The sequence below is a fragment of the Daucus carota genome, chromosome 3 (assembly GCF_001625215.2).
Source record: "Daucus carota subsp. sativus chromosome 3, DH1 v3.0, whole genome shotgun sequence".
NCBI lineage: Eukaryota > Viridiplantae > Streptophyta > Magnoliopsida > Apiales > Apiaceae > Daucus > Daucus carota.
In genome coordinates, this window is record NC_030383.2 from 42,413,473 (window position 1) to 42,557,651 (window position 144,179).

General features: G+C 35.3%; 8 protein-coding genes and 4 long non-coding RNA genes across 23 annotated transcripts; 11 read left to right on the forward strand and 1 right to left on the reverse strand.

The window, feature by feature from the left end:
• The first annotated feature begins 10,738 nt into the window (after positions 1-10,738).
• LOC108212497 (uncharacterized) lies at positions 10,739-11,146 on the forward strand. The gene has a single exon (XM_017384220.1). It carries the CDS (start codon positions 10,739-10,741, stop codon positions 11,144-11,146), a length of 408 nt encoding a protein of 135 aa, XP_017239709.1.
• A 5,206-nt stretch (positions 11,147-16,352) lies between these two features.
• Positions 16,353-16,754, forward strand: LOC108212498 (uncharacterized). The gene has a single exon (XM_017384221.1). The coding sequence runs from the start codon at positions 16,353-16,355 to the stop codon at positions 16,752-16,754; it is 402 nt and encodes a 133-aa protein (XP_017239710.1).
• Positions 16,755-20,940: 4,186 nt separating this feature from the next.
• Positions 20,941-23,128, forward strand: LOC108213520 (uncharacterized). 2 transcript variants are annotated; one of them, XR_001805297.2, is made up of 3 exons: positions 20,941-21,166; positions 22,025-22,287; positions 22,869-23,128. It is a non-coding gene; the product is annotated as an uncharacterized LOC108213520 (long non-coding RNA). The 2 variants fall into 2 exon arrangements; XR_010289752.1 differs by having other exon boundaries at positions 20,941-21,158.
• Positions 23,129-31,214: 8,086 nt separating this feature from the next.
• Positions 31,215-32,857, forward strand: LOC108213614 (zinc finger CCCH domain-containing protein 14). Its single transcript, XM_017385422.2, has 2 exons — positions 31,215-32,156; positions 32,343-32,857. The coding sequence occupies exons 1-2, from the start codon at positions 31,329-31,331 to the stop codon at positions 32,658-32,660; spliced, it is 1,146 nt and encodes a 381-aa protein (XP_017240911.1). The 5' UTR covers positions 31,215-31,328; the 3' UTR covers positions 32,661-32,857.
• Positions 32,858-60,834: 27,977 nt separating this feature from the next.
• On the forward strand, positions 60,835-64,169 carry LOC108210572 (protein DETOXIFICATION 14-like). 2 transcript variants are annotated; one of them, XM_017381915.2, is made up of 8 exons: positions 60,835-61,331; positions 61,730-62,274; positions 62,399-62,485; positions 62,572-62,628; positions 63,012-63,250; positions 63,351-63,556; positions 63,695-63,740; positions 63,828-64,169. In XM_017381915.2, exons 1-8 carry the CDS (start codon positions 61,089-61,091, stop codon positions 63,839-63,841), a joined length of 1,437 nt encoding a protein of 478 aa, XP_017237404.1. In that variant the 5' UTR covers positions 60,835-61,088; the 3' UTR covers positions 63,842-64,169. The 2 variants fall into 2 exon arrangements, with proteins under 2 accessions (XP_017237404.1, XP_017237403.1); XM_017381914.2 differs by having other exon boundaries at positions 60,836-61,331; positions 63,695-64,169.
• Positions 64,170-64,311: 142 nt separating this feature from the next.
• On the forward strand, positions 64,312-72,482 carry LOC108210573 (integrin-linked protein kinase 1-like). 2 transcript variants are annotated; one of them, XM_017381916.2, is made up of 12 exons: positions 64,312-64,513; positions 64,594-64,867; positions 65,267-65,359; positions 65,961-66,044; positions 67,471-67,562; positions 67,662-67,782; positions 68,095-68,174; positions 68,430-68,492; positions 69,335-69,426; positions 69,511-69,599; positions 70,416-70,522; positions 72,175-72,482. In XM_017381916.2, exons 2-12 carry the CDS (start codon positions 64,619-64,621, stop codon positions 72,293-72,295), a joined length of 1,191 nt encoding a protein of 396 aa, XP_017237405.1. In that variant the 5' UTR covers positions 64,312-64,513; positions 64,594-64,618; the 3' UTR covers positions 72,296-72,482. The 2 variants fall into 2 exon arrangements, with proteins under 2 accessions (XP_017237405.1, XP_063944958.1); XM_064088888.1 differs by having other exon boundaries at positions 70,416-70,508.
• A 3,703-nt stretch (positions 72,483-76,185) lies between these two features.
• On the forward strand, positions 76,186-77,903 carry LOC108213376 (uncharacterized). Its single transcript, XM_017385165.2, has 2 exons — positions 76,186-76,689; positions 77,727-77,903. Exons 1-2 carry the CDS (start codon positions 76,186-76,188, stop codon positions 77,901-77,903), a joined length of 681 nt encoding a protein of 226 aa, XP_017240654.2.
• Positions 77,904-84,133: 6,230 nt separating this feature from the next.
• Positions 84,134-90,177, forward strand: LOC108215234 (uncharacterized). Its single transcript, XM_017387638.2, has 7 exons — positions 84,134-84,463; positions 84,870-84,995; positions 85,131-85,331; positions 87,685-87,781; positions 89,172-89,275; positions 89,437-89,488; positions 89,622-90,177. Exons 1-7 carry the CDS (start codon positions 84,249-84,251, stop codon positions 89,847-89,849), a joined length of 1,023 nt encoding a protein of 340 aa, XP_017243127.1. The 5' UTR covers positions 84,134-84,248; the 3' UTR covers positions 89,850-90,177.
• Positions 90,178-90,942: 765 nt separating this feature from the next.
• LOC108213692 (uncharacterized) lies at positions 90,943-91,695 on the reverse strand. Its single transcript, XR_010289753.1, has 2 exons — positions 91,435-91,695; positions 90,943-91,305 (listed from the first exon to the last, which is right to left on the reverse strand). It is a non-coding gene; the product is annotated as an uncharacterized LOC108213692 (long non-coding RNA).
• Positions 91,696-94,450: 2,755 nt separating this feature from the next.
• Positions 94,451-96,466, forward strand: LOC135151186 (uncharacterized). The gene is made up of 3 exons (XR_010289754.1): positions 94,451-94,660; positions 94,767-94,849; positions 95,594-96,466. It is a non-coding gene; the product is annotated as an uncharacterized LOC135151186 (long non-coding RNA).
• An 18,060-nt stretch (positions 96,467-114,526) lies between these two features.
• LOC108211823 (uncharacterized) lies at positions 114,527-117,463 on the forward strand. Of its 6 annotated transcripts, none has more exons than XR_001805117.2 (7): positions 114,527-114,861; positions 115,100-115,233; positions 115,305-115,453; positions 115,555-115,601; positions 115,687-116,032; positions 116,431-116,548; positions 117,102-117,463. It is a non-coding gene; the product is annotated as an uncharacterized LOC108211823 (long non-coding RNA). The 6 variants fall into 6 exon arrangements; XR_010289758.1 differs by having other exon boundaries at positions 115,334-115,453; XR_010289755.1 differs by having other exon boundaries at positions 114,531-114,861; positions 115,324-115,453; positions 116,431-116,600.
• A 1,606-nt stretch (positions 117,464-119,069) lies between these two features.
• LOC108211506 (uncharacterized) lies at positions 119,070-126,195 on the forward strand. Of its 4 annotated transcripts, none has more exons than XM_017383118.2 (11): positions 119,070-119,378; positions 120,995-122,191; positions 122,621-122,728; positions 122,845-123,042; positions 123,206-123,287; positions 124,119-124,264; positions 124,511-124,630; positions 125,126-125,257; positions 125,407-125,520; positions 125,609-125,664; positions 125,836-126,195. In XM_017383118.2, the coding sequence occupies exons 2-11, from the start codon at positions 121,016-121,018 to the stop codon at positions 125,846-125,848; spliced, it is 2,145 nt and encodes a 714-aa protein (XP_017238607.1). In that variant the 5' UTR covers positions 119,070-119,378; positions 120,995-121,015; the 3' UTR covers positions 125,849-126,195. The 4 variants fall into 4 exon arrangements, with proteins under 4 accessions (XP_017238607.1, XP_017238606.1, XP_017238608.1 ...); XM_017383117.2 differs by having other exon boundaries at positions 119,070-119,260; XM_017383119.2 differs by lacking the exon at positions 119,070-119,378 and adding an exon at positions 119,407-119,591.
• The last annotated feature ends 17,984 nt before the right edge of the window (positions 126,196-144,179 follow it).

Sequence of the window (144,179 nt, forward strand, 5' to 3'; positions counted from 1 at the left end):
CGCTGTTGCAGTGCGTTTTCGAGTCAGGTTTTTGCTGACTGGTTTGAGTGTTGATTCTGAGTTTAGCTCTGTTCTGTTGGGTGTTGTTTAAACTGCATTTTTCTGGGTTCTTTCTTTTGTGTTTCCGAGTCTTGCAGCTGAGTTGGGTTTGTTTTAGTTATTTGCTTCGCCGAGTCACGCTGAGTCCGTGTATTCATTTAGATTGCTTTAGTTTTGTTAGTAATAGAATGGCTGTGATTCGTTTTTGATTTTGATGGGTCTTCATGAGTTTTCTTTGCTGCGTTTTTGTCATTGTTGCTTCGAGTTGCTGCTGTTTTCGTTCAGTTTATTGCTTGCGTTTTCTGAGTTCCGAGTTTCTTCACCGAGTCCTGCGCAAGTTTGAGTCATTTGTGTTACTGGGTTGGAATCGTATTACAGCCTCTGTTCTTTAGTTTACGTCTGGCATATTTTTGGTTTTGTTAACCTCTTGGTTGAGGTTTGGTTTTATTTGAATTAGTAAAATGAAGTCTGCAAGAATGGTTAAGTAGGTTACCTCCTTTTATTTTAATCGATTTTTGCTGGTTTATTTTAGTTTGTAGTGCTCCACCTTCTTTTATTCTGTTTAATCGAGTAGTTTGTTCCGTGTTTTCGTTTAGTTGAGTCATGTATTTGCTCTGTTTCTGTAATTCCGAGTAGTGGCTATTCTTTTGTTTTGGGATGACCAAGTTTAGTTGCAGGATGGATACATGTATTTGGTTAATTAACTTGTGTTAATTGAGTTGATTATTAATGTTGTTTAATTACGGTTAATTAAAGGGTTAATTATCAAATTGGGCACTCACTTCACACCAATATATCATCCGGGTCACTTCCAAATTTTCGGTCTCATTTGAAATACCGTTTTCAGAAATTGTATCAACCTTAAAACTAAAAAGTTAAATTCGAAAACAAATTGACAGTTTGAGAAGTGTTACTCATAGGGATCTAACACAGTAGGCTATAGAGATTATGTTGGGACGATTAATTGAATTTTCGCGTCCAAAAAGCGATTATATATGGATTATTAGGGTTCTTCATGACCCATCTTTTCCACCATCAATTTTACCCATTTTTTGGACGTGAAAATAATTTAACCTTTTATTTTTAAGACTGATATAATTTCTGAGACCGAAAATTTGAGAGTGACCCAAATGATATATTGATGTGAAGCGAGTGCCCAATTTGATAATTAACCCGTTAAGTAAATTGGATTTTTATTTAAAATTTTTATTAATTTAAATTAGTTTTTTTTAAATTCACCCATTTCAAATATATTGTTCTAATCCGCCTAGGTTAATAATAAAGATTTGCGAATAATAATTTTAAAGCAGTCAGGCCTTAGAAAAGTTCAAGGTTTTTGAAGTTCTGTCAGAATTTTTTACTACTATATTTTGTTTGTTAATTTATTAGCCACCCTCATCTAGTACCCCAGAAGCAAAGTCGCATGTCAACTAGGGAAGATTATACGAGAAGCAATTTGATGTTGCACCAATCGGACGAAGTTGAGTACATGGAAAATATTCGTTCCTCCTGTGATGTGTATGGTTATTTATTTTAATCAAGAACCCTGGTCTAAGTCTAACAGATGTTTCATACACATGATTGTTGGAACATGGAAGTGTGATAATCATATATGCTGCAGTAGGCATTACGGCTATATAGGTGTTGCGTTGAAGCCCAATTAAATACTGTGAAAATCAACCATCACTACATGAGAGACCAGTTCAGGAAGACTAAATCAAAACTGCTTCAATTCTTTTCACTGATGAGTACAGGTGTTAAGTACTGTATTAACTTTATTTTAATAATTGCGGACATCATCATACTAGCATACCTATCAGCTTTCATTCCAATCATGACTAGAAGACTGAAGAGGGCAACCATTTTATAAAATGGAAACAAGGCTTATAATAGCTATTCGCAGCATAGTCCGTGTTAAGAGCAAGGTCTACTTATCTTATTACCTATTAATAATATAAAATAATGAATAATAGTGAATCTTAGTGATTTAGGGTAATCTATTTTTAGTGTCAACATCAAGTATTGCAATCCTCTTTCTCTCCCCTGACCCATGCTCGATTATGGGAGCCAAACGGGTCTTGCAATGCTTTCAAATGTTGTCTGGGCTCAAAATTAATTTTGCCAAAAGCTGTTTGCATGGGTACAAGATTAGTGAGCAAAAATTATCTTCCTGGGCAGGCACCTTAGGCTGTGTAGTTGGCAGAGGTGCATTCAAGTATCTTGGGGCAACAATAGGTTCATCTCCACAACGTCTCAATTTCTGGGCTCCGTTACTGAAGAAAGTATCTAGCGCAGTTCAATCCTTGGAAGCGGATAAAGTTTCAATGGCAGGACGACTTGTCTTGCTTAAGGCAGTGATTGATAGTGTTCCCTCTTTCTGGTTCGGTCTCTTTAAAATGCCAGCTGGAATAGTGCAGAAGCTGGAACAGGTGAGGAGAAAATTTATATGGGGCTACTCTCATGAATCAAAAAGAAAACTTCACTTATTGGCTTGGAACAACCTGTGTAAACCTAAAAGATTGGGGGGTTTGGGTTTGGTTCCCCTTTCACAAAAAAATACAGTTCTTGTAGCAAAGTGGTGGTGGCGAGCTTATGCCGAAAGAAAGAGTCACTGGAACAATCTTCTTGTTCAACATTATGGAAAATGTTGGAACTATGATCTCTCTCTGCTCAGCCCAAAATCGTGCTCTCCAATAGTTAAGGGAATAGTCGGGTTGAAATCTGACAAGCTATTAGGTCCATTGTTATCCTCATCAAATTTTAGGTGGAATCTAGTGAATGGTGAAACTGTATTATTCTGGGAAGACTGGTGGTTTGGAAATGCGCCCTTACGCATCCATTTTTGCCAACTCTATAAAGTCTCTGGCTTGAAACATTCGACTGTCAAGCTTATTCTCTCGCTTTGGAGGTATGATCTCCAGAACAGTTCCATATGGATATCTCCTCTCCCTCCTGAACTTCTCGACCAGGTGGAGCATCTAAACTGCATTCTTGGCTTGATTTCTCTAAAAAATGGTCCTGATTCCATTGCATGGGCGCCAAGTAACTCATTATTTTCCACCAAAGCGTGTAACTTGCATCTTCTCAAGTCCTCTTCTTCTAGTCAGGCTCTTTCAGCGGGAAGGAAATCCATCTGGGAGCTCATATGGCGACTAAAAGTCCCTCCAAAGATTGTTCTGTTCTTGTGGAAAGTACAACATCGTATTCTTCCAACTAATTTGTTCTTGGCAAGACGAATCAGGGGGAGGTCGCAAATTTGCCCGTGGTGTGATGTCCAATCAGAATCTCTAGAACACTTATTGTGGGAATGCCAGATTGCTAGATGGGCATGGTCCTTTGTTGGACAATGGTGGAGCCTAAATGTTCTAAAACATAGGACAGGCCATTTTTCCCTTCCACGTCTACTGAGCTTGCTTAATCGTCCCTTGGTAAATTCTATTTGGCCTCTTGTAATAGCAGCGACTCTCTGGTCGATTTGGCTAGCCCGAAATGAGCTGATATTTAGTGGCACGAAGGTTAAAAAACAAGCTATTGAGAGTCTTATCTTTGCCAGGGTCAATAAGTGGGGTGAGGCAACACTTTTAATCCCCTTTGCAGGCACCCCTCTCTGGCGCATTAATCCCTGCGGGGCGATTGCGGTGCACCTACATCATATGAGCAATAAATTCTGGGAGTTTAAAGCTAAATCTTTTGAGTTAATCTGCGCTATTTCGGCAGTGCGGAGTTTATGCCCAGAAGGCTATCTCAGGGGAGGAATTGGTGGTACAGTCAAAGACAAAGGGGGAAAAGTGTGGTATACTTTCTCAGGGTCAATCCACTCTAGCACAGCTGATGAAGTGGCAGTTAAAGCTATTTGGTTCATCATTAAGTGGTTTGTTAGTAATCGCCTCCTACAGTACAGAATGGTAATTTGCTCGAACTCACTAGTAGCAGTTAATGCGGTAAATAAAGGGGATTACAGTCTGTTTCCAATTATTCCCCTGGAGGAAGAATGTTCTCGCCACATTAACAATTCTGTATTTATTCATTTCGTCCCCAAAGACTTAAATGAGGATGCAGTATCTCTGGCCCAGAAAGGAACTTGCAGGCCTTATATTTCTGAATTTTGGTCTATTTTGCAGACCTGCTAGCAAGGGCAAGCAAGTCAGTGATGCTCTCCATCATGCAGTGGCTGGTTCTCTGAAGGAAATGCTTCCATGGGTGTTTGAGTCGGAGGAAGAAGATCCGTTGGAGAATGAACTCATGTCAGTGGAAGGTGTCAACTTTTTAGGTTTTTATTCCTAGTCCAGCTAAGAATTGTATGTCCCAGGGTTTGTTGATCTCAGTTTTTGGTTTCTAGTGCTTTAATGCACCTGTTGTATCCTTCTGTGGTTTTAGTTTCCTGCTTCCAGTTCTAGGCTGTTAGGCTTTCCCTTTTGTTTCGAAGCAAGAAATACTGGGTCATTGTTTTCGCTTTTATTTTATTGAATTCGCTTCTGCGTCTGCTTATCAAAAAAAAAGTATTGCAATCCATATATTTGATTTCCAATTATTTAATAATAAATTTGAGAGAAAAAGGAAAAGAAGGGAAAAGATAAAAAAAAGGAGGGAGATGAATTTTTCATTCATAAATATTAAATAGGTAATGGCTAGTAGTTACTTAAAAACAAATAAGGGTTAGGATATTTGGGGATATGATTTAGGTAACCACTCCTAGTGTTGGAGTGAATTTTTTGACACAATGGGGCTGTTTGGCGGGGCTTAAAAGAAGTGACTTATTGCTTAAAATAAAGAAGTGTATTATAAATGAAAAGTTGGCTTGAACTTATAAGTTATTAAAAGTGTTTGGATACTCGTGGCTTATTTTGTTATGTTAAGCTTCAAACCCAAAAAAAGCTTGGCTTCCTAGCTTTTTTTTGGAGGCTTTTAAGCCTCATTTTAAGCACTTCTCTTAACTTGCCAAACGGTCCGGAAATAAGTGGAAGTTGGCTTTTACTACTTTTAAGCCCAGAAGTGGGTTACCCAAACACCCACATTATCTAAATGTGAGTTTAGTACATCATTTAGGTAATCTATTTGACTTACTCTAACTTGTAGTATATCTCTTATACGGTGGCCGTTCTTTAAAAAAGAAGAAAAAACTCTTATTTTTTTATAAAATATATTTTTATAATTTTTTTTTGAATATAAATGTTAAATATGTATTAAATATTTGTTATCTGATAAAAAAAATAAAGGCTTCTTTAGAAAAAAAGTAGAATTTTATATAATTTTCTCCAAAAATAAGTTTTTATTTTCCGAAAATAAAATTAGTCAATCAGTCTCACAGTCCGTTTAAACTTATTTGTGTTGTTTGATATTTTTGTAATTAAATTGATAAATTTGACCTAAGTTTATATATAAAATGATTATAAAATAATTGAAAATTTTATATTATTACAAACCACACCAATTCAACCTTAATATAAAAATAATTATTAATTATTAATCAAGGAAGGTTGGTTCAATTTGAATTTTAAAAGTCAAACCAAAATAAAGATAAATAAAATGAGATAAATAAAATGAGACGCAGGTATAAACAATTTAGAAATATAAAAGATTTTCTAACACATGTAATAGGCAGTATGTTCATTTTTTTTACATTATCCAGCGGTTGTAATAATAGGCTGGGGGTAAAAGGACTTGTAGCTCAATAATAGAGTTATCATTACTTAGTTTATTTACTCCTGCACCTTTCAGCCAGCTAGCTCATCGACCAGCAATAATTTAGTTATTCATAATTTTACCCCACACCTGTCGTACCACCTGCGGCGAAATCTATTTAAGAATGGGTCTTAACTCTTAAGCTAGCTAAAAGTTTTATACTTTTATTCAACGAAACTTTTAAGTAAGAGACACGACCGGTCAGACACGCTTTCCTGTTGAACGAGAATATACAGAGCAAGTCACGAACCCAACAAGCCCGGAACTTTCTACTATATATAGACCACCACTCTTACTACAAAACTCACTCACTCATCAATCTTTCTCGTCTGTCTTCCACATAAGAGCAGACAATTCATTCAGCCGAAATATTCAAATCAAAATCAATTCCAATAAGCACTGAAACTACATTAGTACTGTAATCTGCAATGGAAATATTTTCCTCAAGCCCGTTCAACCGAACCTCGAAAAGGTATAACCGCAAAAGACCAGTAGGATACAACGCAACATTCGACGGGCGACGTAAGAGCGTCAAGACAGTGACACTTGGAACTAGTCCGAAGAGGAGCTGGAGGATCAGAAGTGTAGCAAAATTGAAGTTCAAGTTAATCTTATCGTCGCCGATGAAGCTTTGGAGGAAACTAAAGAATGGAGACATGAATTTAAATAGTTCGAGTTCTGCTAGTGGTTTCGGAGAGAAGAGATTACCCGAGGCTCGTAAATCATCTAGGGTTAGTAGCACAAATACTGAGTTCGATAACAGACTCGTTTTCGAAATCTACAAGTCCTTGGCCACTTCTCATGAATTGGCCGCAAATTAGTTTGGTTGTGTATGGATAGCTTGTTCCTGTCAGTTACTGATCATGTGAATTATGAACCATTTTATCTTCTTATAGTATAAAATAAATAATACTGGATCATGTAAATCGTGAACCATTCTTTTTCTTCTATATATATGAATCATTCGGTCCTCGTTAATTTGGTACCGTAAGAGTTGAGATTCTATATTTTTTACAATGAATTAGTGAAATTTGAGCTACAAGGCCGAAAACCTGATATTTGCTCAGGGAAAACATTTGTTTCCTTTGACAGAGAGATGGATTTATTTGTTTATAATATACCTAAAAAACACAACTGAGACCCGTTATCTTTAAATCTTTGGTCAGCTTACTCTTCCACATTTGTGGAAATAGTACAAAATTTAATTAAAAAGTGTCAAAGAATATTAGGGAGGAGACCGAGCAGGGGGGATAGAATTAAAGGTGAACGGGTGCAAAGTTTGTTACTGGTGGATGGTTGACATTTGTAAGCATCGACTCAAAAGAACTAGTTACAGTTTTACTGTGTCCTTAAAAGTAAGAAAAAGTCTAGTTACATTTTTTTTTTCTATCATATATCCGATAATTCTCATTATGCATAAAATAATATTATCCTTTATGCGGTAATAAGAAGTGATGGAAATAAAATTATAGAACATGAGATAAATAAATTTATATCACTGAAAATAATATAAGGTATTCACACTGGTACGTTAATAAAAGACACATATCGATCAGAAAAACCTGAACTACAAATAAATATTGTAGTGAAGTAAATTTAGAGATCACAGTCAATTAAGATAAAGGGTACTTTAATAAAATATACATAGACAGTTAGTTAGACACTTATCAGAACAAGACCAATAATTTATCTGCAATAGAATCCTAAATAGACTTCTAACTCAAGAAATAAAAAAAATTAAAAAAATATTATGAAACTATAAGTCTTAACATACGTGTAAATAATGGATGTACAATGTGTTAGGGCGGAGTGATAATGAAAATGCAGAACTAATAATAGATCAGATTTTCTAGTGTGTGTTTATTGACACACTACAAACCACTTTTTAGCTAAATGGTGCATTTTTATGGCTCCAATCTCATTAATGATGATGGTCTCCCTGCCGGTAAAAAATCATTATTAATTAAAATCTCCAACTTAAATAAATAGTTCTCCCTCCGTCCTCCCATTTCTTATCAAATGGGTTGGGCACGGAGGTTAAGAAATATGTATAAAGTAGTGGAAAAGAGGAAGAAAAGTGGGTGAAGTGGTGGGACCCATTGATTTTTAATGTATAAAAAAAAAGATAGTGGAGTAAAAGTACTGTGAAAAGGAAAGAAAAATGGGGAAGTGGTGGGACCCATTAACTATTTTTGGTAAGTTTTGAAATGTAAAGAATTGGATGGGACACCCCAAAAAGGAAAGTGTAAAGAAATAGGAAGGATGGAGGGAATAGTTGTTAGTGTGTGCTCATGGACACACCAAAAAGACCTATAGATTGATGATATTTTCTATCTGCGCGTGGACATTTGCATGGCTCGAGAAATAGAATTTTATATTAAAATTCTTTTGATATAATTAACCATATTTATCCAAGGAATATGATAGAATGCTGTACCAAACAGCTCTGTTCTAAAAGTCGGTGATTAATCACGATTAGTCCTTGATTAATCTTTGTTCTGTAGCTCGCCGAACCGATTAAATCTCCGATTAATCACTGATTAATCCGATTAATTCCCGATCATTTTAATTAATCACCGATTAATCCTTGTTCCGTGACTTTATCGATTAAGTCCGATTCCCGCTTTTCGCAACACTGCCAAGCAGTGATTATACACTTCTAAAAAAATTAAAACAAATAACTTCCTTTGAAGCTCATTTTTCCGAAACCGTAATCCTAAAGCTGCACGTAAAAAATATGAGCCTCCACAGGTGCTCTTTGATTGAATTTCTAGAGGCCCAAGTGCAAAATATATGACATGTGCCAAAAGTAAAGTAAACGATCCTAATAGAAAAATAGTCAAACACTCTTTCTCGTGCGACCATGACTATACGAAACTGCCAAGCAAAAACCGAGCCAAGACTTGTATTATAAATACACACGATTTATTCTACAAAACTCACTCGCTCACTCAACAATCTCTTCATCTCTGCTGTGCACAAAACAAAACAAACAACTCTTCTGCGTCCAAAAAACTAATGGAAATATTTTCGTCAAGCTCGTTGAGTACTGGAAGCTCCAAAAGACATCACCGTAAGTCTAGCCCGACGGGATACAACGCAACATTCGAAGCACGTCGAAAGACCATGAAGACAGTAACACTAGGAGGAAGTCCCAAGCGAAGTTGGAGGATGAAAAGTGTGCCAAAATTCAAGTTCAAATTGATATTATCGTCGCCTATGAGGCTATGGAGGAAACTAAAGAACGGTTACATGAACTTGATGCTTAATATCGGAAGCTCAAGTTCTGCAAATGGTTTGGGAGAGAAAAGAGTACCCAAGGCTCGTAAATCATCTAGGGTTAGTAGCAGTAATACTGAGTTCGATAACAGACTCGTTTTCGAAATCTACAAGTCCTTGGTCACTTCTCATGAATTGGCCGCAAATTAGTTTGGTTGTGTATGAATAGCTTAATGTTTCAGCCAGTAATTACTGGATCATGTAATTATAAACCATTTTTTTAATATACATATATTTATCGGATCATTTATATTTAGACCCATTTATTTATTCTATAAAAATCATTCGGTACTGTAAGGGTTGAGCTCGCTCCCTCCTCCTCCTTCTTCTTCTTGTTTTTTTTTTCTTTACAATGAATCGGTGAATTTTTAACTATTCGATTAGCTAAAAAGCATGACTTAGACCCATTAGCTTCAAGTCTTTGTGGTCTGCTGACTCTTCCAATTGTGTGGACATATGAAACTTAATTAAAATTGTGAAAGAAAATTAGCGAGGAGACCAAGCAGAGGGAAGAGAAAGTAGAGAATATATATATTAAAAAATCGATGAAGAACCGCAAAGTTTGTGAATGCACTGAATGGACAATGATTGAAATTTGTTAGCATTGACCAATACCACAAAGGCTGGGTACTTCACTATACATCCGTGCGGTCAAAAGATAAGAACAAGTCCAGTACTCTCTTAATAGCTTTCATTAATCTAACAGTATCATACTTCAGTTATGTAGATTATATGTTTATACATATATTATCCATGTTTTTCTGTTTTAACAATGAAAATCCAAATGCATGCTTATACTCTTTCAGTACCTCAGAATTCTTCATTTGTTCTGTACCTTACTCTCATATATCAATTCTTTCCTTAAAAAAAAACTCATTTCTTTTCATATCTAATTAAACATCAGTTGATATTATTAATAAAACTCTTTTTTTTTTGTTATCCTCTTGTATAAATATTAAGATTTAGGCATAAGAATTATATATGTTTCTTAGTTTAAAACTGTAGACCTCAGTTTAGTGGCGAAAGTTTCAAATAATCCTGAGAACAAATGAGAAGGTGAAGGCAGCCATAGTAGTTTGACTTAATTTTAAAAAAAATATTTATAATTTTTTTTATTAAAATTCTTCATTTTCAATCAATGATCCGATTAATACTCCGTATGTCCTCTTCAATTGTATACATTAATTTTTGGCATGTTTTTTTAAGGTTCTTTAAGGGATGGTTTCATAATATTTTCAAAATTGTTTTTCCCTGAATAAAAATTTGATGTTTAAATTTTTTTAAAAAATAAAATTTAAAAAAATATACACAACTATATTTTATAGAAGTATCAAAATACATACCAAGAAGGAAGGTATACAACTGATAGAAAGTACTGATTTTACACTTTTAGCAAAACAAAGATAATTTGAAAATCAGTTTCCAGAAACTTGATCCTGAAAAGCTGCATGTAATAAATTCAGCCTCCACCGGTACCTTTAATTGAATTTCTAAGGCGCAAGTGCAAAATATATGACATGTGCGAAAGTAAATAATCCTAATAGTCATAGTCAAACACCCCTTCTGGTGCGACCATGACTATACGAAACTGCCAAGCAAACACCAAGCCAAGACCCGTATTATAAATACACATGATTCATTCTACAAAACTCACTCACTCACTCAACAATATCTCATCTCTGCAGCACAAAACAAAACAAACAGCTCTTCTTAAACGTCCCTAATCATCATAAAACTAATGGAAATATTTTCATCAAGCTCGTTGAGTGGAAGCTCCAAAAGATATCGCCGTAAGTCCAGCCCGACGGGATACAACGCAACATTCGAAGCACGTCGTAAGAGCATGAAGACAGTAACGCTAGGAGGTAGTCCCAAGCGGAGTTGGAGGATGAAAAGTGTGCCAAAATTGAAGTTTAAGTTAATATTATCGTCGCCTATGAGGCTATGGAGGAAACTAAAGAACCGGTACATGAACTTGATGCTTAATATCGGAAGCTCGAGTTCTGCAAATGGTTTCGGAGAGAAAAGAGTACCAAAGGCTCGTCAATCTTCTAGGGTTAGTAGCAGTAATACTGAGTTCGATAATAGGCTCGTTTTCGAAATTTACAAGTCCTTGGTCACTTCTCATGAACTGGCTACTAATTGAACTTATGTTTAGTACTCATTTTGCGGCTAGGAAATGGCAAAACGAGGTGGTTGTATATTCTATTTCCTACGATGAAATTTGAACAAATATTTTTTTCGATATTCGTTGTTGCTTGGTCTCTATATTGTGCATGTGAATATTTTTGTATGTATTTGATCTGGTGGAATAGGTCTTCAAGTCTGTGCAACAAGGCTGCATAAATCTTAGACTTAAAATATGCTGTAGGGCTTGCTTTTGTCGAAGTTTCGTATGGTTATTATCATGACTCGAATCATATGACATGTTTGATTTTTCTTCGTTCGATGGATTAAAGTACTATAATTTGACGTGATGTCAACAAAAAGGAAAGAATTGACGGGTTAGCAATGAATTAATAATATAACGAGGCGGCTTGCAATTAATATTACATCTGCTAGGAAAATAATTGTGGTGGATCCAAATTCAGGCTCTATGGAGTTAAAAATGGCTGCATCAATCACCACGAACACAGTCACCATTGTTGTTTTAGCCGAATAAAACCCATACGAAATTGAACAAATAAATTTCCGCTATTTCAAATTCATTTATTTATCCATACAAATCAAGACACTTGAATTATTAGATGGTAGGAAGTCCGACATCACGGTATATATATATTTATATATTTTTCTATATTGTGGATCAAGATACTGATATCTGACAGATAATATATACAAATCTCTGAAGTTTTTTTTTTTTTGAATAAACAAGTCTCTGAAGTTTTGAACTGTGGTTATGCGAATCAAACTTAAATTAATTGTTAATTTAATCCTTGTGTACCACACGGATATATTCTGCCAGCTAGCATAAGACAGATGATTAACAGCAATGGCTAATTGTACATATGCTTAAAAACACAGTTCCACGTACCTCAATGATAATATTAATATGCCCGAATCAAATATCTCCTACTATGTATTTATTAAAAATATATATACCGTCATATATTCTGATATATTAATTTTAAAACAAGCTAATATTGAATGTTATGTTAAGTTAAATGTAGCAGTTACCGCAACTCAAATTTTCCGAGAAGAACCCAGAGGGAGGCATATTGATCTTGATCTCATGCACTAGCATTCTAATTATATTCTTTAATTATATAAAATAAAATTTCATTCTTCTGGCATCATTTTTATTCTCATTAATCCCATTATCATTTACTCATTTCCATTTCTCGTACAGTATATGCATGCCTTTTAATTAGTCTGTGACTGATAATAAGAAGAATCAGAACATCTCCAACCCAAAAAGCCTTTAGCTATAATTTTTTATGTGACATCTAGGTGGCGTCTGGATGGTATTTATAGATATTAATTATCTAAAAATTATAGAACTCCATCCTTAGCAAGTGAGCCGTTATATATAATTTTACATAAACACAATTATATAATTCATTGGAGCACATACATGTATTTTTAGCAAAAAATTTATATAATTAGTTTAGCTAATCAATGTAACCAACCATTATACATATTTTTCTTGAGATGCTATTATTAAATACAACGTTATCATTTTATTTGTTATCAAACAAAATGCATCTTAAACAATATTCTGAGTTTAGCTAGCAGCCAATGAATAATCCCAAACCCCATCTCTTTCCGCTCCATTCCATACTCGACAGACTACATGCTACATAATGCATGCCAACAAATAATGAAAGCCACGAGCACTCAAGCGACTTGTCTTCAATAGAGGCGTCTTTATTGACCGCAGGTTTTATATGACGACTTACACATATTATATACTAATGGAATTAACACATGAACTTGCACGAAATATATTTAATACAATAAATTGTTCTACACTGCGCCTAGCCATCGAACCCTATAATTATATATAAAACCGAAGCTTATCATATTTTAACTCACTTATTAGTTATTTCTCTTCAACTTTCTCATCTTTCTCGCTCTTTCTGATACAAATAAAATGGAAATCTCATCGCGTTACATGAATGGCAGCCTGAAGTTCACCCCGAGAAGACTATTCCGATCGCGATACGTCCGGTTAAACGGGGGGCAGAGGAGAAAGATGAAGACGGCGAGGCTAGGAGGCGGGAGCCCCGTGCGTGCATGGAGGATCAGAGCTTCGGCTCGCAGAGTGAAGATTGTTTTATCATCACCGATGAAGCTGTTGAGGAAACTCAAGAATCTGTACTTGACCATGTTGCTTAAATTGGCAGGAGAGCATGGACAGAAGAGGATTACGAAGGCTCGTCACCTTCCGATTGCAAGATCCACGGCTGAGTTCAATAACAGGCTGCTTCTGGAAATCTACAAGTCCTTTGCGGTTTCTCGTGAAATGGCTACCAGTTAATTGATCACATAAGATTTTTATTTTGTGTTGAATTATTTGTCAAGTGTATATTTACTGGCTAGCTTGTTTAGTGACTTAGTGGTGAAATAATCATATTTCTTGGTGCTGTAAAGTTGTGCTAGATCTGCAAGAGAACCGTTTATGCTTTCTGATGTAAGTTGAGATATATGGAGTAGCTTTTTCTTGCCCGGATGTCTTTTAAGTTCTTTTAGTTTGATATGATACTGGTTAATCATATTGTTAAGACATCTTTTGGATTATGAAACACTTATGCAACGCCGTAACAATATGATTAGCAACTGATCTATTTTTTACGCAGAGAAATAAAAAGGCACTGCAGTACTAGTGTTTATAATTCGGTGATCATCAAAAAGTTGATGACATAGATGCGAATGCCTAATGGGCCGGATTTAGAAAGCACTCTTCAAGTAAATGAGCTAAATACTTGGTGTCGCTAGCCAGCTGAGCTCCTTGGTTCGTGGTGTGGTCACCGGAAGAAGGTATCTTGTACGTACACAATAATATTATGATAATTATTTTACATGGAATACAAAAAAAATATATATCTAGGTAATTAGAGCATATATGTTCGAGCCCAAGTCTTCTAACAAATATTTGTTTCTGCAATAAGACAAATGTACAAATATTATTAAGAGCTCTTTTGTTGACAGATCTTTAAAATAATAAAATCAAATGTCATTATTAAAATATCATACATAATTTTAGTCATAAATTGCAACTTGTGACTGAGAAATCTTGCAAAAATCATGACTAATTTAAAATCAAAAATCGAAGCACAAGATCACATTTATTAAAACCGAAAACAATTAATGATAAATATGTACAAGACTAGTCGAAACCGCAAGGAGAAAATGATATTGGAAGAATATGAAAAGGCAAAAATGGCTCATGCCCCAAAACTGTGAAAAAGATGATCTTTTGTTTAAATAACCCATTAAAATATCAAAATCAGGAATAGTATTAGAATTATGTTTTGATATTTAAATTTAAATTTATTTTAATAATTGATTAATATTGACCAATTTTTATAATTAAATTAGATTAGAATCAGATTTAGATAATAACAATTATTTAAGGAAGACAGGTTGTTTTAATTATATCCTTATTTATATAACGTCCACGACTTGTGAATAAGCTTTCCAAATAATTATAATAATATATATAATTAATTTCACAATATATTTCTCTTCTCTATTATATTTATACACACATAAAAATAAATCTAAAACGAGAATCCATGAGATCCGGATCGAAAGACTATTCAAAAATTACATTTAGAGACAATCGTAAATAAATAACTACAGAATTAACCCCTCTAATTAAACAGTTCTAATCAACCACATATTATCTCATTACTCCATACCTGTACCACGGCTACGAGATTTACAAGAATAGAAACATAATCATCAAAACAGTTCTAATCAACCACATAATCATCAAAAGTAGTGTATTTTGTGAATTTGTTAATGTTTGTCGCTCTGTTTCTTTTTACTTAATATTTTAGCTGTTCACAGTCCCACAAGAAGCATGTGCTTTTGTTTTATATGAAAATATTATCTCCTCCGTGATCTTTTCGAATAAATTTTATTATTAGTTTTATCATATAAAAGCTAAACTACAGACAATTTAATTATTGTATGAACATACAAAATGAAGGTTAGTATCAGTAATTAGCATTACATTATAATATCACGACAAAATACGATATGAATAAAATAAGACGTAAAAAATCATTCGAGATTGCTTTCAGATACCTAACCTTCTGTCTAAATATTTGGTTCAGCTAATTCGTTGTCCCATTTGATGATGCATGCATCAACACTATACTGGCACAGATACTAAGATTGATCTAGTGACACGGCGCTTCTCCGTAGAATAATTGTCATTTTTAACCCAAAGGAAACCGCCAAGCTTCTCCGTAGAATAATTGTCATTTTTAACTTGGAAACCGCTTTTCATATTAAGGGACATGCAATTTCAGGTAACGAGAGTCATGTTCGTATTAGCAACTGATCAATCTAAGTCAAACTAAAATTATTTAAAATTGAATAAAATTGAAAATTGAAATTTTGAAAAATGAAATTATAATTTCGGTTCATTTCGGGTTAATCTCTTAATTTTCGAGCCACTTTCAGATTTTGTCTCAATAAATCAGATTGCGGGTTGGGTCGGATTCGGATCGGGTTTCGAGTCGTGTCTGATATTAACCTTCGCATAGATATTTAACGATCAATTTTAGTCATAATTCGAGATTAGTCGAAATTAAAATATCTTCGTTAATTCTTAAAACAAGTTGGGACTGCAACATCAGATGATACACAAGATGCTAATTTTTTCCGTTTATCAGTAAAGTGTTTTTCACTACATGTTTTGGTTGGTTTTTAACTTATAAACATGGTGACTGCACCATAGTGGATTACTGGATTTACTTTTAAAGCATTCGGCAGATATGTTCAGAATGGCAGCAAGCACTCCTAAACGTGCAACCCTCAAACTCTGAAATTACCGAATGCAAAATCACACAAAAACACACATAAGTATAAAGTGGTGGAATCCAATATATTCCTTGCAAATCTTTTTCACACATAAAGCTATGCTGTTCGCCACATAGAGTTAGCGTTTGTTGACTAGCAGATACTCCCCAGATTATTAGATTATATTCCGTTAAGATATCTTACAACCAATTCTAGTCTCGATTTGTTGGAAGCCGAATTAAATATGTTACACGTTTTTTACTCCCGCTCTTCCTTTGCGAATTATGTTTTGCATCAAGTGCTATAAATAGTGCCTCTACCACAGTACTCATTCCGGTAGTCATCACTTCTTCTCTCGTATATTTTATTTTGTAACAATGGAATATCTTTTATCAAACCCTTTGAACGGAACTATGAAGAGGTTCCAGAGAACGAGAAAGGGCCACAAGAGAATCAATTGGTCGGGGCCAAACCGGAACAACATGGACACTGTCCGGTTAGGAGGCAGCCCTCGACGAGCTTGGAGGATCAGGGTTGTCCCGAAAATGAGGTTCAAGAGGGTGTTATCATCGCCTTCGAGACTATGGAAGAAGCTGAAGACAGGGTATGTGAATATGATGCTGAATTTGGCGAAAAACCAGAGTGCAAATGTATTCGGGGGTAAGAGGATTCCAATGGGTCGTCAATTTCCAACTGGTTCTTACACTTCTGCTGAGTTTGATAAAAGACTAGTTCTGGAGATTTACAAATCACTTGTGGCTTCTCGTGAATGCACTTAGTTATTGTGATTTTCATTTGTTTCATCTTTTTACCATTCATTTATTTTTTTTATTTCAGATTGTGAATTTCATTTTCTTATGACGGGGAACGTGTAAATTAAATGTGAAGCATTACTTAACACTTTTTCAATGGTTGTTTATTTTCTTTAACATTTTCAATGTAAATTGGTGGGAAGACGTTTAAATTTTGATTATATTTTGCCGATTCTGAAACCTTAGGGTAATTAACAATATATTCTGGCCTTAAGAATTCAGATATGTATTGTGACCGCAATTTGTGTGTTGACAATCAAGAAAAAAAGCTGCAAAACACAAACTATATAACAAATGGGCCTAGATATAATACCACAAAACTCATTCAATCCTTTGGGCTTGGTTAGCAAGGATGATCATGTTGTCATTTGTCTTGTATACTCAGTGGTGAAAAAGCGGAGAATCGAATTCAGTGTTAAAGTGATCATTTTTCTTAAAATCTCAAAATAGTAAAAAATTGAATTTAAAAATTAAGTGATTAATTCTTCCAAAATCTCATTGTGTTGGAAATAGGGCTTATCAAGATCATTATATCTAATATTCTCCTATTCAGGGATCTAACTTTACATTCATATCACTACACCAATTTTGGCCATTTACGACGGATTTTTTCCGCTTATTCCGTCGTAATTAGTGTCATTTATGACGGAAAGTTTCCGTCGCTTTTGCTGGCGTCTGAAGTTTTAAAAATGGTCGGTAATTCAAACTGCGTCGCAAGTTATCACTTCCGTCATAAGTTCAGCCATGTGGACCCTACTGCTCAATTTTATTAGATCACAATATATGACGGAACAAATCCGTCGTATTTACATCGTGGGCCCTACCTATTTATGACGGAAAAATCGTCGTAAATTCAGCCACGTGGACCCCACAACTCAATTCATCAACTACAGCATATGACGAAAAAACCGTCGTATTTTAAGTGTGGGCCCACTGCTTATCGACAATATATGACGAAATATTACGTCGTTAGTTCAGCCACAGGACTGTAATCTTCGACGAAAATATTCCGTCGTATGTTTATCATGTGGACCCCAATGCCCATATTATTAACCATAAAATGTGACAGATTTTTCTGTCGTAAATAACCGCAGTTTTAATATAAAATATTTTGTTTTTCCAGTTCCCGGCCATTATTCTGGCATACAAAATTATATACAAATAAACCTGTCAATATCATACAACCAAAACTCCATCCAAAATCAATTGCAGCAAAAAATATATATTAGATAAAATACTAAAGTTTTTATATCAAAAAGGTCAATCATTGGCGCCAAAAGTATCTTAAGGCCATCCATTGGTACCAATCATTCTGCCATAAACTTAGTACTACATAATTAAGCAAAAGTCTGCCATAAACTTAGTACTACATAGTTAAGCAAAAGTTTTGTTTGACTTTTTTCCAAGGTTCAACCAACTATATACTGGAAATTAACCCTTGATCACCGGGCCACCTTTAGACCTTACATTAGGTGGTGGCCGAGTTTCACCATCTTCAGATTCTGTGCTCCAATCCTCGTCAAAGTCCCCGTCTTTGTCATTGTTGCCATCATCTTCAGCGGGGGCCTTTCCCTGTACATTGAAGAAAAGACAATCATAAATCATAAGCGGCATATTTTTAAAGTTGTAATGTTAATTATTATTGTTGCTTCTAAAGGATCATATATAGTAATTATGAAATCAAATTTTAAATGGTGGCATAAATAAAATTACGGATGTGAGCATTATGAATCCGGTAAAAAGGTTTCAATCACTTATAGCTAAACTACACATCACACTGATGTGTGTTTATTGATTTTTAAAGAACCTCAGAATTATACCCAAAGAGCCTAATAGCCTATATTAATAACATTGACAGAGAGAATATTAGTTAATTGAGTTGACCATAAATGGATGATCCAGAGTTGCATATTTAAAAATTAAGCATTGCAATAAGTAGCTTTCAAGCATTAGTCATGACTCGGTACAGGAAAAGACTAAAAAAATTCCCAACTGCCCACACAAATTTACAACAGGGTTACAACCTGCAAGGGGAATATGCACTACCTCGTAAAACATTATATCTCGGAGATCACATTTAGGTACAGTATATGTAAATTATTCATATGTATTTAACGTATCTTTTTTCCAATCAAGTATTATGACGGCAAGTCTGGTCCCTCCAGCATAGCTCGGAGATCACACTTAAATCTATTAAATTTGAACAATTCATAAAGGCTCCTTGCCATCTAATAGGGACTGTTTTCACTAACAGTTTCATCGTTTTGAAGATTAAGCAATACTCTGTAAAAAAGACCAACTCTCAAGCCTGAGTATGCATGTGTACATACTCGGGATTAGATTTGGTTCCCAGCAATTGATTCATTAGGAACAAGAGTTAATCAAATCAGGACATTCCTCTCCATCTAATAGGTGTGTTCGTTTTATTTTATATTATATTATTTTATTTTATACACTACGCCATAAGTGCTCATATGCAACGCGTATTCCTAGTGTTGCATGGAAAGTATTGCAATAGACCCTTGGTTTTCTATCTTCTGCAACAGAACTCAAACAGCGTTGCATTATAGGAGTTTGTAGTGTTGCATTATAGCAGTAGACATTGCTGGACCCATTTTGCTGACGTGGCAGTGGGTCCCACGTGCTAGTGTGGCAGTGGGTCCCACTGCTGGACTCATTTTTGCTGACGTGGCAGTGGGTCCCACGTGTTGACGTGGCAGTGGTCCCCACTGCTGGACCCATTTTGGTGACGTGGCAGTGGGTCCCACGTGCTGACGTGGCAGTGGTCCCCACTGCTGGACCCATTTTGGTGACGTGGCAGTGGGCCCCACCTCTGGACCCATTCAGGTGACGTGGCGGTGGACCCCACGTCTGGACCCATTCAGGTGACGTGGCAATGGGCCCTAGAGGCTGACGTGGCAGTGGGGCCCACCTCTGGACCCATTTTTGTGACGTGGCAGTGGGTCCTACTGACCCATTTTGATATAAAAATCTTTGAAAATTTTTTAAGGCCAAGGGAATTGAACCCCTGACCTCTCATGTATCAAAACATGTTACACACCACTCCACCAACCTTTCATTTATGTTGTGTGTTGCATAACTAAACTATAATAGTCATTTGTGGTCAAAGTGGATAGTCCAATTAACTCACGTTGTCCCGAACACGAATTCTATTTTTTTAAAATTTGTTTTCGACGATCCAACCGTACGGATGTTAATATCTATCAAATTTAGTAATATGAAATTTTTTTCAAAACTTTTCATATTTAGAAGGTGTGAGTTTATAATAGTCAAAGCAGTCCAAGAAGGTAGTCAATTAAGCAGTGTTGTCCCGAATACAAATTCTATTTTTTTAAAATTCATTCTAGACGATCCAACCGTACGGATGTTAATATCTATCAAATTTAGTAATAAGAATTTTTTTTCAAAAATTTCCATATTTAGAAGGTGTGAGTTTATAATAGTCAAAGCGGTCCAAGAATGTAGTCTAATTAAGCAGTGTTGTCCTGAATACGAATTCTATTTTTTTTAAATTCATTTTCGACGATCCAACCGTACGGATGTTAATATCTATCAAATTTAGCAATAAGAAATTTTTTTCAAAAATTTTCATATTTAAAAAATGTGAGTTTATAATAGTCAAAGCGGTCCTAGAAGGTAGTCAATTAAGCAGTGTTGTCCCGAATACAAATTCTATTTTTTTAAAATTCATTCTTGACGATCCAACCGTACGGATGTTAATATCTACCAAATTTAGTAATAAGAATTTTTTTTCAAAAATTTCCATATTTAGAAGCTGTGAGTTTATAATAGTCAAAGCGGTCCAAGAAGGTAGTCTAATTATAAAAATTAAATATATCATTAAGTAATGTATATTGATATCTTTGTTCTAATACTTTTTTCCCTTAAAAATTTAATATTAATTATACTATAATATTTAAGTTATTATTATAATATATATAAGTAAATATTTCACATATATATTATTTAAAATTTTAGTTTTAACAAATTATAATTTAATTAAGTAATTCAAAAATTTTGAAAACCAGTTCTTTAGAGTGGAATCGTCGAGGCGGTAAAACTCCCTCCAAGCGAAAAGTTGTCCAGTGAAATGGTGGGCGGCATTATTTCCCCCTCAAATGAAAACACATTATTTGAAGGACTCAGCTCTCTGCCTCTCTCTCTCTACTCTCAACTCTTTCTCGATTTACTCTCTCGAGAACAAACCTGAAGGACGAAGTGAAGGATAAATTTAAGATTTGGTATTTGAATACACATGTCTTTGGCTCCAATTAGTAGGCTTTTACCGATTTTGTTTTAATTTTGCAGGTGATTAGGGCTTCAGATCGGGGCTTTTACTCTTTCACTCAGGTTAATTGGTAAATATATAGGAGTGCATATTTGTTATTGTTACAATTGATTGGGGTTTTGTTTTGATATACGCATTTGCTCTGTTAATTAAGCTTTTGTTCTTACACACGTTTAGGGCTTTGAAATTGGGGGTTCATGAAATACATAAAGGCGACCTGGGGGCTGGGTGCATAAAATTGAGTTGTACTGGCACTCTTATACATATGGGTGCATGACTGTTCTATTTGCTTCCTTTTCTATATTTTGATGTCTCCCCTGCTATATACCTTCTCCTGTTTCTATCCGTATATGCATAGAAAAATAGGCCTTGTTTAGTAACTTATATATCATATTTGGACCAATGATCACCTTCTTAAATTATAATACTGTAGTTTAATTTTTTAGTGGTGACTGAATATTGGCTTGTGTTAAGAAAATAAAAATAATTAAACATTGACAGAAAATTAAAATAATTCCAGACCTTGAAATTGAGCATTGTTGGTGAAGGTTTTATGCATTTCTGCATCTCCCTTTAAGTTGACTCTAGTATGTAGTAAGTACATCTTGTTTAGTCTAATACTTTTACTTAACTACTTGTTATAAGTTAGTATTATCCTGCTGGTTGATCATGTAGGGTTCTAGTGATCTGAAATGTTATGACTTATGAGCACTGCTGGGATCATGTAACGCATTATACGTGTTGCCTTCTTAGTTGTAAAGAACTAGTCCAAACCTGATTAAGAAATGTACTTTGTAGCCAGAAGTTAGAAGAGTATTTTGAGTTGTAGACTTTTATGATTTTGAATTAATACCATGGTGGCAATCTGTTGGCTGTTTAATAGCTTCACTGCTGTGTTGGACTTACTCCACTCTGCTGTTTCTATCAGGCACAGGTCTGTTTTGTTTTGTTGGAAACCTGCAAGTAATACATTTTGAGAATTATGGGAAGCTATTTGAGAAGGATTTGGATGTTTCAGTATATATTGAGGAGCACATGCGTTTAACCTACTATTTATCCAAAATAAGCCACAGGTTCAGGATAATAATTCTTCTTGAGTTTTTAGTTGTGACAGCTAGCCAATTTATGGCTCTTTTGCACACGACAGGAGATAACGGAGTCCTCAACTTCATTAACGCTGGTGACTTTGTTGTAAGTGCCTACTTACACAGTTAAATATATTGTATAGTTGGCAGTTTTTAATAACATTAATAGCTTGATAGGCCTAAGACTGCTTTAGTAGATCATATCTATTGGATTTAGGTAATAACTTTATTGTGCATTTTAACTCTTTTTTATTTTCTGTATCCTGGCAAAACTTTGCAAGGCAGAAAGCAAGTTTGGTTTTTACTTTGAATCATTATTGATTATTGGAATGTGTAATCGGACTCGTACATTTTATCTTCTATGTGTAAATGTGACAAGTTGACTGAGATATCGAGCAGTATGAAGTACTAGGGCAGATTGGCAAAGGAGCTTTTAGCTCTATACATTGTATGTAGAGATCTATACATTTTATATATAGATCTATGTGTTTCATCCTGTGTGTATCAATTTCTTTAGTTACAATTTCCTGTTTTTCATCAACACTTTCTTTTTATATGAAGTATTGGTTGTTGCATATATGATTTATTTGATTTGAGGTGGTCCATTGTATATCAGCCTTTCTCTTATAGGAAGAATATTGTTCATTTCTTTATATCATTTTTTTTCTTTCAACTTCTGTGCTGCAGATAACAACATTTGGTTGCTCTTTGGCCAAACATCGCAAATGGTGTTATTCAGATAAAAGGCTGAGAGAACCTATTCCTCGCAATGGCAGAAAAGAGCCGATCAGCCTAGCACAGAAGACAGAAGACAATGTATGGTCCGAATGATGAAGTAGCAATGAATGACTTAGCACCCAACACTGACATGTATACTTTACAATTGATTTTTGATGTTCCGGTTTAAAATTATGATAGAGTTGCTTTGTAGTTTGATGGCTTGTTTAGGAAGGTATTTAAGAATGTACAAGACTGATATTGCAAAATTTTTATAAAAATTGTTGCATTTTACTTTTTCCAGTGTTGCAATTTATATTTATTTAGTGTTTCATATTTAATTTATCAGTGTTACAAATATAAACAACATAGTGTTGCATATTAAAATATATGATGTTGCAAAAGATATGTGGGACCCACTAAATATTTGGACCATGTGGGACCCACCCATGACGTGGAAAGAGACACTCATCAATGACATGGCAAGTGACTCATCAATGACGTGTCAGGATGGACCCAGCTGACGTGGCAGATGACGTGGTACCTATCTCTGTTGTGTCCATCTTTAGGGGCAACACCAATAAATGTTGCCTTTATGAAACTGTGGTGTTGCATTATAGGTATAATGCAATACATATTCGGTGTTGCATTATATAGCCATAAGCGTTGCCTTATAGGTCAAAGGCAAGGCTCGCATATGCAACGCTCAGGAAGTGTTGCATATCTCGATTTCGTGCCTAAGGCAACACCATTTGGGGTATAAGGCAACACTATTGAGCGTTGCATATGAGCACTTATGGCGTAGTGATATAGAGCCCTGTTAGTGAAACATGGATCTCTGTCATTGGTTTTTCCGATAGGGGATATTAATGAATAAAAATTGAAGTACTAGTTCATTATTACATGTTATTATCTAGATTTGAGAATTAATTGTATTCATTCTTAGGTAAATGCCACTATCTCGTGGAACATTCTAAAGTTGGTTATTAACATTATCAATTATCTTTCACTTAAAGTGTGCAGTAATTATTAGAGCTCTATATGTTCTCTATTTGTCATCAGTTGATTATAAGCAGTACTAACATCAGAATTTTTGTAACGTATCAACTTATGAGTAATAATTAATTATTTACCTTTGCTTTTCCTGGTCCGTGTGTCTTGTATAGATTGTTCAGTACCTCTATTTCCACCCGAATAAGAGAATTTCTTATCTCTCTCATCGTGGGATGGTCTTGAGGCAGATCAGAATATTCTCCAATAACATTCCTTGCTAAAATCTGGACTTCCTCGGGTGTGAGTGTGTATTCCTCCGGATATGCTCGGGCCTGGTTAAGGGTCTCATCCACAACTCGCAAAAACATATCATCTTGTATGCTAGCCATGGAAGATCTACCAGAGCCCTCACCTTTTCGAGGCCGCGATGAATCCAATTCTAGACCTATATGTATACCAGTATGTTTCATTAATTAGAAACATCTGTACCAAACAATTCGATTTTATATGCGAAACAATTCAACTATATAACAAAACTGTACGTCTGTACCTGGAACATCAGCAGGCCGAATACGCGGATGTCCAAGAATTGTGTTCTTGCGAGCACCACCTGCCGCCTCTAGCCAAGTCTGGATGTTAGTTTCCTTAGGATCTATCCCTTTCTCTGAACATATAGCAACATACCGCTCCTAAAAAATAGATTTTTCTACATACAAATGGGAGTATTATGTAGAAGAAAAGGTTACCAAAATCTGATTAAAATCATATACTTACAATGATTTTTTGGCTATAACAATTTCACATAGTTATTAAACAAAACGAGTATAAAAAACTCATCCAGTTTTAAGAAATACTAGATATGAACTAAAACAACTCATCCAGTTTTATGTACATATGATACCATGCATTGTGACGGATCAGTTAGTCTAAGACCTGTAGCAATTATATAAGTTTCAATCTATGTTAGCCATTTACCAGTATGCCAGGCAAAGTAAATTATATAGTTTATACCTAATAGAGTTAACATGAGATTTTAATGTGAGTGCTGGAGGCATGTCACTCTGTCCGTGCTTGAAACTTTTAAGGACTTTTCTAAACCATTACAAGTTTTCTAATATCAAGCAAATTTACCAGATTTCATATCAAACTAAGAAATGAAAATGAACTGATGAGGTGTATCACCGCAACCTACCAAATAAATCGAGGTTGGTAGACCTCAACGTGAAAGTAACTGATAATCTATATAGCAAGGCAGATTAGTTATAATCTAACCTCTGACCAACTTGGATATATCAATCATTAAACAATCAGGATACATTACATTCCAATCTAAACACTAACATGCCACATGCATCCATAGTATTACTTATCAATAAACACATCTTATGTGGGATAGGCTAATAAATCCTGAAGTAGACATTCATATTTTATATATGCAGAAAGAGAGGACATATAGTAATTAGTAATGTACATATACTAATATAAGCTCTTGCAGTAAAATTATGATTCACTCCATCATTAGTTACATAAAAACAATCAAATGGGAGAAAATAAGGGTGACTGAATACCCAATATCCAGATAAAAAATTGACGGGCTAGAAGTGGCAGACAGTTCTGGACATTGTCTAATGTGGTGGGGAGTCTTGTGTTGTAAATCAAAATGAGTAATCTCAATTAACTAAATACATACATAAATACACACACAAATAGTGCCATATAAAATCAGCTAACTAAAAGTATGCTTCTGAAAACATCATACTGAAACTAGCAGTGCTACAATGAAGAATAAAATCAGATACTTACAATGATTTTTTTTGGCTTCCTCGGTAATCCAGTTGCCCTTCTTCTCGTAGTCTTTCAAGGTATGGCAGTCCTTATAGACAATAATCCAGCTTGCCACCATGTTTGTCCATATAATCATGTTTGTCAAACAAGGAAGTTTAACGAATCATGTCCTGTAACTACACGGAACGAAATTAATGACACTAATTCTATATATTAACTAATTCTATATATTTAATTAATTCTATACATTACTTAGCATACCCGACGACGACGATCAAATGAACGCGCGCCAGAAGTGTGAGGCATTTTGACTGTAGCCCGGGCAGCCTTGCTAGCTTCAGATTTCTTTTTAAATCCTGCGGATACCCTGTACTCACATAGCCTGGACCACACACCAGGTTTCACGTACTTGGACTTGTTGTCCTTGTAAGTCCCACCATTTTCCTTTATTGGTTTATCAGCCCTCCTTTTATCATCAGCCAGGGTACGACGCATGTTGTCGCGCATGTGGTTACGTATGGAATCTCTTTCCTCCTCCTTATTGGCAAATCTCGGATCCCATGTATTGTAGCGCTACAATAATAAAGTTAAATATGTCACTCGAGAATAACATGAAAATATAAAGAATTAAGTTAATATACTTACTAAAAAATTAAGATATACACTGACTCCAAAAATTTGGATTTTTTCTATCAATGTCTTTTACACCTACACAACCATCTGGTCAGTACACACGCATAATTGCCAGTAAATTCCGCAACGCCTTTGAATAGTCAATCCTGAAATATTGTCAAACATTATAGGTGATACTAGACAGATATATACTACTAATTAATGTATAGATGAATATATACTAAGGTTGTATATGCTTCAGTTGGGTGTACATTATGTTTGGTTATCATTATTGAGAGGCCTATGCAAACTATTGACAATAAATCATACTTTCTACTTTAGGTATTCTGATCAGATTCACTATCCTGCCAAGTTGAGAGAGAGGAGGATAGCTGATAGCCTGATCGCTAGCTAGTAGACAAAACTAACTTATACATAAATAAGTCAAGATACAAAGACCATGAATTTAGTTCTTAACTTGCAACTAATCAGCACTAACTAATTAGAACGTTGTTTGCATAGGCTGTAGAGCCAGACTTAACTTCATTTTCTATTTTAAACCAAGAAATGTTTGTTTATGTACACATAAACATATGATACAGAAAACTCTATATACAGGGGAACATTTAGAAGAAAACCAAAGGACCAACACTTATAAAAAGTTTTATTTCCCAGTGGTCTATAAATATATATATATATATATCTGTGTGTGTGTGTGCGCGCCATATGGGCATAGTGTATGCCTAAGTAGTCATTTGTATCTATCTGCAGGATAGTAGTTTCTTAAAACAAACTCAACATCTTTATACCAGTATTAAAGCAACACAAAAGCATGTAATTCATTATACCATCACATAAATAGATTTAAACAGATTTAAGCAATAAAGGAATACTTACAAGTTACTAGCAATACGAACCACATTTGGGGTCACGGGGTATGTACCAAATCCCCCCGGAGTGACTTCGAGGATCAGCCTCCACCTTGATTGGCGTAGTTTGTCTCCCTTCATCATCCCATTCAGCACATGCAGAATTCTCCTCATCTACAACTGCGCGCTTACGACGTTTCCTAGTGGTTGTGCTAGCACCCTACCTAACACCACCCCTAGTGCCTGTAGCATTACCCTCACTAGCAGTACTACACTCCCCTCCACCGGTTTGACTGCCCTTCCCCCCCAAGAGTGCCACCATTACCATCAGTGGCGCCAGTAGTACACTCCCTTCCACCGTCTTGACTACCCTGCGAATATCACAACCTTTCATCCGATTTTATCTAAAAAAACCCTTATGCAACCCATAAAAACTTGACTTCCTACTGTGTGGCAGTTTTTTAGCTTTAACTCCACCCATACACACATGACAAGCCATTTTCCCGTGAGTTGACCATCCACTAACCATTCCCAACCCAGGAAAGTCACTTATAGTCCATAATAGCGCTGCTCGCATCATAAAATTAGTCTTCGCAGAAGCATCAAATGTCTCCACACCAACATTCCATAAAGTGATCAACTCATCAATTAGAGGCCTGAGATAAACATTCAAATTCTTTCCTGGATCATTCGGCCCGGGTACCAGCAGTGACATGAACATATATGGATCCTTTGTGACCATAGTGTGTGGAAGGTTGGACACAAGTATCACAACAGGCCATACTGAGTAAACAGTAGAGGTAGCATTGATGTATGGGGGAAATCCATCGGTTGCAAGGCCAAGTCTGACATTACGAATCTCCGCTGAAAAATCAGGATAATTCTTATCGAACTCTTTCCATTCTTCTCCATCTGCAGGATGAGTGAGAACCCCTTCAGTCACAATTCCGTTCTTGTGATACTTCATATGTGCAGCCGTGCGGGTAGACATGTACAAACGCTGCAAACGGTCAGTGATTTTGAAATGTCTCAAAATCTTTCTTGGAACAGTATTATTCCCAGCATTTGTTGTAGCTTTATATCGACTCAATTTACAATACTTGCAATTTCTTAGATCTTTATTACCGCCATAGAACAACATACAATCATTCTTGCATGCATGTATTTTTTCATATCCCAAACTCAACCGTTTAACCATCTTCTTAACAGCATAATAGTTGAGAGGAAGCTTATGTTTTTCCGGGAACACCTCCAAGCAAAAGGAGCAACTCATCAAAAGCTTTATCACTACATTTGTTGCGATTCTTCCAATATAGTAATTTCGTAACAAACTTCAATTGCGAATATTTGAGATTGCCCGGGTATATTGGCTCACCAACTTTATTCACGTTATCTAAAAAGGTTGATGCTTGCTCATTCGGGTCCTCGTGGCTACTATTTTCCGCTCCAAATGCCCCCCCCACCAACAGCATCCATAAACATTTCATACTCATTAAACACATCTTTGCGATCATCCATTTGTTCATTTCTTAACGCACTAGCTTCTCCATGAAAGCACCATATAGTATAACTCTCAAGAAAACCGGTAGCAAATAAGTGGAACTCGACATCGGGAATGAGTTGGTATAATGCATTCGGACATGTATTGCAAGGACAATTAATCAAAAGATTCGGATCATTCGGCTTACTAGAATTGCTTCACGCAAATGCCAAAAAATATTTAACCCCATCATTATATTCATCCGTAAAACCATATCCACCGGGTTTTATTCGCTTAGTGATCCAACTACGATCCGGAGACATCTATAAATAATAGATAACAAAATTTCAATTTTAAATATGCACAGAAGCCCACATACAAATATTGAAAAATTATATTAATCTAAATAAAATATTGAAGATCAAAATTTCTACAATTTAAATGGAAAGATAGAAAATAAATACTTACAAGAACGATTGATGCAAGTGTTGAGTGTAATTTGTTATATCTTATTCGATCAGGAGCATATTTTTTGGTTTTGGTTAGGAGCATATAGAAATGATGTTGGGGAGAAAGAGGCAGCAGCTGCTAAGGGATATATGGTAAGTTACGACGGAAAAAATTCATTTTATTTTTTGTCTTTAATTAGGTAGATATGTTAACTTCATTTATTTTTTTTCTTTAATTAGGTAGATATATTAACTTACGACGGTTAAATTACGACGAAAAATTAAACTTATGATTCTTATTTATTTTTCTTTTTTAAAACAGATATAATTATGTAATTATATGAACTTACGACGGCTTATTTACGACGGAAAAGAAAAATCACTTTATTTTAATTTATTTTATTTCTTTAATTAGGTAGATATGTTAACTTACGACGGTTAAATTACGACAAAAAATTAAAACTTATAATTCTTATTTATTTTCCTTTTTTAAAACAGATATAATTATATAATTATATGAACTTACGACGGCTTATTTACGACGGAAAAAAATCATTTTATTTTCATTTTTTCATTTAATTGGGTGGATATGTTAACTTACGACGGTTAAATTACGACGAACAATTAAAACTTATAATTTTCATTTATTTTCCTTTTTTAAAACAGATATAATTATATAATTATATGAACTTATGACGGCGTATTTACGACGGAAAAAATTCACTTTATTTTCATTTATTTTTTTATTTAATTGGGTGGATATGTTAACTTACAACGGTTAAATTACGACGAACAATTAAAACTTATAATTTTCATTTATTTTCCTTTTTTAAAACATATATAATTATATAATTATATGAACTTACGAGGGCGTATTTACGACGGAAAAAAATCACTTTATTTTCATTTTTTAATTTAATTGGGTGGATATGTTAACTTACGACGGTTAAATTACGACGAACAATTAAAACTTATAATTTTCATTTATTTTCCTTTTTTAAAACAAATATAATTATATAATTATATGAACTTACGACGGCGTATTTACGACGGAAAAGAAAATACTTTATTTTCATTTATTTTTTGGCTTTATTTAGGTAGATATGTTAATTTACGACGGTTAAATTACGACGGTTTTTTTTCGCGGGAAGAGATTTATTATTCTTTATTAGGGCGCGCCTGAATTCTAGCGAAACGTACGACAGAAGGTTGGTACGTCGTAAGTATTGACGAGAAAAATACGACGAATGTTTGTGTTCAGTCGTAAATTTTGCGCTCCACCTTTTCCGTCGTAAGATATCCGTCGTAATTGGTCAGAATTGGTGTAGTGTATCCATAATCATATATGAGAATAGTGGGATGAAATCGAACTCGAGTTTCGAGAGCTTCTGAATTCTAATACCAATTCTCCCAGACTAAGAGGATTTAGCATGATCATATATTATCTAACACTCACGACCTATTCATCCATCCGTTATATTAATAAATATAACTTATGGTCGATGATTCTCAAATATCTCTAACCAACTTATATGTCTAAAATTCGATGTTCTGATGCCGGTGCAGACATGTACATCTCTGTCACCAGGCCAAAAAGAGGAAATAATAGTTTGAAAACTAAGTATCATCTTTTTTAGGTCTTTTTTGTCCATATATACCACAAATTTATAATTGCAAAGCTGGAAAAAACTTATGCCAACACCAACCTGAGCAAGCAAGACCAAAACGTTAAAAAGAAGAAAACGCAAGCTAGTATATGGTTGAGAAAAGTGGTGGTTGAAAAAGAAGAAGAAGAGTTGGTTAAAGTAGTAAAATGCAAGCAACTATTTCCCTATTATTTTGATTATTTGATGCTGGTGTGTCCGGGACTAACAAAATTAAAATTAACGGCAGCAAGTCCCTTTACTTAATCCAACAACCATGAAACTAAACTCATCATCATTACAACCTTAGAATTAACCCAATCTAGCTTCAATTAAACACCACTAACTAACACTACCAGCCATTCCTCCTACTTTCGAAAGCTCAGTCCCATGCATGCACGAGCCGATTGACATCTCCACATGATTAACTGTAAGAAAAGGGATGCATGTCAGCTTATGTGTTTTGTACATTTTTATGGATGCTGACATGTGGGACTTGCCATTCTGTTACAGATCTATCTGCATGGCTATATAACTTTCGCATTCCCTGTAACGGTTTCTTATATCTCAGCTCTCGTACAGAGTCTTGCAGATTGAAAATGTCGAACGAGAACAACAACAGCAGCAGCAACAACAGCAACAGTGGCACGACAGCGGCCAACATTGTTTCCTCCTCGAGTAGTAACTCATCGCCGCGTCGACTTCACAGCATTAACATTATTAATGATGTTACTAATAGTATTGATCCGTTTTATAATTCTCCTACTACCTGTTCCTCCTACAACCAGTTTCTCCCTTCTGACGACGAGTACTTCTCCACGTTCAATCCGTGCATCAATGATTTCCTCCTATCCACGAACACCAATTCTCTCTCGAACTCTCCTTCCTCTGACGACTTGTCCTTTGATCATTTCTCCAACGCCATTGCGGCTCAAAACCGCCTCAACCAGGCCAATTTTATCCTCGAAAACAACCATCTCCATGACTACTCCTACACAACGTACCTCTCTACTCTTTACAAATCAATCAAACAACTCAACGCTCTTCGCCAAGAAAATGAAAACCTCCGTCTAGCGAATGCAGATTTGGTTAGCCGCATAAATCTCCTCTCCCAAGCCCATGGCCGTGTCTCTTCATCCAGGCCCTTCCTCAACAACAACTACAATAGCCATAATTCCGTTGGTGATACTCGAGCAATTACTAAATCCAGCGTCAGTCCGACAAGTGTAATTCAACAGAACAATCTCGATAAACGAAACCACCGCAGATCTGCAGCAGTACATCCCAAGAACATATCAGTTCGATCAGCCAATCATCTCAAGACGAATGATCAACGTGGCGATATAACAGGAAACATGAGTAGAGCAAATCCGAATAGCAACACGTATCAACAAGGAATCACAACTGCTCCATCTCTAAACCAACAGGTGAGTCCAAATTAGTGATCCACGCATTACAAATAAAATTCATTCATTATTATTACATACAATCGATACATCACACTAATTAATTACATCTTCTCGTAACGCCTTAAAATTTTAGATATACCGGTTATTTATCATAGCACGTCTATTTATGTAATCACGACATTGATCATTTTTAACAAATTTCAGAGACGGGCGTATTTGAACGGTGTAAAGCGAGAACTAGAAGGATTCGAAATGGACATTGAGGTGTACAACCAGGGAATGCAAAAGACTGAGCTGTGTAACAAATGGGAAGAGAGTGGTGAATGCCCGTACGGTAACAATTGCCGATTTGCGCACGGAATAGCTGAGCTCCGTCCCGTTATTAGGCATCCCCGTTACAAAACAGAGATATGCCGCATGTTCATCGCTGGAAACAAGTGCCCTTATGGACATCGCTGCCACTTCCGTCACCCATCTACTGCTCACCAGGACATACTTCAAGCCCACGCTTCATTCAATTAATATATATATTTCTTGTGAATAAAATTTCATTTCATATACTTATTTTTTTAATTTGCATAGAGGGTAAAATAATTATAAAATAGAATAAGCACAAGGTGACTAAAATATTATTGGCTTGAGATTTTTATATTATGTTTTGTATTTTGTGCATGACCTGTAAATTGATCATCATTTAATGAGATTTTATTTGTGAGTGATCAGGAGTTATATATAACGGTTAATATGTTTGCTTTTGCTATGATTTAGTTTTTTAAAGGTGGTGATGTTTAAAATTAATTATAACATGTGGTTATGTGTAGTACTAATTTTTTTTAGTAGACTACATAATTTATCATTGGATCATAACACTCGTTGAGGGGCTGAGATTTAAATGAATAAACTAATTACTTTATATTAATTAGAAGAATCATATACGGATTTGCAGGGCCGTATATCTTGTAACCGTTAACCCGTATACATTACTATCCCATACATCTCTTCTCAAAATCTTCGGTTACCAAAACATCTCTCTCCAAGATCACTAAACCTGTGGCGCTCACCCTCGCGATTTTCATTGGGGGTGTTCATCAAACCGCTCGCTCCGCACCACACCGCAAAATGCCGTTTTTTCGTTTCGTGGTCCGGTTGCGGGTTGAAAATATATCAAATACATTTACAAATATATATAATTATATAAAAATATATCAAATATAATTACAAATATTTATATTATATAGATAGATTATTTATTATGATGTTATCTCCTATGTGTGTGCATATATATGTTCAAGTTACTTAACTTAATTTTAATAATTTTATAAAATAAAATAAGTTTTGTTCTAAGACGACAAATTAAATATTATTATCATATATGTTTTCTATAATATAATTTGTTAGTGTTGAAACCTTTTCATCTTCACCATTATCATACTTATATTTTAGTGTTGATCCGTGATTCTAGTGAATTTGGATATGGATTAGCTTATAAAACCGATCTAAATCCGAATTTGGTAAAATAAACTGGATTTAGATTGATCCCATCGGAACGTGATCCATTGACAGGCCTAACGTGAGAATTGCTCTTATGATTCAATTTTTCATAATCTAGAATCATAGTATAGGTTAAATATATATATATATAATATTTAAGCTTGTTAAAATAATATTTTATAAAACTTAATATTAAATGTATATATATGTGTGTGTGTGTGTGTGTGGTTACACCCTATGGGGAACCACCTTATATAGAGTTGTATAGAGAAGACCTTTCTATACACATAAAATACATGTATTAATCATATTATTCATAAAAATTTAATTAGTATATCAAAAAATAAAGTTTCATCATCTTACTCCAATAAAATCATCGAAAATTAATCATAATATTTGAACTGGTTCTATTGGGGAACCATATTTGTCCAGAGTGGTTCCGTAGCAGAACCAGATTCAAAAATCTAAAAAAGATAATGTGTTTTTATTATAAAGGTAATTATAATGTTGATTGAAGTTATTTTAGAAGATTGAGTTTTTTTAGTTAGAAAATATTAAAAAAATAATTATTATTAGTTAAAAAGAATAATTGATTACAATGATAGGCTTGTAGGTTGGCCCAAGTATCGACCGACCGAGTCAACTTTCAATATTTCGGTTTTAATAATATAATATAGATATATGGTGTTATTAATTAAAAAGAATAAAAGATAGTGCATAAAATCCACAATTAAATGTAACTATGATCAATCTATCTATCTATCTTGCGCGAGAAGATAAGCATGTACGAAGAAATAGACCCATCAGTACATCTAAACCATTATCCAACGTCTATGACCGCACATGGGGAAGCGTAATTTGCGCTAGCGAGCAGCGGATAACAACCTCCGTGAACAGGAAACTTAAAATTACCACTCCTGCCAGAATCATCTCCTTCCATTTCATGTAATAAAATCCTATTCGCTTCTTAAATACTCCCGCACTGTCTTCATTCACAAGAGCCCTAACAAAAAAGAAAAAGTCGGGAATATCATTTCTCTACATCTTAATTTCTATTTAATGATTTGCGCACATTTATATTTATGCACGAATCTATATCTAACTGGTGTTTAATTTATCGAGGTTAACAATATGTTCAATGTGTACTTTTAAGCACGAAATGTGTTAATTTGTGTGTGAAATGATGTGTATTTGTTTCAATTTTCATTACTGATTTGTGATCGTTTAATGTGATGTAATATACAAGCCCCAACATATATATATCTGTGATTACGAGGGTTGTAAGTTGTATGTGTAAAATGGGATTAAGGCTTGTATGTGTGAAATGAGATTATTGTTAAAATTTGTTTGTATTAACTCCTTATTTTGGTAATACTCTTGTGTTTTAAATTTATTAAAGGGAAAGAGGGGGGAAACTATATGTATGAATTAAATTTTGAATATAAGATATTGGAGTACATAATAAAAAATATTTTAAGCAAGAATTAGAGAATGTAAAAAATATGAGATAATATGAAAGGGCGTGGATAGTGTGCAATGACTCAGGTAAATAAGTTTTAAGAATCGGAGTATAGGAAGGCTATAAGTGGGAAATGTGTGTTTCATTTAGACATTTAGTTTTTTCTTTTTACTTTTAAAAAAAGTGGTTCACTTCAGTCCAAATATGGCCTTGTTTAAGTTGTTGATGGATTTTGTATTGCAACCAGATATTGTGGACTATCTGACCTAAAGCACAATGGTTCTAAGTAATATGTTTTGACATGGACTAATAGGGAATGATGGAACAACAACAGCAACAACAGCAGCACCACCACCACCACCACCACCAACAACAACAACAAACCCCCACCATCTTTGATGATCACATATTTAATTCGAGGGTTTGAGCAAGAATATATATAGGAAAGCAGTAACAAAGATTTTTAGTGTTGTTGTTACAGTTACCTATAAAGTTAGGTCGTTTCCTATGCATGAAGTTTTTTCTGAAGATCTATTTTACCTGAAGTTTTATGAAGACCTCGTCCAATAAAAAGCAAGGGCACTCAAATGGAGTTTCGAATCAGGTTTGCTTATATTGCACAGTTAGCTCCGCCCACTATAGCAACCTTTTTCAAATTTGCAGACCACAACTCTTCACTATTGAGTTCAACAAGTGTGTTGTGCATTTCACATCCAGCTCAATGGGATTGGATAATTTTACGTGAAATAGTTTGGCGTGTACCTTTTTTAATGGGAGAAAATGAAAACTACGATCAGAATATGCAATTGTTTGATCATGATGCTTAATGATTTCCTGGATCATCTGGAGCTTCTATCACAAAATTAAAAGGTCGAGTCATAAGCATGAATTTTTCATAGTATTCTGTTAAAGAACATTATTTTTGTGTTTCTGATGCTGCCAAGAAAACAAACCTTAGTAAACACCAAGATGGCAGAGTCGTGCCTCAGCAAATCAACGAATTGATATTTTTACCATGCAATGTGAAGTAAGGGATCACTATGCAATATATAGCCCACACTATATATTAGAAGTGTCTTTCGAGATGGAGGATTTAATGTTAGGTCCGGAAGCGATTGTAGAAGGGGGGGTTGAATACAATCGCCACAAAATAATCGCGGAATAAATCTGATTGGAATATAATTTTTTAATCAGATTTTAATTAATTAATATAACAATGTTTGAAGTCGTTATATAATTAAATTGGTTCAGTTTTAATGTCCACTAATGTTCGTAGAATAAATTCGACATGGTATATTCTAGATTAGTGATTAAAACAACCGGTAACAAAGCACAGTAAAACTGTGGATGTAACAATAGCAAGTTTTAGCAAAACTTGAAAGCTTTTACAAGTGCTTGTGTTTGTCAAAGTGAATGAACACTTTCAAATGAAGAATGGTGGCCATATTTATAGGCAAAACCATTTGAACTAACAAGACAACCTAAAGGTTTGACAACTAAAGCAAGACATGACAAAGCTAAGCAAGGTATGACAATATACTAGCTTTGCCATGACAAAACAAGACAAGGTAAGACATAATAAAGCAAAGTATGACTACTTTAAGCTAGTCATGACAAAGTAAAGAAAGGAAAGACAAAGCAAACTAACACATGTCAACTTGTCACCTTCCAAGAAAGCATGCCATCGATTATAATGACAAGGAAGATTGCTTTTGATGTCATCAAAAGCAAGAAAGACATTCCATGTCTTTGTACTAATGATTAAAGCATGGAAGCATGTGGAAAGACATGCCAAGTCTTTGTAGCACTCGATTAAAGCATGGAAAAGGCATAGTTGACATGGCTTTAAGTGTGCTAGCTTGTCTTTTACAAAGAAAGGAGTTGTCTTGACCATGTGCTTTATGAACAAGGTAGGACAAAGCTTTTCAATGTCTTGGAGTGTCTTTAAAGGAGCTAGACAAAGCATTTCTTTGCCTAACTAATGTTGAAGTGCTTTAAAGTGATTTCTTTACTAAATAATAAATAGAATATAATCCACTTAATTAAACTAGTTGAATATATTCATTTAATAAATTAATTCAAGAGTGAATCAATTTACTAAATAAAATATACAACTAATATAATTATATTAGAAGTGAATATATATAATCTATTTAATATTTAATCACTTTCTTTCTTTAACAGAGCTTCTGTCTTCTTTGAAACTTTAATATCTTCGTCTTGAATTGTCAATAGATTGAACGACCATCTTTGCTTGACGTTGAATATTTAATCCGAGTAGCTGACACACAAATGTACTGTCTGGTTCATCTGTATCTAGCTGAATAAAATATTCTTCGTCATTAAAACAATTAGGCTGTGGCTTGTTCGTCGAGTCTTCGTCTTGTAAGTTCATCTTCATAAATTGGAATCATCTGAATAAATAAAGTATAGAAACTTTATACCTTCTGAATTCCTGGACGTGCCACAAAAGATTATTTGTGCACTGAGGCTTGAACATATTAATGAACTTCTTTCAGTGGTGTGCAGCAGCATCCTGGAATTCTTCTGACATAAAATTCCGATAAATCATTTGACGTTCTTCGTACGGATTCCGGTGACTTGCTATTTACTGAGCTTTCTTATCTGAATTGAGTTGTACCTATTTAAATACAAATAGGCTAAGCATATGCCTTTCAATCTCCCCCTATTTGTTTGTTAACATAACATGCAAATTTCCTAGAGGATAACTCAACTAACAGATAAGACAAAGGATTAAACATACAAATGTAAAGAGTTAATGACACCTTGTAACCCCTAACTTTGGCCCAAAAACAGTTTAGCACCAAGACTTTGAACTTTGACAGGTTGCAATCCATAGTTTACAATCTCCTGCAGTGTGTAACCTCTGCTCACTTTTCCGTTAAAAACCACTGTTAACGTTAAGTGGCAGAGGGTAGCCTGGTAATTACATGCATGCATGGCAGAGTTTGCAGCTGATGCAAACTTTCCAACTTGAGCAAAAATCACACACAAATACAGAAGTAATGCAAATTGAACACATAACACAGAGCCATTAATTTGAATACATTAGCCAATACAATACCAACATTTCAAGAAATCCCACATTCCAGACTACAAAACAAACTTCCAGGCAATATAAAAGTCAATGCAGAAATAAAGTTGCAGCCAATACAAAAATTCCAATGTTTTGGATGCTAAAATTGACTATATCATATGTCAACAGTCGACAAAATGATATCTCTCAATTTCTGTTCCATTAGTACCTAAACATGGTACAATGTTACCAAAAATAGCTGACTTCAAAAAGATATTAACTAAAAGTGGCATTTATCCATGTGCTCCCTCAAAGTGCTGTAGTTTCAGTGGAGATATGTGAAGTGGCTGGTTTTGATGAGCTACCATGTTCAACCTCCCCATGATCCAATAAGTTTTCATATTGGAACGCCTCATCAGATTTCTATAAATACAAAGACTAGAATCACCCTCCAATACAACAAGAAAAAAGAACCAACTGCAGAAAATGAAATAGGCTTTCTTACCTTGGCCAAGCATGTTCTTATTGAGTGTCCCAGATTTTTGCAATAGGAGCACTTAGTTTTCTTTGCTGCCTCCTTGTCAACTGCTGCTTTCTTCAATTTACTTGAACTTGCCCCTTCTGTGACACCTTCCTCTGCAGCCTTTTTTGCCTCATCAATTTTCTGCAATGATCACAAACAAAATTTATACGAGTACTGAAATAGAGGGAGTGTCTATATATGATTACCTTGGTCTTGCAGCTCCTGCTATTATGACCTTGCTCTTTGCAGTAAGTACATGACAATGTAGTTCCCACTCTCCTCATCGTTGTAGGATCGTCATGTCTAGTTTCAACAACATCATGTTTTTTGTCCCTTTTTTTTTTAGGCCTTCCAGGGGCAACCCTAACAAGTGGTGGTAGTATCTCTTGCTGATTTGTAGCTTCCCAAAACTCCTCACCATTAACAGGTTCAAGCAGATTGCTATATAAATCAATGAACCTCTGCCTTTCATAATAGGGATGAATGTAATCTTGTGGATTTTGTTTCTGAAAGAATATGCAAGCGCAAGCATGGTGGCATGGGATTCCAGTGAGCTGCCATCTTTTGCAAGCACATGTTCTATTCTTTAGATCCACAACAATCTCATACCCCCCCGCAGACATGGTCACATGATATTTGTCACCCCCATTCCAAATGGGATTAGCTTTTGAGGCTAATTTAATTGAGCTACACAAACAAATTAATTGAAATTTAAGTGCAACTAATGTAGCATAAATGGTAGCTAATTTAAATTGCATAAATGAGTGAAAATAAGTGTACCTATTTAGCATTTTCAGTGGATTGGGACAGAATTTTCCAGTCCTTTTTTCCATCTTTGTTTTCCTTTTCTGTATCCTTTGCATGCAGCTAACATGAAGTCCTTTAAACATGCTAATAATTCCCATTTCTCTATATTTTAATATTGCCTTATTAAACACCTCACATATGTTGTTGACAAACATGTCAGACTTACATATGTCTCTAAAACCACACCTACTCCACTGACTCTTTGGTTTGGCACTCAACCAATCATATGCCCTAGGAGAAATCTATTCAAGCATAAAAAAGCACATTTTTTCAATAAATACATGAGTTGCTGAATTACATAAATGAACACTAGTTAATAAATTGTACCTTTTTCAGTGCTTCCATATGTTTGTTGAAATAGTAATCACTTGTTGATCTTGCAGCATAAAACATCAATTTCCTTACTCCTGATCCTCTGTACTCTTTACTCATGTTTGCATACAAATGCATCACGCAAAATCGAAGTTCTGCATTTGGAACATGAGTTTCTAGAGCATTTACCAGGCCCTGTAAAACAAAACAAAAGTCAGAAACCATCATATATTAAGCATAATTCAGAAAATTAACAAGATGAGAAATCTACCTTTTGCCGGTCAGAAATAAAAGTGTATCCACCAGTATTTTGAATCTTCAGATCATCTTTCAGCAATGATATAAACCATTCCCAAGAGTTGTTGTTTTCAGCCTCTACCCAAGCCCAAGCTAGAGGGTAGATACCGTCATCTGGATCAGTGGCCACAGCGGTGAGAAGTATCCCCCCAAACGGTCCTTTTAGGTGACAACCGTCTATACCAATGAGGGGTCTACAACTATGAATAAAACCATCTTTCAAGGGGCCTAGACAGACATAAAACCTCTTGAATCTAACAGAATCTGTCATCCCCACTGCACTTTCAGTCATTACTTTAACTGTCGAGGTTGGCATAGCTTTCAATATTTCATTACCATAATCATAGAGTTTCTTAAACTCATCCTGATGCTTACCTTGTATCGCCATTTTTGCCTTCCTCAAAGCTCTATAAATCATACAGTCATTAATGTTGCACCTCAAGTCATTTACAACTCTAGCACGAAAGGCGGCAGCTGGCCATGTAGGATTCATTCGAATTTCGTCTTCATAATGTCTTGCTATCCATGTAGAATTGACTTGTTTCTGATCCCAAGTAGGGTTACAAGTATGCAGATCACATACAGCCCTGATTTGGAATGTTTTTGAGTTTTTGATTTGTGTTGCATAGACTTTCCAATCACAACCATCAGCACAGACCCATTTTATTCTGTCTGTGTGATTCTTCTTTAGCCTGACAGCCCTCTGATGTACTATGGCATGCTTGCGTACTGCATCCCTAAAGACCTGGCCAGTTGTAAACAACATCCCCATTTCGAATTTGGGATCATCCATCTCTGTGAGCTCATTGAACTCAGGGTATTCATCTTCATCTTCATCACAAGTGCTTAGTGCCATCCTATCCTCATTGCTGTTATAAGCACTTTCCTCTTCACTGTCTAACTCATCAAGAGGAATTTCAGCATTGTTGTATTCTTTTTCAGGCATCTCCTCATCATTTTTAGCCTCCATCCATGCTTCCTCTTGATTCACATCTTCATCCAAATCCTCTTCATTTACATCTGAGGCAACCTCCTTCTCTGCTTCAGTTTCAGTGATCTGGTTCTTCTTCTCTGCTGCAATTTCACTGATCTGCACCCTCTCTGCTGTGGTTTCATTGATCTGCACCCCTTTCTGTTTTAATTCAGGCCCTTCTTGCCCTTCATCTTCTATTACTACTGGTGTTTCTGAAGTGTTCTTAAATAAGCCCTGCAATGAGAATATCAATGCATTTGTCATATGCAATTCATAGTAATTGAACAAGAACAAAACTAGAATGCAAAAGAAAAAAAACACTTACTCTTAGCATAGAATATCTGCCTTTTTTCCTTGTTCTGAATGGAGGGTTGGGGGGAGGAATCCTTCTCTTCTTTTTAGCTGGTTTCTTAACTACATCATCTGCCATTGGAGCTTTCTCTGCCTCAACCTCCACTCTCATATTCTCTATCCTTTCTATCCTTTCATCTTCAAATAATTGAGTGAATGAAAAATCCATAAGCTCATTCGAAAGAGTAATCTTCTTAGTAGTGGCATAGAGCACCTGATGATGACTATAAGGTACCATATTCACAAAATCATCCAAATCAGTCTGAGTTTCTACCGGCAATATACCATGTGGCAATCCAGTTCCGGGGATAAGATAGAACAGCTCTATCTCTTCGATTTTCAGTCCCAACTCACCCAACATTGCACCTAATTCTTCCAATGTCATGTCAACTACACAACACATGTCAAAATAGTCTATATTTCCACCAACATACTCCGTACTGGTCTCGTTCAACTCTCCACCGTGATATAGTTTTATCGAAAAATACAAGGAATCATCTACATATAAAAATATAATATTTTAATCAGTATTGAATTACAATTTGCTACAGCAACAAAGAATGATCATTAAACAACCCTTTTTTGGCCAAAAATTCAATATTCACCAAGCAACTTCAGTACAACGAAAAAGGGGCAACAGTCTTAAATACACTTCATCTACCCTATTTCATAATCAATACATAACCAAAAAGGGACAACAAAGGGACCACACTCATAACCCTAACAAATATCACATGCATGCAAATATTCATCAAATTGACTGTAACAACTACTAAAACGCAAAGAGTAAAAGAAAGAAGAAGAAGATTGCCTGCATAATCCGGATGTTCTGAACCCTCAACTGCGCTCCGATCAGTCGAATCATCATCCGGATGTTTAGCTCGAAGTCGCCCTCTCATTTTCTTTTGCTTTTTCGAACTGATTACTTCTGATTAGGGTTTATCGCAAAATGGGGATTGAGATTGCTTCTGATTAGGGTTTATCGCAAATGGGGGGAAAATGAAACGAGGATGGGAGGGAAGAAGTGCGAGAGTAGCCAGTAAGGGTATACAGACGAGAAGGGGTTTTCTTTTCCAACGTTAAAATGTAACGTTAACTCTTTGTTTTTAACGGAAAATATTAGCAGGGGTTACACATTGCAACGGATTGTAAACTATCAATTACAACCTGTCAAAGTTCAAAGTCTTGGTGCTAAACTGTTTTTGGGCCAAAGTTAGGGGTTACAATGTGTCATTAACTCAAATGTAAATAGCAAAAGTTTCTGGTATTAAATTAAACATGAACCAGAATAATAATAGATTACAAAAGGATGTTCTATGAACATATCTTACAAATATCCTAGTCAATCTATTTCACTCAGAGCGAGTGACTTCTCCTTCTTCAATATCTGACACATGAATAATAGGAGTAGACGGCTCATCCTGAGTAGGCTATTCAGATATGGTGGATTCACCACGCTTCTTTCGTTCTCGAGCCAAGGACAGCTGGAACTGAACTTCTGTATCCACAGGGTCTTCTATAAAGTCTGAGGGCTGAGTTGGGTTGATATACTTCATCTTTCTGAAGTAGTGATGTACCTTTCTCTTTGTGCAGTAAGCCACAATCTCAGCATCAGCATCAGCTTTGGCTTTCGAAGCGAAGCCCTTGGTACGCAGAAAAGTAGATACAAGAACCATCTGATTAACACCATATTTCTGAAGATGTTGATGGTCCAAGTAGAAGGTTCCAAACTTGCTCTCGTGAATGAACTTTACACAGTATGGGTTTCTGACGACTTGTGGACTATTATGAACAGCATATTCCATAAGTCGGTCACGAAGGAGTTCATTCAGATTCGAACTGCGTCGGATCTTGTTACGAGCCACCCAGATTTCAGTAAGAGATAACAACTTGAACGAATCAACTGAAACTCTGAATGTTCCGTTTCTATGAGTAGAAATGATAATCTCCCATTGATCGAGGAGATTCCTGACGCCAACAGTTATATAATCTAATTCAAAAGCAAAGGCACGCATAAACATATCCTCGTTAGGGTTTACCTCTCTTAAATCATATATGAATGATTTGAACTTTCTATCTTGAAAAGGTTCCCTTTGAGGTCCAGAGAAGATCCTCCTTGCGATGTCCCAGCTTTCTCCAACTTTCCGAGCAATATCTTCTTTCTTCTGCTTACAGGCAGCATCCCAAAGTTTCTGTTTCTCCAACTTGATATGCTCATCAGTAATTTTCTTTTCATCCACCAGCCTTTGTAGTTCACGAAGCTTTGCCTTGCTAGCTTCATGTTCAGCTTTAAACTTTTGAACCCTTTCCAAGTGCTCAGGGTCAATAGGCTCTTGCTCGGTGAATAAAAATCTTTCCTCAAAATGACCTTCTTCTTCAGCTTGGAAGTAGGCAGCATCAAATGCATCATCATCAGCAACATCATCAGGAATGTTATCATAATCTTGATTAGAGAAGATGTCATCAGATGCAGGCATTTTGCCTTTAGACTTGTCATGTTTAGCTGCTTCAGAAGAGTACTTTGAACTTTCTTTCCCTTTGCTTGCTCCACCCTTATCCTCCGGATCTTTGTCCTTATCCTTCTCCCCCTTAGTTGAGGGATCCTCTGGAGTTGACTGAGCTGTAGACTTAGGAATCTTCAAAAAATCAACAACCTGGGCCAATGTTTGCTCCACGCTATGAAGTTTTGACATACAGAGCTCATGATTCTTGTCAATCCGAGAGTAAATACCCTTGACATGTTCGTCCATTTTCCTTTGCAGAGAAGTGTAGGAAGTATCAGCAACTTGTTTCTTTAGAGTGACTAGCTCTCCACTCTTCAACTTAGCATTTTCAGCAAGAAGTCTTTCACATTCAGCTCTCAGGGCAGCCATTTGTTCCTGTAACAGATCCGTGTTGGTGTGTGCACTCACCTCACGAACACTCGAAGAATGATCTCTATTCTCACGTGCATGTGTTTCGCTCGGTGTTTGCCTTTCTTCACTCGTGTTTATCACACCGTCACCAGTACCTGTATAAACTACCAAAGTTCCCTGAGATGGAACCATAGGTAGTGAAGGAACAAATTGTCCTTCAGATGCCTGTGAAGGCAGATGTACTTGCAAGCTGCCAAGTAGTCCCTGATCAATAAAGAAAGAGTGATCAGAAAAGTTTTCATTAAACATGTTTTGAAAATCTGTGCACTCATTAAGTGTAGTAACAAAAGGATCAGGTTGAGTGTTTACTAGCGTGAGTTCTAGTGATGTGCTTGACTCTTTACAGGGTACCGCGGTAGGACGGCAAATTTCAATAAACGCATCCTGTTGAGAGAATGAATCTAGAGACTGTATATTTACCATTTCAGTATCCAAATCCTTTTGGGAGGAAATGGATGCGGCTGCAGTTGTCTCAGGTTCATCCACCCTTAGCTTCTTATGAGACAGAGCTGCGGGTTCACGAATCATAGCACTCCCACTCCGTTTCCGGGCTACCTTCTTAACAACAGGTGTAGTAGTGTTGGTGGAAGTGTTTGACGAAGAACCAGAGGTTGAAATGAATTCATCAGCTTGGTTATGAACCTGGGTGTTTTCAGGTTCAATGCTGGCAGTCTGACACACAAAACCAATTTCACAATCATAATCTGATACATCAACAGTAAAATTAGATGAGAAGTTAGAAAGTACCTCAGCTACCTGTAAGTCGTCATGAAACTCATGTAGCTCAATGTCGATGTCAGAATCAGTTGGTAGTGGCTGAGAGGTTGATTGTGTTTGGACATTTGAGGGTGTAGGTTCAGATTGTGATGGAAGGATAGATGATTGTTGTACAGGGAAGAAGTTGTGTTGAAGTTGTTCTGTTTGAGGTGGTGGTGAAGGTGATTGGTATGGAGAGTAGTGTGAGGATTGACTAGAGGATTGGTAGTCTTGGATGAGTAGAAGTGGTGAGTACTGATTAAGACAAACGTATGATTTGTCTTGCGGCAGTAGGTCAGACACGCGCGAGACAAAGTTCCACAATGCCGAGTTAGTACAGCCAGAGTATCGAAGATAATGAAAAAAAATTTGTAAAAAAAAGATAAAACGTTTAATAAATAAAACTAATAATAAAAACAATATTTATATATTACACAAATATTTTGTAAATTCCAACTTTAATTAAATATAAATATTTATGAACTTAACTTTAATTCAATAAAATGAATTAACTTAAATTCTGATATTTATACTTAATTAATTTTGAAAAATACAAAATAATTACAAATAATTATCTAGATGCTTAGAAACTAATACAGGGGAGTACGCAAGCATTTAGAAAATTAAAGACTAATATACGAACATGCATAATTACACAAAATATTATCAGATAATTTACAGGATATCATATAAAATCTAATAACACAAATATAATTACACAGATAATTCACAACAAATATATAAAAACATATAAAGCATATGAAAAATATATACAGTGAGAACTATGTCATATTTAACATCCCTAGCTCACAAACCAACTTAGAGAAAGTGGATTCATCAAGTGGTTTAGTGAAGATGTCAGCGATTTGCTCAGTCGTGGGTACAAAATGTAACACCACTGTACCATTCATGACATGTTCTCGAATAAAATGATACCTGATATCAATGTGCTTGGTTCTTGAATGTTGAACCGGATTGTTGGAAATGGCTATGGCACTTGTATTATCACAAAATATAGGAATTTTGTTTACTACAACACCATAATCATTTAATTGATTCCTGATCCAGAGTATCTGAGCACAGCAGCTACCAGCAGCTATATACTCAGCTTCAGCAGTAGAAGTAGACACGGAGTGCTGCTTCTTGCTGTACCAGGAAACCAACCGTCGTCCTAGAAATTGACAGCTTCCAGACGTACTCTTCCTATCAATCCTGCATCCTGCATAATCAGAATCTGTATAGCCAGTTAAGTCAAAACCAGTATTCTTAGGGTACCAAATACCTAAGCCAGGTGTACCCTTAAGATATCTAAAGATCCTTTTGACAGCTATAAGATGTGATTCCTTAGGATCAGCTTGGAACCTAGCACACAAACATGTTGCAAACATAATATCTGGCCTACTAGCAGTGAGATAGAGTAATGAGCCAATCATACCTCGATAGCTTGAGATATCAACTTTCTTACCAGATTTATCCTGGTCAAGCTTTGTGGCAGTGGCCATGGGTGTCTTTGCCGGTGAAGAGTCTTCTAGATTGTACTTTCGCAGAAGATCTCTAACATACTTAGATTGGCAAATAAAAATACCATCTTCCTTTTGGCTTACTTGAAGACCAAGGAAGTAGGACAGCTCACCCATCATACTCATCTCATAATTACTCTGCATTAACTTAGCAAATCTCTTGCACAAGTCATCGTTAGTAGAACCAAATATAATATCATCAACATATATTTGAACAAATATCATATTATTATCATGCAATTTGTAAAAGAGAGTTTTGTCTATGACACCTCTAGTGAAATTATTTTCAATTAAAAACTCAGAGAGTGTGTCATACCAGGTTCTTGGTGACTGCTTGAGGCCATAGACAGCTTTGAATAAGAAGTAGACAAAGTCAGCAAATTCTGGATTTTCAAAGCCAGGAGGCTGTTCAAGATATACTTCTTCTTCAAGCTTTCCATTCAGAAATGCACTTTTCACATCCATTTGATAAACCTTGAAGTTGGAGTGTGCAGCAAATGCAAGAAATATTCTGATGGCTTCAAGGCGAGCAACTGGAGCATAGGTTTCATCATAGTCAATTCCTTCCTCTTGAGAATAACCTTTTGCAACCAGTCTGGCTTTGTTTCTCACAACAATGCCATCACCATCTAACTTGTTCCGGTAGACCCATCTAGCTCCAATTATAGATTTACCCTTAGGCCTTGGAACCAGGGCCCAGACTTCTTGTCTCTCAAATTGATTGAGCTCTTCTTGCATGGCAAGAACCCAATCAGGATCAGCAAGTGCTTCATCTATTTTCTTTGGTTCTAATTGAGATAGAAAACCAGAAAATAAACATTCATTAGACGTAGCACTTCTAGTCTTTACACCAACATCAGGATCACCAATAATTAAATTAAAGGGATGATCTCTGCTCCAGATCCTTTCCCTTGGAAGATGTGATCTTGATGATTCAGCAATATTGTCATTATGCTGAAATGTGTGACTAGTTGATCCATCAGCTCCCCCTGAGTTGCTGCCAGGATGACTTGATGATCCACCACTAGCATTAGTGGAATCTCCAGTGTTTCCACCATTTCCTCCACCATTGCCTGGATCATCACCATCATTGTTGTCATCTCCTGTTGCAACCTCAGGTGGCAAATCATCATCTGAATCTGAATCTGGATAGTTGTCAAATTTCAGAGACTCAGATGAATCAGCAGATTGTAGACTTGGTAGTTTAGTGTCATCAAATGTTACATTGACACTAACTTTCACTGACAGAGTGTCAATCACAAAAACTTTATAAGCTGTATTGGTGTAACCAACAAAGATGGCTTCATATGCCTTTGGTTCAAACTTGTTCAAATGCTCTTCTCCATCCTTGAGAACATAGCATTTAGCTCCAAAGACATGAAGATGTTTGACATGTGGTTTCTTGTTGTTAAACAGCTGAAATGGAGTTTTCATGTGATCCTTATTGATCAAAGTTCGATTTTGGGTGTAACAGGCAGTGCTCACAGCTTCAGCCCAAAAGTACAGAGGAAGCTTTGCTTCAGCAATCATTGTCCTTGCAGCTTCAATCAATGTACGATTCTTTCTTTCGACGACTCCATTCTGTTGAGGAGTCCTTGGTGCTGAGTACTGTCTGTTAATTCCTTTCTCAGAGTAATAGTTGACTAAAGTTTGATTCTTGAACTCCGTACCATTATCTGACCTTATAGCTTTTACAGGAACACCCTTTTCTAATTCAACTTTCTTGATATGATCAATTACTGTCAGGGGAGTTTCATCCTTGGAAGATAGGAAGTAAACCCAAGTAAATTTAGAGAAGTCATCCACAATAACCAAAGCATATCTTCCTCCATCAATTGACATGACATTCACTGGGCCAAACAAATCCATATGCAATAGCTGCAATGGATCAGTGATGCTATTGATGGTCTTGCTTTTGTGAGATGCTCTCTTTGCTTTTCCTTTCTGACAAGCTTCACAGAGATCATCAGTTGTAAATTCTAGGGAAGGTAAGCCTCTCACTAGATCTCTCTTGACCAGAGAGTTCATAGTTTTAAAGTTGAGATGTGAGAGCTTCTTATGCCATAACCAACTTTCTTCAGTAGATGCCTTTGCATAAAAACATTGTATTGCATTTCCTGGTCCAGAAGATAAGTCAGCTACATAGATATCACCTTTCCTTATGCCAAATAGTGAAGGACGTTCATTCTTGATATGTCTGATTGTACATGTCTCCTTTTCAAAATGAACAGAGTATCCCTTGTCACAAAACTGACTGATACTGAGGAGATTATGTTCAAGTCCTTCAACTATAGCAATCTCTTCTATGATGATCTTTCCAACTTTGTACTTGCCATATCCTACAGTTCGACCTTTGCTATTGTCAGCAAAAGTAACTGAAGGGCCAGTTGCCTCTCTTACTTCTGTCAGCAGGGAATTCATGCCAGTCATGTGCCTTGACGCTCCACTGTCAAGCACCCAAACAACTCGTACAATTCCTCTGGCACCCTGCACAAGACAACTGATTAAACAATCTTTGGGACCCACACTTGATTGGGTCCAGCATACTTAAAGAATTGATTTGTATCTGGTAAGACAACAGAGCCTTTTGGACTGACATTCGATTCTGACTTGACTGAACTTACTTCCTTAACAACAGCCTTGTAAACTTTCGTTTTAGGCTTTGGAACATAAGTCTCCTTCCTAACACGAGGAGGACTAGCAGTCTTTGCCCTAGCATGCTTGCAGTTTGTGTGTTGTCTTGGGGATGTGTTTTCATTTTTAGCATGCAAATTTCTAAAATAAGCAGACATAGTATTGAAAGCACAAAGCATACAGTTATCAACACCACAATATTTATGACATGCATCAAAAACATGGGCAACAGGAATATCATTCACAACAGTAGGAACATCAATAGATTCTACTCTAACTTTGTTGACAGATCTGAAGTTCTCAGTAGAATGGCATCTATTGTTTATGTTCTTACTATTCACAAAATTATTAGGCTTGTTGAATTTTGTTCTTTCTGAGTTGACACCTAAACCAGCATTAGGCAACCTAACATTGCCTTTCACTTTTATTGGTTTCAGTGATGTCAGGATCTCATCTCTCTTCTCATTACTCTCTTTCAGTTTAAGGTCTTCCTGTTTGAGTTCATAGTTAATGACAATAGGTGTCTCTAACAGGGGTTCAGCTTCTGAGGATTTAAACAGAGGTTTAAGGGAATCTTTCAAAACAAAAGGAATCCCTCTTTCCTCAGCACTCTTCTTAAAAGGAGTAATGTTACTAGCCTTACCTACGGATTTGTTATAGTCAAAACCTATTCCAACAGTTCTCTTGATCTCTTGTTTATCATTAAGTTCTTTGACTATAGTGGAGGCATCCTTAAAGGCTTTACACTTAACTTTCTCTTCGTCTAGCTGAAGTCTTAAAGCAATCTCACCTTTCTCTAGAACTTTGACTTTAGCACATTGTAATCCTAAATCCATAGTCAATTGTTCTATTTTAGGTTTTAATACTTTCATCTCATTCATCTTATAAGCATGAATTTCTAAGACTAAAGTATCAATTTTAAGATTGGCAGCTTTCATCTTTTTAATAGCATCATCTCTTTCAAGTCCTAATTGCATAAACAGTTTAGGGCATGTAGGATCTACCTGAAAGATTCCAGCAGGAGGAGGTGAAGATGATCCAGCATTAGCCATGAGAGCAACATTCCCAATCTGCTCTTCTTCATCACTATCTGTATCATCCCAGCTTTTCCCTTCTGCTAGATATGATTTGCTCTTGAAGCTTTGACCTCCAGAAGTACCATGATGCTTTCTAACCAATGCATCATACTTCTGCTTCAGCTCATCGTACGAATCTTTTCTTTTTCCTTGAACCTTGGGCTGCTTGCACTCAGTTGCAAAGTGTCCAGGTTCACCACAGTTGAAGCATTTAAACTTGCTTCGATCAACCATTCCAGTCTTGTATCCTCCTTTGCTGGTGGAAGATGAGTAACCTCCTTTTTGAAACTTGTTTACAGAAGGTTTGTACTTGTAGGAGGGATTCTTCCTGAATCTCATGTTTCCAAACTTCTTGGCAAACAGAGATAGAGATTGATCTTCTAACTGTTCAAGCTCTTCCATTGTATAGAACTCTTCGTCACCACTGGAAGAAGCAGTCTGACCCATCTCAGGTACAACAAATTCCTGAGTGGTTTTAGAAGGAACAACAACATCCTTCTTCTCTTCCGGTACAGGTGACTCAACAACTAGAGCTCTCGAATGGTTCTGTGTTTTACCCCAGCCATATCTCTGCTTGCTTTGAACTTGCTCGAGTTCATAAGTTTTCAAAACTCCGTAGAGTCTCTCCAGAGATATCTCATTCAGATCTCTGCTTTCCCTGATGGCAGTGATTCTGTGTTCCAGATGTTCAGGAAGTGTTAAGAGAAACTTCATGTTGACCTCTTTCTTGTCATAGAATTTCCCATTCAGATTTAAATTATTTATCAAATTATTAAGTCTGATAAACACTTCTGAAATCCCTTCTCCGGGATTGGAACCAAACTGTTCATACTGAGCCATCAGTATTTCTTTCTTGTTTTCCCTAACTTCTTCTGAGCCTTCGTTTATGATCTCTAGTGTATCCCAGATTTGTTTTGCATTTGTACAGTTCACAACAGCATTGTACATGACAGGATTTAGAGATTCAACCAAAATTAGTTGAAGAGCGTCATCTAAGTTCATCTGTTCACTCTCTTCATCTGTGTACTCAGAAAGTTCTTTCGGAATGACCTGATGAGGTATTAACACACCATCCTCTTCGTGTGCTAATATGACATTCATCGGAGTAGTAACACCTTTGTCCAAAATCCCGATGTATTTTCTGTTTGCTGTTCGGAGGAATAGGAACATGTGCCTTTTCCATAGGCCAAAGTGTTCCTGGCTGAACGGTGGGATTTTAATGCTACTGATCTTTTGTGTACTCATTTTGAAGATTTGAAAGTGTATAGTGTTTGGATGAGATATAGAAATTGAAAGAAAAATAATATAATATTAAAATTAATTTTTGGAATAAAATTAATTCGAATAAAATATTATTTGGACGTTTCAGAGTGTGTATAGGATCTAACACGATATATTCGTATTAACCGCTCTTGATGCCAATTGTTAGGTCCGGAAGCGATTGTAGAAGGGGGGGTTGAATACAATCGCCACAAAATAATCGCGGAATAAATCTGATTGGAATATAATTTTTTAATCAGATTTTAATTAATTAATATAACAATGTTTGAAGTCGTTATATAATTAAATTGGTTCAGTTTTAATGTCCACTAATGTTCGTAGAATAAATTCGACATGGTATATTCTAGATTAGTGATTAAAACAACCGGTAACAAAGCACAGTAAAACTGTGGATGTAACAATAGCAAGTTTTAGCAAAACTTGAAAGCTTTTACAAGTGCTTGTGTTTGTCAAAGTGAATGAACACTTTCAAATGAAGAATGGTGGCCATATTTATAGGCAAAACCATTTGAACTAACAAGACAACCTAAAGGTTTGACAACTAAAGCAAGACATGACAAAGCTAAGCAAGGTATGACAATATACTAGCTTTGCCATGACAAAACAAGACAAGGTAAGACATAATAAAGCAAAGTATGACTACTTTAAGCTAGTCATGACAAAGTAAAGAAAGGAAAGACAAAGCAAACTAACACATGTCAACTTGTCACCTTCCAAGAAAGCATGCCATCGATTATAATGACAAGGAAGATTGCTTTTGATGTCATCAAAAGCAAGAAAGACATTCCATGTCTTTGTACTAATGATTAAAGCATGGAAGCATGTGGAAAGACATGCCAAGTCTTTGTAGCACTCGATTAAAGCATGGAAAAGGCATAGTTGACATGGCTTTAAGTGTGCTAGCTTGTCTTTTACAAAGAAAGGAGTTGTCTTGACCATGTGCTTTATGAACAAGGTAGGACAAAGCTTTTCAATGTCTTGGAGTGTCTTTAAAGGAGCTAGACAAAGCATTTCTTTGCCTAACTAATGTTGAAGTGCTTTAAAGTGATTTCTTTACTAAATAATAAATAGAATATAATCCACTTAATTAAACTAGTTGAATATATTCATTTAATAAATTAATTCAAGAGTGAATCAATTTACTAAATAAAATATACAACTAATATAATTATATTAGAAGTGAATATATATAATCTATTTAATATTTAATCACTTTCTTTCTTTAACAGAGCTTCTGTCTTCTTTGAAACTTTAATATCTTCGTCTTGAATTGTCAATAGATTGAACGACCATCTTTGCTTGACGTTGAATATTTAATCCGAGTAGCTGACACACAAATGTACTGTCTGGTTCATCTGTATCTAGCTGAATAAAATATTCTTCGTCATTAAAACAATTAGGCTGTGGCTTGTTCGTCGAGTCTTCGTCTTGTAAGTTCATCTTCATAAATTGGAATCATCTGAATAAATAAAGTATAGAAACTTTATACCTTCTGAATTCCTGGACGTGCCACAAAAGATTATTTGTGCACTGAGGCTTGAACATATTAATGAACTTCTTTCAGTGGTGTGCAGCAGCATCCTGGAATTCTTCTGACATAAAATTCCGATAAATCATTTGACGTTCTTCGTACGGATTCCGGTGACTTGCTATTTACTGAGCTTTCTTATCTGAATTGAGTTGTACCTATTTAAATACAAATAGGCTAAGCATATGCCTTTCATTTAACGATGTTGATATGAATCTTAACAATTATGTCAGGTGGTCAGCTATGACATATATTATGAAAGAAGCGAAACAAAAAGGCCAAAGAAAGCACACATCACAGACACCTCAAAATCCACCTCAGGGAAAATGACCAAGAGAACAAAGACTTGTTGAAGTAAGTCTTCTTAACTTTTCTTTTAATGATATCTGCTTTCTAGAGAGAGAAATCTTACAGAACAATGTTTCCAGAAGAGTTAGCATTTAATTTTCAAGTATTATGGTAAATTTTGTGGCTGGTGTGTTTCAATGACATTAACTTTTTTCTTGTAATTGTGATTTATATTGACATGCGCTTGTTATATCTTCAACTTGCATGCCAAAATTTTCTTAAAACCCATGTGAAGTGGAAACAAATACTAATACACACATACACGCACAAACATTAATTTACATACATGTGGTATTGGAATGTTTGCAAAAATTATGACCGACAAATTGCGAGCAGAACTTCCTTAATGTAATATATCTCATTGTCTCATGTGAAGATCTTACATTAGACTTTGAAGTTCAGTCATTACATCTACATATATATGATTTCCTTTTTTTTGTTTCATGAAAGTTCAGTTATAGGTTAATTTATAAAGTTGGAAGTGTTAGTAAATCACACATGCACACACATATAATACTACAACAATTAAGATTTAGAAATTTAAAAGTGCCTTATAAGCAAGTTGTATATATGATGTCCTTGACATTAATTTTTAAGTATCACGGTTAACATTATGAATTCATGACTGGTACACACATATATTACTACAATTTTAAGATTTGGAATTTCAAAAAGTGTTGTGTCCAAGAAATTTATACTTGTAACATCCTTAACGTAAATTTTTAAGTATCAAGGTGAACATTATTGATGGTGGAGTCTGACTGGCATTATTTGTTTATGGTAATTGTAATTTTTGGTATTTGTGTAAGTTTTCGGTCAACAAATTGGCTATCTTTGTCGGTGAGCAACCACTAGCCTTTGGGGAACTACATGTTAAATGGGGGCACATGAAAGAATCAAAATATACACCAATTGTTTGATGGTTTACCTTTTTGTGAAGATAACTATGCTTTACATGAAAATACATGTGATTGTCTTGCTTGCAGTAAGTTCAAATATTAATTTATTGCATTAATCTAAATTGCTTGCACTGTTGGTGAGCAAGTAGGAAACATTCTTAAATCTCAGGAAACTACTAAAGAAAGTAATGTGTTCAATCCTGGTTTATCAATTTCGGAAGGACTTGAGGAAACATGTTTAGGGACATCAAAAAGTATTGTAAAAGTGAGCAAATAGAGACATGTCTGGATGTTGAAGTACGTTATGAACACTTTTTAACCATATCTTCTTTCTAGTTTGATCTTATAGAACAAGATCTCTACAAGCAATCTGTTGAGTTATCATTTACTTTCCAATATATTGTAGTGAATGTTTGGGCTGCTGTTTTTGAGTTGCAAAAATTCTTTTTCGAGAACCAGTGATGCTAAAAAAACAAGTGTTCAACGCTAATTGTATTGTAAGATAAGATAATATCAGCATAATCCTATTATGAACTATGTGGTATTTCAATTTTATGAACTGTGTTGTATTATCTAGGATTAAACTAATATATTAGTTGATTGGTATCTTTTGTTTTTGCATTGCCTATTTGGAAGCTAGCATGATTGGTTACATTTGTTTTTTCTCATTTACGTGTTTGAATAATAATTTCAATATATGTTGCAGGTTGTTACCTTCAATCTTGACATGTCTATAGCAAGGTCGGTTAATATCATTGAATCTTCTTTTTAAAGATCATCACCGTATATGTTTTTGTATTTTGCTTGCCTAAAATGATTGTCTCACGTTTGCAGCTAAAACCCGAAGGTGGAAACAACAAGGGTTGGCCATGAATTTGATAAAAAAAAAAAAATCCGCTCTAATGGAGCTAGCTCTAGAAATTCAAGCAAAATTTTAACCCAAGTTTCCCAGTTTTATGAAAAATATGTTTCCATCACATGTTATTGGTGGATTTCGGCTGGTAAAGTATTGGTTAATTAAGTAGTATTTCTAAAGAATAGCTAGACCGATGTGTTTCAATTAAATTCGGTTGTGATTTGTGAATACTTCCTTCAATGACAGGGTCTTTCAAATAACTTTAGTGACATGCATTTACCAAAGCATGATGAAACTGTTGTTTCGGTCGAGGAAACTGAGCTTGAGCATGAGACCAAGTATCTCTTCGAAAAGAATGGATTGGGTATTGGATTGAGAGGGTTCCCCGCTGCTCATAATTTGCACAAACAATTTGACACTTAATTACAACTTAAATTAAAATTTTGATTTTGAATTTCATTCTATTGCATAACTTTGAACAAATATGATTCTACAGTAGTTGAAAATCTTGAGATATTATGATCCATCTTTAATGATTTTTTGGAAAAAAGTGATTTACATGTGTGTGGCTTCTGGTAACCTAGAATTAATATAACGGGCGTGTATATAGTTCTTCATTTATTTTTTTATAATTTAAATTTTAACATCATTTTATTAGTATTTTAGTATTAATAAATTGAATTTTAATTAAATTATATTAACCCAACTGATTATATTTTCTCACGAAAATTTAGCTTTTATAATTTATTCTCTATTAATAAATATTTTTTTTGTTATTAATATGTGATAATTTATTATTCAATTAATTTTAAATCACATCTTTCATATTTCGCACATCTTAACAGGTTAGAGTTAGAAATTGTTATGTAACGGTTCGTGTTTATATATTTACTATTTATATTTTAAATTTTAACATCATTTTGTTAGTATTTTAGTATTAATGAATTGAATTTTAATTAAATTATATTAACCCAACTGATTATATTTTCTCACAAAAATTTAGCTTTTACAATTTATTCTCTATTAATTTTTTTTCGTTATTAATATGTGATAATTTATTATTCAATTAATTTTAAATCACATTTTTCATATATCGCACATCTTAAGAGATTAGAGTTAGAAAGTGTTATGTAATGGTTCGTGTTTATATTGAGATAGAACACGTTAGAATTAAAAAGAGATATATGAAGGTTCTTGTTAGAAAAAGATATTCAAAATTGTGTATTTATAACTTTATTTTTAACATCATTATAATTTCTTTATGAAATAATATATAATAATGTATTGTCATTAGTGTTATAGTATTTGAAACAATGTGAGACTAATAGACTCCATATGTTGTAGACTTGTAATTCCAAGAGGAGAGTACCAAACCAAAAAATATAATTAAAAGTTTGGAATACAAATTATACCCATGTTGGCTTATTATAGTATAGTATAGTATAAATAGGGTGCTACTCCACTACAAACCTCTTTTAGAATAAAAACTAAAAATAAAAATAAAAAAACTTATAAATCACATCGAAATATATCAAATATGGTATGAAAATTGATTGCTGGGAGATGAAGAAAAATACAGTGAAAAGTGAAGTCGGATATCAAAAAAAGTGAACCGATTGATGAGAAAAATCAAATTAAAAATGAAGGAATTCTATGGAATCATGTGTGAGAGAGTGCAGGTTTATTGTGTGTGGTGGACTATATGGGGCCATTAGATTAGATTGATCTAATAGAATATATTTATAGGGTCAGGTTCCACATAGAACCCCTTAAACTTAGAACCTTAGAACCACATTAATAGTCATTAAATGAAAATAACTCAAATGTGTTTTAAATTAATACATATTTAAATATACATGTCTTCAATAATTGCACATTCTTATTTTGATAAAAATAACCATATTTGTTCATTCTAACAAGAAAAATACATTTGATCCTTAATTTATATATCTCAATAGTGTGATAAACTGATATATACACAAATTAATTTATATACTGCTGCAGAATCGTGATAAATGAATAAATCGAATGTATCTATTATATTTTTATAACACCATTATCTACATATACCGCAACAGAACTCTAACTTACGAAGAGAGCTGGAGCGTATATATGTCTTGATTTTATTTATTATTAGTTATATGTACTGCAGCGGAATCTCATGTTTTGTAATATTATATGAGTTAGATATGTACTGCAGCAGAATATCGTGTTTTGTAATATTTTATGAGTTAGATATGTACTGCAGCAGAAATCTCGTGTTTTATAATATTACATGAGCAACAAATGTACTGTAGCAGAATCTCATGTTTGTAATATTATATGAGCTAGATATGTACTGGAGCAGAATCTCGTGTTTTGTAATATTATATGTATTGCAACAAAAAATTTTGTTTTGTAATATTATATTATTAAAATTGGTTGAGAATTACATGTTGTTGTATGTTTGATTTGCATGCATAGATATTAATTAATTATTATTGTAAGTAGGGAGTAGTTAATGATTATTATGATTTGTAATAATGATCTATATATAAGGTAAGTATCTTAAAGATCATGTAGTTTTAATTTATACTTATATAGCTAGGTAGATCATAACCATTAAATTCATATTCATCTAATGGATGTGTGTGGTCCTAAGTTCTAATTATAATATTGTTTCTAATTTGAACCCCACCCTATATTTATATATGTATTATATAATTGTTCATACATAAGTCACTATGATAAAATTAAAATATAAATCAAGGAATAAGTAAGATTTATCCACCCCTATGATATATGATATCAACCACCCCTGTTTTTCATGATGTTGATTCAATGATAAAAGTTTTTATGATGATTCATTTATGGTTGATTGTTAAAAACAATAATGAGAAGTTTATATCATGTACATTTTTTTAAAAAAAATAATCGTTTGGTTCCCTATCTTACGAAGGTTCAACATTGATATGGTTACGTGTTTGTCTAAATTTGATTATATGTGTAGATGTCGTATGACTTATAAATTTTAAATTTTTATTTATTTATTTTTTAAAAAGGAAATTTTTAATAATATAAATAGATAAGTAAATAAATTAAAGATGCTCACAAATATGAGGGACCAAACTGAGTAATCTGAAAGTACAACTCTATTTGGCAGAATATCTGAATAGTTCGAGATCAAACTCACTCAGTCGCTGTCGAACCAAATTCTGGTATTTCACTAAACCCAAGTCGGCACCAAATTGATTCGTTCAGCGTAGTTGCAGGTTTCTTCTTGTTATAAACCTGCACTGTTTTATCTCATGGAGGTCGCCACAGGCGCACACTTTTGCTTTTGAATTTTTTGCATGAACTCGGTGGGATGACAAAGCAAAATAATTTGAAAATGGCAATTTAAACTTTAAAGTCTACATATTAGGTGGATAATTGGGGATTACATTATTCAAACTGCCCCCTACCTCTGACTTTACTTATAATTATACAATGTGCCTATTTGGCACGCAGTACTTGTGGCTTCTTCCCATTAAAAGCTGATTTACCGATTTATGTAAAAAGTCAGAAGCATTTTATAATAAAAAGCTGAGAATGCTAATTTTCTCGTTTAGTCACTTATAAGTCTTAATATACTTTTTACTTCTAGTCAACTTCTTAACTTTAAGCGAAAAAAGCACTTTTTTTAAATGTACTCAAACAACCCCAATATCCTGGTGTACCCACTCATAAACAGTTTTTGATTCTAAGATTGTGTTCATTTGGACAATACGAAATGAAAAGAGAGTGGAATGAAAAAATATAAATGAGTTTGATGAAGAAAGAAGAGGGCATGAAAAAACAGTGACTAAATATTTGTGAGTCTAAATTAAATGAAGAAAGTTTTAAGGATATATGATGTTGAAGTTGAATAAGCATTCTTTTCAAAACACGGATTTCTTTTTTTTTTGTCATAAGACTTTCACGTCAGTAAATTGTACCGAAATACAATATCGAAAAGAATCGAAGAGCTTCTTTCATACATGAAAACTTTCATCTAACCAAAGGACATGATAAAACCCCACAAAAATTAGATAAAAATTTTGATGTTTGAAAAAAAACACTCGAAAGAAATATAAATTCCACGGAACTAGGAAGAAAGGAAAACCTTCATTCAAAAAAATCTACCGACTTAGCAAAGGTCATGCAGAGATAGCCCCGAAAATTTAGCCAATAAAACTTTAATGACCGAAACGTAAACCCAAATGAAAGGCAAAAAGCCGCGGAAAGGAAGAAAGCAAAGAGGGAGAGAAAAAAAAAAGAAAGAAGAAAATAATCAAGCACGAAAGATCATGCAAGGCATCGAAACAAAGTTATCTAAAATGACACAACCATTAATAAACGACAAACATAATCGCAGTACACAATCAAAAAGCCATCAACTATGGCACTCTCTTAAAAGGGGCACAATAATTCAAATCAAAGAAACAACAAGTCTTATAAACCTAGTTATAAAACGAACCATAAAATTCAATAACTAAATATATAACCAATTACAAAGGACATATAACACAAATTCATTTAAAAGCACTAAAACAAAAGATTTTGAACTCATACCATGGTCGTGGGGTCAATTCACACGATCCTTACCTTGTCGAATATAAATATATGTAATCACGACTATGGCTAAAATTGAATCACAGTCGCTTAACTCATTATTGACTCGTCTCACTTGATTTATCACCAAATCGAAATCTAGAAAATCGAGTAGATCTAAAATCTTGGAACGGATTTGGTAGAGATTATTATTAATAAAACGAGAACAAATCAAGAAAAAATAAACTGACTCGGAGCTTTTCATCAATGAAAATCGATGAAATCTCCGACGGCCGCTCAAAAAAGAAGAAAGAGAGGAGGCTAGAGTTTTGGTTTTTAGGGTCTCGTTAATATTGATTGAGTTACAAAACGAGTTTTCTACCACTTTGATTGATGACGAAACAAACAAGACTAACACCTCAAAACACGGATTTCTAGTTCAAATAGTTTATAATAAAATGAATGAAAGAATGAAAATTGAAAACATTTTCTCTAATAACCCTCAATTTAGAATATAAGTTTTATTATACTATCCCCGTTCCATTTCATCGTGAGGACAGCCTTGAACTTGTAGCCACGTACTCAAAAAATTAGAAAGTTATGGAGTGTATACGATTGAGATTTTAATTGATTGTATTTGATTTTGATTTTGCTTGTATTTTGATAAAATATAACAGAGTTAATATAGATTTTTTAGAATTTAAGCATAATGTTTCAAAATCCCAAAAAATCCATCATTTTATGAAATCCAAAAAAATCCATCAGCATTTGAATACCATCAGATTTAACGGATTCTAAACATTCTCAACTGAATACTATCATATTTTTAAGCAAAATTTAAAATCCTGATTGAATACCTCAGATTTGTAACTTAATTTAAAATCTCAATCGGATATCCCAAGAATTAATAAATTTTAAACAATTCCAATGAAATACGCTCAAATTTCATAAATGAAAAAAAAAAAAAAAATCGTTCAAATTCCTAATCGAATAGACCCTTAGAATGAATGAGCCAACCGAAAACTTAACATAAAACAAATGTATTTATTTCTGGCTAGTAGCCCTCCTTTAAAAGCAAGCATGAATCATGAAACCGGAAAAACCAAGAAGAAAAGGATAAGAAAAAAGGTGTAAGAACTATGAAGACAATTACACTTTGTTGTGTCATACCATGTGCTGCTTAATCATTCCATTCGAACAATAGTATGAGAGAAACACTAACTGCTGTCTTCCTTAATTTCAACTCAACTTGTTATAATATTAGTTACTTGTACTTGTTATAATTATAGTTACTAAGTAAGTAGTTAGTGCTAGTGTTTTATAGAAGATAAAGTTGATGAATATGGATCAAGTGCTGCTGGTAAGTGTGAACAAGGAAAGTAAGATTTGTAAATGGGATGGATTTATGGAAGAGATGAAGAAGATGAGCTGCATAGCCATGCCCATGGTGCTTGTAACTGTTTCGCAGAACCTCTTACGTGTCATTTCCATGATGATGGTGGGCCATCTCGGTGAACTCTCACTCTCCGGCGCTGCTGTGGCCACTTCTCTCACTAATGTCACCGGCTTTAGCCTTATGGTACTCTACTTTTCTGTAGCTTATAGTCTTACTGCACAAGATTTACTAAACTACTTTTTTTGGGCAAAGAATTATCAATTATGTACTTTGAATTGTATAGAAATATAATACGAGAAAAGGAGTTCTTTTATTCAAGAAAGTTTATCATCCGAGCGGAAATATATTTTCTTTATCTGTAGAATTGATTATTAACGAATTAGATTTAGTATTTATGTGCATACAAATCAAAAATGACTAAAATCCGGAGTTTCTGTTTGTAAAGTTTGTAGGCTAATATATTTTGGACTGTGGGGTTACTGAATGTTGTTGAGTATTGAGTGTATTGTTGAATTGGGTGTACCAATTCCTGGTAAATTTGATTCGTGGTCTGAGAATTGAATGTTGAATTTGGCGTTTAGTTTGGACTGGCTAGCGCGCTGGAGACGTTGTGTGGACAAGCTTATGGTGCAGAGCAATACAAAAGGCTTGGAATTTATACTTATGGTGCTATTATCTCTCTCCTTGTACTTTGTATACCAGTATCTTTTTTATGGCTCTACATGGATGAATTCCTTGTATTGATTGGCCAAGACCCTTTAATCTCACATGAAGCTAGCATATACGCAATGTGGCTGATTCCTACGCTGTTCCCCTATGCTATACTTCAACTACTTGTTCGCTACTTGCAATCGCAGAGTTTGATCCTTCCGATGGTCTTAAGCTCAATTGCGGCTCTTATATTACACATACCTCTTTGTTGGGCATTAGTGTTTAAGTTTAATTTGGGAAGCAGTGGGGCAGCTTTATCCCTTGGTTTTTCATATTGGTTGAATGTAATTTTGCTTGGAATTTATGTGAAATACTCGTCGTCCTGTGAAAAGACTCGTGTCTCCTTCTCAAGTGATGTTTTTTTGAATATCAGGGAGTTTTTTCGCTTTGCTATCCCTTCTGCTGTCATGGTCTGGTAATAATCTCAATTTATCTCCCTGGGATCTTTGATTATTTGGGCACTTCTTGTTATTTTATCTTATTTAAACATGTATGATCTGCTTGGTTGCTTTACATTGTTTTGGGTGCTTTGATAACAGTCTAGAGTGGTGGTCGTTCGAGCTAATAATACTGCTTGCTGGAAAATTGGCAAATCCCCAACTTGAGACTTCAGTTCTTTCAATATGGTAGGCTTATATATCTTAATTTGCAACTATATGATTATTTCTTTGTTACTTAACAGATTTACAATTTCATAGTCTTACTGTAACAGCTTTACGGTGACTGCACTGCACTATTATATACCATATTCTTTCGGGGCTGCTGCCAGGTTGGTCTAGAAAATCTTTTGCAAGTTTTGTGTATGATTCACTAGTATAAAACTGAAGTTTTGCAAGTTGTGCAATATTGCTTACAATGTAATTCAAATGGCTTACTTCAATCTCATATAGTATTAATGTATACGCATTATAATTATTATTATGAATAGATGTTGATATATTATATATTTTATGATGAAATGTTACTGTTATTTGTGTTATAGATGATAGGAAACTGCCTTTAGGATGACTGACGTTATTTAGTATGTCCTGGTTAGTGGTTCCAAATCAATATTTTTGTATTTACGTATTGATGCGGTGAATGAATAAAATATAACTTACTTATTTAGTTTCTGAATTCTGCACTTAAAGAATACCTGTTGCTCTTATGCAGTACTCGAGTATCTAATGCACTAGGCGCTGGTAATCCAAATGCAGCTCAACTAGCTACGATGACAGTAATGGTTCTTGGAGCAGCAGAAGTTATTATTGCGGTTTCATTTCTTTACTGCTGCCGAGATGTTCTTGGATATGCATTTGGCTATGAAAAGGAAGTCATAGACTATGTCAAAGATATGACCCCAATTATTTGTCTTTCCATGATAATGGACAGCTTACAAGCTGTAGTTTCAGGTAATATGTTCACTCAGACACTGTAAAGTTACAATTTTCCTTCATAGTACAAAATTTGAGCCGTAAAGGTACTTGGACAAAATAATTTTCCATTTGGTAGGGATTGCTAGAGGAACAGGATGGCAACATATCGGGGCCTATGTAAATCTCGGAGCATATTATCTGGTTGGGATTCCAGTAGCCCTGATATCTGGTTTTGTTCTGCATTTGGGAGGAAAGGGCCTTTGGTCAGGTTTTCTTGGAGGAGCCCTGGTGCAATGTGTTATGCTTTCTGTCATAACAAGCTGCACAGATTGGCAAAAACAGGTTTTTGTTAGTTTACTGGCATATACGTGATTCTGTTCGCTGTATAAAAGATATTTCAAAATTTTCATTTCTTTGGATCTTTTACGGAAATGAGTAATCCTCTGATGACTTGTTCTGTTGTTGTTAATGGTATTACAGGCAAGAAAGGCGAGGGAAAGGATATTTGAGGATGAATTCAAATACGGTCAACTTTCCACTAGCTTACCTTTGTAACTACTATTTACACGATACATTAGCCTCGTCTCACCAAGATTCCCCTCTGTGAATGCAGTACTTGTTCAATAACTGCTTTTAAACGGAACATTGCAAAACAGAGATTTTTGAAACAAAATCGTGATAACTGAGAAGACTTGTAACAATTGCATATGGAATACAAGAATTTCTCCGGCAGCACGGGCCAAGAGTCTTTGCTTACTGAACATGAAAGCTCTGATTCTGAAAGCTGGTTCGAATTTTAGTTATTTTTAACCTTTTAAGATACTACCATCAAATTGCCGAAACGTTGTAAATGTTAAAGCCTTCTTGATGACAATGATGATCACATAGAGAAAGAATTAGCTAAAGAGAGGATAACTTGTATTGAAAAAATAATAGAAGCAACTCGTTTTCTACTTTCCCTTTTGTCTTGTCTCGCTTATTTTTTACCTTTTGCACGAGAAAACATCTAAAGAAACGTATAACTATTAGGTCTCAAAATTCTTTTAAAATCAAACACACGACCCGAGAATGATAAAATGTACGCAAATCTTGCCCGCACCGAACAAAATGTTAAACAGACTTTGAGAAATAAATAAATCCCGAGAGGCGTGAGATTTAACCACACGTTAAATCCAAAACCTCATTGACATCCCCGCCATTTCTTGTCCGAAACTGACATTGCCCATATATATTACACAACCATGTCTCTTTCTGTCTCCCCCTTTGCTCTCTCTCAGAGCATCAACATTTTGCATTCAGGTAAACAATCATAACTTCTTATACAATCCCGGCTTATCAAATGACTGTTCTGAATTTATTCAAGCGGTTTTCTATTATAGGAATCATAGTTCTTACAATATCGGTATGTCGAGTTGTGGCGATTTCTCCAACGATTTTGACATGCAACTGATCGGGAACTTTCTGAGTTTTGCATCGAGGGGAGATAGAGTTGGACTTAACATGATGTTGAGGGAAGGCATTTCTCCTAATGTGCAGGATTATGATAAGAGAACTGCTCTGCATCTTGCAGCTAGTGAAGGACATTCCTCGATTGTCGAGCTTCTTGTGCAATACAAAGCTGATGTTAACCTTCAAGATCGGTGGCAACGAACTGTAAGCGTTTTACTAGTGCAAAGTGCATGTGAGATTAATTTAGTTTGATTACGTTTCGTGTTTACTGTTTTGTTTAGCGAAATTAGCAAAGTCTAGTTACTAAAATTGTTAAAGTTTGGGGTTTTCTCAACTACTTTTAAGAATTTCTTTATTGTTAAATTATGCTAGTATTTACTGTTTATTGGGCCGTGCAGCCGTGTGAAATGGTGTTTAAATCTGTTTAATGTTAGTTTGATGGTTTTTGAAATTGGATCATTATTGGATTACATAATTAGGTTTGTTAAACCCCTAATTTTTTGTTTCAGGCAGTTTTTTGGGTATCCCTATATAGTTTTACTCCTTGAATAGCTAAAGAATAGCGAAAACTAATTGCTGTAGCTCTTTTTTGTTAACATCAAGCCGTTGACAGATGCAAGGCTATATGGACATCGTGACATATGCAGAATTCTTGAAGTGAATGGTGGCAGAGATACTATCAATCACCATTCAATGGTACACGATTTTTAGTACCACTACTTTTACAATTTTATATAACAATTAAAGCTTTGAGATTTAGTAAGTTTTTATCCTCCTAAACATGTACAACTAATCTGAAGGGCTGTAGACCTGTAATTAAATATGTAAGTCTTCAATTTTCGCAAATATGATATATACTCTTACGCATGCATAAACACACAAGATTTGTTGGCTCTCGAAAAAGCTACATGTCTGTTATCATACAGACTGCCTTCAATAAGATTAAAGTTTGTCTCGAGTCAAATGAGAGAGTGGCAGATCATTAGATTGAAGGATAATTTGGAGGTTGGGAAAAATTATTATATTTTCCAGCCTGCTGAATTTCAACTAGATGCACCTCAAATTCATTCATCTCATCATATTTATGCAACTGAAATTAGGTTGGAAATGTTCACCTATCAATCTATATATGTATATATGAGCGCGTTGAGCAGTTAATTGAATACTGAAGAGGAATCTCATGTTTCACTTTTGTTTTCTTAAATAGGCAGCTATTTTGGGGTTTTGTCCCTGAAGATTGCACTGGGATGAAAATTGTAGCTTATTCCCACTCTTTGTATGTCAATTTGTTTTGCAGACAGTTCGTCCTGAAGAAGAGTCGAATGAAGTGGACATCGACATGTCAGAACTTAACATGCAATACTCCACGTCAATTAAGCAGGTACAGTATAATTACATTATACCTTCTGGTTAAAGCGTAGTTGGATTATTAAGCCTGTCTTTGAGATGGTCACTCTATATTCTTTGAGTCAGTCTATTAGCTGTACTGCTGTAGTGCTCCTAGATTTACTTTTCTGTTTTTTTGTCAACCTTGATAATTAAGTAGAAGATCTTTTTATTATCATTTATAGAATCAATGTGATGGATGCAGGTTTCAAAGAAAAAATGAATGCTAAATGTTTAAGAGAATAAAATCAGATTGTGAATTTTTGGAAAAGGAGTGAAATTATAATTGTAGTTTAACTGAGTATTGTTGCCCAATAAATTTAAAATTTGACATAAAAGATTATTCAAGTGCAATGTGATTTAGTTTTCTGACTTGTTTATTTAGATATAAAAATCTTGTATGTTTCCCATAAACAAACACTAATATAAAGCAGAAAGACAGAAAAAGTGGACAGAGATAAATCAAGATGCTTAGAAAACACCATAAAACAGCATATGTCAAGGTGCTAAGTAAGTTCCTTTTCCTCCCTTTACATTGCTAATTATACCTTTCTTATCCGTACAACCTTTATGTTGTGTTTGGTTGGGGAGAATGGAATGGAATGAGTAAAATTACTTGAAACTAGTAGAGATAGAAGGGAAGTTTTGAAATAAAAATTAAGTGAGTGCAAAATTGTTATAACGAGATTTGTGAAGAAACCGGGGGTAGGAGAGAATGGAGCATTCCATCTCAAATTAAAGGAGTGATCTCTAGCACATTTGGTACGGAATGGAATGGAGAAAGGAATGAAATTTCTTAACAATTGCCCATAACATAGTTCATTTTTTAATCCATTCTTTCCGGAATCATTCACCCCAACCAAACACAACATTAGATACCTGAGCAATATCTAAGGTAGTCATATTTAATGCATTAGTGCTCAAACAGGCAAACTAATGAGTCATTGTTCAGTGCATTTAAGCAAGCTGAATGTATGACAATATTGATATACAATTGTTCCTTTTGAAATTCTTCAAACTCAATTTTTTTATCTTTATTTAGTCACATTTTAGGCAAACATTTTTTTACCTTGGCTTAGGCAGTCTAATCAAACTCCATTTAGTCTTTAGTCTAATAAGTTCCAAACAAATAATCTACGTGGCTGCGTCATTCATCTAACTCAAGTCAACCCCATGAAACTTCTGTCAAGCACCGTTTGAATGTAATCTTGAATCATTTGTGACTGTCATCCTACAGAACATTTTCAATACCATTATTTGAGAGCTAGCTTGGTATTGTGTTTATAAAAAAACTTTTTGCAGTATCCTCTGTACTTTTTTAACCAGTTTGTAACAATGTTAGCTTTTTACTGATTCAAAATGCATGGTTAGTTATATAATCAGACAACAGATCCTAAACTTTCTTTTGTGGTTCGTGTCAGGGTGTGTATGGAGATTCCGAAAAGGTGAAGTGGCGTGGAACATGGGTTGTAAAAACAATATTTAAAAGAGAGATATCTCACCCTGTTAACATGTTTGTTCTTTATCGCTGTAAATTCATTTGTCTTTTCCTAGCTTACTGGCTATCTTTGAATAGTTAATTTACTGATAGTGTGCTTGAAACTTAATTTAGGGTGTTGACTGCAACGGATAACACTAATTTGAGGGAACTTCGGCATCCTAATATACTGCAGTTTCTTGGATCTATTTTGCATGGTGAGGAGATGATCCTTATCACAGAGCATCTATCTGAAGTAAGAAATCCCGATTTTTTGGCCGTGTTAGTTTTTTTATAAATTTACTGAGAAATGTTATGATAAATTAAAAAATATATAAATCAGTGCATGATGTTATCTTGACTGGCAACTAGTTACCTATTATAAATTGTAGGTAGTTAATATTATGTACATGCAGGGTAGCCCTTTCGTATCACAATATTTTTTCATATATGTGATATCATGTCAGGATTTCTATGCATTTGAGACCATAAGTTGTTTTATTATATAATGATCCAGCAATGCAGTATGACTATAAATGAAATCATCTCTGTCTATTGATTCTGCTAGGGAAATTTGGAAAACATTTTAACGAAGAAAACTCGGCTTGACTTGGCTACAGCTATGCGTTATGCACTTGACATTGCTCGGTAATGTGTTCCTGTCCTTTGCATTTGTATATATTAATGGGATGCCACTTCTTTGAGATAACTAGTAACTCTCAGCAACATATTATTTATATTGGGAAATTTAAGACACACGTACACGCCAACATATATACATGTGTGATGTGTGTGACAACTTTCAGTATAATTTTCTCAGTTCTGCATTGTAATATGTTTTACATAAAGTTTCTGTGATATTTTAAAAAGATGAGCTGATGCTAATTTGGTGAATATTGGCAGGGGAATGAATTATCTTCATGGGCACAAGCCCTTTCCTATAGTGCACAATCATTTGGATCCAAGGTAAGGCTTGTTAAACTAGATTCTGTTCTGGCTTTGCCTAATAAAAACTAGTTTTTTAAATAATTTCAAGCCCACGAGCTCTCTTGCTTTAACATTCTTGTAGAAATTATTGATGATTTTGATACTTGGTTTTAATGATTTTTAGTGGAATGATAATTACTTTTTCTTACTAAAGAAAAGATTCTGAACTCTGATTTCTTAATATATATTTAATAAGCCTGAAGGAGTCTACACAGAATATATGTCTTACTTTAGCATGTTCAGTTTGTTGCCTATAGTTTCAATATGAATTCATTATATGTCAGCAAAATGTGATTGTAAAAGGTATTTAATAGCTCTTGCAATTGCGCATCACTTTCTTTACTGTTGACCAACTAGTGACAGTGTGACACGATCATGCTTATCATCTGACATACGAATGTCATCCATCAGTTTTTCATTCTTCGAAGACTTTCTAAATGTACACGTCACTGGAGCTCCAGATTTGATAATCTTCTACTGCTATTTTGGTGTAGACTTGTTTAGGATATGAACCGATCGAAAATAATTTTTGCAGCAAAGTATTGAAATGTTCCTTTCTAAGTACATATGTTTTTACAGCTGCAATCCAATATCGAGAAACTTGTAAGTACATATGCTAGTTTATCCTTCCCGGATGCTATTTTTTTCTGTTAAAACAAATAATTTTAGCAAATAGACGTAGCAGAAGCAAAGCCACAGTATATTCAGCAAACAGCCGTAACATAAGCCCTTTTAAAAAGTTTATATATGTTTATGTTGAGCTACTACATAAGATTTGTGTAGTTTAAGGTTTGATTAATCATTTTGTTAATTTGGTACAGAAATTTATTGCAAGATGAAGGTGGCCATTTAAAAATTGGTGAATATTGGGTCCAGATGGTATATAAACGGATACCACCTAATCAGGATAGCTGTATGCTAGCATTGTTATATTCATTTTGAATTTCCATTCGAACTATAACCTTACACAGTCCAATAAAATTATTTTGTATTACAGCCCAGAGGACCAATATTTCCGGCATCATAAACAATTCATCTAATAATACAGAGAGGGATGTTCAATCTTTTGGATTTATATTTTATGAGGTAATGCTATTATTTGCATCACAGCTTTTGCATACCCTTTTTTATTTATTCAGTTACACAGATTAACCCATTGACACTGCATACTAGTTCTGTGGGATTTTCACTCATTCTCAGTTCACAAATACAGTGGAAAGAGGAGAAATAGATAAATAAAACCGTGAAATATTTGCAGCCTTCCAGAAACTTCCTTACTTACAAATTAAAGCATCAAAACTAAACAGTGAAATTATTCTAGCTTGGCAGGATTCAGAATATTATTCTGGAAACTGAGACAATAATTTTAGCAATTCTATCTTACAATATTTTTTTGAAATAGTTTAAATGCTTATTTTCATCTAAAAGAGTAAAGACTAGTAGTTTAGTGATACTTCACATTGACTTGCTCATAACCCTGTAATTACATCTCAAGGAGCTCTCAACCTTTAATTCTATATATGCTTAGAATATGAGCACTCGTAGTTGCTCCAAATATTGACAAGAGGTTGATGTGTAGTTGAATGTCTAGCTTGTAAATAGCTAGTTCAAAAGATATTAAAGTTACGGTATAGAAAGACAAATAAAGCAACTGTATATTCATGTGCTGTTGCATATTTGCATCTGCATTAAAACCAAGTGAGAAGTCACATTACATATTGATGTTCCGGATGAGAAGTGGCATTATATTCTGAATATGGAATCATTCAGTAATCTACATTGAAAAAAGAATTGTATACAGTTCCTACTAACTTGATATACATTTGTTGCTATCTCTCTATAAATAATTAAATTGTTCATAAGTAATATCTCACTGCAAGTGCATTGAGAAATGTGTTTCAGATGCTTGAGGGAAGACAACTCAAAAGATCAAATTCAGGCCTGATTAATCTCACGTCTGTTGATGAATTGAAGTTCCCTTTAAGTCGCTGTCCTGTAAGAATCCAACAGTAAGTAATTATATAGTTTTCTGCTCCATCATGACCTTTATATGATGCTTAATAATAGACATCTTTGGGATTTTGCTAAACACATGCCAACTATATATGCACTATCTTATATAACATCTCAACTACATATTATATCTTATTTAAAGTCTATTTGATCTGAGATACCAATTCAGATGTCAATTGCTTTGCTGAATGTACAGATCTACAGTAGCTGAGAATAGTATGTCATGTTCCATTGTAATATAGAAATACCATACATAGTATATTATTTACCCCCGCACCATAATTGTCATGGCTATTGCTAAAGCTGAAGAACATACACAAGAATATAGGAACTATGAAACTGATTCCTGTTATATCCAATAAATATGTTTGTATTCGAAAATATGATTCATCCATTCAAATCCACAAACTAGTATAGATAATAAATTTCTGGTATATTACAAAGGGTGGTAAGGTTGTCTCTGTGACTCTGGTTGTTAAAAGAAAGAATATGATTTTGAAAATGTACAGAATATGTTCTAATTTTCCCTATATATTTCAAATATTTGACGTAGAAAGTAATGTGAATATTACAATTATCAAATACTAGCATCAAACATGGTTGATCCTATAAAGTACACAGTGATGAACTTTTCGGTTGGTCTTATCTCATAAATAAGTTGACAGCCACAGTACTGGTAATAGCAGGTTCTCCGATACATTATTTTTTGTATGATGGGTGTTAATCCAGAGTCCATATGGTTCTAAATTACATGCTCACATGGTGAAAATGTCAATGAGTGCATGACATAAGTAAATAAATAATAATAATGATGATGTATAAATATGTTGCTAGAGAACCACGTATTCTTCTTTCAGAATGTAGCTATAATGTAATCCCATACTATGCTTGTTAACCTTTAGCAGCTCAACATTATATAAGATTGTATTTTGTGTGAAACTTACTATTTAAAGTGTAATCAATCTTACATGTGGACCATTAGAAAGCACAGGCAAATGATAGTACTATTTAAATTAGAATTACACCAAATGCTCGGCCTATTAGCCTTGGGTTACGAAAGCTTGATAATTTCATGCTGTTTGTTTTAACATTTTGTCAACCTTTCTGTATAAATCTGCTAACTGCAGTTATATTTTTCTTTAGATTTTGGTAATCGAATTTAAACTTGAATTCGGTATTCTCCAGTAAGTAGCTAATGTAAAATAGGATAGAGTATAAATTGAGTGCACTAGAACAGATGAGGATGATAGGTAAAGATGAGTTCCAGTCTTGGCCAAAAAAAAGAGAGGAGGAAGACATGAATCATAATCTAAGTGGTTGTGTCATTCAGCTGGTTGATCATGGTTAGCTGTATAATATACATCTAAAGGTGATAAATTGTTTTCTAAGTATTGAGTGTGTGCTCGGGCATGTGCATAGATGATATCTTTGTACTTCCTTTCTTCTTTTGCAATTACATGGGCAGTATTGTCAAAAAGACAATCAAAATTCTTCCTGTAAAATCTCTAACATTATTAATTTGTATCTACATTCTACAAGTATGATGCAATAGAAACTTAATCATCTGCACTAGATGAGTGACTGCTTGTTCTACACATATATGTGCAGCATATTTTGAGATGATGATTCAACGATGTTCTATTTGCAGGATGATTCAGCATTGTATTACAAAAGATCCTTCCATAAAGAGGCCTACATTTGACGGAATCATAGATACACTAGAAGAAGTTTCACAGCGTCTGGGAAAAGCTGCTTGTCCAGTCTGCTGAGCATATTAACTGCGTGGAGCACTGTAATGAAAGCTTTTTATAAAATTTCCGGTCAAGGTATTCACCAGCAAACTTTCATGACATAATGGATATTGCTTTATTTACCAGTCCATATATTTGTATATTAATTAATGTACAATGTATGACATACATTTACCTTTTTTAAAGAGTTTACAATAATATTACATATAGTCATGTTTTAAATGTTTGTGATCTAGTTAAGGCCTCATCCTAACACTTAGCTTTTTAGGAGAGCTGGTTGCTTGACAAGAAATATATGCAGAAGCAATGACTTTGTAGCTCAGTAGTCTTAGATTTAGGAATATTTATCGATTAGATATGAAGCATAAACTTTCTCATAAATTAAGCTTTTCGGCTGCTATTGCTAGATATATCCCTTTTGCCGTTCTGGTGTGGGCGACTCTTTGTTGTGGTGGAAAAGCAGTGTGTGCTTTTGTTTGGTTAAAAGAATTTGTAGGCATAGTCCACAGTTTAGAGCTAGTCATACATGTCGGGGCGTTCATTGCAAAGTTTCAACCGCTTTATAAATTATAATATCAAATATCAACATATATGTACCCAGATAGCACTCTGGTGTCATATTATGTAGAGTAATGATACTAAGAACATGAACATAGATCCTGGATATATCAAAGATGAACACGGGATCAGATCCTTTTCTCTTTTGTTAATCACATTTATTATCAGTATATAACTGTCCTGTAACCTTGTCATCCAACGGGGTCAGAGGAAAGTCGTTTCATCAGGCTATCCCCTTTGATCCTTGAGATCCATTGTGATGTTAAGAGCTGGTAGTTTGAATCTTTATAATGCTGCAACCATAAATGTGCAGCGAGTTGCTTAGTCCGAAGGCAATTGGTCAGTATCTAGCAAACATATTCCATATTTTGTATTTATATGAGACTTTTTCTTTTCAAATCAGAACTAACCTTGACTGTAATGAAATATCATTATAATGCAGGAGTGCTTTAGTTGCATCTAAAATCTGAATCTAAAGATCGTTGAAAACCTTAAAGCTGAACCCAATTCGACATGCTGAGGTTTCTAAACTTTCTTATGTTAATGATCCATTTTCCTATTAAATGGCATGCCTATATTTGTAGGCTGCTGAAGTTATTTTATCAGTCTCTTAGAATGGCATTTGTTTGGTTGTAAATGAACTTTTCTGCCAGATTGTTGTTATTCTTGGGAAATGTCTGATGTGAGATCAGATTCTGATATTGTGTTTGGCTGGGATGAAAGAAAACGGAGGAAATGGAATGAAATATGAATTACGATATAATTAGATGTCTAAAATTTCATTCCTATAATCCTTGACAAGAGTTTAAACTCCCCCCTTTGTGAGGGAGTACTCCATTCCATATCATCTTCTTTGCAACCCAAATCTTATATAGAAACTTCTTTTTTTCATGTCTTCCTTCCGCCTCTTATTATTTCCTTTGATTTTCAGTCATTCCATTGCAATATTGCATCCATTCACATTCACCCCAGCTTATAACGAAACATGAGAAAACTAAACTTGATACTTCTATTTTTTGCCATGGTGTGATTATATGCCGTTGTAATGCATATTGTAATCACTTGAAGTCCTACCACAGCAGTAGGCATGTTATTTAAGAAATCTGCACCAGCATGGAATGCTGCATATAACAAATAAATGTATGATGATCATAATGCCAATTGCCAAAGCGGGTTTCTTCAGTGCGGTATCGCCAAACTGCCGATATATGTACTGTGTACATGTACTAATTGACAGAGCTCTGATTCCACTCGATGCAAACTCGTTGTAAAATGACACCAAGATGCAGGGTGTTTGGCCCACAGAAAAAACAAAGACCTCCCGAATTTATTCTCAAAAGAATTTCAAATACCACGTCACTTGATATATATAATTATATGGGGAGAATTAAAATAAATTATGTAAAATATTTTAATTCAGAATATATATATATTTGCTCTGACAGTCTCTGCATATCATATCATAATAGGGCAATTAATATAGCACTTAAATAAGGTTGGTATGTACTTTGGAGCTGCGAAATGCATATTCATGTGTCATTTTGAATTCTTTTCCGGAATTATTACATCTGACCATCATTAGTTTTTTATAATTAAGGATATACTAATAATTTAATCGAATTGTTGGTCAATACTCGATTGTTTTGCTTGTATCGTGGCTGCTCGTGTCCGCAAGCAACCCTCATCCATGGAATGGAGCTATTTACACTGCCCCTTAATCTTATAATAATCGTAGTATTAAATTATATTAAGAGATCATAATATATAGTGATGAGAGAGATTCACAAGTTCAGACTTGATACAATAATGGTAGCTACCACAAGATGCGAGAATTCGGGTGATGAATGATTGATGTAGATAGTACTCTATACAAAGGACTATCATCTTATTAGATTGTGTTCACTCGGAGTGAATGGAATGAATTTTATACTCAAAAATAGTGTTGATCAAATAAAATGTATACAATTTTCATTCCTTCAATCATTCCATTCATATTATTTTAACTACAATTTTATCCCACATGTTTTGGAAGGAATGTTCATTCCATCTCTACATCATATTTCTTTATAATCTTAATCACACAAAAATTTAACTCATTCAAATTTAGTCATTATTAGCTCATATTTTTTTCTTTCTTCATAAAATTTCTATATAATTTTTCATTCCATTCTCCCCTCATTTCATTCCATCCAAGTGAACACAGCCTAGTGTATAATTTAATTTAAGGCAAGTTCATAAAATAATGGTGACAGAATGAGTTGAAATGATCTTTGGACGCGGCTATGCATGATTGATGCGCCGCTCGTTCCCATCAACTCATCATCGTAAATTCGTAATGCCAACAAATTCACCATACTCACCGCCAACTCACACTTACCAAACTCATTTCACACTTAATCTTACTTAAGAGATTATTATCATTTTTTTTATCGCTTAAGCTACAAACCTGCACTGATCTTTACTCAATTAAGACATCCCAACACCAGCTGTTTATATTTTCACTTCACAATATTAGTTACGTTACATCTTGTTCGACAAATAGTCGCACATTGATGAAATGAATATGTTAAGAAAAATGTGAGAAAGAGTGTCCAAAAGTTAGAGTCGAATATTTAATATCACAGACCAATCATCAAATTTTGTACATTTTTCGAACATTGAACTTAATTAGTTTTTTTTTTTGAGAAATTTGAACTTAATTAGTTGTTCTAATAATTCAGAATTTATCAAAATTTTATTGAAATATTTTTTGATAAATCAAATTCTTTTTTAATTAAATTGGTAGTGTAACACTTTTTAATAATTTAATTCAAATTTAATCAGAAATTAAGAAAACTGTGTGATTGACGCAATAAAAGATAAAGAATCATCTCAACAGCTTCTTGATCAAATCAAACCGTTGTGTTCAGCTTTCCCAAAAGATAAAGATAGATGTGATATGTTGATTATGAAAAACATGTAAACACTCAAATAAATCCGGATAAAATTGAGGTCTGAAAATCGAAAGGATGAAGATTTACAGCAGTGATGGGCTCCACGCGCTAATACAGACTGCCATCGTAATGAAAAGAATCACAATCAAATAATAAATTAATTAGTTCGTTACAAAAGTGTCAAATGCAAGGGAATTTCTTGGTAGAATACCATGCTCCTCGCTTGATCAGACGTGGACTTTATCAAAAATAGGCATTCCACTAATAAAATACAACTGTCAATAACAATTTCCTTAACAAACGACTTTTTCATATCCCCTTCATCTTATTTATACTCCAAGTCTAAAACATAATTCATAGACTAATCTACTATCTCATTTCAAACTCCTAAATATTCTGTGTGTTCTAGTTGATCAAATGGGTAACTACGTTTCATGCACATTGTCTAGCCCCTTAAGAGGCAAGAAGCAATCAAGAGCCACAAAGGTCTTATTCCCAAGCGGCGAAATTCGCCAATTTTACGATCCCATCAAGGCCGCGGAGCTCATGTTGGAGTCTCCGAGTTCTTTTCTCGTGAACTCGAAGACTCTTAAAATAGGGCGGAGATTCTCCGCCCTGAATGCGGATGAAGACCTCGAGATGGCAACAGTGTATGTTCTGTTTCCAATGAAGAGAGTGAATTCTGTTGTGACATCAGCTGATATGGCTACATTGTTTTTAACTGCGAAGCGTGCATCGATTGGGAATGCGAGGATATTGCCAGAGGCTCAAATGGCAGCAGTTGAACATAGCAGTGAAGAAGCTGCGCCGAAGCTGAATTTGGATGATGTGGACGACTTTTCGGCAGCAGAGTATAGCCAGAGATTGTCTTGGTGCAGGTCTAAGAAGCCTGTTTTGGAAACAATAGCAGAAGAAGAACCGGTTGGTTTGAGATGATATCGAACCAAACTAAACATACCCCGTAAACCTTATTCGGAAGCTGGTTCAAGATCGACTTTTGGTAATGTATTATTGATTCTTTTTATTTCTCTTCTTAATTTGTGAAAGAGAAATTATAAAATGTAAATGCTTTTTTTTCCTCTGACGAGGAGTACTATTAAAAGTAGAATGTTTGACGTATTTGTGCATTCATCGGAGTGAGTTGAATCATGAAAAATTATTAACAAAAAAATGAGATTGACGTATAAAAATAGAAATATAAATAATTTATCAAGAATATCATATTTGTAACATACTCTTCCTTTATCTAGCCTATGATTATAAGCCAAGTTTTTATAGATGCTTATATTTGTCGAGTATAGATTTATAGCAAATGTCACGCCATTAATTATCACATTAAAATATTACATTCTATTTATAACAATTTACTATAATAAAAATATATTATTTTTAAATATAATCAATCAATATAATCAATATCATCGAAACAAACTATTTTACAAGTTCAACAGATTATTGATCCAATTTAATCATTATTGTAGCCAACCATGTTGGAGGGTCTTAAGCGACAAATTGGATGGGTGCGAGTATTTTTCTTTATGGAACATAAATACTTATATATGTTAAAAAAAATTAATGTTGAATATTTTTAAATATCTAATTTTGAATATTTTAATATTAAATCTAAATTATTTTTTTAGAATAAATAGTTATCCTTTTAAAATAAATGGAAGAAAACACTGTCTTTCTTAATTCTGCATATGATATTGTACTTTTACAAGCGCATATATATATACACACACACACACACAAAAGAGCAGGTGTAAAAATATTCAAGAGACAACGGTTTAGAATCATAAAACTACTAAGGTTTTGCTGCAGAGCCCTATATTTTATATAAATTTTCAGAATCCAAATCTAAATACATGTTTTTTTTCATCGTTGTGTATGTGTTCAAAAATAATTTCAGAATATAATACATAAATAAAACTTTTTTTTCATGTGAAATTTTGCTGCAGACCAAACAAGTGGCAAACAATTGTACTCAAATCATTCCAGTCGGCCTCACTGGGAATACAGTGTTGGAAGCTCTAGAAATCATAAAAAGTGCAGAGTGCATGGGCCTTGAAATAAGAGGTGATCGGGACAATGCCTTACAGGAAATTGGTCAGAACTTGGACACAGGCGAGATCTAGACTCTCTTGATATTTTGTAGTTTTAATAGAAATCAATGTACTCATGAATAGCGTTAAAATACTTTCATGGAATAGTAGGGGTATTAACAACAATGTAGCAAAGAGGAATCTTAGGAATCTAGTCAACATCAATAAAGCTGACATCATTTGCCTTCAAGAAACTAAACGTGAAGTTTGGACAAACAAGCCAAGTGATCAAGTCTTAAACCCCGAGGTTTATGGAGTTATCTTTCAACCCTCAGTTGGTCTCTCCGGAGGTTTGGCTATTTTGTGGTGCCTAAATAAACTCAAGTGTATAGCGTTAGCACAGAGCAGGCATTGGATTTGGGTTACATTTCTTCTCCTGCAGGATGGGGTAAGGTTCCATGTTGTAAACGTATATAGCCCACTATCCCTGGACTTGAAAAGGAATCTCTGGCAAGAATTAAAAATAATTCTTAATTGCATAGGTTCTGAAAAGGTTTGTTTCGCTGGAGATTTTAATTGCATCAGGAATGCAGAGGATAGACGGAATTGTAACTATGGAAAGAAAGAAGCAGAAGAATTTAACTCCTTCTTAATAGATTGCAATCTACTTGAAATCTTTCCCAAGAATTCGAGCTATACCTGGTTTGGTCCAGACGGAAAAAAAAGCAGGCTAGACAGAATTTTTCTCAGTGCCAGTTGGTTCCAGATTTGTCAATGGTGGGTCAAAGCTCTGAGTAGAAAGCAATCAGACCATAAGCCTCTTCTATTGTATGGTGAATGTGCTTGTTGGGGGCCTCAACCTTTCAGAATTTTCAATTGTCACTTAAATGCTAGCCTCCTGGACAAAATTCAAATCATAGTAAGAGATTGTCCGAACTGGAAGCTCATCAATGTTCAACAAGCAATTAGAAAAATCAAAACAATCATCAAGGCAGGGACTAGAGATGCAAAATCGATTCTGGATTTAGAGATCCGCAGTTTAGAGGACAAGTTAAGTCTACTGGAAGCGCATGAGTCAAAAGAAGAAGAACACCAAACAGTAAATTTTAACTTGAAAGAATTGTACAGTAAGAGGGAATCTATGCTACGGCAAAAAGCGAGAATTTCTTGGTTAAGGCTCGGGGATGGGAATTCACGTTTCTTCCATCAAGCCATTCAAAAAAGAAGAAGCAAAAATAACATATTCAAACTGTTCTGGAATCAAAAATGGTTGTCAGACCCATCTCACATTAGTCAAGCTTTTCTCAACCACTACTCAGATTTTTTTAAGAAGAGGCCAGATTCGATTTTTAACATTGGTTCCCTTCCAATTCCCCGGCTCTCTGAAAAAGCAAAGTTAAGTATGGTCAGGGATTTCTCCAGGCAAGAGATCGAGGCGATCTTAGCTTCAATGGCAGATGACAAAGCACCCGGTCCGGACGGCTTAAATATAAAAAGTATCAAATTCTTATGGCCGTTCTTGGGACATAAAGTCATGGACTTTATAAATACTTTTCACAGATCAGGTTCACTCCCTCGTGGTATAAACTCTTATTTTATGACTCTTATTCCAAAGGTGACGAATCCGAAGCTAGTTAAAGACTACAGGCCAATTAGCCTCATCAATTCCTCTATCAAAATTTTGTTGAAAGCTATGGCCACAAGACTATCAAGTCATTTGGATTCCATAGTTGGAGATAGGCAGACGGGTTTTATGAGAGGCAGACAAGCGTCCGAGAGCATTTTGATAGCTAAGGAAGCGGTCCACTTTCTTCAGAAAAACAAGTGTAAAGGGTTAGTCCTCAAGCTTGATTTCGAAAAGGCGTTCGATTCAGTTAGTTGGGACTTCCTGATACAAGTGCTGGAAAAGATGAATTTTGATTATACATGGATTAAGTGGATAAAGGTATTATTAAATACATCGAGAATTTCTCTTCTTATAAATGGCACTCCCACGAAGGAGTTTTCTCCGGGTAGAGGGCTCAGGCAGGGGGATCCCCTCTCCCCTCTCTTATATAACCTGGTCGGTGAAGCACTGAACACAATGTTTGTCGAGGCTAGTAAGCAAGGTCTCATCAAGGGCATCTGTATCAACAAATCCTCCCAACCCTTAACTCACCTTCAATACGCAGATGACACGGTGCTTTTCCTTGATAATTCTTTGGAAACAATTAAGAGTGCTAAAGTCATTCTGCAATGCTTCCAATTGATCTTCGGGCTCAAGATCAATTTTGATAAAAGTGAAATTTTCTCCTCAAGTAGTGCAAGTTCAGTTCTGGTGGACGCTGCAAGGATCTTCAAATGCAAAATTGGCTCCTGGCCGATGACATACTTAGGCATGCCAATTGGTTACTCATCTAAAAAGAAGGTTTTCTGGCAACCTCTTATCAAAAAATTCAAGAACAAGCTTGCTAGCTGGAAAACAGATTATCTCAATCTTGCAGGCAGACTAACACTGGTAAAATCCGTTCTTGATAGCCTGCCAATCTACTGGCTCAATATTCATATGTTACCATCTGCAGTGAGCGACCAAATTGAAAAAATCAGAAGGGATTTTCTGTGGGGCCATACTCCTCTAAGCCTTAACAACAACAGAAAACTCCACTTGACAGCTTGGAATAACATCTGCAAACCTAAAGTTCAGGGTGGGCTTGGTCTCATCCCCATCAAGACAAGAAACTTGGCACTATTAGGAAAATGGACCTTCAGATGGGACAATGAAAGAGGAAGGTTCTGGAATGTGTGGCTTCGAGGGAAATATAACTGTAATGGTTTCGAAAGTCTTTCAGATGGCCTGAGACAAAAAAATCTTTCAGGGATCATGAAGGACATTTTAGCTGCGAATTCACATCCATTATTTGAAAGAGCCTTGGACAATCATAACTTCAAGTGGAAAGTGAAAAATGGTGTAGACGTGTTCTTTTGGGAGGATTGGTGGTTTGGAAGTGAACCACTGAAAGTCACGTTTAAGAAGCTCTACATGTTATCCACTCTGAAACAGGTCTCTATCAGCTATTTTCTTCAATTATGGAGCGAGCTTTCATCTCCAGATTTAAGTAAGACACGATGGACTCGATCACTCAGGTCTTAGGAATCAGAAGAGCTGGTCAGGCTACAGTCTATAATTGACAATGTCAAATTACAAAATGGCAAGGATTCACTGATTTGGATCCCATCAAAGTCTCAGTACACTGTCAAATCTGCTGTGGAAAAGATCATGGGTAATCAAGAAAGGGTGCCTTGGTTTTTCATCTGGAATTTGAAAATCCCACAGAAGATCAAAATATTTCTATGGAAGATTCAAATGAAAATTCTACCTACTAAGGATTTTCTAGATCATCGCGGCATCAACATAGCAGTCGATCTCTCTTGCCCGTTTTGTAACTTCAACACAGAATCAGCAGATCATATATTTTTAGATTGTGAGTTTTCGAATTTTGTATGGTCTGAAATCTTTCAATGGTGGCACCTTCATCCTAGGAATTATCAAGTACGCTCCCTCATGGATTTTTGGATGATGGACAAATTATTTCCGCCAAAGAAATCAAAGTATGTTTGGAGGGTGGTAGTAAGTGCAGTTTGTTGGTCAATCTGGTTGGCAAGAAACCAGAAAATCTTTCATAGCAAACCACCTAAGAAGGAGAACATTTTAGCTGCTGCAAAAAATCAGTCAAAAGAATGGTGCATAGCTTTTAACTTGATTACTGAAGAGGCTGGAATTTGGTGGACCAGTAATCCAATGGGATCGATTACGTACTCAGAGACTTCTCAACGTAATGCATTGATGAACGTTAATTTTAAGTTCATAAGTTTTATAGATGGATCCTGGAAGGCTTCTCGTAATCACGTCCATGCAGGTATAGGGGGGTTGTTATTTAACCATAGTGGAGAAGCCATTTTTTCATTTTCAGGCCCTATCCTCGCAGGCGGAAACGGAATGGGGAGCATTGAAATTTCTCTTGGAGGCGATAAAGAATAAAAGCTGGAAAGCATTTTCAATTTTAATATACACAGACTGCAAATATTTATTAAGTAAGTTGGCAGAAATTTTGGTGGATTCTAATGAAGAAAGCGACATGTGGAGATCGATCATTCGCTCGTATGGAATTCAAATAAAACTTATTCCTTCAGATTTAAATATGCACGCAGATCATCTGGCCAAGAGAGGAGCCCATTATGCTCAAATGGATCTATTTTGGGCCAAGTAACGGTAGAGTTCATTTTAATCTAGATCAGGCTACTGCTGCTCAGGAAAATAAAATACACTGCAGTTTCAGAGAATGAAGAAGGTGAATTTGTCGAAGCCATTGTGATCCTAGACTAATCCCGTACATGCATGTTGAGGCCTCTGCTACTCCTATCTCTGCTATATTTTCAGCCGCTATTTGTCTTCTTAAGAAGTTAAGATGCTCTTTCAGTTTATCTAAGTATTTTGTCAGGTGTTGTCTTTTGGGTGGGTTAGTGGTGGAAGCTATGTCAAGATTAGTTTTTGGGTTGGTAGTTGAAACATTTCTTTTGTTTTGGCCTGCTGTTTCGGCCTTGTGCTGTCTGGTTGCTGATGATATGTAATCGTTTTTTGCAATGAAATCTTTAGCTTTTCAAAAAAAAAAAATACTAGAAATAAGGTAAGGGTTCTAAGAGTTTTATGCGTAATTGTTCTATGTGGAACATGACACTATCAAAATAATGTATTAGTGATTAAGAATAATATTTTGATATATGAATTTCAACAACTTATCCTGCAATTATGTTTTATTAAAATAATAGTAAATTTGAATTAATATTAGATGGAATGAAAAAGATGAGAGGAGGGAGATATATTGAAATAGAAGGAAAATAAAATTTTTATTGATGAAGATAGTTTAAGACATGCATAGTTGTTTTTTTTTTTTTAAATAAGGCACATATTAGATTTACTACTGATTTAAGACACCATTGCGACATTTTTGCAGGAGTGCTTATTTTTTGACACATTTTGTGTGTTACTTATTTCAATCGTTTAGTTAAAGAAAATCACTAAATAAAAATATAATTATTTTACTCGTTCAACCAGCGATATTGTCAATGTGATAAAAATTTGTTATAAGTGTGGTCATTGGGTATATTATATAGCAAAAATAAACGAGTATGTTGGATAAGCGCTGAAAAAGTCCACAATATAAAATATTCTAAATATCACAATATAAAAAAAGGACCATGAATACACTAACAAGACGTAAGATAGTTTAATTTCAACACGGAACTATCAACGCAACTTCATGCTGCGCTTTACCTTTTTGTTTAAATTTTTTTAAATAATCCAGCATATTGTTGTGTTATACACCTAACACACAATTAAAAATAACTTTTTAAACTCAAATCATCACTTTAAATAGTGATTTGAACTTTAAAAAAATGAAAATTAGACACCGGGATAAAATATCATTTTACACTTAAAACATAACTTAAAGTTGTGTTCTAACCCAAAATATCATTATTGTTTTTGAACTTTAAAAAAATAAAATATAAATGTATGTTCAAAACGAAACATGATGTGGTGTTTATATAAACACAATTTAAAAATACGTTTTGAAGTGATACTATTTGTTAAAATTGTGATGAAAAGGACCAATACTCAGATGAGCACTACCCACGTACACAAGAGTCATTTTAATAAATAAGGTCTATATTTTTTTCGTATTATTAGTTTTCTAAAAAATTCCTAATTTATTTAACTAATATTTCCATTTTATTTAACTAATATATCGAATGTATTTGAAAAAAATAAATTGAAGGGCCTGTTTTTCTCACCTAATGTTTTTGAAAACAAATACATTTTTTATGATAAAAGTATATAAATTTTTTATATTTTAAAATAATAATATTACACAACATATGTACATATATGTGAGTAGTTTTGTAGAAAATAAATATTTTATTTGTCAATAAAGTAAACAACACCTCCAAATTACTTTTCTCTAAAAATATATAAAATATATTTTAGAAAATACTAATTTTTGTCAAGAAAATGGGTACCAAACACTTCAAAAATACATTCAACCAAATAGACCTATCAATATCCCGGGACCGGGTTCGACTCTGACTTATTTCGAAAATTATTAGAATAGATATTAATTTAATTTATAAATCATATAAGCCCTCATTATTAAAAAATGACAGACATGTTAAATTGTTAATGTTCATAGAAATCAAATCAAATAAATCCTGTAAAAAAAATAATCAAATCAAATAAATGAATAAAACAAGATGTGGTATCCATATGTTCCCAAATCTTCAAATTTTATCCTGTGTTGAAGAGCGTATAATTACCACAGTAAACACCATTTCTCACTCCCCCAGATAATTCTTCTTCTTAAACTTCCCCCAAATCTAGTTAATCTAGGGTTTCTCCATCTCCCCATGGCCGGAATTAGACTCCCTCCGGAAGATTCCGACGTCTCCACGGCGCGCCCGCCGACCAACACTGATCTCATCTCCGACGACGACCGCTCTGTAGCCGCCGATTCATGGTCTATTAAGAGCGATTACGGTAGTACACTCGATGATGATCAGCGTCACGCTGATGCTTCGGAAGTTCTCTCCGCTGTTCCTTACCGTTCTGCCTCCGATTACAGGTTGTGTCTGTGTGTTTAAGAAAAGAGATAGAGTTGCTAATAGTGTGATTAGTTTGATTTTATGAACTATTGCGTGTGAAAATAGGCTGAATTGTTTTGTTAATTTCTGACTAATTAAATGCTGATTAACGGGTTTACTAATGTGTTTATATAAATAGATGATTGTGATTGGTAGCAGTTAGATCAGTTATCAGAGTGTATATAAGGGTTTAATTATGTTAGTAGTAGAAGAGAGAGAGACTGGTTGATCTTTCTTATTGTTAGAAATGATTATTATGCCATTGTGTTATGATATATATTGATGGTCATGTGTACTGATTGGATCAGTTACTCAAATTAATGCTTAGTTATTGGAGGAGCAGTGGAAAGACTCGTGCTTTACTAACTTTAGATGTTGTATGTACAGTTCTGACAAGGAGGAGCCTGATGCTGAACCAGTTTCATCAATGTTAGGCTTTCAAAGTTACTGGGATGCTGCTTATGCAGATGAGTTGGCAAATTTTCGTGAGCATGGCCACACTGGTGAAGTTTGGTACTTGTTCATACCTTTTTCTACTCATTTTTGGTTGAAATTAAGTACATCATGCTGCAAGCAACAAGCCTGGTAGAGGGAAAAACTTCTTATTCCCGGTCATTTTCTTAAATTTAAATCTATTTTATGTGATAGGTTTGGGGCTGATGTTATGGAAATGGTCGCATCATGGACCAAAGGCTTGTGCAATGACATAGCTCAAGGTCAAATGCTTAATCATGTGGCTGATGATACTTCAGTAACTCCCGAACAGGGTGAAAAGGATCTAACCGACTGGAGTGTGCTTGATGTTGGGACTGGGAACGGTCTGCTGCTTCAAGAATTTGCTAAGCAGGGGTACACTATAAAGCTTTCTACTATTTGTGTAGTATTTGCATGTTTAACAGTTCGGTGTCCGGATGAATAACATCCCCCACTTTGACGCTGACTTAATCAAATACTTGCAACTTTTAAAATGTCTTCGCAAGTCACTTCTTTACAAAAGAAGTAAAAATATATATATATATATATATATAAGGCGCCATTATGGGTTAGTGTTTAATACTTAATACTATGTTTGATCTGTTTATTTCTGTTCAGATTGACTGTGTTCAGACTTCAGACTGACTTTCATGTATTACTTCAATTTTCAATACCATTTGGAAGCATGTAAAGATAGTATACATCAACTTGATAATGTTAAAGAGCCTTTTGTGTAGTTTGGACTCACTTACTTAATTGGCTTTACTATTGGGGAACTACTTGCGCCAGAAATATAAAAAGAAATGTCATGTACGAACTTGCCTCTGTGTTGTTTAGGCCTCAACTACTCACGCTGGGACTTGGGAGTAAACAAAAAATATTAAGTATAAACATCTGTCTGAATTGGCTTTGATATTCTTATTAAGCTCCGTGGGGCGTCAAGGTTCTTAGGAAGAATTAAACGACCGAACAGGACCCATTATTCGGTAAGTTTGCTAACTAAAGTGAGATTTCTAAAGTAGTATTTTATTTTTGGCTGAAGCTAGAAATAGGTGTAGCCTTGTTCTGCTATGCCCTTTAGAGATGGGTCAATTTAGGTTCAGAACCAGTACTTAGCCTTGGTGCTGGCTGCTCCATGCAGAGGGCTGCCTGCATGTGGCCACTATTGTATAGAGGATGTTTGCGAATTCATCTATACTTGCTTATATAAAATCCTATGTCACTTGACTCGGTACTATTTTTTACATAGCACCACCTCTTTCTGTTGCTTGTTAATAAGATTTCCCAGAAGAAGTAAAAGTTCAGTGAATAATTATATGCTACTCCTATTTGAGTATTACTTGTTTATGATCCTAAAGTTGTATGTGTGCATAATTTTATGCGTTACTGCGACGAGGGCGCTTCGTTGACATGACTTTGGAAAATACTGCTGCATGAGAAATGTGTGCATCTGTCAAAGCATGCTAGGATTGGATCGCTGACCAGAAGGAATTAACTTTTGACTGTCAATTCATAACTAGATCTTAAGAGGGAATTGATTATATACTAGATCTTATGCGGAAAATGATTGTGTACAAAATCTGGTGTTAAATAAATTGCATAGCCAAGAGTCCAGACTTGATAAATTTAAAAGAAGGGTGGAGACCAGACTCATCTCAGTATACTTACAACTGAATAACTTCTGACCATAGTTTCTTTTTCCTTGATTTCTTTATCATGCCGGTAGCCTTATTGTCTTTTGATTCCGATCTACATGGGGCTTACTTCTCTCTGTTATAACTATTTTGTCTGACTAGTTCATCTGCTTTTACCTTGTAATATGTGTACATAATTACTGGTAATCATGTACCCAAACCCAACAACCACAAATTGTGCTGCCCAGTCTGACCAGATTGGAACCGATAGACAGTTTATGGTTTTAAATCTAGGGTCGAGAAGAGAGTCCGGTGTTTCTTGATTTTGGTTCTGTTATTTAACTTAATTGTTTCAATCACAAATGACAATATTATATAATATGTGTTCTATATTATATTTCTCTACCAGTTAGTTTCTATTAGTTTTAACTTTTACCTGTATACCAAGTAACTAAGTATTTATGTACACATATATTTGATAAAAATTCCAAATATGTTGTTTGTTCTGATAATCTTAATACCTAATTTCTCGCATTAAGGTATCTGTAATCTATGGCATAAAATTAGAGGTATTTTGATCATAAACAATATATAAGAATCTTTATGCATGTGACACATCTCTCTGGAAATCTTACTTTGAAACAAGAAAGAGCAACGCTTTAAGCGCTGAAGGCTTGGTTTTAGATTAACTAAATAACACTGAACCAAGTCGAACCACAGTTACAACAGCAGTGCTAATACTAGATCTTACTAATTATTTAGCTGTTTGGGTTTACCAAGTCAGTTGCATATAATGTGTCACACTTTAACTTTAGTCTTATACGGATATTTAATGTACACACATATAATTGGAGTTCAATCGATGGGCTTCCGATATAAGTGAACATGTCGTATTCTGAATTGCGCTAATGCTGAAGATAACTTTTGTCCTTTGACGCATAACTTGCACTTGGCAATTATGTATGATCCTCTTGTTTACCATATTTAATTCTGCATTGAGCTTTATGCATTACCTCAATCGCCAAAATTGTTTTATCCCCATTTATAGTGATATGACTAAAGGTCTGAACCAACCAGTTGTGTTACTGGTGTAGGTTCACAGATCTTACTGGAACTGATTACAGTGAAGGAGCAATTGATCTTGCTAGAAGCCTTGCTGATCGTGATGGGTTTTCCGGTCTTAAATTCTTGGTATGGTAACCATACAAACTACAAAGCCAGCTGTAAACTTCGGCTATTTCACATATATCTAATCTTTCACACTTATTTATTGTCAATCTGTGTAGGGAGAACTGCTTGCCCTTTTGCATTTAATTTTGAAATTTTTTAGTTGTAGTTCCTTAAGTTATAAGCTATCTTTTGTTACACTAATGGAATTTGCGGACCTGCTAGTTTGTGCAAAACTGAGCAAAATTTCTTATTTTCTATCTGCCTCAAAGAATAATAAACAAAAATTGATAGCCCATTAGGACATTTGTATGAAATGATGTTTTCCTAGTTTGATTTCATGAGGATAGTACTAAATAGAGAATGTAAAGATAAACTAATTTAAACATCTTTGATCTGCCACACGAGGGGAAATAGTTTTGTTGCTTGTATCTGTAATACATTCATGGTATAATTGTTAATACATTATGGTACAAGTTTTATACATAACTAGCCTTAAACCCGTGTGAAACATGCCTAATTCGATATTTATTACTTAAAAGTTAATTTTTAACAGCATTTTAATAGTAGTATTGTTGGATGCGCACATATTTTTGCATGAAGAATTCTATGATAATGTATTGAAGTTTAATTAAATATTATTAATCGATTGATTATGGTTTCACTTGGAGATTTAGCTTTTACAATGTTTTTGTCATATGGTAAACGGGTAGTAGAAACAATAGACTTTTTTTATCATCTATGTGTAAATGTTTTCCTAATATTAATGTTTTTTGATTAATTTTAAATCATACTTTTAATGTGTTTTTTGATTAACTTTTAATCATATTTTTCATGTGCTTTTTGATTAATTTTAGATCATATTTTCATATTTCTTTTTTTTTTTCATTTATGAGGAAAATATTTTTATAAAATTTATATTGGCTTCCTATTTGTCTTGAACTAGAATACGTTAGAACTAAGAATAGTTACATGATCACTCGTGTTTGTCTTGTAGTCTCTTATTGTTTATATAATTTTTCGATTTATTATTTGAAAAAGGCAAAGAAAAGGGTGATTTAGGAATGACCAAACATATAACCAAACTACAAGTTATCCTTATGTTCAGTTATTATAGTTTAGTATAGATAGATGAATATAAACAGCTCGGTGTAAATGACTTCATAATCACAAAGCATTTTGTTGCAGACTGTGTATACTCAATTTGCCAAAGTTGTCGTTAAATTTTTTACGAGGAAGTAGTTTGTTGGGTTTGCACAGTGTATATAATCTGTAAACTACCCCCAGCCCCCCTTAAGATGTAAACATTTTATACTATATTTCTTTTTCTAATTTTCTTCAACAACTAATATTAGGTTATCATTTACTATTGGTTATGTTCATTTACCAGTTTAATTTTTGATATGGTTTTCAGGTGGATGATGTTCTTGATACAAAAATAGAGAGAAAGTTTCAGCTTGTTATTGATAAAGGAACTTTAGATGCCATCGGTTTGCATCCTGATGGTCCTATTAAAAGGTATGGCACCAAGTTATAGAATGTGAATAGGTTGTTAGTCTTCATTTATTTTCTTGCGTGCATTTATCATGTGTTCTTTCTTCCTTAAGTCTGAACTCTGAACCTTTATTTAGTTTTGATCGGATTGAGAACATAGTACTAAAATCAACTACAAATTGCAGGATCATGTATTGGGATTCCATCTCAAAGCTTGTAGCTACTGGTGGACTGCTGGTAAGTAATCTCAATATCTCATGACAAACTTTTGTGATCTGAGAGTTTGACACTCTTGTCCATATGTTTGGTACAAATTTCTGCTTGATGTTTGCATCATAACATTATTCATCGTTTTCTGTTCTCACTGTAGGTAATAACATCGTGTAACAGTACGAAAGATGAGTTGGTGCAAGAAGTTGATAATTATAATCACAGACGGGTTGCTGCATCGCAGGAGTCTGAGACTTCTGTGAGCCAAGAAGCTGGCAGTAATTCTCCGTTGTTCAGCTACCTTGATCACATCCGTTCATACCCGACATTTATGTTTGGAGGATCAGTTGGATCGCGGGTTGCTACAGTAGCTTTTGTGCGAAAATGAAGTATGATATATGTTTCTGTCGTATTTGTAGCAGAGTTTGCTCAGCCCAAGTATGTTTGTTCGTATTTTTGGGGATGGAGATGAAGGAAATGTGCATGCATGACCTGTGGAAGAATGTTAATTTAGTGAAAGATGCTGATGTTATTGGTCTTGTTAGGAAATATTATGTCTTTCATCTTACTGTGTAGATGTATGTTGTTTCCAGATCATGAATTGGAACTTCTGACTGTTGATTATACTACTTAAACCACTTGTAATGGAACTCTTCAAACAAGTGTAGGCACACAATTTTTTTTTTATCAAGTCTGTTGCCCCTTTGTTTCCTTCATATTTTCGCCTTATGGGCTGTGGCATTTTCTTTTTGCTAAATGGCCATCTCTATTGTCATATAGCCATTGCCGGCAGCAGTTCTCACCTAAAAGGGGACTATTCTGATTTCCACTGGTTAAAAATTGATGAATCTGCTCCTTGCTATTTGCATGATCATCTAAAACCTCTGATCTGTTCGTAAAGTTATGGTATTTGTTGGTTTAAACCGAACAGGTATAATTCAGGCCTAGGCATTGCTAGTTGCAACTCGGTTACATTTTGGTTGTACAACAGCTCATGCTACATAACTGTGATATCAATCGGTTCTTGAACAGCTCATGCTACAAGATTGAGATATCCATTACATTGGCCGATACGACGGCTCTAACAATGTTTACACATTTTGCACACATTCCATATGTTCGGCACCTTTTAGTTCGTTAATGTTTATATGCTGTTTGATTAATATAGTGTGCAAGACTTTAAAATGGAACATTAGTCTGGTTTAATCTATAGTATCAGAAGCATTTGACGATTGAGCTACATCTTTCAAACTTCAAAGCAACCAACAGAACACTATAACAACTCTTGTTGTTTTTTATATATGCAAGTTTACAACATTGATCTCTTCTTGTTAAATTTAAGATGTCGTCTCGCGGATTATAATTGGACAAAATCAAACTGTTCTGCATGTAAATTTTACCCTCACGTGAGACTGAAAGGACAGATTGTGGAGACAACAGAAACTTTGTTCTCATGCCAGTATTAGAAAACAGAGTACATGTAGAAGAAAGTAAAAAGGCTCTTATTACATGAAAATAAACCGACGAAGAAATACATATATCTTCGCGTGATAATCAGTTAAAAAGACAGGACTATCACTGTTTTAGATGAAGGAGAAGGGAAAACATGCACAAAACCAAAGTTCCGAAAAGAACAGCAAGACCAGCAGTTCCGAAAACCAAGCCTATGAGATCATAACACTGGGACAACACATCTTGTTTTTTGTAATGAGAAGAGTAAACAGGTGTATAATTCCAGCCCTGCTCACTTGTGCAACATCTTTCTAGTCTCTCCTTATTTCTCACTTGTTCTATTCTTTCTTTAAGGACTCTCAGATTTGCATCTACCATATTACTTGATCTCCCTGCACAAATATCATTTATAATACCACCAATTTGTGTTAGTACTTGCTCATTTCGATATATTAAAACCTGCAAAATTAAAAGTTAATTATTTGTGACATAATTACATAACTTTTGAGAAATGTGAATACCTTCATCTTTATAGTTTTGAGCTCTGATGACTTTCAACGAGGATCGACGCAGGTTCTTGCAGTGCAGCTTGGAAGAAGGTATTGCTAACAACTCATGGAACGAATACGAGGAAGAAGCCATGTTACCAAGGTTTATATTGCTCATAGTCTTTGAAAAGGTTGGTTTCATATGCATATCAGATTGCATGTTTGTTAAACAGATAGCAACTATAATCGACCCGTAGCCTTTTTTGAGCCCAGAGAGAGAGAGAGGCAGAGGCTCAAGCAAGTCTTCTTTTCTTCTATCTCTATTTATAATTATTTTACGGTAAGAAATGAAAATTTTAATAGATACGGCGGCATTGATGCGTTCCAGGAAATCTAGAACCACCTTTTGGAAACCTTAAAATAACAAACCGGAAAAATTGGATTAAAGTAGCGCGTCAGTAAGATTTTTATAAGAATATTTACTATTATTGATTTTTCCTGTAGAGATTGATTCAATAATAAACATATTAAATATTAACGACAAATTATTATTTGTTTTATATAATATTTTGATGGCACCTGTGTAGAAAAATAATTTGATTCGATAAATCTAGATCCAAAAACTCGGTTTTTTATTTTTTTTACCGTACTCGAGTCTTAACCATATCGATAGGATGGATGATGCATCATCTATGGTCAGCCAAGGTGCTCCTGGGCAGCTCTATCTACTATAGTCAACCGAGTTTTGTTAAAAAGTAAAGATAATTTAGATTAGTACGTGCCAAGGTTGTAAAAATCGGAAATCGGTCCAACTCGGTTTGGTTCCGGAAAAATGAGTACTCGGAACTCGGAAGAGTACTCGGAATGAGTTATCGGATAACTAATCGGGTATTTTTTTAATTAATTTTTTCTCTCATATATATAGTTATATACTGATTAATAATAAAACTGTCTGATATTATTAATATTTTAATAACACACTTGAAATAATGAAGTTCAAATAAAAGTTACTTGTTCGATTGTTTTTGACATAATAATCATTCACAAGTTTTAATGATAAAACACATATACTTTCTAATTAATGTCAATACTTTGCAAAAACAAGACCAAAACATATATAAATTTACGTTTAGTCTCTTTTGAAATAATTTTCAAATAAAATAATAAAAAATTGATAAGTCAAACTCGGATTTGACCTCGAGTACTCGGAGTCAAACCGAGTTCTGACTGATTTTTTAATAAATCGGTTTTGAACCCGATTACTCGGAACTCGGATCGGACGAGGGGTTAAAAACGAGTACTCGGAATGAGTACTCGGCCGACTCGGCGATTTTTAGAACACTACTACGTGCATAGTTGTGACCTGACTAATTCCTTAACGTACACTACTCAGTTTGTTGGAACATTATTGTCTTTGTTCTTAATACCAAATCTTTAATTTAATATTTTGATATTTTCATATATTCATGTGTACTACTTCTATCTATCCATGGCCGGAACATGATAAGAATAAGTACCTTAGGTTATTTTGGTTGTGTTCCAACGTATTTTAAAATTTTTATATAATACAATATTATAAGTTATATAATGATTTATTCAAAATAAAATTTTAATATTTAAATTATTATTTAGAAAAAAAATTGAAAGACAAGTTATTTTAGTTGAATGGAAAATTACAAATTAAGAGGAAGAAGAAAACCTTGTACATAATAAAATAATACAAAACATATAGTTATAGCAAAATTTGTTTGTATTGTAAAGAGTTAATTACAGTTTATAACCCCTAGGATTGCATTGTTTTCTCACTCTTCTCCATTTCTTTCCATCTCTCATTTCCCTTCAAATATATTACTTTGTATGAATCCATAATTTTTATTCTTTACTCAATTTTTTCTTCATTACCTTCCTATAAATCCATGATTCGAGTATATATTTCAACTTTTTGTGTGTATTTATTGTTCTGTCTTTTAATAATGTGTGTTTGTTATGCAGATATATCGATTTTGTTTGATGATTCTCAATATGACAAGAAGGCCCAAGACTACAGATTTATTATCATGTGCCAATCTTGGTATATCTAATTGATTATGATTTTAATAATTATAAACTGTTTTTGCTCCATTTTTATATTCATATGCTTGACAATTTATAATTCTAGGTCTGGTATAAGTCAAATTATAATTCTAGGTTGGTTTAATTTGGTACGAAGAAATATTTTATTATTTTTCCCGAGTATTGTGTGCATAATCCGATCTCTCGGGAAATGGTAATAGTTATTACAGCAGCCTGCAAACATGCAAGCCAGAGTCTCTGCGTAGTGCTAAATACCTTAAAATATTGAAAACCGAAGATCTAGAGAGAAAAATGAAGAATGCAAAGTTGATATTTGTTCCTGCTCCTGTAAGGGGACACCTGATTGCCATGGTGGAGTTAGCTAAGGTACTCATAGCTGGAAATGAGTCTCTCTCGGTCACAATCTTTATCATGAAGTTCCCTTACGATACAAGCGTGAATTCCTATTCCACGGTTCGCTATTCTGAAAACCACATAGCAGCTCTGAAGCATACAAGTCTGAGTCCAACCACACCATGATCCCCACTTTTATTAACAGCCACGTCACAAATGTAAGAAATGCAGTCATCGCGATGGCTCAGCCTGATCGCGCAGTGGCTGCATTAGTGCCGGATGTTTTCTGTGTTTCGATGATTGATATGGCCAAGGAATTGAACATTCCGTCATATGTTTACTTCACCTCAGGCGCCGGTTATCCTGGCATTTTGTTCCATCTAAACGGGCTTGACTGATTATGAAAACGAGGATATTTACGAGTACAAGGATTTGGATGCTAAATTATTTGTTCCTCCTTCTGGATATTTACTTAAATAGATTTGTTTGAGCTAAACAACAAATAGAATTGAAATGGGTAAAAAATGTTACTTATGTGACTTCATATGGTACCAGTGCTGGCTACTCAAATTGTGGGGAGCCTGGTGGCTTGAGGTTTTTTCATTAATTATTTGATGCAAGGAAATGATTAGAGAACCTAAACTATGCAAACATCTGCATATAAAGTTTTAATTATTGATTTTAACTGCAAAACTTTCTTAATCCACAAAGAACAATACTTGCTCATTTCTGCTAATGCTGCGTGTACCTCTTTGCAGGTATAAGGGATTTTACGAGTATGCTAAAACAAAGGGATTTGAAGTTGGTCTGCCAGTAGGACTTGACGTTTTAATTGATGGGACAGTTCCAACAGGTCTACTTTCTGCACTTTTACCACATTAATTACATGGGTTGAACTATTCTTTTAGGTGATGCAGGATTTTTCTTGATTTAGTATATCTCTCATTGCTTTGCGACAGGATCTGGATTGTCGAGCTCTGCAGCATTCGTATGCTCTTCTACGATTGCTATCATGGCTGCCTTCGATGTTAGCTTGGCGAAGGTACTGTACTTTCTTTAACCTTTTATGAACCCTTTATGATCCCGGCCCTTCTTTTTATGAATAAGAGCTGTTTAGATTGCTGAAATATTGCTTACTGTGCTGCTCTAGCATTATCCCTGTCAAGTATCTTCTTTTTGTATGCTATTGCCTGTTTATCATTCCTATTATAGGCTTAATCATTATTGTATTGCAGTCAGTATGTTAATCAGCTTTAAATTAATTTTAATTATACAGAAAAAGGATAATAATTTCTCCTTTACATAGTAGCTCATTGAGAATATATGCGTTGATGTTTAGCACTGGTATATGTTTTCCATATGCAAGTCGCAAACGATGTCCACTTTGTCCAGTTTCACCAAAAAACAGGTTTGCAAAGTTGTTAGTTTAAAATTTTAACAATGCAAACCTAGATTCTAAATGGGTGCTTTTGTGGACGTAGCTAATCAATGCTGAATATCCCATAATGGTAACTGATAAATATGCATCCCAACATCTGTAATAAGTATATGCTGATAGTTTTTTTTTATGGTTAGTATCTTCTGATATTTTATTTATTAATGCTCTCACTCAGTTTTGTTCTATTTGATCTTTCATACAAAAAGGGTGTGTACAACAATATTGAGAAAGAAAGTCTCCAAATGAACTTTTGCTCTAAACTGTATGCGGCTATCTGTGTTTTTTTTAATATTCATAATTTTTTATTAAATCGACAAATGATTTAGTACTGTTTCTTTCTTATTTAAGGAGCTCCCAAGAAATGTCACACATTTAAGGTGCTTCCAAGAAATGTCAGACAATGCAAGCGACCCACGGACCATCATATATGCAGATAAACAGTGTAAATTTGTCAGGTTATTTGCTATTCCTCCTTCGTTACTGATGTCGTTGGCAAATGCATTATTAGTTTTTTATTTAGTGAAATGAAATTAAGTTTGTGTTCAGTCATTTTTTGGACGTATATTGACTTCTATGATATTGTTAAGCCTGTGTTAAATCATTTCTTGGACATATATTTGCTTCTATTTGATTGCAATATCAAGCATTGATCTAAGAAAATGATAGAATTGAATTATTACAATATGGCAGATCTCTTACCATTCGCATTATGTATTCTGTATATTAATCATCAATATATCAAGTAACTTTGTTGTGTTCCACAACTTTTGTAGCTTTATGTGAAGAAATGGTAAAAATACTTTCACCGTTGTGGGATTCTTTTTGTATGTTGATCAGCCAAGGGACCTTCTACAACCGTGAATGTGATACTGAGTCACAAAATCTCACATTCTCAGCTTATATTTGGAAACTAAATATAGATGAGAACTTTTCAGTAGGAGCTCTGAGAAAAATACACACAATTTTGATGGGCCTAAAGCTGGCTCAAGTTTGCATCTTTGTGATGAAGTGTCAGATTATGTGGTAAAGGCTAATAATATCGTCGGAAATCATCATGGGAACCATAAAGAGAGTGATGATCTACTCTTGATATGCAAGCACAGCCCGTCAAATTGAAAACCAGCAATCCACTTTGTTTGATATACTTCAAATAAAATTCTCAACCTTGGAAATGTGCCTTCTAATAGAAGTACCTCTTCCCCTGTATCATTGTAGCAACATGATGAAAGTCAAAATATTTAATTTAGATGATTACTTTTGGGAATAATCTTTGGACCATGTCACTAACTCTTCCTTTGACCAATGAAACAAACTATCCAACTAAATATTTATAGGCCTTAATTTTCTCTCTACATAGTTAAGTTGGACACATCACACCACATGAATTCGGTCTTTTTAGTTTTCTGCAAATATACTACTTTCTTAATTAGGCTTCTTTCTCCTGTAAATGTTATTGTAGGATTTGATTGGGTCATCACAAAATAGTATGTGTTCTTTGGAATTATGTGTTCATATCCTAGAGTTGTCCTTGGAAGAGATCTCGCTTGATTTTGCAGTGTCAGCTGTAAGGATACCAGTTACTCGCTCTGCAGGGACCACATATTGCAAGCTGCCTGTTGTAGACTTTTATATTCAAAGTTTTGGAGGAGAACAGAAGATAACACTTCAGCGTCAATAGAGGTTATTAGGCACAACATGACAATGAAGAATGGAACCAAACTGGAGAATAGAAGAGCAAGTCTTCAGAATAATAGTGGCTTCATTGTGAATCCTTTGGCAGAGGTCCATAGCAACTCCCAGGGAATATCAAAGATTGTCCAATTATGAGCTTATCATAGTTGGTTCTACTCATAAATTCCATCCAAAAGCCTTAAGATCAATCTGGTAGAATTTTTTTATTTTAGCTTCAACTTCTTTTTTGACTTCATTTTGTAATTACTTGCGGGCCATATTTTTTCATGTTTTGCTTAGTAGTGATTTCAAAAAGTAAAATCTCTGAATTTCTTTTTCAGCAAGATGGAATAATGCTTTTTTAATATTTTATATCCATTACGCGGAAAAAAAATGAAAACTCGCAGGAACCAAGTTATTTGATATTATATGTTTTGGTATTGTTTAGGCAAGGTCTGTGTGCTGCATATGAAGTAGAAAGTTTTAAATATTAAGATTGAAGATCTGCTAGAAGTATATGAAAGGAGCTGTCTTCACTCAGTATGTGGATAAAATTGCCTAATTTAGAAGAAATGTCACTAATGTGCGATGATGTTTAATGTGGATGTAGGCAGGGATGCTTGCATTAAGATCATTTAAAACAGGTACCACTCCTATTGTAAGCCCTTAAGGGTTGGATGGGTTTTGGCAGTCTACTTTGCCCAAGGACTGCCAGGACCGAGAGCCGGGCGCTCGCCGGGCGCTTCCAGGCGCTGCGCTCATGTCGAGCGCACGCCGGGCGTTTCCAGGCGCTGCGTCCGTGCAGGGCGCACACCGGGCGTTTCCAGGCGCTGCGTCCGTGCAGGGCACGAGTAGCCTGAGTTGGGTGGTTCAAGTCAGTCAGATGGTGAGCTGAGATTATTGTGCTGGGTTGCTAGAGCTAAGATGCCTTAGTCATTTTGGGCGTTTGGGCTGGAGCTGGGCAGCCTTGATTTAATCAGCAAAGTCCAAAGGCTGGGTTGGGCTGAACACTTTGTGGGCAACATTCTTGTGGGCTGGATCAGAGACATGACTGTGGGAGATGGATTAATTTCGTGGGAATATATATATAAGCATATATATATATATTGGGAGAGTAGAGCAACTGCTGGTAACTGCCCAAGGGTCCCAGGATCTGCCTAGTGTCTTTGTAACTGCCAGAAAACTGCCTTGGCTGGGAGTAACTGCCTAGTAACTGCTCAGCAAGGAGAGAAAAACGTGGGAGACTTAGATAGGCATTATTATTGATGTAATCTATGTCTTGTATTCAATCATCTGCATAGTAGAAACACTTAGAGAAAGTTAGGCAATCATTGTAAAAGGCATTGGCCTAATTCTCTTGTATCCTTTTGGGTTGTGAAGGCAATGAAAAGGTTGGGAGCCTTGCTCTTGTAAATATCTGCTGTGTGCTTGTATTTACTATTGTGGGTGTTATTAATTATCGTAGATATAGTGAAGTAGGCTGACTGTTCTTGTTGGGGCGTTTGGGTTGCAATCTGGGCACTTGAGAACCTCAGAAAAAGGGAACGCTGGATTCAAGTTCAGGCCGCATAGGGTGAAAATTTGGAGTTGAAAAATTAACCCTGTGACAACTGGTATCAGAGCTGTGTTCAATCATGGTGGGCGGTTCATCAACGAACGCTGAAAGGTTGACCAGATTGGAGGAGTTTGTGGGTACTCCGTTGGCGACAGATGACATTACTCTGGCGAATCATGTCCATAACCTTCATGAAGGTCTGGGCGAAGTGAAGACGCTGATTGAGAATATGAGTAGGGCGAACGAAGCTAAGTTTACAGATTTGTTTGCCACAACTGCTGCATCGGCTGATTTGATGAGGGATCAGATGCAGAAGATGAGTGACGAGATCACCATCTTGAAGAGGGCCGTGGCTGGTGGCGCCTCGAGTGGTTCATCAAATAATCACTCTAAGTTTAAAGTTCCAGAACCGAAGTCATTTGGTGGGAGTCGGAATGCTAAGGAACTTGAAAACTTCTTGTGGGACATGGAACAGTATTTTAAGGCTGCCCACATTTCAGAGAATGAGATGGTAACGATCACAAGTATGTACTTGATTGGAGATGCGAAATTATGGTGGCGTACACGAATGGATGATGATGATGAGTCGGGCAGGCCCAAGATTGATAGTTGGGAGATGCTAAAGAAGGAATTGAAGGATCAATTCTTGCCCAACAATGCTGCTTGGTTGGCTAGAGAGAGTATGAAAAACCTAAGGCAGACGGGCACCGTTCGTGACTATGTTAAAGAGTTCAGTTCTCTGTTGTTGGATATTAAGAACATGTCGGATGAGGACAAATTGTTCAACTTTGTGTCGGGATTGAAGCCATGGGCTCAAGCAGAGTTGAGGAGGCAGAATGTGAAGGATCTAACTTCTGCTATTGCTGCCGCTGATGGGCTGGTTGACTACAAAGTTGGGAACTCTTCTGGTGATGCTATCAAAGGCAAGGGTGTCGCTGGAAAGAACAAGGGGCAGAAAGACAAGAAGAAGTTCAAAAAGAAGGATGGTGACGCCCCGGGTAAACCCAAGAATGATGGACAGTCCAAGGGAAAGACTAAGGGCTGCTTTATTTGTGGGGGTCCTCATATGATGAAAGAATGTCCTAGGAAAGAGAAGCTGAATGCTATAATTGAGACCGAAGAAAGGGAAGAGAATTCTGAGCCGCCTAGAAGAGTCAATCCAATCAGAATGCTAAATGCCCTACAAACGGAGGAAATGGTAAGAACTCAAGGGCTGACTTATGTGAAAGTTATTATTAATGGTCATAGTGTGATGGCCATGGTAGACACGGGTGCTACCAACAGTTTTGTGGCTGATAGAAATGTTAAGTTGCTGGGAATTGAGTTGCAGCCGAGTACTAGCCACTTCAAAGCTGTGAATGCTAATGCTCAACAAGTTGGAGGTGTGGCTTGTGTGAGTTTAAAAGTTGGGCCATGGGAAGGTACGTGCAAACTGTTAGCAATGCCCCTAGATGATTTTGATGTGATCTTGGGGAATGATTTTCTAGTTCAGGTGAATGGGTCTGTTCACCCTCGCCTTGGAGGAATATTCATTGCTGATGAGAAAGAGCCGTGTTTTGTGAGGAGCATTTCAGAAAGGTCGGATAAGGGTAAGGCTAAAGGTGGGTTGTTGTCAGCTTTGCAAGTTGAAGCTGGGTTAAAACGTGGGGAAATGACATATCTTGCTGCCTTGGTTGAGATTAAGCCGGACAAAGTGGTTGAAGTCCCAGATTCGGTTGCTGAGATACTAGAGGAGTTTGATGATGTTATGCCATCAGAGTTGCCTAAGACCCTACCCCCTAGACGTGCCGTGGATCACAAAATTGAATTGGAGCCTGGGGCAAGGCCTCCTGCACAAGCGCCTTATAGGATGGGTCCAGCTGAACTTGGGGAATTGAGGAAGCAGCTAAATGAGTTGTTGGAGTCAGGCTTGCTGCGTCCCTCTAAGGCACCTTATGGAGCGCCGGTTTTGTTTCAAAAGAAGGCAGATGGGTCCTTAAGAATGTGTGTTGACTACCGGGCGCTCAACAAGGTGACAATCAAAAACAAGTATCCGGTTCCAAATGTGACTGAGTTGTTTGATAGGCTTACAAGGGCCAGGTACTTCACAAAGTTGGATCTAAGGTCAGGCTATTGGCAGGTTCGGATTGCAGCTGGAGATGAATCAAAGACAGCGTGCGTCACTAGGTATGGGTCCTTTGAATTTCTAGTGATGCCTTTTGGTTTAACGAATGCTCCTGCTACATTTTGCAATCTTATGAACGATGTGCTATATGACTACTTAGATAAATTTGTGGTAGTATATCTAGACGATATTGTGATTTATAGTGAAAGTCTAGATGAGCACTTGGAACACTTGAGATGCATATTTAAGAAACTGCGAGAATACACTTTGTATGTGAAGAAAGAAAAGTGTGAATTCTGTAGTTTGGAGATTATGTTCCTTGGTCATGTGATTAGCCAAGGGGTTGTGAAGATGGACTCTAGAAAAGTAAAGGCCATTATTGATTGGGTTGCCCCCACTAAAGTTGCTGAACTTAGATCATTTCTTGGGCTGGCTAACTATTACAGAAAGTTCATCAAGGGTTATTCAAAAATTGTGCAAAGCCTCACTGATTTGTTAAAGAAGGACAGAAAATGGGAGTGGACTGAAAGCTGTGCAAAGTCTTTTGAAAGGTTGAAGGAAATTGTTGCAACTGAGCCGGTTCTTAGCCTTCCAGATTTTGACAAGCCATTTGAAGTTCATACTGATGCCTCAGATAAAGCGATTGGAGGTGTGCTGGTACAAGAGGGGCATCCTGTTGCATTTGAAAGTAGGAAGTTGAAAGATGCCGAACAGAAGTATAGTACTCATGAGAAGGAAATGACTGCAGTGGTTCATTGTTTGGAAGTTTGGCGTCATTACTTGCTGGGGACCAAGTTTGTGGTGTGCACGGATAATGTGGCCAACACTTACTTCAAAACTCAGAAGAAGCTGACTCCTAAACAGGCCCGGTGGCAGGAATATTTGGCAGAATTCGATTTCACTTGGGTGCATAAACCAGGTGCCCAGAACAATGTGGCTGATGCGTTAAGTCGGAAGGTGGCTGTGAAAGATTTTGTGAATGCTCTAACAGTGGTGAACTCAGATTTTGTTGGGCAAATCAGGGCACTTGCGGGAAGTGATGAGGCATATAAGAGACTTGTGAAGGAAGTGCGAGAGGGCATTGTTCGTAAGTATTGGGTTGAGAATGGGCTGTTGCATGCTAAAGGCAACAGACTATATGTTCCTTGTGGTGGGACACTGAGATTACAGATTTTGAAAGAGTCTCATGACTCTAGATGGGCTGGGCATCCAGGGGTGGAACGTATGTATGCTTTGCTGTGTAGAACTTATACGTGGCCTAAGATGTTTGAAGACACAGAAGCTTATGTGAAGTCATGCCTAGTTTGCCAAGTTGATAAAACAGAAAAGAGGAAGGAAGCGGGTTTGTTGCAGCCTCTTCCAATCCCAAGTAGACCGTGGCAATCTGTTTCTATGGATTTTATTTCAGGGCTGCCTAAGGTTGATGGGATGAGAACTATCTTTGTGATTGTGGATAGGTTCTCTAAGTATGCAGTGTTTGTCCCTGCACCGCATGCTTGTTCGGCTGATGTAGCTGCTGGGTTGTTCTTTAAGAATGTGGTAAAGTACTTTGGGTTACCTGAAGATGTGATTAGTGACAGGGATGCAAGATTCACTGGCCGGTTTTGGACAGTTCTGTTTGGGTTGTTAGGGTCTGAGTTGAAATTTTCTACAGCGAATCATCCTCAAACGGATGGCCAAACTGAAAGATTGAATGCGTTGCTGGAGGAATACTTGAGGCATTATGTCACTGCAAGTCAGAAGAATTGGCTGGACTTGATGGACACTGCACAGTTTTGTTACAACTTGCAGCGTTCCTCATCTACGGGTAAGAGTCCTTTCGAGTTGGTTTTGGGAGCACAGCCCAGGACTCCTAATGAGGTGGCGATTCAAAGAACTGGTGGGAATTGTCCTGCTGCGTATAGATATGCATTGGGTAAACAAGAGATGTTTGAGGAAGCTCATGATAGTCTAAGCAAGGCGCAGCATCGGATGAGAAAGTATGCTGATAAGAAACGCAGGCCTTTGGAGTTTCAGGTTGGGGACAAGGTGTTACTGAAGTTGACGCCTCAAATATGGAAGAAAATTAGTTCAAAGTCGGTTCATAGAGGGTTGGTACAGAAATATGATGGGCCATTCGAGGTAATCAAGAGAGTTGGTGCAGTTGCCTATCGATTGAATCTACCACCCAGGTTGAAGATTCATCCAACTTTTCATGTAAGTTTTCTGAAGCCTTTTCACGAGAATTTGTTGGGTCAAAGGCAGCAGCTTAAGCGGGCGCCTCCTACTGTTCGGAAGCATTTTGACAAGGTTGTTGAGAAGATCCTTGATCATAGAACTTTTGGAATGAGTAGGCAGAATAGACGGACAGATTACTTGGTACAGTGGAAAGGGGAATCAGAAGTGGATGCTACATGGGAAAGGGATGTGACTTTGTGGCAATTTGAAGATCAGATTAGAGAGTATCTAGAAAACCCTCCAATGAGGACATTGGCCTCTTCAAGTGGGGGAGGGTTTGTAAGCCCTTAAGGGTTGGATGGGTTTTGGCAGTCTACTTTGCCCAAGGACTGCCAGGACCGAGAGCCGGGCGCTCGCCGGGCGCTTCCAGGCGCTGCGCTCATGTCGAGCGCACGCCGGGCGTTTCCAGGCGCTGCGTCCGTGCAGGGCGCACACCGGGCGTTTCCAGGCGCTGCGTCCGTGCAGGGCACGAGTAGCCTGAGTTGGGTGGTTCAAGTCAGTCAGATGGTGAGCTGAGATTATTGTGCCGGGTTGCTAGAGCTAAGATGCCTTAGTCATTTTGGGCGTTTGGGCTGGAGCTGGGCAGCCTTGATTTAATCAGCAAAGTCCAAAGGCTGGGTTGGGCTGAACACTTTGTGGGCAACATTCTTGTGGGCTGGATCAGAGACATGACTGTGGGAGATGGATTAATTTCGTGGGAATATATATATAAGCATATATATATATATTGGGAGAGTAGAGCAACTGCTGGTAACTGCCCAAGGGTCCCAGGATCTGCCTAGTGTCTTTGTAACTGCCAGAAAACTGCCTTGGCTGGGAGTAACTGCCTAGTAACTGCTCAGCAAGGAGAGAAAAACGTGGGAGACTTAGATAGGCATTATTATTGATGTAATCTATGTCTTGTATTCAATCATCTGCATAGTAGAAACACTTAGAGAAAGTTAGGCAATCATTGTAAAAGGCATTGGCCTAATTCTCTTGTATCCTTTTGGGTTGTGAAGGCAATGAAAAGGTTGGGAGCCTTGCTCTTGTAAATATCTGCTGTGTGCTTGTATTTACTATTGTGGGTGTTATTAATTATCGTAGATATAGTGAAGTAGGCTGACTGTTCTTGTTGGGGCGTTTGGGTTGCAATCTGGGCACTTGAGAACCTCAGAAAAAGGGAACGCTGGATTCAAGTTCAGGCCGCATAGGGTGAAAATTTGGAGTTGAAAAATTAACCCTGTGACACCTATACTGGTGGCTAATGATGTTGCTGCAAGAGGTCTTGATGTTCCTCATGTCACTCATGTTATCAACTTTGATTTGCCAAAAGATATTGATGATTATGTTCATAGAATTGGAAGAACCGGCAGAGCTGGCAAGTCTGGATTGCCAACAGCATTCTTCAGTGAGAAAAAATCACCTCTAGCTAACGCACTCGCTCAGTTGATGGAAGAATCCAATCAACAAGTACCTTCCTGGCTTACTCAATATGCAGAAACATCGTCATCTTATGGTAATGGTCATGTAGGTCATCTGTCGGGATCATTGTAAGAAATTATAAGACTTAATGAATATTTTCTCTTGGCTTTTCAAAAAAAATAATAATATGATACGATATGATTATGTACTTTGTTTCCAGTGTGTTGGATTGATTTTAATTTTTTGTTAGAAAAAAGAATTATCCGCATCTATGTTTAATACATGAATTGCTTATTTGATTTCTATTTAAAAAATTCATATTTTCAGCATGTGGGTAAAATATTTCAATTGTTATGTGATTTCTAATTTCATAATTTATATTCTAATTTGCAAACATGTTAAGATAAAAGTGAATAAATTTTACTCTTCTCTTTCAAAAAGCTAATCTAAATTTGATATAAAGTAGAAATAAGAAAAGTCAAAGTCAATTATAATTGTGAAATTATTTTTCTTGAAAGACTAATTTATTTAAACCTATTATTAATATTATGTCCATGTCTACTGATTATATTGCTATTTTATTTATCATAAAGGTTTATATTATGTAATTAGATGTGCATTTTTTTTGAATTACTCGACTTTAATAAAAATAAATATTATTTTTGACCATAAATATATGAATATATTTTGTTTCAATTTTTTAAAAATTATTGAAATTTATTTAATTTATAAAATATTGAAATTTACTTTTTACATGTGTGATATATGTCATATTTATTTTCTCTTTTTCAATTGATATATCTTTATAGAAGGAAAAAAAAAAATAAGACCAAAGATATATGATAAACGGGTGACCGTGCGAAAATACAGTGGGAGTATGGAACTCAATCAACTCATATATTGTTGCTGAGAGCAACTCCAATGCACCCACTCCTTACCTATATATAGTCTACATGGACAATATTTGAGGATTGAGAACAAAAAACACAACTCCAACGCAACTCCCTATCCCTCATTTATTTTAGGTGAGAGAAAGTTCAACCCCTTATTTGAGGGATGAAAAAGCAAACTCCTATATTCTCCATGTCATCACCAGCTCATATATCCTCTTGTTTTTCTGTCATTTGCCACTGCAATTTCTCTCTCTATTTCAGTTGCATATGTGAATTTGAAATATAGGGGATCAATATAGGGAATACCATTGGAGCAAAACAACTTTTTGGTCCCCTATATTTTAGGTAACCATTATTATATAATATTTTAGGGGTTGAAAATAGGGAATTGCATTGGGCTTGCTCTGATATATAATGCTATAGATGTGGAGAAATTAGGATGCTGAGTATAAGATTAGTGCAATGCCAATTTCCAAGTGTTTAGAGCGAATAGCCGAAGGGGTCATGTTCAGGATGTTCCCAATAATTAACAACACTTGGAGCAACTAATACTACTCTTCTAAAGGGCGGGTGAGATGTTCGAAGTGTCAGGTTCTGAAATGCATGTTTACATGCTCACAGAGATGGAGATGATCTCGAAGTCGAGAAGGCAAGAAACGGTAAGATTGGAGTTAAGAGTAATGGCATGATTTTCTGGAGAAGTACAATGAGTTCAATTTATAAGTTTTTACAGGCAAATTTTCTGTATCTCAAGTCCTATGTTTTAGTGACTGTTGTTCAATTTTCAGTCTGAGTTTAAGTGATACGTTTTAGAGGCAAATTTTCTGTATCTCAGGTCTTATGTTTTAGTGACATTGTTCAATTTTCAGTCTGGTATTTAGAGGTCTAATATCTGACAATTTCGTTAGGGTAATTGATTATTAGACTTTATAATATAATATGCTTATATTTATATATCATTCTATTTATAAATAATTTTTATTTTTTATTTAAATGTGTTACTCTTCTATGTAATACCTTAACATTTTGGTTGGGTCTGAAAAATAAACGGTTCTTAAAAATAATTCATTTAGTATTACGTTAAAAAGTAATATTTGGGCAAAATAAGGACATCCATCGAACGTCCATCAAATGTACATCTTATTGCTAATATTCCATAATATATATAAAGTTCTTGAGAAGTTTGGAGTTTTAAAGAGTTTTCCTGAAAAATTTGTTATATATTAACCCGATACCTGAAAATATACATAATATGTTAAAAAAATATTTAAAAATAATGTTAATATTAGTTTAATATTTCTTTTTCACTCTCATTTTAATGAAAATTTTAATAATTTACCCGCACGCGAAGCGCGGGCATAATTCCCTAGTTTAATTCTAATGAGTACAGCTATATGCTACTACTAATATCTTATAGTATTTGATCATATTCACTGCTTTCACATGTTATGTGTCCTGATGATAAATCCAATGAAAATGTGCTCGTCCATAGTTATATTTTCATAATGATATTATTAGAAAGAAGTTAAAGGGGTAGCAAGCAATAGCAAAGCAATTAAGCAAACTAATGGTTACAACTCAAACGCAGCTACCCGACCCAGCTGAAGACAAAAAATAGGAGTATAATACATTGTCAAGGTCATGTTCAAGAGGGAACGATTAGAGAGAACCATTAGAGAGATAATTCATGGAACACATCTACGTGTAAAATATGTCAATATCGATGTATTATATTTTAAAATTATTTTTGAACACATACGACGATGAAAAAACATGAAAAAAAAACATGTATTTAGATTTAGATCCAAAAAATATATTTAAAATTTTAGGGTTCTACAGCAGAACCTTAATGTTTCTATGGTTCTATTTTAAGGACGAGTTCTGTCTTGAACGCGACCCTACATTGTTACGTGAAAGCCATAAGACCTGCATGGTTAAATCTCCATTTGGCACAACTCTAACTCCTTGATTTTAAGTCATTTTACGGTTTCAAAAAATATTTAAAATCAAAAGTTAATATAGTATATTTCTAAAAAAATATATTTTATCTTAATATTTTCTATGAAAATCAATTTTATAATTCAAATATATAATCTTTCTAATTTAATTTTTACAAAATTAAACAAACACATAAATTAAATTATACATTTATCACATCAATATAGTATAAATCATAAATTATTATTATAAGATCCCTCAGACGAACTCTGAGCCTCTCACGCATCTTTTACGCCGGGGACTCAGGCGAGAGATTATTAAGAAGGTTTTAAACACGGCCAACTTCTAACGATTATTAGAATGAAAGCCTCGTGATGTATCATCCTTGTACCTGTCACTACCTACTACCTAGCAATGACCTGTATAGTGTATCCTTCGCGAATTGGCGTTACGGGTGTACACGTTATATTGACTTTGAACGACGGAAAGCTCCACCCCCATTTCCCACAATACTCCATCCGCTTTTTAATATACGATTGCATCATATGATTTTTGTACACATTTGTAGTTTTGTACAGTTAATTTTTTTTAATTTTAACCTTTTTAATATGTATAAATATATATATATATATATATATATATATATATATATATATTAAAATCTAATTTATAAAAACTAATTTAAATTGATAATTTTTCACTCACATTTACATTAAAGACATGTGATAAATCAAATCATCAATGTAACGAAAAATCAACCGCTATCTGTACCAATCATTTATTTACAATTTTCTTTTTATATATGGTGTTCCATTCAATTCTTTACATTTCAAAACTTATGAAAAATAATCAATGAGTCTCACTAGGAATGTTCACGAACAGAGACGAGCTGAGATTTGACCGAACTGAGCCGAACTTTAAAATTTTTCTATCAGACCGAGCCGAGCTTTCTTATCAAACAAAAAATTGTGTTCGAGCTCGAGCTCGTTAACTAACAAGCCGAACACGAGCTTGTTCGCGAATAGCTCTGTTCGCGAACAACTCTAACTCTCACCACTTCCCCACTTTTCTTCTTTTTTACTCTACTTTTAGTCCATAGTCTCCTTTTTATGCATTGCAATTTAATGGGTCTCACAACTTCACCAACTTTTCTTTTTCTTTTTCACTACTCCCTCCGTCCTTTTTACATGTTCATTTTCAAAATAAATGTTGTCCCTATTTACATGTCCATTTACACTATCAAAACAAATTTAATGATAGTTTTTCAAATCTATCGCCATAATTTCTATTCTCAAGGCTTGATTTATTTAAAACTTGGTTGAATTTACGTTTTCAAGACATTTGTTAGGGGCGTATTCCATCATTTTCTAGATATTAGTTAGAGGTATACAAGAAATATGTTTATGGAATCAATTATTACTCGGTATGTGTTTTTTTTAAATGGTCATATAAAAGAAGATGGGGGGAGTATTTTATACATCTCTTGACCTCCATGCCCAAACCATATGTAAAATAATGACCTGGAGGGGGGAGTATGATTTTACTAAGTTAATACATTGATTATCGTAACAGCTTCAACACTGCCTTCTATACTTGTTTTTTATTTATATTTTATTGTTATTTGAGGGAAAAGTTGAAGATAGAATTAAAGATAAGTGAACAAAATTAGAGGGAATTGAATATTACATTCAATATTAATAAATTAAAAGCACTTAGATGCTCAGTGAGAAAAAGGAAGTTTTAAAATTTTCATTGTATTGAACTACTAATTTTTCAAATCCTTTTTTAATTTAAAGTGAAAAACTTGTGAAAATGTCTTGATTCTTTAGTATTGTTAATTGTGTTTTTATTGATAACTAATTTTGTACCATTTTGGGTGACTATGATTGATTACATATTTTTGATGTGTAAGAGGCAATTATTTGCCACTTTGTTGGTTGTAATTATGTGCCCCTTTATTAGCTTGTTAGGTATATTATCTTTTTTCCGGTGTCTAACTAAAGATTCAACTTCGGTTTAAGAGCATCTTCAATGGTGTTGGTTATAATTGTTGGTTAAATTTGACCTGTAAAACATTATGTAAAATTTGCTGCACCTATAAGACATTTTGCTTCGATGGCATTGCTATATTGGTTGACTATAATTTAAAAATAGTATGTTATTAATATTTTAGATTGTTATAAATAAAATATATCACTTTAATATGGTAATAAGTGATGCGTAATCCTCCTACAGATTTTTTACAGACATGTAGCGGATCGACAAATATAGTCATCCATAGGAGGTTGGCTATAATTTTAGATAACAGGCGGGGATGGTTGGAGCGTGAATATTTGAAGTCATTAGCTATAATTTTTATTTTTGGTATGACAACTATATATATAATTTGTTATATGTATATTAGGGTGGCGCTACATAGCATACCCTCTTATATGGAGTTACATGGCACATCATTATAAATATATGCATAGTACATAAATTTTTTTATAGAAATAATTATAAATTTTAATTAGTAAACCGAAGACAAAATTATACAATTTTTTATTTCAAAAATCATTGAAAATTATGTAGTATTCCACCATGATTCTACAACAGAATAATATTATCCAGAATTATTCTACTACATAACCAGTTTCAAAAATCATTTTTTGGTTCAAATTTTAAATGTTAAATTATTTATAATATTTATATCACGTAATATTCTATATTAGAATCACATTTTATATCTATTCTATCATATATTTGTAATAAAATTAAGAATTTTTAATGGTGTATTACGTAACTCATATAAGGAGGATCTTCACAAAATGTTGGCCTATTATAATATCGACTTATATTCTCCTTATTTCCTATGTTTATATTTTCAGGATGATTAGAAGAAGACCGGTTTTTCTTTTCGGAAGTTAATTTTGATTGTCTAAATTTCTCCAATCATCTTGCATGTCCGATGGTTAGATGATAGGTTTTCTCCGATCACGGTGAATTGCCGAATCATATTTGTTGAGATTTATTCTCACTATAAAAAAAGGTTAAAAACTTGTTCGAGCACAGTGAAGATGCAATTATATATCAAGCTGTATACTTGATCCTACATAAGTCTGCCCCGCAACGGATATGGTAACTGACATTCGTTGAAGTGTTACACAACCTTATCCGTTGAAGGATAAAGTTTCCAGAAATATATTTCACTCTCAACGGATAAAGGTTGGGCTTCTATTGGCCTGAGATGATGGCTGATGCCAAGAACTATGTGAAAAGATGTGATCGATGTCAGAAACACGCTCCCATTGTGAGACAGCCCCCTGAGATGCTAACGTCTATCAACTCTCATATCCCCTTTGCAATGTGGGGAATGGATATATTGGGACCGTTCCCCATGGCCACTGCTCAGAGAAAATACCTCATTGTAGCCACTAATTATTTTACCAAGTGGATTGAGGCTAAGCCATTAGCTAAAATAACCACTAGGCACGTTGCCCAATTCCTATGGGAGAATGTGATGTGTAGATATGGGATTCCACGAATCCTAGTAACGGAGAATGGAACACAATTCAACAATGAAGAATTTAGAAAGTATTGTGCAGAAAGTTAGATTGAGTTGCGTTTCACTTCGGTGGCTCATCCCCAAGCTATTGGACAAGCAGAGATTGCAAATCGAATTATCCTTGATGGACTTAAGAAGAGAATTGAGAAGAGTAGGAACACCTGGGTTGATGAACTATTACCCATCCTATGGGCATATAGAACGACAAGTCGTGTAACCACAGGAGCAACACCTTTTATGTTAGCCTATGGAACTGAAGCAGTGGTGCCCGTGGAGATGTCCCATGGATCACCAAGAATAACTGCTTATGAACCTGAATAAAACGAGGAAGGACAAAGGCTTGCACTTGATCTTATTGACGAAGTTCGTGACCAGGCAAACGCCAAGATCATTGAGTACCAGAAGAATGCTTCCTTCTACTATAACCTTAGGGTGAAGGAAAGGTACTACAGAGAAGGAGACCTAGTCCTGCGAAAGATTGAGGCATCCGGTGTTGGACAGAAGGGAAATCTATCCCTGAATTGGGAAGGACCCTACAGAGTCAAGAAGGTTAGAGGACGCGGAACTTATGTCCTGGAAACTATGGAAGGAGATGAGGTACTAAGGACTTGGCACGCCTCAAACCTCAAAGTCTATTATGTTTAAGCTTTTAGTAGTTTAGTAATAAGGTCTTGTGACCAGGAGTAAAAGAACTCCATCATAGTTATTAAGGAATGAGGTCTTGAAGACCATGGGATTTGTCCCCTTAGTTATCTAAAAGCATTAAGATTGCCCTTGGATTTTTGTATTCATTTAAAGGCATTTGAAAGGCCCCTGGATTTATTCTTTATTTATTTAAGGCATTGAAAATGCCCTTACGTTTTCATGATTCTTCTAAGGCAGAAAAAATGCCGTGTATTCTTATGAATTAAGCAGATTATGTTTAATAAATGTAACATGAATAATGCCATGGGGGCTTGAAGTCTAAACAACACCACGAAAGGGTGCAAAGTCACAGAAACCAAGTCTGGATAAAGATTAAGTTACAAAATAAGCCACACAGGGCAAGAAAACTAAGGAAGCTACTCCTGAGGAGGATCATCATCCCTGAGCTTTGACTCCCTCTCGGCTGCGGCCGAAGAACCCTCGCCCCCTCCTGGATGTGTGTCCTCTGGATCGATGATACGGTCCTCGTCCAAAAAAATCATCTGTATCATCATCCTCGACAGGAAGGTGGGGAGAGACAAACTCCGCAACATCAATCAGCCCGGGGTGCCTCTGGGAAACCGTGCCCCACTCGGGGTGTGTGGGAAGGAGAAAGGTCATCGTCGCTATAATATACTTTTGCTTAGAGATCATGTATACTCGTATGTGATTGGAAAGAATTGATTTGCTCCTGAACTGCTCACGATTGTATTTAAATATATTAGGTTGCTAGAAATATAATTTTTTGGGGGGGGGGGGGGGAGAAGGGGACATATAGCGTTAATAAATATCACTTCATAAATGTACTCTTGAAAATGTTGGAAGTTTCTTTTACTAATATAATATAAAAAATGTGGCTCTTAGTAATTTAGGACAAAGTTAAGAGTTTAAACTCCAACAATACTCTCTACATCTCTTCTCTATTTCATATTTTATTCATATATTGGGCTCCACTATAACAAAAGAGAGGGAAAGATGGAGGTTGATTGGAGGGAAGGATTTTTTTATTGTAAAAAAATAAGTTAGGAGCCATGTGGTGGCTCTTAACTTTGAGGAGAGAGGAGAGAGAAACAAGAGGCTCTTAAGATTTAAGAGCCACTTAAGAGTCTCTTGGAGCAACATTTTTGCTTCTCCCTCCTCAAATCTCAAGTTAGGAGCCTAAATGAAGAGCCTCTTGGAGATGCTCTTAGTGTCCTCAGTTGCAAATCTACTTATTGGAGGAGGCTTCTTGAACATGCAGCTTGGAATATATAGAGCTGTAAACGAACCGAGCGGAGCTCGACTCGGCTTGAGATCGACTCGGTAAAAACTCGACTCCGCTCGGTTCGTTAACGAACTCGAGTTCGATCTGGGAAAAAAACTCGATAAGCTTAACGAGTTGAGTCGAGTTTTTCGATTGTTTGACTCGACTCGACTCGACTCAATACTCGACTCGAGATTGGTTTGACTCGAACTCCACTCGGGATCGATAAGATTTACACATTAAAAAAATATTCTATTTTTCTATTTATATAAATATAAATAATATATGAAGAGATAAATTAATACAAAAATAATACTTGAATTATTATAAATTTCATAATATACAATGTATCAATGCTCAATTAATAAATATACAATATATCTTAACATCTATACGGTTAGATTCGTACATAAATTTCTAAATTATTTTTTCACGTAACTAAAATCAATATATGGTATATCTTAACCTTTATAAGGTTGGATCGTTGAAAAAATTATTTAAAAAATTAATTTTGTTGGTAAAAAATAAATCTCATTTTACAAAGTAGTTACTTTACTCGATTTTTCTTATGAACTCATACAAGATCAATTTGAAAATTTAATACATTTTTTTCACATGACCAAAATCAATATATTTTAAAATCCGTACAGTTGGATCGTCAAAAAATTTATTTAAAAAATTTATTTTAAAAAAGACCGATAAAAACTCGGTTTCGACTCGAGATCGGTTCGACTCGAGATCGCTTCGACTCGACTCGGTTCGTTAATAATTCGAACTCGACTCGGTCATTAACGAACTCGAGTTCGAACCGAAAAAAAAGATCGATAAGCTAATCGAGCTTGAACTCGACTCGGTAAAAAAAACTCGACTCGAACTCAGTAAAACTCGACTCGACTCGGTTCATTTACAGCCCAGAATATAGGAGATAATATTACTGTCCGGAAAAGTTTGTGAAATAGCAAAGCTCCTCCAAAGATATTAAGCTTGATCCAGAGGGCGGCTACAGATTGTGTGCCAACTAAGGTTCAATTGCAGACTAAACATGTGTAAGTGGATAACGCATGCCCAATTTGTAATGAAGATATAGAATCCAATTTTCATGCATTAGTATAGTGTAAGGCGGCAACTATATGCTAGAAGATTTTTAATCCAGCCATTAACACGGAGGGGAATTTTAGTGTGGTTAGAAAGGAATTCAGCAGGGTAGTCGAACAACAACAAAGAAAAAATCATCACTTTGTGTTGGTCACTACGAAGATCCAGAAATGATATTGTGTGGAGTAAAAGACGATGGCATACCATGAGAATTGTTGCAAAAACTTGAGAGTATCTTTCACAGTGGACAGCAGCTCATGATAGAGTTATGAGAGCATATATTCAATCTTCAGTGACATGACAGGGGATTGTGCTATTTACTGGGTAAAACTTCAACATAATGCAGTAAAGCTTACAGTGGATGCAATAATTTTTGAAAACCAAGGAGTTTAAGGTATTGGTCTCATTGCTCGAGATCATGATGATCACTTAATCCTATCTAATTCTAAAAGCCGTGCAGAAGTCATGAATCCAATATTGACAGAAGCAATTGCAGTTAAAAGAGGCGTTGAGCTGACTAAAGAAATGGGAGGATTTATAATCACTATAGAATCGGATTGCTTAGTGACGGTTCAGTTGATAAGGAGTGCAGTCCCTGTGCAATCAAGACTCGTAGGGTGATTTGGGAATGCAAAGATCTAGTACATCAATATAACAACATTAAGTTACATTTTATTAAGTACTCCCTCCGGCCTCTTTTACATGTCCACTTTGAAAAAAAAATTTGTCCCAAATTACTTGTCCACTTCTCTTTTCAAAGCAACTTTTTGTATGTTTTTTCAAAAAGTAACAACTTCCAATGCTTGACTAGCATATATATATACACAACTCTATCTAATTCATTACATTTATTAGGGATATGTATGAAAACAAGATATCCAACTAACATTTTCTTAAGATGCTTTATTTCTACAAAGCTTGCATATATCAGCCGCACACGTTTACATTAAGAAAAAGATGACTCTTATAATATTGTGATAGGAGCTCACAGGATCAATTTATCCTTGATATCATATAGAACAATTTTAGAAAAGATCTACACTACATGGACTTGGACGACATTAATAGTTTAATCTATGCAGTCCAACTATTTGACAATATTTACCTCAATGCAGATCACATGTGATCTTGGCCTCTATAGCCATAATCCTCCAATTATACATAGAGATCTCAAGTGTGATAATATTTTTGTAAATGGTAATCAAGAGGAATTCAAGTGATCTTGGCCTTGCTGCAATACTATGCACATCACATGCTGCTCTACATTGGTAAGTTCGTGCACTTTGTAATTTAAGGTTCAAATAAATCATGTAAAGTGGATTTGTGCAAGTGAAAATAGTTTAATATATAGCATTTGGTGGAGGTTGGTGTTCTATTATTTGAGGAGCTTCACTAGGAATGTGCATGCACTATTCTAATCTCTCCACAGAAATAATGAAATTTGATGGCTTCACCTTTTGCAAATTGTCTTACTTTTAGTTGGACTAACCATGATGTTTCTTTCAGCTATTGGGAAGCCTCGAGCTATTATACCAGCAGAAAGCTACAAACGCAGAACTCAAGTTCAGAGGAGATGGATCAGTTCGGTTTGCCTTTCAGTCCTATTCTCAACGAATTAATTTTTCCCAGACAAGAGCAAGGTATGACTACTCAGTTTCTTAACAGAAATTTGACTTCTCCTTCTTAATAAATTAATAAAATTTCTGAGCAGTTGCACAACTTGCTATCAGATGCCTGCAGACACTGTTTGTGGATATTGGGGAATGAGAAAGCACTGTCACTAGCTTCTTGGAGGGTGTATTCTTTCAGCTTCTTCTGCCAAAGTTCTCACTAAACATATTAACTGCAACTTGCAAAAGGGTATTAGTTATTACATAATTGCTATGTAATAATTCTGATTTTTATTAAAATGTATAGTTTTATTTAGATAAACAATATGTATATGTTTTCTTTTTTGACAGAGGTTGGATGCCTCAATTTAGTTGGAGCACCATATATTTTTATGTTGGTATAGTCCTCACAAGTCTTACATTGTACTTTATTAATTGTTCTTATCTAATATTAGTCTAATCATCTGCAATTTACATGTGCAGAAAGAATCTGGCTCTTTATCAATTCTAAATTCTTCCCGAAAGCACCAGAAGTGTATCGTAGATACAGAGTTTTGGTATGTAGACCAAGATAGCATGTCAGGAAATTTAACACGTTCAGCCTCATCCAGGAGGATCATTCCTTTGCCTCAGCACACAGAACAGAAGTTGTGGCTGCTGCCTGCCAGTTCTTTGTGTGCCTTCCAACGACATTTCTGATGAGTAAATAAAGCATTTACGACACCAAAGGAATTGCACTAATCAGATCTTTAAAGCAGCGATGGCAATTACCAGTAGCATTCTTGCTGAGATGGAAATCCCAGACACATATATGGCAGCTCTTCCTGAGGTTATCGAACAGCCCTTTCAAACAACTCAAGTTTGATTTATTGTCCTAAGCATCAATCAGATTTTATGATATTAGACTATTTTTCCAGTAAATTTTAAGGCATCTGTTGCAATTAGTAACACACAATGACATAAGTATGCCTGGAAATAATTACTGGAAGTACCAAAACTGTGTAGTGTTAATTTCAATTTCTATAATGATGGATATGAAATTTTTTAATATATCTGCCATTGGAATGCAGCTACTATTTTTATTACAAGTATTTTATTTGTAGTAAATTAAGTGTAGAATCTTGCATTAGTTATGGAAAATTACATGCTCTTCTTTTTGCTAGCTTAATTGCTCTGTTTATGAACGAAATGATTTTTTTTGTCTAATCTTTGATTTACTATTAACAGAGCTGTGGAAGGGATAAAAGATCGAAAGCAGTGATAAGGAAGAAGAGAAACCGAAGGATGTGGTACATGTTAGAGAGAGAAGGGGCCAAGCAACTGATAGTCACAGTTTAGAAGAAAGGTAACAAGATTCCAAAACATTTCACTTTTCCCCCTTGGTTTTGGTCTCTAAGGTATGTCATAAAATAGTGGACTTTGTTCACAGATTTCGTTCTAAAATTTCTGACACTTGCATATCTTATTCTCACATCAATCCTGTTTCAGCCAATTAAGCCAACCTTTGACATTGTTTCCTATGATGTAAATGTTAGTATTATGAAATATGTTAGTTTGTATATAATCATTAAATGAAAATGAAAATGGATATGAAGATCTTAACTAGAGCGGGCATATTATTTCAAGCTTTTGACTTTAATATTAAAAGAATTGCATTGCAGTCAGTGAGGATTAGATTCCTTCTGAATTAAATAATTTTATCCTATAAAAGCTCTTCATGATTACACCGGTTCCTGATCTTTCAGTGTTATACTGTTCTCCATCCCTTAATAGAATATCTAATTAGTTAGTCATGAAGTTCCTGGACAAAAGATGACTCGGCATTGGTTAACATAATTCAAGATTAACAAACTAACTAATCGCAACCAGCATTTGATTTTCTGAACTTCTGTCTGTAGATCCTTGGTCCTGGTAGTGATTGGCAACCAATATCCCTGACAAATATTATAATTTCTGATGCTGTAAAGAAAGCTTACTGAAAAGCCACTCTCCATGTCCATCCAGACAAGTTGCAGCAACGAGGGGCAAGCATCCGGGAAAAGTACATTTGCGAGAAGGTTTTCGATCTCCTCAAAGTTTGTATATACTTTCCTTCAGTAGAAACCACGTACATAATATTTGATTCGTTTTTGGCAATTCTACTGGCAATTCTTTAGGTAATTGCCTATAGAAGTTGATTTTGGTCTGGATGCAACTTGCAAGAGCTGCTGCTATAATTTTTATTAGTTGTAATTTATTTTGAGACTACTGTTGCTAAGTATAGTACTATTGTTTAGTATTGTATTATTGCCTATAGGAGTTGAAGTCAGTTAACATCATAAAGTAACAGATATTGATGGCTACTTTCAAATTTTGAAAACTGATATTTTATTTTATAATAAAAACAACTAATATTTGGATCTTGCCTTCCTATTTTTAAAAGACAATTTAAATTTCTATACTATATTTCGTACAATTTTATTTATAAATTATATTTATAGTTATATATATTTGGGACACGAAACGAAACGAAAAAAATTGATATGGGTTCTATTTTTTATACATGAAACATGAAAGTAGATAGATTTCGTGTCGAATATGAGTTTTTCATTTTGCGTACACGAAATACACGAAAGTAAACGAAAGATTTTTATTATATTAAGTTATAATATATTATATATATAATTGTGTAAAATTATACAAGGAGATTTATATTAAAACTATTTTTAATTAAAATTGTATAATATATTTATATAAAATCTACACGAAAAAAACACAAAACATTTCGGATCGTATACGGATTTCAAATTAGGTACACGAAACCAATAACGGGCAGATACGAGTTTCACCTTCAAATACACAAAACACAAAAATACACGAAACGAGACGATTGTCACCTCTAATCGTACCAAATATTGGACTAATGAGATTAGCTCTATTATCATATGTTTTTCAGTTTAGAATTTATTTTAGATGAGAACAAGAAATAAAAAAAATTAAAATAATTTCCATCCAAAATAAAAAAACCTCAACTCTAATCAAATACAAATTTAATCAAACATATTTTTTTCAAAAACATTATTTTTCAACGCCCATGCGAAGCGGGCAAACATACTAGTCAATATAACAACATTAAGTTACATTTTATTAAGTACTCCTTCCGGCCTCTTTTACATGTCCACTTTGAAAAAAAAAATTTGTCCCAAATTACTTGTCCACTTCTCTTTTCAAAGCAACTTTTTGTATGTTTTTTCAAAAAGTAACAACTTCCAATGCTTGACTAGCATATATATATACACAACTCTATCTAATTCATTACATTTATTAGGGATATGTATGAAAACAAGATATCCAACTAACATTTTCTTAAGATGCGTTATTTTTTCAAAAGGGACAAGTAAAAGGGGACGGAGGGAGTAATCGGCAAATATGTCGTCACACAAACTAGCTCATGTGTGCTAAATGTATATATATCCTGATCGTATATTTGATCGGAGGTCTGTTCCTGTTCCTGTCAATATTAAAAATTATATCCGACATTATTTAATGAAGTAATAAACTTGCATTTTGTCCAAAAAAAATTTACTTACTTTTTACGTGAGATACAAATTCCCCGTATTTCAAGAAATACTATTAATGTGTTATATCTTATGTCACATGTATTTGTACAAGCTTTTTATGTCACATATTTATACGGTATGAAACATTCAATTTGCGGTGCTCAGCTAATATTTCGAAGATTAAATCACTTAAAAATATTTTTGAGATCGTAAATATTTAAGAATACATGTCAAATTTTAGAAGATAATGATGCTAGTAAAATATAACTTTTTAGGGGAGAAAAAAATGAAGCCGCCCTGACAAAAAATAAAATAAAATGAATCCGCGCTTTGCGCCTAAATCCACCGGTATAAATAGCAAATAAAAGCGCCAGGCCATATTGTATCTATCTGTGTGTATTCTATCATTTCCGGGTTTGGGCGCTGATTGTTAAAAAAGAGGGCAATTCTCTGCCGTATTTGTCGCCGGTGAGATCTTACAGCAATTGTCTCCTGATTTCGTGTGATATCCTTCTCAGGCGAGTTCACATACATTCACACTCTGAATTTTACTTTATATACGCTTTATTTGATCTTTGTTGAGAATGCCACTGAAGATAACAAGCAACAAGAACACAAGAGTAATGATGTGACTGAGTAAGTGGTGGACTGCAAGTTGTATATAAGAAATAGAATAGTTAGTTTCAATTCAGTTAGTTAATTTCTCTCTTTCACAATGCTTTCTCTCTCAGTTTTCTGTGTGCCTTTCTCTCTGTATCAGAGATTGTAAACAGTAGCTTGTTATGGTGTCTTGAGTTTGTGAGCTCAGAACAATGGTGAAGTACAGTTTACAGTAGTTCTTTTCTGTAAGTAAGTTTCTGATATTCTAGTTAATCGAGCTTGTTCATACGATATGACTCGCTGCATATTTTCATTTTTCTGAATTTTGACATGGTATCAGAGCGTTGCGTAACGATTCTGCATTCCGATTGATATTTGTTCAGGGTGTATGTGATCTGTTTGAGTTTTGTTCACTCTTTGTTTTGTTGTCTCTGAAGATCTTGTTGCGACTGAAGATCGATTGTTTTGTTCTTGTTATGATCACTGATTGATCGATTAATTGTGTTTCACTCGATTACATACAAAACGCACACACACGTACATAAAAGCATCGATAAAGCTCCTGTAGATGTTGCTGAACTTGTTATATAGTTATGATATACTGTTTCTTAATGTGTAATTTGAACATCTAGTATACATGTTTTTATTATAGTTTGTAATATGTGTCTCTATTGTTTCTGTGACGAGTATGAATTGTGTTAGGTTTTGTCTTTGATATGCACCTGTGTGTATGAATTTGTGATTTACATTGTTATACGGAATGAATTTACGTCAGTGTTTAGAATTTGATTACAATCTGCAGTAATAGCTTCTCGTTAATTGTGTTAGGATTTGTCCTCGATATGCACCTGTGTGCATTATGTCATGTTATGTGTTATAGAATATTTACGTAACTGTTCAGTATTTGCTTAGAATTTGATTTCATAAGGACTACAGTAATAGCTTCTCGATAATTGCGTTAGGTTTTGTCTTTATGAATATGTGATTTATGTCATGTCATATATGTTAAGGAATGAATTTACGCAAGTGTTTAATATTTTTACGACAAGACATGATTAGGATAAGCTAAGATAGTAACTAAGCGCATTTAAGTTATAATAATTTTTTAGGCTAGATGCATCAACACCGGTCTACTCTCGCTGTTTATCCATCGACGGAGTCACAAAAGTCAGCTTAGTAAGTGAACTCTGCATTTTGTCCTGAAACTAGGTCGAGGTGAATATAACTAAGCAGCTGTCATGTTTTTAAATTTTTCTATCTTCTGCGTAGTAAGTGTGTAGCTCAGTGTGAACTCTGCACTTCGACCTCTATTGTTAAATCTTCTGTCGGTTCATTCAGGGACAATTCCTAATATGTTATTATCACAAGATAAAATAAATTTGAGCATGAACCATAGCGTGAATTTCACTTTAGTCAACATAAAGTTTCTACCAAACTAGTAGAGAAAATAAATAAAGCTTTGATTGAAGTGATGTTATTATTTGAGCAGTACGCAGATCATTTGAAATTTAGCAAGATTTGTTACTGATTTTTCGTAACTGGTCAACTTCCACAATGCTACTTTATGCTGGAAGATATTAGTTTATGTATAACTGTAGAATAAGTCAAATAGAAGTTTTATTGATTGTTTTTTTCTTGGTATTTTATGACAGTAAAGCTCTTGAAGTTAAAAAATGGAGATTAAAAAGTATGGCCCACTACCAAAGTTCGATGGAGGAAATCTCGAAGAGCAGTTATGGCTCAAAATTTTTCTCAAGAGCTCTATTGCTTCTGTGACACGATTTAGAGCAGTCTCTAAAACTTGGAATGCATTCCTCCGTCACAAGAATTTCACAAAATTGTATAACAGGGCTGTCTTTCTAGACGAAGGCGAAGATATTATCATTGTCGGTGGCTCTGTGAGTGGGGACAATAGAGGAAGTCTCATGAGTGTAAGGAAGACCTCATTCCGTAGTTATGATGTAAGACTTACAAGGTTTCCAGTTTGTGCAGCGAAAATGCTTTTGGTAGGGTCTTCCGCTGGCCTAGTATGTCTAAGTGACTGTCCACCAAAAATGGAGCGGATGGTGGTGTGGAATCCTTCTACAGCAGAAGAGAAATTCATTCGAGTTCCCCCCACTGAAGAACGAAGACTGTCCACTGGTATTGGACATGATGCGAATGATCACAAAATCGTAAGACTCATCGGTCTAGATAATCCTCGTTGTCACAGTCTCGTGCAAATTTATTCATTAAATGATGACCTATGGAAAGATTCCATAACCATTCCTTTTTATGCTGATCGTCCTGCGTCTAGCTTCAATATAGGTGGAATTCTATACTGGGATGGGTATGATACAAAGATGAAGCATGCTATAGCTTTGCTTGATCCAGCCAGCGAGTTTTATGAAAAAATTGAGTATCCACCTGAAGCCCCAGTTGGTTCTGTATATCCAGTGAACCTACGAAATAAGGTGGCTGCCCTCGTGGCATGCAAGAACAAAATGATTGAAATATATTGTTTTCAGGAATCAAGCCATACTTGGGTGAAGAAGATAACCACAGGAAAGCTACATATCGAACTTGATTGGGTTCGTATATTGAAATGTTACAGAGGCAGTGGGGATGTTCTAGCATTTGGTTGGCCTGACTCGAAAATGACAATCAACGATGTTGCAAAGGATGTTGTGAAGGATGGATTCGTTGCACATCTAAGCATGACAATAGGATCGGATATTTTCAAACCAAACTTATCTACAGGGCCATTTACTCACACAGGAACGAGTAAGGTGAAAATACCCGGAGGGAAGAAGGTATTAGAATCACATCCAAGGCCGGATGGAGATTTCTGGATTACGAAACGGACTAAGGTAAATGTGGCAATCCATCAGAATTGAAGCCAACACTGGTTTGTATAATCACTTTACAATGCATGCACATATATGTATATGCTTTCCAAATTTATCATTGTTTGCATACATGTATGTGTAGATTGTGTTGGTTACTATGAATAAAATGCTGAAAATAGAGAGAAATGAGTGAACAACACAAACAAATCAGCACAGAAAGTTTATGTATATAGATGAATATTAAGTTCCACTACTGCTATTACATTATGACAACACTGCAGAATATATATACCCTACTACGCTTATGATATCACCTTGGTGCTTATGTTATATATTGTGCTCATATTCAACAACATTTGTTTTTTCAGTTGCTTAATGTCAATGCTTAACTAATGTTGTTTTTCAGTTGCTTAATATCAATGCTTAACTTTTGTTGGGCTGGTCAATTAGGTGAACGAGGTAGTTGTTGACGTGGTTGAGGCATTCAATGGCCGATCAATTGGTTCCTACTCTGAAATTGCACTCTGTTCATTGGCTCACCTTTTTCGTAATAACAAGGTTTTTTTATCTTCAGTTTTTGTTGTATGTAAATTGACAAAAGTACCGTATCATCTGAATTTTTGTGTTAGAAGTTATACCTAATTAGTGTATGTCTGTTTCTTCATCAATTTCAGGAGGTTTCCGAGTTGGCATTGGAAGAACTTGTGCATCTCTCAAAGCAATCAGATTTAGCTGCAAAGATGGTTCACATGGATATGGTGGGGAACACAATGGAAATGCTATGCCTGGAAAGTGTTGCATTTACAAAGTTGTTGCTGAAATTACTTGTGAATCTCACACGTTTGGATGATGGGGTTGAGGTATTGCTTAAGGTAATTTCTAGTACTGGTTCGTATTGCTAATTTGAAAGTGTAATAGAATAAAGTAAAATACTTTCATACCAATGCCATGGTATGCATTAGGATAATGTCGTTTATTGCATGAATTCCGTACTTGTATGGAATGGATACTTATTAAAATTGTTCTTGGTATTAGTCTTGCAGCGATGAGAAGATGCATGGACTGAATGTCGTAAAACTTGTGTCACTGTTCAGGACATCAACCAATGACATGAAGGGTGCTTGTTCACTAACTTTTGATTAATGCTCAACTACTTTATGTTTTTTTTACATTGTCGAAGGACTTTTTTTCTATATATATCTTTTTATGTTTGATAGTAAAGATTACTTTGATAAAATAGGGGAATTATTCATATTTAGGATATTAAGCCTCAAATCCTTGTATGGTAAAATAAACTATTCAGACTTTAAGCCCTTAGTACACCGTAACATTTGTTCCTTTAGATTAAGTTGTTCGTAACCTTTTATTATGGCCCCTTTGTTTTGCACAATGATAATTACCCTGCAAAATTTCCCCTCTGGCAACCAATAGCTAAGAGCATGCTAGGACATGAGGTTTATTAAACAAAGAAAATAAGTTTTTAAGAGCAGAATCTAAGAAAATGAAGATATGCTGAATTGATTACCTAATATAGTCAAACAAAAATCAAATTCACACCAAGCATATTTCAAAATAACAGTATATGGCTGATTACAGATCTTCAACTCCATGCTAAGCTTCATTAATCATGAAGATAGCTGCCAGAACTCTCTCCCTGCCCTCAAAAGTATATTTTTTTCTGTAAATACTTGTTTTGAAAACTTTATTGGATCAACACACCAGTGCTAAAACTAATTTGGTAGTTACAAGCATTGTCCAAGCCAATATTTTATACTACCACATTCCGAACTTATCAGTTACTTGGTTTTTAAGCGTCTGTAAATTTATGGGATACCAGTCAACTGTTCTACTTTTCACTACCTTTTAAAAGATTATAAATGGTATTCTACCTCTTTTCATCTCAACTTGTTAGATGCTGATTTCAACCTTAACTTAATGTGTTACCTAGGTGATGCTTTTGAAGATGCCGGTTCCATACTAGTTAATATTTCAAAAAGTGATGCAGGAAGAAAGTTCTTATTGGAACCTGAGCGTGGACTCATTAAACAAATTCTTAAGGAGTTCGTTTCTGCTAGTCCTGTGCGTAGAAAGGGGGTATGCGTATAATTTTCTTCGGTGGCCATTGATTATGTATTGTAACTGTTATTATGTATTGTAATTGTTAAAGCTCTTCGGGTGTCCGTTGTGAACATTGACTTTGGAGCAACACGGTCTTGGCTATTTTTTTTTGATCTGACTATATTCTTCTGGTAAATAAGAAATTTCTTTAAATACATAGCTCAGGGTGTGTTAATCAGTAAACGGATTCTTGTTTCTACTTATGGATTTAAATGTTTGTAGGTGTCTGGAACTATTCACAACTGTTGCTTTGGCTTGGAAGTGGAGCAGCAGTTGGAGAATTTACTTATGGCATCTGATTTCTTATGGACAACTTTGTTGTTGCCTATTGCTGGAACGAAGGTATATGTTCTAATTATAATTATTTTGTTAAATTATCACCTTTGTGCCCAATGTCTTCTGTCCTGAATACCTGTAATCAGAGCATATTTTGTCCGGAAGAGATAACTTTAATGTTCAGTCGCATATGCATTTTATATCAAACTTACAAAAGCCTAAACTAATAAAACCATGGCATACTTAAATTTAGAATAACCTAAGTGTTACATTCATATTAGTTGACATGAATTGAGCTATCATTGCAGATATTTTAACTTGATTTTATCTTTGAATTAAATGGAATCGAACCACAAAGTTCTTTAAAAAGTGAAGCCTATCATTTGGACCAAATTCCATTATTTGAAATGATACGAACCATATCTAAACAATACATAATAACATAAACTAATTGATTCTCTTAGTCTTAGTTCTGGTTCCGCCCCCATTTCATAATTCCATGTATTTTCAATGTGTTAGATGTTCAATTAAGAGAATATGTATGTTGTATGTGGGTGACAGGCTTACAGGGAAGAAGAAACATCTAAGATGCCTCCTGTACTGGGGAGCATACTTCTTGTGGAACGTGAAGATGTTAATGACCCTGAATTACAAATTGAAATATTGGAAGCTGTATATTTGATTGCATTACAGGTAAATAAAATGCATTTTATGCAAAAAAAAAGGCGTCAACCTTGTTCAGTAAAATGCACGTGCCTGCAAACTAGTTATATGCTTCTCTGTTTAAGCTTTCTTTCATTCCGGACTATAACTTAATTTTAAATGTTTTCAAACTGTTTCAGGAGAGGGGTCGAAGAGCTTTAAGGTCAGTAAATGGAAAGCTGATACTGGATGTTGGGGCTGCATGCGAGCAAAATGAGGAAGTTTTGGAAGCATTTGCGCGAGTTGGTTCCTTGGTACTGCAATAATTTATTTTTATAGTTTGTCTTTGTTTCTGATTTGCATTTCATTGGAGCTCAAATAAATTTATTTCTGGGCTAACAGCTGTTGGGCAGCGACATTGAGGATACATCTATCCAGACCCAGGTATCCAGACCCAGGTATCTACCACAGTTGTGAAAATTTGCATTATCCAGAAGTTGGTGCATTGTGGTCTGGTTTTTGTCTAATATGTTTGACTGTTCTGTTTCATTTTAGCTGCTACAACATTAAATGATATCTGTTAACTATATTAAATCAGCTTATGTGTGTTTGTTTTGAATTCTTTACAGGTTTGAAAAGTAACACCCAATAGCAACCTGAGCTGAAAAGGAACACTGCAGATCTTGCAGCACATTACTCATCTTCCCCATTCTTAGTTAAAACTGAAAGACTGGGCAGTTAGGAACTTTTGGTTTCTAAGCTTTTAAAGGAATTTGAAGCTTGCATGTTACATAACAATTGTTAAGTTCTGTAGTGCTGTGTGAGAACGAGATTGTAACTACCCAAATTCAGCTCATGTAACTCAAATCGGGTCACTACATTTTACTGGCATACGAACTAATTACCAACTAAACTAATACATGTTACACATATCATACTCACTGTATATTCAATCTCGGCCAAGCCACTGCGTCCGAGCTTACTTTTCACCGCTTTAGTAGGATCAATAGTCTATTCACCTTTCTTTTCTGAGGGGTCACAGTTTCCTCCTTGTACTTAACTGGTCAGACAGACAAAATTTTCAATAGTGAGCAAACTAATGCTGAGCAAGAGTACTACAAGATGAGAAGATAATAAAGAATAAGAAATTCAGTGCTTCTATAAAGGATTTAATCAACCCCGTTACAATTTAGTAAATTCATATCAAGTACTCCCTCCGTCCCTATTTAGTAGTCCATTTTGATATTTCAATGGTCAAATTGATTCAATTTTGACTGAATTTTATATATAATATATAACTGAAAAAATATTTAAATTTTATATTATTATAAAGTACATCTAATCTATTTTAATATGTAATATTCAGTTTTTTAAAATAATTTGGGATCAATTCGTAATATCCGGTAAAAAATTGATCAATTCGACCGATTAAAATCAAAAATGGACTAGTAATTAGGGACGGAGGGAGTATTACCGAGGGAAATACCAATAGGCTCTATGTAAGCCATATATGTATAATAGTCCCTGATAAATAAGATATTTCTCGGAAAGTGAGAGATACTAAAGAGTCTATACAATCTCCAACATTCAGGACATTCTGAAAAGATAAATAAGATCAACATAAACTCCAATATTTATATTTCTCATAATAGATAATTAGATATGTACCCAACATAAACACCAATACTAATAATTTTTTTTCAAATATAGAACACCCCATAAAAGGAATTAAGCTCCGATATATCACTAAAATAACTTTGATTATGTATATTATGTTACAACTATGAATTCATTGCAGAAGCTTGATTACAGTATGATGAAAAAAGAAACAATGTACTCACATTACAGAGAGAGAGACCCTTTAGCTACAGAGAAACTAACCTATATTCTATCTGTGTGAAAAACTAAGTGAATGAAGCTATTAGCATTAGCTGTCTATTTATACAAAGTGAATGATGCATATTCTGTTATAACTAACTCCAGGTTGTTATGCTGAGTTGGTGTTGTAACAGACACAAGTTGACATGCTGAGCTGGCTGCCTTGCTTAGCTGTCATCATCCATCTCATCCACACATTCTATACTCTCAACAGTCCCCCTCAAACTAGAATGGCATTAAGACATTCCTAGTTTGTCAAGCAAGTCTTTAAACTGTGTAGAGGGAATTATCTTTGTGAATACATCTGCTATATGACTGGAGGTTGGTAAGTATGTAAGCTGAATCAGTCCTTCCAGTACTTTATCTCTAGTGAAATGCACATCAATTTCAATATGCTTTGTCCTTTCATACTGCACAGGATTTTTAGCAATATGTATTGCACTTTGGTTGTCACAGTGTAAAATTACAGGCTTTAGATTTGTCACTTGTAATTCCTGTAGAATCCTTACTAGCCAAGTAATTTCAAAAGCTGCTGCAGACATGGACCTATATTCAGCTTCAGCAGAACTTTTAGAAACCACTCCTTGTTTCTTAGACTTCCAGCTTACTGGTGAATTTCCCAGTTTCATAACATAACCGGAAATTGACCTTCTACTATCAATGCATGCTCCCCAGTCAGAATCTGAAAATGCTTGCAATACAAGTTGATTATCAGCATTGAGCACTATTCCTTGTCCAGCTGTCCCAGCCACATAATTCAATGTATGAACTAAAGCTTTGTAATGTGGTATTCTGGGATTTTGCAGAAACTGGCTGAGGTGTTGTACTGTGAATGATAAGTCAGGCCTTGTATGTGTTAAGAAATTCAACTTTCCAACCATACACCTGTAATGACTGGGATCATGATATAATTCTCCTTCATCAGCTGATAACTTCAAGTTAATAGGCAGTGGAGTGACAGTAGGCTTGAAATTCTCAATACCTGATTCTTGCAGTAATTCCATGGTGAACTTTCTCTGAGACATGGAGATTCCAGATTGAAGATAACCAATTTCAATTCCTAAGAAAAAACTGAGTCTACCAAGATCCTTAATACTGAAAACCTTGTCCAAATGTCTTTTTAGAAACTCAATTTCAGCATTATTACTCCCAGTTAGTATGATATCATCAACATAAACAGCAGCCACAATCATATAGCTCTCAGTTTTCTTGATGAACAGTGAATAATCATTCTTTGATTGAACATAACCTTGATGTTGTAATTCCCCCATCAACTTAGCAAACCATTGTCTAGAAGCTTGCTTCAAACCATACAATGATTTGGTAAGTTTACAGACTTTGTTATGAGGATTAGGATAACCAGGAGGAGGGAACATATATACATCTTCAAATAAATCTCCATGAAGAAATGCATTGTTTACATCAAGTTGATGTAAGTACCATCCTTTATTGGCAGCAATAGCAAGAATACATCTGACTGTGGTCATTTTAACCACTGGAGAGAAAGTTTCTTCATAATCAATCTCCCATTGTTGATTATACCCTTTTGCCACTAATCTGGCCTTAAACCTCTCAACAGTGCCATCTGCTTTCAGTTTAATCTTAAACACCCATCTACAGCCTATAGGTTTCTTATTAGGAGGTAAAGAAACCATCTCCCATGTATGATTTGCTTCCAGTGCCTTAAGCTCTTTGTTCATTGCTTCTACCCACCTTGGATCAGCAAAAGCTTCCTCATAAGATTTTGGTTCAGTGTAATTTTCACTAAAGCTAATAAGGCATCTGGATTGTGAAGACAAATGATTGTAGGATACTAAGTTGCACCAATGTTGATTTTCAGCAAAAGTGCAAACAAAATCATTCAGTAAAACAGAAGGTTTTGCAAGTCTGCTACTTCTTCTTACTACAAGTTGATCAGATGTATTGTCTGTGTCATTTGTGTCATCAGTGGAGGAAGAAGAAGTGGCTTCTGAGTAACTAGTGTTATGTCCAGAAGATTGATTTTGATAAATGAAAGGGTCTGAAATGTCTATAAAATCAGTTTGTAAATTTGTGGAAACATTTGGCAGAAAAAATGGTGCAGGCTGAGCAGATGTGAGGTTTTTAACATGAAAAGGGAAATGTTGCTCATGAAATGTAACATCCCTAGAAGTGTGAATAGTAAGAGTATTTATATCCAGCAATTTATACCCTTTTTGACCAATAGGGTATCCAATAAAAACAAAAGGTAAACCTCTGGGGTCAAACTTATGTTTGGAAGGATTGAGATTAGAAGCATAGCACAGACATCCAAAAATTCTTAGATAGGATAAATCCAATTATTCAGCAAAAAATTTGGCATATGGACTTGTAAATTGCAGACATTGCAGTGGCATTCTGTTAATAAGATGAACAGAAGTTAAAATGCACTCACCCCAAAATTGTAGTGGAACTTTGGATTGAAAGTATAAATACCTAGCTGTCTCCAGGATGTGCTTGTGTTTTCTTTCCACTAAGCCATTTTGTTGAGGTGTATATGCACATGTCTTCTGATGGAAAATACCATTTTGCTGATATAATTTTTTAATGCTCCCTTCACATAATTCTGGTGCATTATCTGTTCTGATAATCTTGATAGGATCATGATATTGTTTCTCAGAAAAGACAATAAAATCAGCAAGAACTTGAACAATATCTGATCTAAATTGCAGCAAGAATACCCAACACATCCTTGAAAAATCATCAACAATTGTGGCAAAATATTTGCATTTATTATGTGTGGGTTCTTTGAAAGGACCCCAAATATCCAAATGCAGCAATTCTAATCTCTTAGTGCTAGTATGAGTACTAGTTGGAAAAGAATTTTTGACTTTCTTAGCAGTAGAACAAATCTGACAAATATGATCTAGAGTACATGGTTTATCAAACAACTCAGGTAGATAGTGAAGCTTGGAGATTGGTAAATGCCCCATTCTTAGATGCCAGAGCTTGGCTTTGTCTTGAATCTTGCTTTGAACAAAAGCAGCTATTATTCCAGAATCAGGAGGTTCATGAAGATAGTATAATCCATTTCTGAATTCACCAAGAAGCTGTGGAGTCATTGAAGGCTTCTGAAGAAAGCACTGATTATTAGTAAATGTCACCATACTTTGTAGATCCTTGCACAATTTAGGAATTGAGATCAAATTAAACTTGAAATCAGGTACATACAATACCCCTTCCAGAACAATATTATTCTTTAAATGTATTGTACCAATGTGAGTGATTAAAACCTGTTTACCATTAGGAATAGTAATTGTATTGCCAGAATCTTGTAAGACTGTGTACGCAGAAAACAAGTTGAGATCATAACACATATGGTCAGTGGCTCCACTGTCCATGATCCAAGAATGAGATGCAGAAAGAAGACACAGTTTACCTGCAACATGTGCAGCCTTGGAATCAGTAGAATTATCACTTTGTTCTTTGCCTAACAGTTGCAACAGTTGAGCATATTGTGTTGCTGTGAGACCCAAATTTGCAGAGACAGAGTTGTCTTCTTCAGTATTTTCAGATTGCACACTAGCAGCAAATTTCTTGTCCTTAAAATGTGGAGGATATCCATGTATCTTATAGCATCTCTGAATTGTGTGTCCTGAAACCTTACAGTGATCACAAAAAAATGTGTTTCTCTGAGAGAAATTCCGTCTTCCATTGTTCTGGCCTTGTGACTTAAAACGATCTTGTGGCCTTCTATTGCTTGTTGCAGCAAATGCCAGCACCTCTTCAGTAGTAACAGACCCATGAGTCAATTTCTTATGACTTTCTTCTTGAAGAAGAAGTTTGTAAACATGAGAAATAGAAGGTAACGGATTCATAAGCAATATGTTGCCTCTAAGAATCTCAAATCCATCATTCAGTTTCATCAAGAACTCAACAAGTCTCCTATCTTCCAATGACTTGAGTAACTTTGCCCTTATCGTGTTATTACAAGTAGCACAATCGAAGGGTGGAATAGGATCAACACCATCGAGCTGGTCCCAGATCATCTTCATTTTTGTATAGTAAGCAGAAACAGTATCTTGGCCCTGTTTCAGTTCATACTGTGCTTGCTGTAAAGAATACAGTGTTGTGCCAGATGATTGTCCATATCGCTCCTCAAGATTAACCCAGATCTCTCTTGCTGTACTGAAATACAGCACACTTCTAGCAATATCTTGATCTAACACCCCCAAAATCCATCCAGTAAGCATGCTATTACATCTATCCCAAGCTTGATAAACAGCATCAGGAATCTCAGGTTTGGTAATTGTACCATTCACAAAACCAGTCTTATTCTTAGCACTCAAACTTATCAACATAGATCTCTTCCAATCAGTGTAATCCTTGCCATCAAACTTGAAAGAAACTAATTTCATACCAGGATTGTCTGATGGATGAATATAATAGGGAGAAACAGGATTTTGTGAAGGATCCAATTGATGTTCTGTCATCATAAAATCTCCAAAAAAAAAACCAAACTAAATGTAGAATTTGTGGAAAACAAATCACAACTTCACAAATCGTAAATCTCAAATCTGAAGCTACAACTTCACAAATCACAGAGTGTAAAAACTCAAATCGCAAAGCAACAATTCCAAATCCAAATTGCAAATCGCAAGAATCAAATCACAAGAATCGAGTCAAGAAATCACTTACAAAGTGCAGAAATCCTCAAAATCGAAATGAAATAATCGAGAAAATCAATGAAAATCGACCAATAGAACAGATGTCAAGAATCGTTTCTGCTCTAATACCATGTTACAACTATGAATTCATTGCAGAAGCTTGATTACAGTATGATGAAAAAAGAAACAATGTACTCACATTACAGAGAGAGAGAGACACTTTAGCTACAGAGAAACTAACCCATATTCTATCTGTGTGAAAAACTAAGTGAATGAAGCTACTAGCATTAGCTGTCTATTTATACAAAGTGAATGATGCATATTCTGTTATAACTAACTCCAGGCTGTTATGCTGAGTTGGTGTTGTAACAGACACAAGTTGACATGCTGAGCTGGCTGCATTGCTTAGCTGTCATCATCCATCTCATCCACACATTCTATACTCTCAACATATTATATATGAGCGGGACATTCTCCTTAAATTCACTAAAGGCTTGTTAGTGATCCCCCATTACATTTCAAAAGTCCCCCGATCTTAAAAAGTCACAAGGGAAAATAATAAACTCCAACCACAAAGACAAAAATATTTCCCAGCCACAAAGGCCAAAACAAAATTTTCCGGTCACGAAGGTTAATGAGATCCTCCAGAAACGAAAGCACAAAAATTATCCATTTGTTTCGCTTGATAACTCAACAAAGAGTCCACAGGAAAACAAAATTAATTTGAATATTCAATTCAAAATCAGTATAGCCGTGATCACGAGAGTTATTTTAAAAACTTCCCTTGGTGGCGATGACAGAATTAATGTCAAACCTATAAACTCTAAGAATCGATTCTCTCAATCGCCAAATAAATAATTAAAGCAATCTACCGATATATACATTTAAGAGTAGTAATAGTTTGAATCAACATGAGATCATCAAATTTGCATGCTTAAAAAAATGAAGGATCACCGATATAACAAAAGAAAAGGGTAGTAAACTTGCCTCATGAATAGCCGGATATAATTTAGGCATTTACAGTGACTTTCGATCAGTTTCCATGGTCCAACTTGCTAGTTCAGATGATAGTTTCCGTTTATGGAATAAGGTCCAACTCACTGTACATCTTTTCTTCTCCTATACTTCGTCTCTCTCTCTCTCTCTCTCTCTCTCATGTTTTCACTGTTAGGTCCAAAGTATCGTAGAAGGGGGGTTGAATACGATACTCACTACAATTTAAAATTCTTTCGAATCTTGCGGATAAATAAATTGCTGTCCTGTAATGGGTTTCGTGTTCCGGATATTTATTGGGTCGGTTTCTGAGGATATGAAAATATTAAACCAACACACAATATTTTCCAAGGTATATCTGTATATTGATAAATACCTCGAAGGTGCTATAAATCCAAACCCGATGGTTGGCTACAATGGCTACTACTACGTACACTCACAAACCCTAGCTTCTAAATATATATATATATATTACAAAACTAAGCTATGATTTATTTGTGTGTAGTAGTGTGCGAGGCACAAAGCCATTCCACCATAAAGGTGGTGAAGAGTGTTACAAATGAGAACACAATCCATGGGTATTTATAGGCTTTTCATAAACTAACCATGGTTAACTCTTGAATTTGCGCCAGAATTGATTTGATTAAAATGAAACTTGCGCCAGGGGTGAGTTTGTTCCTGAATTGGCGCCTACTGATGTCCACTGTGTGTGCATGACTTAGAATAAATCTAAGTGAATGAACTTGCGCTTGTAGTTGCTCCATATATCACCCTGTGCCACACTGTTGTCACCCATGGTTAAGAACTAACCAATTGGCGCTCCATACTTGCGCCAAAACAACTCCCATCTCCACTGTATGATTTATGCCTTAGTCTTGTTATACCAAGATGCAACTGGCGCCAGAATATTTTGGTGTACACGCTGTTTTCACTCCTGGTTAAGGTGATAACCTGTTAGGGTTAAACACTTGCTGCGTCACTAACTTGCGCTCCAACAGATATTCCTTGTATAAAGTTTCATGACTTAGCTTCTGCTACGTTCATGTCAACAGGTGCCAATACTCCACTGTTATCACTCCACCAGTGGCGCCACATATATATTTACCTTTCACTCCTTGCGCTAGCAGCAGTGGGACACAGAGTGAGAAGACAAGGACAAGCATGTAAATCTCCAACTTGCGCTATGTACAATGCACCTGCCAAGAGCTTCAGTGTGTACATATCTGCCTTGGTCGATTTCATATTAAGATTCAAATGGCGCTTGCTGCAATATCTACAGGAAGAGAGAAGTGAGTCTCACAGTGAAACCCTAGATGCACATGCAAACCCTAGGTTGCCCTAGACACCTGACATCATCACATGCATGCATAATATATATATAATATAATATATTATGTTGTTATTATATTAATAAATAAAAATATATATAAATATATACTGTTAGATATAATTGATGACTACTAATGTTCTTAAAGTTTGTTTTAGAACAGGAGTCATCAGAGTTTAAGCTAGAAGCTGATCAGAGTTTAGTAAAGTCTGACAGAGTTTGATAAAGTCTGATCAGAGTTTACATAGTCAAGATCTATCAGAGTTTACACGTGGAAAGAGCTCAGAAGCGGATATACTTCAAGGAAGGATAGAAGCTGAAGAGTGATTTGCTGACTATGGAAACTAAACAGAAAACTGGAGCAATCTTTGATTGATAGATTTATTAGCTGATTTATAGGATATCAAATCAGAGATTGATGTTGTAACTGTGTCTATATAAACACAGATTAGGGTTACTCTAGAGGAGTTGAGTTATCGAGTACATTGTTCAGAACCCTAGCAGCTCTTAGTGATACAATATAAATCACTGAGAGAGTTTTTGTAACCATCAAAGCTTTGTGAATATAAGAGTTTATTGATTTCAATTTCTCATATTGTCTTACTGTGTTACAGATTGTGATCACTATATCATATTATATAGTGAGTTTATAGGACCTAACAAGTGGTATCAGAGCCAGCTCTGTTAAGATTACTACAGTGAGATCTTAAACACAATCATGTCTGAAAAATCACAAGCTTCATCCTTTAGAGTTCCAATCCTTAAGGCATCTGAATATCCAGTCTGGAAAGAAAGAATGATCATATTCTTAGACTCTGTTGATCCAGAATACCTTGACAGGATCTTTGATGGACCACATATGCCCACCAAGCTCTCTGTTGGGATTGCAGATGAACCTCAAAAGATGGTTCCAAAAGAAAAGAAAGATTATACTCCAGAGGACATCTCATCTATCAGTAAAGATGCAAAGGTGAAGCATCTGTTGCATAGTGCCCTTGATAATGCAATGTCTAATAGGGTGATTGGGTGCAAAACTGCTAAACAAATCTGGGATGCTCTGGAAACCAGATGTCAAGGAACTCTGGCCATTAAGAAAAACAGAAAAACAATCCTTACACAGGAGTATGAGCACTTTGACTCAAAATCTGGTGAGTCCCTGACAGATCTGTATGACAGATTTGTCAAACTGTTGAATGACTTATCTCTGGTGGACAAGGAATATGATCTTGAAGACTCAAACCTCAAATTCCTTCTAGCTCTTCCTGAAAAATGGGATTTGAAAGTCACTACAATAAGAGACAATCTTGATCTTGGAGAAATGTCTCTTGATGATGTTTATGGAAGACTGAAGACTCATGAACTTGAGATGGAGCAAAGGAGCAAACGACATGGAGGAAAATCAAAGTCTGTTGCTCTGAAAGTTCAAGAGGAAGCTGCTAAGAGCAAGGGAAAAGCTCATGTCACAAAGTCTGACATTGAGTCATCAAACTCTGATGACTCAAACTCTGATGTTCCCTCAGACTCTGAAGAAAGTGATGATGAGATGATGCAGTTAGCAGCATTGATGGTGAAGAGCTTCAAGAAGTTGGCCTACAAAAAGTTCAACAAAGGCAAAAGTTTTTCAAGGAAAGACAGAAACTCTGACAGAGTTTATGACAAGAAGAACTTTAAGAAGAATGAGGGCAAAGAAGGGAAAGCTGGAAAAGCTGACAAGTATACCTGTTTCAACTGTGGTGAAAAGGGACACTTTGCATCTGAATGCAAGAAAGCCAAGAAGGAAAAAGAAAAAGCCTTTATCACCAAGAAAGGAAACTGGACAGATACATCTGATTCAGAAGAAGAAGTCAATTATGCTCTGATGGCAAACACTGACAACAACTCTGAATCTCCTGCTAAGTTACCTCATTCTACTCTTGCCTTTGATACTGAAGATATAACTGAGTTAAGATTGTTTCTTAAAACTTTACATATCAGCTTTAGAGATCAGACTTTAGAAAATGAAAGATTAAAATCTGAAACTTTGAGTGTAAAGAAAAGGAATGATTTTCTAGAAAAAGAATTAGTTCAGATGTTGGAAGTTCAAAAAGAAAGAGATGATGCTGTCATTGTCAAAGATGAATTATCAAAGAGGTATGCATCTCTTCAATCAGAACTTGCTAAGGAAAGGGAGATCATTAAGACATGGACTAATTCAGGCAAAACCACTCAGGATATTTTAGGTAGTGGAAACTGGAAGAAGGGACTAGGTTACACTGATAACTCTGAAGCTGAGTCATCAAAAACAGAGTTTGTTAAAACTCAAAAACCTAAAGTTAAACCTGTCAAATTTGTTGTTGAATCCTCTAAGTCTAAACAGAGTAGACCAAAATCAGAGATTAACAAAAATTTAAAATCTGACAAGCCCAAACAGGTTAACATAGGACTGATGACTCAGAAATAGCTTAAACATAAGCTTAAAGAGGTAAAGTCTGATGACAAAAACAAGGAGCCTAGGAAAAATAGAAATGGCAAGATTGGTATAGACAAGAGTAATAACTACATGCCTGTTCCAAATGCACCTAGGAAGACATGCCATAACTGTGGTAATACTAATCATCTTGCTAATTTTTGCAGGAAGAACAAGGACATTAACTCTTTACCTACAAAGTCTGGAGTTAGAAAAAGTAGTATTAGATATAAACCACAAGATCCATGTTTTCATTGTGGTAGTTTATGGCATTCTATTTATACTTGCAAAGAATATCATAGTTTGTATTATGATTATTATCAATTGAAACCTTCTTTAAAGGTTAATAAAAACTCTGCAAGTACAAACTCTGCAAGTACAAACTCTGTTTCCAGTACAAACTCTGTTGCAAAGTCTGTTAGCTCAAACTCTGATAATAATACCGCTGCAAAAGCTAACAAACTTAATAAGGCCAAGGGATCCAAGCAAGTCTGGGTCCTTAAAACTAACAACTAGTGGTCTTTGTGATTGCAGGGCAACAGGAAGAATATCCTAGTCTTGGACAGTGGATGTTCAGGACACATGACTGGAAATAAGACCCTGCTGTCAGAGTTTGTGGAGAAGGCTGGCCCAAGTGTTTCTTATGGAGATGGCAACATAGGAAGGACTCTGGGATATGGCAACATCAATCTTGGAAATGTCATCATATCGAATGTAGCTCTTGTTCAAGGGCTGAAACACAATTTACTCTCTGTCAGTCATATCTGTGACAGAGGATATCATGTTGATTTCTATGAAGAACACAGTGAGATAGTAAGCAAGTCAACAGGCAAAGTGGCAGTAACTGCTCACAGACATGGGAATATTTATGAAATCCACTTGCCTACAAACTCCGAAGGAAAAGCAATTTGCTTGTCTACAAGGATCTCTGCAGAAGAAAGTTGGAAATGGCACAAGAAGCTCTCACACCTGAATTTCAACTCCATAAATGAGCTTATAAAGAAAAAGCTTGTGAGAGGACTCCCTGAATCACTACTAACATCTGATGGATTGTGTGATTCATGTCAAAAAGCCAAGCAGAGAAAGACATCTTTCAAGAGTAAGACTGAATTCTCAATAAACAAACCATATCATCTTCTACATGTTGATCTATTTGGACCAGTCAATGTACCATCCATTGCAAGGAAGAAATATGCTCTTGTCATTGTTGATGAGTATACCAGATACACTTGGGTATATTTTCTTCACTCTAAAGATGAAACAGCCTTGCATCTGATGGATCATGTGAAACAACTGGATCATGGATCTGAAGACAAAGTGAAGATCATTAGAAGTGATAATGGAACTGAGTTTAGAAATTCAACAATGGAAGAGTTCTGCAAAGAAAGAGGTGTAGTGCAACAATTCTCTGCACCTGGTACACCACAGCAAAATGGTGTAGTTGAAAGGAAAAACAGGACTCTTATAGAAGCTGCCAGAACTATGCTTGATGAGGCTAAATTGCCTACTTATTTCTGGGCAGAAGCTGTTCAAACAGCTTGTTTCACTCAAAATGCAACCTTGATTAATAAGCATGGCAAGACCCCATATGAGATGGTGAAGAAAAAGAAGCCAAATCTGAAGTATTTTCATATATTTGGGTGCAAATGCTTTGTATTAAAGACTCATCCAGAACAGCTTACCAAGTTTGATTTAAAAGCTGATGAAGGTATTTTTGTAGGATATCCTCTGATAACAAAGGCCTTCAGAGTCTATAATCTGAGAACCAAGGTGATCATGGAATCCATACATGTGTCATTTGATGACAAAAGAATTATGGGCTTAGAAGATATGGATGATCATGAAGAACTGCATTTTGAAAATGAAGAAATATTCTCTGATTCAACAAACTCTGATGAACAGTCAAACTCTGACTGTGAACAAAATACAGCAAACTCTGGTGAAAATTCACAAGTTTATGATGATGAAGCAATTGCTGAGGGGGAGCATCAGAATGTTCCAGACTCTACCCAAGCCTCATCAGAGAATGCTGACTCAAACTCATCAGAGAATACTGATTCAAACTCTGATAGCACAAATTTAGGGGGAGCTACAGAGAATGATCAACAGAATCAGGAGAGCATGGATCAAGGGGGAGGATCCAATGATGAAAATGGTCAACTTCCACATGCTAGGAAGTGGACAAAATCTCACACACCTGATTTAATAATTGGCAATCCAGAAGCAGGTGTGCAAACAAGGACAGCTACAGCAAATGAATGTTTACATCATTGCTTTCTGTCACAAACTGAACCTAAGAAGGTGGAGGAAGCTCTTCAAGATGCTGACTGGATTCAAGCAATGCAAGAGGAGCTAAATGAGTTTGAGAGAAACAAAGTATGGACCCTAGTACCAAGACCTAAAGACAGATCCATAGTTGGTGCAAAATGGGTGTTCAGAAACAAAACTGACAGTGAGGGTGTCATTACAAGAAATAAAGCAAGGCTTGTGGCAAAAGGGTATTCACAACAGGAAGGTATTGATTATGATGAGACATTTGCTCCAGTTGCAAGATTGGAGGCAATCAGAATCTTTCTGGCCTATGCTGCTCACAAGAAATTCAAAGTATTTCAGATGGATGTCAAGAGTGCTTTTCTGAATGGAAAACTGGATGAAGAGGTATATGTTGAACAACCTCCAGGATTTGTGGATCCAAAACATCCAGACTATGTCTACAGGTTGGACAAAGCACTTTATGGACTAAAGCAGGCTCCAAGAGCATGGTATGAAACTCTAGCTCAATTTCTTCTTGAAAGTGGATTTACTAGAGGTACCATAGATAAAACTCTGTTTTATTTGAATCATGGTAATGATCTGCTTTTAGTTCAAATCTATGTTGATGACATTATTTTTGGCTCCACTAATGCTAAACTCTGTCAAAGATTTGCCAAGCTCATGCAGTCTAGGTACCAAATGAGCATGATGGGGGAACTCAGTTATTTTCTGGGTTTACAAGTTAAACAGACTGAAGATGGGATTTTTATAAATCAAGCCAAGTATACCAGAAATCTTTTGAAGAAATTTGGTATGCAAGACAGTTCTGCTGCAACTACTCCTATGGCAACAGCAACAAAACTAGACAAAGACACTGGTGCATCAGTGGATATCACAAACTATAGAGGAATGATTGGATCTTTGCTTTATCTGACTGCAAGTAGACCAGACATCATGTATGCCACATGTCTATGTGCAAGATTTCAGGCAGATCCAAGAGAACCTCATCTGATTGCAGTAAAGAGGATATTCAGATATCTCAAGGGAACTACATCATTGGGATTATGGTATCCTAGAGAATCAGATTTTAGTCTAATTGGATACTCTGATGCAGATTTTGCAGGTTGCAAAATTGACAGGAAAAGCACAAGTGGGAGTTGTCAATTTCTGGGTGGAAGACTTGTTTCTTGGTATAGCAAGAAGCAAAAGTCCATCTCAACATCAACAGCAGAGTCAGAGTATATAGCTGCAGGCAGTTGCTGTGCTCAAATTCTTTGGATGAAGAATCAACTGTTGGACTATGGGTTATCCTTTTCTAAAATTCCTATTTATTGTGATAACCAAAGTGCTATTGCTATGATAGGAAACCCAGTTCAACATTCTCTGACAAAGCACATCAGTATAAGATATCATTTTATAAGGGAGCATGTGGAGGAAGGAACCATTGAACTTCACTTTGTTCCTACTGATCAGCAGCTAGCAGATATATTCACCAAACCACTAAGTGAAGCAACCTTTACTAGGCTGGTGAATGAGCTAGGAATGATATCAGGAACTGAGTAAAACATACTGGTCAGATCTTTCAAATTTCAATTGTCAAATTACCATATGTATTACTCACAAATATTGCCTTGACATACTCTGATTGTTAAAATCTGATGACATTCTCTGATGATATACTCTGTGTGCTATACTCTGACGATATTCTCTGATCGTCATTCTCTGACGATATTCTCTGATGTTTGTAAACTCTGAATCTTGATTAATAATCTCTTTTTTATTTCTCTGAGAAAACAAACCTGTGAAGATACTATGAAGCATGATATGAATTAGTAATCATGAATCTCAGTTCAGTTCTTTAATCTTGATCTCAATTTTGTGCTACTATTTTACACTATATGCATGTTGATATCATTGAGACTCTATTACTTCACATATCTTAATTATAAGTGAGACTGATTAATTTGCATTTTCTCTCAGTAAAATTAGACAGTGATTATAAACTCTGATGCTATATTAATACCCCTGCAAATAAGCATAGTACTCCTTTGAGATCTTAGATGTCTATATGACAGTGACTGGAAAGACCCAAACACTTACTGGTATTAAGTAATTGCCAAGATTTTATAATCTATGGTGACCAGTCACAATCTCTGATTACTGGAGAAATACTGTTGCAAAATAATATTTAAAGGTCGTGATTCATTTACACTGAAAAGCGTCCTGAAAAAAAAAAAAAAAAGGGGTTAGTTTATTTTATATATTTCTCCATCAGAGTATATCTTTTGTCTATGTCTTGAGAGTTTAAATAAATTATTCTTGTCTACCTTATAATTACGAAATTGTGAAATTCTCTAGTCTCTGATTTAATATGTTAAATCACACACATTTTGTCACAAGCACATTATTGAGCAATGGATTCTATGACAGACTCTGATTCATTGATGAATATTCAGAAAATTATGTCTTTATTCTGAGGTACTTAGAAATTTATTTTCTTTGATATAAATCTCAGAGTTTAAAATTCGAGAGATTTAATCTTGATTTTTAATCTTGTACACCTTCAGGAGTTCAAATTTTCAGAGAATATGAAGGGAGTATTTCAAACGGGTGTATTGTTAGTGGGTTTACATGAAAAACATTTTAATAGGAGAACGTGTAATCAGCATTAATAACTGCACTGTTTTACTGCGCTCATAATGATTACTCTCTTTTCTCCAACCCACTAACTCTCATCTACCAGTTAAAATCTGACAGGTGTCCAAGTGAACAAAGAGCCATGCGTGTACATCTACACAAAATCTGAAGGGTTTACCACATCAGATTTTATTTCTTATCATTCACTTATACACTTATTCACTTCTACACTTACACATACTCTCTCAACAAACTCTTGCTTTCTTCTCTCTGACATTCAAAGTTTCTCACACACACTTCCTCAAACACCTTCTTTCTTAAACTCTGTTCTAATGGCCACTACAGCATTCATCTTTGCAGGTGTGGAATTCGTTACCAATAACCATGCTGCCATTCTAAACACTGCCGACGCTCCAAGGGATTATCATCCCATGCAGCAATTTCTGGCGCAGAGTGCCATTGCTACCGCTCTCACTGCTCCTGCCAGACTCTCAGGAAGCCAAATCATTAATTTCTGGAGGACGGGTAAGTATGACAATGGTGGTGAAGATGGATCACCATCGATTGTATTTTCATATGAAGGGGAGGAGTATTTTGTTACTCCAGCCACAGTCAGAACTGCATTCAACCTGCCAGAGCGTGACACTGCTTATATCACTAATGGAGATGCAAATCTGAGAACAATGATGACTGATTTGGGCTACAGTGAATCACTAGACAAATTGGGACAACTAAAGCGCCCAGGGCTCAGAAGAGAATGGAGTTTCTTCTTTGACTGCATCACCAGGGCATTTCAAAAGAAGTCAACAAACTGGGATGCCATTCCAATGGACATGCTGCAGATTGGGTATTCTCTGATCTACTCTACTAATTTTGATTTTGGTAGATTAGTTCTTAGAAATATTGGAGAAAGAATGCATGAGAATAGACAAGTAATATATTTCTCAAGATTCTGTCAATTATTGTTTAATGCAACTGTTGGTGAGATAGATTTTGGTGTTGATGATGAAATCAAGCCGTTCAGGCTTCATAAGAGAGTGTTTAAGGACCTCATCTCCAAGGATGAGAAGTATCCAATTCAGAGACCTCTTCTGATTCCAGCTCAAGTTAGAGCTAGGATGGACATGCCCCCAGTACAACAACCACAACAACCTCAACCTCCAGTCTCTCCTACAATCCCCAAACAACCCAGAACTTCTGCATCCAAAGTCCAAGAGGGCTGCAAAGTCTGATGCAGCCCCCTCCACTGCCAAAAGAACAAGAACCTCTGTTGCTACACAAGTTCTGAAAGCAAACTCTGAAGTGCCGACAAACACTGATGAGCCAGTAAACTCTGAGGCTCATTTAAACTCTGAAGCTCCAAACTCTGATATCCCAGTAAACTCTGAAGCTGCTTCTACTCCAAAGCAGAAAAGAAGGAGGCTTGTTGCAGCATATGAATATGATGATCTTGAACCTGCACAAGATGTAAACTCTGAACCTACTCCTACACCAGCCTCTGAACCTGTTCAAGCCAGTCCACAGAAGCCAGCCAGATTCAAAAGAAGAGCTCAAAAGCCTGCAAGAGCAAAAATCCCAGTTACTGAAATCACAGACTTCACAGTTGAGGAAGACCAAACACCATTAACTCCAGTTGCTGAACATTCTCAAGCTCTGATGGTGCTTCCTATCCAAGCTGTTCCTCTGACATCTCCTACAGCATCTTCAACTTCATCTGAAGTAGATGAAGAAATACAGTGTGATGAACAAGCTACAACTGAAGCTGGAGCAAATATATCTGATCCTCAAACTCCATTATCTGATCATGGTCCAATTCCTCAATCTCCAATGAAGATTCCTGAGGATGCCATTGTTCATGATACAGCTCCAGAGAACTACAGGTCTGATGTAGTTGATGAATCTGACAAAGCAGCTGTGGAAGCTTTACAATCTCTTGCTCAGACTGGTGAAGAGCCTATCAAGTCACAGTCTGAAGCTCAAGAAAAATCTGCTCAAGATAATGTGGAGAAAGTTGCTGATTCTGTTCCTGATGCTGACAAAGCAAACTCTGATGTTGATACTGAGGATGATGACAGTTCAGATACTGACAAGGATGAAAATGATGGAGTTCCTCTGACACAACAAAAGTGGGAGTCTACCAGCCAGTACAATGCAAGGCTACAAACTCTGAACACAGACTCTGAGCCACTTCCCAGGGATCTTCAGGTTGATCCACCAAATGAAGTCTGGGATAAACTCTGGCTGAGCCACCAGCATTCCCTGGAGACACCTAAAGCTGAAGAATTCTTATCTATGGCAGAGAATAAAATTTCAAACTCTGATGTTCTGTCAAGCCTCAAAGGCACAATTCTCTATCTGAAGACATTTCATCCTGCTCATGCCCAGACATCTAAATCCATAGATAGTCTAAGAACAGAGGTGGCAAGTATCAAGGAGATAAATGAACTGGAAAAGAAAAGGACCATGCTACCTCTGAAAGAAAGTGTACAGAAGCTGGTAACTGCCAATGAATCTCTGGACAAAAGGATGACCTTGATTGAATCAAATCAAGAAAAGATGTCAAAGCAGCTTGAAGCCATCCAAACTTCACTTTCTCTGATCACATCAATTCTGATTCCTGATGAGGATGATGTCAAAAAGGGGGAGAGAGTAGCTAAAGTCAAATGCAAGTCTACTAATCAAACTCTGAAGAGAAAGAAGAAGGATGATGATGATGATGTGGATGACTTCACAAAGCACAAGAGATTTCAAGCAGGGACTGGTGGAAGAGTTTCAAACTCTGACAGTCAGAAACAATCTAAGCAAAGCACAAAG

Excerpts from the sequence above, each read along its gene's own strand:
- LOC108212497 (XM_017384220.1), top strand. The coding sequence starts at position 10,739 with ATGGAAATATTTTCATCAAGCTCGTTGAGTGGAAGCTCCAAAAGATAT.
- LOC108212498 (XM_017384221.1), top strand. The coding sequence starts at position 16,353 with ATGGAATATCTTTTATCAAACCCTTTGAACGGAACTATGAAGAGGTTC.
- LOC108213614 (XM_017385422.2), top strand. The coding sequence starts at position 31,329 with ATGTCGAACGAGAACAACAACAGCAGCAGCAACAACAGCAACAGTGGC. Across the intron at positions 32,157-32,342 it reads CTCCATCTCTAAACCAACAG|AGACGGGCGTATTTGAACGG; the intron begins GTGAGTCCAAAT and ends AACAAATTTCAG.
- LOC108210572 (XM_017381914.2), top strand. The coding sequence starts at position 61,089 with ATGAATATGGATCAAGTGCTGCTGGTAAGTGTGAACAAGGAAAGTAAG. Across the intron at positions 62,486-62,571 it reads ACTTCAGTTCTTTCAATATG|CTTTACGGTGACTGCACTGC; the intron begins GTAGGCTTATAT and ends TTACTGTAACAG. Across the intron at positions 63,251-63,350 it reads CTTACAAGCTGTAGTTTCAG|GGATTGCTAGAGGAACAGGA; the intron begins GTAATATGTTCA and ends TCCATTTGGTAG.
- LOC108210573 (XM_017381916.2), top strand. The coding sequence starts at position 64,619 with ATGTCGAGTTGTGGCGATTTCTCCAACGATTTTGACATGCAACTGATC. Across the intron at positions 68,493-69,334 it reads CACAATCATTTGGATCCAAG|AAATTTATTGCAAGATGAAG; the intron begins GTAAGGCTTGTT and ends AATTTGGTACAG. Across the intron at positions 69,427-69,510 it reads ACCACCTAATCAGGATAGCT|CCCAGAGGACCAATATTTCC; the intron begins GTATGCTAGCAT and ends TTTGTATTACAG.
- LOC108213376 (XM_017385165.2), top strand. The coding sequence starts at position 76,186 with ATGGGTAACTACGTTTCATGCACATTGTCTAGCCCCTTAAGAGGCAAG. Across the intron at positions 76,690-77,726 it reads CAATAGCAGAAGAAGAACCG|ACCAAACAAGTGGCAAACAA; the intron begins GTTGGTTTGAGA and ends ATTTTGCTGCAG.
- LOC108215234 (XM_017387638.2), top strand. The coding sequence starts at position 84,249 with ATGGCCGGAATTAGACTCCCTCCGGAAGATTCCGACGTCTCCACGGCG. Across the intron at positions 84,464-84,869 it reads CGTTCTGCCTCCGATTACAG|TTCTGACAAGGAGGAGCCTG; the intron begins GTTGTGTCTGTG and ends TTGTATGTACAG. Across the intron at positions 84,996-85,130 it reads GGCCACACTGGTGAAGTTTG|GTTTGGGGCTGATGTTATGG; the intron begins GTACTTGTTCAT and ends TTTATGTGATAG.
- LOC108211506 (XM_017383118.2), top strand. The coding sequence starts at position 121,016 with ATGGAGATTAAAAAGTATGGCCCACTACCAAAGTTCGATGGAGGAAAT. Across the intron at positions 122,729-122,844 it reads ACCTTTTTCGTAATAACAAG|GAGGTTTCCGAGTTGGCATT; the intron begins GTTTTTTTATCT and ends CATCAATTTCAG. Across the intron at positions 125,521-125,608 it reads TTGCGCGAGTTGGTTCCTTG|CTGTTGGGCAGCGACATTGA; the intron begins GTACTGCAATAA and ends CTGGGCTAACAG.